This window comes from Acinonyx jubatus, chromosome X (assembly GCF_027475565.1).
Source record: "Acinonyx jubatus isolate Ajub_Pintada_27869175 chromosome X, VMU_Ajub_asm_v1.0, whole genome shotgun sequence".
NCBI classification, from domain to species: domain Eukaryota; kingdom Metazoa; phylum Chordata; class Mammalia; order Carnivora; family Felidae; genus Acinonyx; species Acinonyx jubatus.
This window is the reverse complement of record NC_069389.1, coordinates 80,338,143-80,482,321: the sequence shown is the minus strand read 5'-3', so window position 1 is coordinate 80,482,321 and position 144,179 is coordinate 80,338,143. Positions and strand designations below refer to the sequence as shown.

Sequence of the window (144,179 nt, the reverse complement as noted above, 5' to 3'; positions counted from 1 at the left end):
GTAAGAAAATTTGGCTTGAAAATGCTAATGACTTTCTAAAGACTGAGTGAGGGCTAGCATGAGTGTGTGAAGTCCCCGAGGGCTGCAGATATAAAGGGCTTACATTCAGGTTTTATTCCAAAAACTTCAAGTGTTCCTAGGGACGATCAGGGAGAATCTGAGAAAGCTTGCTCCAAAGTGCCAGCTAAGAGACTGAGACAGCAGTCACTGATGAAATTCCAACCAGACTAAACTCCCCTGATAAACAAAAGACTTAATCATGCAGGAAGAAAGACAACAGAACCCAGATCTTGAAGACACAAGTAGAACCCCACAGCAGTTGAGGAAAGGAAACGGAAAAACAAAAAGCTCTATGAGGGGAGGGAGCAGGCATGTGTGCTAGGTTCAGCATTGTATCTGAAGGAGAGGCATGAATACATGCAAAGGTTACATCACTAAAACTCAGGTTCACAGTGCTTACCTAAGATGAAGACCTTATCAGAACATCAGAGAATGCCTGTCCCTCTCTCTGCAACACGCACTAACAACCACTGAGTAAAAATAACAGTGGAGGACAGCAAGAAACATTCTTTCTCAGAAGAGCAAAAGAAAACTGCAAAGCCAATTGGAAGAAAACATCAAACTAAGCCCAACTTCTAACTAGATTAAACTTCCATACTAAAAACTTAGCAGGAAGGACATGTTCATCTTCAGTCATAAACTCTATTTACCTCAGTAATTACTATCTTACCAAGTTTTCAGGTAATATTATGAGAAATACAAAGACAAGAAAAGAAAACATTCTGAAGAGACAAAACAATAATGAGAACCAGAATCAAATATGACATGGGTCTTGAAACTATCAGACAGGGAATTTAAAATAACTGTGGTTGGTGTTCCACTTCTGGCATGGTAATGTGAGGAACTCTGAGGATCCATTCCCCGGTGAAATTGCTGAAAGTTATTTTTTAATATAACCATTTGAATTCTTTCAAAATTATCATAAGGGTATACAGGAAATGGAAAAAAATGATACATTTCTTTAAAAAATCTAAAACAATAAGAACAATGAGAATCTGTGACATTTGAACCAAGACTTTCTCCATCCTTACACCTTCCCAGCTCAGCATAATGGAAATTATACTCCAGAAGGGTACAGCCAAGAGCACAGTTCCCTTCTCACCTCAGCTCACATCTGAAGGGTCACTGTATCTTTCCAGGAGAGAAGGAACTTCTTATACTGCTTTGAGTTAATCTGTTGCTCAGACTATAAGTTTTAGGTGAGTGTAGCCAAAAGGTGAGGGCTCCCTTCTGCCCAGGCCCAATTTATCAGAAAGAAGCTCTCCCTTCAGCACAGTGTGCTAAGAATACTGGGCCCCCAGTTCCCTGGGACAGGCAAGTCAAGAAGACTTGATGGTACTTCATCCCCATTCAAGTGCACAAGTACTAAAGCAGGAGTGTCACTCAAAGAGAATTGTGCCACTGTGCCCATCCCTAGCTCCAGAGCCTTGTATCAGAGGTTTGGTTTTTTTGTTTGTTTGTTTGTTTTGTTTTTTTTTCCATTGGGAGAGGCAGGTTTTGAAGCGGAGAGCTCCAATCCCTTTCCAAAGCACTGTCACACAGTGTGGAGAGGTTGAAGTTTGAAAGCATGATAAGAAATGAAGATTGTGGTCAAATGCAATTAAGAGGAGGTCAGTAGATTAGAGATGTAACTTAACATTATGCCAGCTAGTTTATCAGAGGATTAGAAAAAGAGACAGATAAGTAGATTCTTATTGGGATCAAAACAAACATCAAACAATGACATCAAAAACTATGTCTGAAAAGGAGCCAAAATTTCATACCATAAATCTGTAAAGCAATTTATGCCCCAGAGCAGTTTCAAAAACAATATAGCAATAGGGCACCTGGGTTTCTCAGTTGGTTAAGCATCTGACTTTGGCTCAGGTCATGATCTCCAGGTTCATGAGTTTGAGCCCCACATTGGGCTCTCTGCTGTCAGCACAGAGCCTGCTTCAGATCCTCTGTCCCCCTCTCTCGGCCCCTCCCCTGCTCTCTCACTCAAAATAAATAAATAAATAAACATTAAAAAAATTAAAAACAGGGGTGCCTGGGTGGCTCAGTCAGTTAAGCATCTGACCTCAGCTCAGGTCATGATCTCATGGTTCATGAGTTCAAACCTCACATTGGGTTCTGTGCTGACAGCTCGGAGCCTGGAGCTTGCTTCGGATTCTGTCTCTCTCTGTCTCTCTTTCTCTCTCTGTCTCTGCCCCTCCCCCACTTGCACTCTCTCTCAAAAATAAATGAAACATATTTTTTTAAATTAAAAACAAAAGAAAAAGAACAGAACAATCAGCCAGCTATTAGTGGAGCTTAACAGCTAAGTATGTTCAGGGAAAAAGACAGTGAAGAGAACTGACACAACCATTGTCATACAACAGTGACTGTGAGCATACCCAATTCTGTGCCCTCTCAGGAACAACGAAAGAGTCTTTACATAGCTGGGAAGAAATGGACATGACTAAAATAGCCAGCCACTAAACAAACAAGCAAACAACAACAATAATAAGCCCCAGGAGAAGAACACAAGTACTCAGAGTTGCTAAAATGTATTACCTAAAAAATTGCAAGACATGCAGAGAACCAGGAAAGTATGCCCATGTATGAGGAGCAAAGCAGGCAATAGAAACTGCCTGCAAGAGTGACCAGATGTTAAATTTAACAAAAACTTCAAAGTAGCCACTATAAATATATTTCAAGAATGAAAAACCCTGTGATTAAAGAATAAAGGCAAGTATGATAACAATGTTAAATCAAGTAGAAAAAAATAAAAATGAGATATTATGAAAAGAAACAAGTGGAAATTCTGAAAAGTACAAAGAATGAAATAAAAAATTCATGAGAGGAAACAAACAGTAGATTTGAGCTAGTAGAAGAAATAATTTGTAAATTCTAAGATTCATAGATTTTATGTAATCTAAAGAAGAGAGAAAAAAGAAAACTGAATAGTCTCAGAGAAATATAGAATAGCATTAATTGGACTAACATGTACATAATGGGAATACCAAAAGCAGAGGGAAAAGGAGGAGAAAAAATTCAAAGAAATAAGGTTTGAAAACTTCCCAGATTTAATGAAAAATATTCATCTACATATCCAGGAAGCTCAGTGGATTTCAAGTAGAATACATGCAAGAGATTGGCAAACAGACACAACATAGTAAAATACTAAAAGCCAAAAACAAGAAGAAAATATTGAAAAAACCAAGAGAAAAATAACTCCTAACTTATAAGAGAACCACAGTAAGATTAATAGCTAATTTATCATCAAAATAATGGATGCCAGAAGGAAGGAAGACAACATATTCAAACTGCTCACAGATACAACCTGTTAGCCAGGAATTCTGTGTTCATCAAAGTTAATTTTCAAAAATGATGGCAAAATAAAGAAATAGATAAAAAATGAAAGAATCTGTTGCTAGCATTCTCACCTTACAAATAATACTAAAGAAAGTTCTCTAGTTCTGAATGTGAATGCCCCCAGACAGTAATTTGAATCCATGGAAAATAAAAGCACACATAAAGGTAATTATGTAATTCTAAAAGACAGTACAAGTGCATATTTTTCCCTTTCCTTCGCTTAACTGATTTTGAAAAGGAACTGTTTAAAACAGTACATTTATAATGTGTTGTTTGGGGCTATAACATATAGAGCTGAAATATATCTGCCAATAAGAGCACAAAGGATATGGGTGGGAGCAAAGCTGTATTAGGATAAGGACATGAATCCACAAGGTAACTAAAATACCTCTGAAGAAACGAAGAGAACCAGAAGTGATAAATAAGGAGACTAACATAATTCTACGGATATTACTTGCTATCCTTCTTCTCACATCTTTCATAAAAGACATAAAGTTATGTAAAGTAATAATAAAAATGGATGGGCTTATAAAATTTTTTGATGTGATATGTATAACAATATTACCAAAATGAGTGGAAAAAGGGAATAGGACTGTATGGGAATGATGTTTCTATGTCTTACTGGAGTTTAGTTAGTATAAATATGAAATAGATCCTGTAAGTTAAGATGTATGTGCCAAGTCCTGGGACAATCACAAAGGAAACACTTTTGAAAAATATAATGAAAATGTTATTAAAGAAACTAAAATTCTTTATTAAAATAGATTCAATTAATGTAAGGAAAAGGAAGGAAAGGAAGAATAGAGGAACAAAAAATACATGAGCCATATGACAGACTAAAAGTGAGTTGGCAGAAATAATTACAATTATATCAATAACATCAAATGTGAATGAATTAAACAACTCAAATGAAAGGCAAAATTGTCAGACTGAATTTTAAAAAGATCCAACTATATGCTGTTTATAGGAGACACACTTTAGATTCACAAGTAGATTGAAAGAAAAGGGATGAAAAAAATATAAATCATCCAAATCTGAGGCATTGTATTACAGATGAATGCCCTAACCTTATGAAAGGGTGGGGGGAAAAGAGCTGACCTAAGATGCTTTGGAAAATTGTGTTTTCACTGTATATTATAAGGATGAAGACAAAAAGAACTGACAAAATAAATTCTGTGCTCTTATTGGGAAATTTGTTTCCCACAGATATACATGACAACAATTCTGAAACTACTTTAAATATATAGTAGGGTTAAATCAGTCAATCAATCAATCAATCAATCAATCATATATAAGGAGAACCAGATTTCTCACTGTCAGTGACAGAAGTTAAAAATAAGTGGAGGGACTGGGGTGCCTAAAGGTTTCAGTCAGAAGAACATGCAATTCTTGATCTTGGGGTTGCAAGTTTGAGCCCCACATTGGGTGTAGAGATTACTTAAATAAATTTTAAAAAACTTTAAAAATAAGTGGAGAAAAAGCTAAATTAATACCTGTCATAATGGATTAGAGTCATAAGTATGAATGTATGTATTGTGGGGAGGGGAGAAGGAGGGAAGGAGAGATACAGACACAATAAATAGATGTAGGTATACATACATCTCTTTGCTCTATCAGCTGAGAAGTCCTAGAAACAATGACACTCCATTAGCAACAGATACACCTTGCATTCAGATCTTAATTATATATGATTATCCAATAAAAGTAACCAAGATTTCTTGGAGAAGTGGCTGATTATTGGGCCATTGGAAAAAGGAAAATACAAGATGAATCTGGAATATCTTGTAGTACCAGAAAGCAAGGAAGCAGAAAAAGGATAATGGTATGCTAACCTGAAAGAGCCCCTATGGCCAAGGGTGGTATAATTTGGCGGGAAAAAACCCAAAAACAATAATGATCATATTGAATTATAATGCCAAAGATTTAAAAATTCATGAGTAATAGTGATAGAAACAAAGGTTTGTATCAATAAGTAAATCGGGGGAGGGGGAGGACAAATCTTTAATATAATAAATAATTTGGAAATATTAAATGTAGAAGGAAATGAGTGATATAAAAATTTTACCATAAGAACATCATTGTAATAATTGCTGCAGGAAAAATCCACAGGATATTTTTCATAGTTTCAAATTATTTGACTCCTATTATTTATTAATTACTATGGTTATTTTCTTTTCATTTTTAAAATTTTTTTTAATGTTTATTTATTTTTTAAGAGACAGAAAGAGACAGAGCATGAGTGGGGGAGGGGCTCAGAGAGAGGGAGACAGAATCCAAAGCAGGCTTCAGGCTCTGAACTGTCAGCACAGAGCCGGACATGGGGCCCCAACTCACAAACCATGAGATAATAACCTGAGCCAAAGTCAGACGCTTAACTGACTGAGCCACACAGGCACCCTACTATGGTTGTTTTCAAACACATATCTACAAATTCTTTGGTACTCCCCCATCCAGGGGGTAGAACTTAATTCCTCTCCTCTTTAATGTGAGCTAGACTTGGTAACTTGCTTCTAACAAATAGAGTAAAAAAAAAGAGAAAAACAGTAACTTTATAAGCGGAGAAACCCAGTAGACATCATCTTAACCAAGTGATGAAAATTAACTTCACCATTGATTGGTCATGTTGATATCATGTAAGCCTGATATTATGATGAAAATGGCATTTCACCTCTGTGATATTCTTCTTCCAAATCAGTAACTCTGGTGTAATTATGAGAAAAATATTTGGGTTTGAGACAAACCCAAATTGAGGAACATTCTACAAAATACCTTACTCTTCAAAAGTGTCAAGGTCATGAAAACCAAGGAAGACTGAGAAACTACAACAGAGCAGAGTAGACTAAAAAGATGTGTTAACTTTGTATCCTGGGTTGAATCTTGGAATAGAGAAAAGTCATTTGTAGAAAACCTGGAGAAATGTGAATAAAGTCTGTAATTTAGTTAACAGTAGGGCACAAAAGTTAATGTCTTTATTTTTATAAATGTAACATAATTATTAGACAAAGCTGGACATAGGGTATATGGGAACTCTTTGTACTATCCTTAAAAGTCTTCATTAGAACTAAAATAATTTCAGAACAAAAACTTTAAAAAAAATACACCAGGCTGAGTTTCAAGAACCCATATAATAAAACTCTCTTAATGAATGAAACTGACTAAATAGCTGAGAAAACAAACTGAAATGTCATTACATGGACTCATTATTCAGTGAGAAAGGGAGAATTTGACAGACTACAGTTGACAACAATTACTTGAAAAAATAAAACCATTCCATGTTATGCCAGAAAATTTGAACTACTTAATAAACTAGTTATGCACACATATATCTATTTATCATGTGTATGTGCATGAAAGAGTATTTTCTAAATACTGTTATGCCACTTCCTTCACTCAAAAATATAATTTTAATTTATTTTAACATTTATTTAGTTTTGAGAGACAGAGAGAGATACAGCATGAGCAGGGGAGGGGCAGAGAGAGACACAGAATCTGAAGCAGACTCCAGGATCTGAGCTGTCAGCACAGAGCCCTATGTGGGACTCAAACCCACAAACTGTGAGAACATGACCTGAGCTGAAGTCAGACACTCAACTGACTGACCCACCCAGGGCCCCCCCAAAATGTTATTTTAATATAATTCAATGTCACTTATATGTACATTTTTCATTCCTTTTTATATCTACACAATTTCTACAGTATGGATAATTTATTTAATCATTCCCATATTGATTTAAATTATTTTCGGGGCGCCTGGGTGGCGCAGTCGGTTAAGCGTCCGACTTCAGCCAGGTCACGATCTCGCGGTCCGTGAGTTCGAGCCCCGCGTCAGGCTCTGGGCTGATGGCTCGGAGCCTGGAGCCTGTTTCCGATTCTGTGTCTCCCTCTCTCTCTGCCCCTCCCCCGTTCATGCTCTGTCTCTCTCTGTCCCAAAAATAAATAAAAACGTTGAAAAAAAAATTTTAAATTATTTCCACCAACTTAATTGTTTCTATCAACATTGGAGTGGTTACAAAGTTGAGCCAGATAAAGTTTTTGTCCTTATGGCACTTTTAGGTAAGGGAGGGATACAAAGTAGAAAGCCAACAAAACAGGGTGAAAGTGTTAGGATGGGAAAATACAGCATCTAAAGGATAATGTAGAACAGGTAATGTAGGCAGAATCAAGAGGCCAGCAGAGACTTTCTTTTTATTATAAATTTAATTTTTAAAAGCACCAAGCCTGTTAGCAAGGGCACTTTCTCTCAAACAACTCAGCTTCTGCCACAGGAAAAGGTTGCCTGGCCCAAGCTGTAGTACAGCTGATGTGTGCCTACCCTGAACCCAATAAGAGGCTCTACATAGATGTAGATCTCAAGGTTTAATTAAGCAAGGCAATCTAAAGAATCTACCTGAGGTGGATCTTGAGCATACTGTCATATTAAAAGTCTAAGCAGACCAACTCAAGGATTCCTATTAACTGTGGCCAACACGGATACCATGGGAACATTTGAAATGGCAGTGGTTATGACACAGCATTTCAGGTTCACAACAATTCATAAGCATTATGCCCTGATAACCAGAAACTCTTTGCCACAATAATCCACAATGTGTGCAGCATTTAGCTGTGAGTTCAGGAAGCAGGCAGAATTATCTGCCAGAGACGAAAAGTTGTGCTTCAAGATAGGTTCATTTCCTTGAACATGGCCAATGGCTATTCTGAGTAGTTTGTGAAACTTTTGAAACATATCCATGCCAAATTTCCAAATGTCAGGGAATATAGTATGGAGGGATGGTAGAAGGGTTTACTTTCTGAAACAGATACAGTCTAATTGGAAATCATGTTTTCTGTGTTTCACTTAACAGAACATGAGTGGACTACTCTCAGTAGAACAAAGACCCAATGTATTATGCCTCCTTGTGCTCTGAAGGGGCGAATCATCTCATATGGTGGCCACTTGAATCTACATTATGCAGCCAAATCTTTGGATGTAGAGCAGATTTTGCCATGCTGGGAAGGATGCTTTCAATCCATACAGAGTGTGCTAGAGAAGTGAAGGAGAGGAATAGCTGTCTCAAGCTCTTCTATGGGATGAGCTTTGAAACAACAATGAAAAAGAAACATGCAGGAGGAGTTCCTGAATATAGAGATTCAGAACAAAAAACTATGGAAGTGACTTCTAAAGGGAACACAGAGGGGCACCTGGGTGGCTCAGACAGTTAAGCATCCAACTCTTGATTTTGGCTCAGGTCATGATCCCATGGTTCAGATCCAGCCATGCATTGGGCTCTGCACTGACAGCCTGACAGTGAGGAGCCCGCTTGGGAGTCTCTCTCTCTCTCTCTCTCTCTCTCTCTCTCTCTCTCTCTCTCTCTCTCTCACACACTCTCTCTCTCTCTCTCTCTCCCTCTGTCTCTCTTCCCCCCCACCCCCACTAATGCTCTCTCTCAAATAAACATTAAAAACATAAATAAAGGGAACATAGAAAACAATATTCTGGATATCACAGTCTTGTACAAGAGCTCCAGGTTGGTAAAATGCTACCTTCCTTTCTTCTGCCCTCACACCATTTGGAGGACTTTGGGCTTTGCAGCCATCCCTAGTGTCCTCTTGGTACATGAAAACAGGACATTGATTAGGTCAGAAGCTCAGGGTATCTACTTTCTAGAACTCACATCTTTATTGTTAAATTAATATGTGCACATTTTTCATTCCTTTTTAAAAATAGTTTTCACTTTAATATAATGCTATTATCTTCAAGTATCTACTTATATTTATTTTTCTATTTCAAATTTTTATTTAGATTCTAGTTATTTAACATATAGTGTAATATTGGTTTCAAAAATCTACTTATATCTAAAAGCTACTGTGATTAATTTAATTTTGAAGGTAGCTACGTGTTATATTGATGCACTGAAATTGCTCAGGGATAAGAATAAAGGTAAACACCTGTATGATCTTCCTGTCAGTGTACACCAGTGAGTGTCTGATCTCTCTCATCAGTATTTAGGAAAACAGGGTCAATATTTTCTATCGATATTTCCTTAAAAATGGTGTCAAAGTTGCTCAGACTACATGTAAGGAGAATAAGCAGAGGAGAAGACAATGAAACTTCTGCTCCATTTTTTTGTGCAGACAGAAAGAAGGTTCATCTGTGAGTCAATCTGCAAACAGCTCCTTCTGAAACTCTGAGTTTTTTGGGAGAAGCACCGTTGAAAATTATAAGAGCCACTCAAGCAGCATGTAACCTGAAGCCTGAAACTCCCCCCCACTCCCCATCTTCAACCTACATCTGACGATGTGCCTGATTAGATATGCCTTCCCTCCAAATACACAGAAAAGTGCAAAGGTACAAGGCAACTTTCACGAAGGGCAATATAAGAGGTACAAACTCTGTATGTAGAATAGAGAGGGAAGGGAGAGATCACTTCCAGTTGTGGTGGCTTTAGAGGCTGGGTGATGAAGTCTGGGCTCCTAAGAATGAGCAGGACCAGGATTTAGGAGGAAGTAGAGGGCAATCAGGAGGAAGAAAATGGCATGTTGATGACAAAGAGAGAAGAAGGCATACTTGGGGCACAGTGAATGAGAGTTCCTTTTGATGCAGTAGAGAAGTGTATGACAAGGCTGTGAACATGGGTCCTGAGAATCAATTCTGATCAATGTTGAATGTCAGGATGAGGAAATTAGGATTTATTTCTCTGATGGTGGGGTTGCCATCCAGGACTTTCGAGCAGGAGAATAACAAGCTAAAAGTAAGGAAGAGTAAAGTTGAATTTGATGGTAATGTGCTAGGTAAATTGGAAAGGGAGAAGGAGGCACTGAAAGCGGATAGGTCAGAGAAGGAGTTTCCTTAACAGTCAGGCGTGAGGCAATAATGTCCTAAACCTATATACAAATGTTTATAGGAGCTCCCTTCATAATTACTCAAAACTAGGAATAACTTAAATGTTCTGCAGGTAAATGGACAAATAAACTGTTACATCCATATAACAGAAAGTTACTCAGCAAAAAGAAAAGAATGAACTATCAGTGCTACATGAAATAGCTTAAATGACTTTCCAGGTCATTTTGCTGAGTAAAAGAAGCCTGTCTCTAAATGTGATATATTGTAGATTTCTTTTATATAACATTTTGCAAAAGACAAAACTATAGGAATTGGGAATAGACCAGTGGTTGCCAGAGTTAAGGATGGGGGTAAGATATGACTACAAAAGGGTAGCATAAGGGAGTTTTTTGGAGGGGTGACTGAACTGTATCCTGGTTGTGGTGATGATTACATAAATCTATACTTTTGTTAAACTTCATAGAACTATCCACACAAAAAAGGGCCAATTTTATTGCATGATAATATTTTTTTAAAAATCTGAGTTGTCCCCCATTAAATGTAACATCTGATGGGGCACCAGGGTGGCTCAGTCGGTTTAAGCTTTGGACTTTGGCTCAGGTCATGATCTCACAATTTGGTTTGTGGGTGTGTTGGGCTCTGTGCTGACAGCTCAGAGCCTGGAGCCTGCTTCGGATTCTGTGTCTCCCTCTCTCTGTCCCTCCCCTGCTCACACTCTGTCTCTCTCGCTCTCTCTAAAATAAATAAACACATTTAACATGTGAAAGAATGGAAACATTTGGTTGTAGTTAATGATTACATCTTTATAATTCACTGTCTATATTTACATTGAAGACTCTCTCTTGAATAATAGAAAATGTATCCCTCAACTGTGGAATAAATTATTCATGCTTAAATATAAATTATGAAGCATTAAGCCTGAAAAAAATATTTAGTTTTTGAACCTTTTCTTTCCCATGGCAGGCTTTGTTGTTGGCTGCCTCATCCCCCTGTGACCATCCTAGGCAAAAGATTCCTTACTTCCTCCTTTCCCTGACTCCCCAGTTGACTCCATTAGCCAGAATACCATTTCTGGCAACAACACACCTTCAAGTACTCAAGATTATGAGTTGTTAGGGTATCATTTTCCACTTTTAACTAATATTTTTTTGCAACACTGATGTTCTCTCTGCTTCTGATCATAACAATTATGCATGTTGATAGTTCTCTTTTTGAATGGAACAAAGTGAATGATACCAGAATATCTTAAGAGTGCTATGAATGAATGAAAATTCTACCTAATAAGCCTCACACCAAATGGTGAGATATAGGGGACCAAATGGTGAGATACAGGGAACTCTCTCCTTTCTGAATGTTTGAGTGTATGAAAGCTATTTGAGTTCCAAAATAAAGTTCACTCTGAGGAAAGCTGGCTTTTCTGTGGACTCATCTGATTAACAAGGCACCAGATCCTAGAGAACAGAAGAGGTCTGTCTGAAGTCTATTTGAAACCCAAGCGGAATTCATCCATCAGTCATCAATGAAAAAGTCAGGCTTCTAACACTTGATAACTTGAGTTTAGCCAGAGAGAGAAAATAGTTGATTATTTATATAAAATTGTTAACAAGAGAAAACTGGGCTTCTTTCCACAGATTAATCTGGGAGCCAGTTTTTTTTAAAGGTGCACTTTTAATAAGATTTTTTTCTCCTAACACATCAATATGTTGTGCGAACTGTCATTTTATTTGTAGCCATTACGAAATTTTTCCGAAGTCTTAAAAATTGATAAAACTATCTTGTCCTCCATATTGTGTCAAATATCGACTATGAGGCATCTTTTTTAAGTATCATTGTAAAATATCATGATCATTTAATATCATACTTAAAACATTAAAAGATTCAAAAGAAGTCGTAAAAAAAATCCCACACTCTCACTCCTACATTCTTTTCCTGCCGCCTCTACCCACCACCTTCCCCCATCTACCACCTTCGCCCGTTTTAATGCTAGTTAGGACTCCAGGGGAAATGGTGGACTGTAGGTCTTCCCGGAGGAGAGGAGGTGGGCGAATTTGAAGCAGGAGAGAGAAGGAGATAATTCCCAAACGAAGGAGAAATGGTCGATTAACCCCTAAAAGCTGATCCTCCCTGGCAATCCAAGAAGGGCGAATAGCAACTGCAAGAGTAAGATACCAGTTCTATTGTCTGTGATTGGCAAATACGAAAAAAGATTGACAGTATCAACTGGAGGGAATGCAGGGGGCGGACTGCAGTGTTAAATGGGAGGAGTAACTGAAGACTGGAGCTCATTGATGACGCGACCCTCACGTGACCAGGAGTCGACGTGTGCAGAAGTCCTTATAGTCCAGGGCCTGTTTCCCTGTAGCTGCTACGTATTGCTGGAGAAGGAGAAAAGTGCCCCGGATCCTTTCAGGTCAGTATAAAAGCGGGCGCTGCCTTGGGGATCCTGAGGTCTAGGAACCAGAGAGCAAAAGCTAGTCAGGGTCGCCACTGTTTTCCTGACATTTACAGTCCGCCAAACTCCCATTTTTTGCAGGAGATTTGGGGCTGTTTGGTGGGGGTGGGGGATGGGGGAGGAAAGGCAGAATGCTAACCAATTGAGGGTTCCTAGAGAAACAGAAACAATTTGGGAAATAACATGTGCCTTCCACTCCCTGCCTGCAGGGAGCCGGGGGGCACCGGGGAGGGAGGGCGGGGTTGCCTTAAAAGGAAGGAGAGGACAACTTTAGATGAACAAGGCCTAGAATCGTGAAAAGGATCCGAGATTCAGGTACTGGCCTGCTCAGCAAGCACTTCTGTCCTTCTGCAGGACTCTTGGTCTTTGGACGCGACACAGATCGAGTGAGGGAAGAGGCAGGAAAATCCCCTGGATCCCTGCAGGTCAGTGTAAGGTTGCCTCAGGTCCCTTCGGGTGGGGACGGGAGTGGGAGTGGGAGTGTGGATGACAGCAAAGCAGATCCTGGGGTCGCCACAGCCTCTCCCCATCCGGATTAAGCGCCGGAGGCCTTTGCAGAGCCTGCAGCGGAAATGGGGCGGGGGCGGGGGAGGTTGGAGAGACCGGGAAGGGGGAGGGGAGGCCAGATACTGCACCACCCGGTCTCAGGTGAGTGGCTGGAGTTTGGAACCTCTTGGGAAAGCCAGGAGGGCGGGAATATTGGAGACGGGCCTCTAAGGAGAGGGTTAATTGCTTCTGTGCTGCTTCCGTTTGTGTGCTAGGAGAGGCCTGTAAGCAGGGCCTGCTGGGAAATGGTGGGCTGGAGCGGGAGAAGGGAAGATGGAGCTGGAGCGAAACGGGGAGGGAAGGAAGGTGGAGGAAGGGGTGGAGTCAGGGGAGTTCTGAGCCTGAGGACCTAGGCTTCTCTAGTTGGAAAACTTAGACATATTAGGGACCTGAAAGAGAAGAGACCAGTCGCTATGGGAACCCATACTATGGCTGGTCTATTTGTCTGGCATCTAGTTTTGTTTCCTTGTTTTCTAGAATTAATTTATTCAAAAGAAATAACAGAAAAATACTCAACATGCAAAAGTCTTGTGAAGAAAATGAAGGAAAACCACAGAACATGCCAAAGGCAGAGGCAGGCCGCCCTTCAGAAGCTGTACCACAGGAGGCAGAAGGAAATCCTCAACCTTCCGAAGAAGGTGTAAGCCAGGAAGCAGAAGGAAATCTTAGAGGAGGGCTGACCCAACCTGGCCAGGGGTTTAAAGAGGACACTCCTGTGAGGCATTTGGACCCTGAAGAAATGATAAGAGGAGTAGATGAGTTGGAAAGGCTTAGGGAAGAGATAAGAAGAGTAAGAAACAAGTTTGTGATGATGCATTGGAAGCAAAGACATTCACGCAGCCGACCTTATCCTGTGTGCTTTAGGCCTTGAATTTTTTTGTCTGATATTAAATCTGGCCCCTGCTTTCTTTCTGTTAGCGTTTTCTGATGTATCTTTGACTTTCGTTTTATTTTAATCATCTGGTGGAATTTTTTTTAGGTAGTTCCCTTGTTACCAGCATCTCACTGGATTTTGTATTTTGACCCATTCTCCAGGTCTGTTTTTCAATTGGAAAGTTTCACACATATGCATGAAAATATATTCATTCTATATTGTAAAGTAAAACATAACCGGTTACAAAGCAGTATATTTAGTATCAGCTCACATATGTAGGATTAAATCCCAAATTGTGTGTGTGCGTGCGTGTGTATACATACATACATATATCAAAAACTTAACTGCTTATTTCTGTGTAGCGTGAGCTTTTTTTCTTTTTGCTTATATGTATTTTTTCATGAACACATGTCACACACACAAAAAGAATAAAAGTTTTATAAGTAAGAGTCAAATAATTTGCAACCAGCTTATAAGGGCAATGGGGGCACCTAAATTCTTGATGGAATAACTAAAAGAAATATGTAAACCTCAAACTACCTCTGGATCTCTTAGCCAGAGGAATAAAACTGGCAATTATTGCAGATACACTTGCTTAGACTCAGTCTTTTCACAGGGAAAACATTTGCCTCACAGAGCTGCTATAAGGAAGAAATGAGGCAACACTGAGCTGTGCCAAGTAGACTCATTCCCACCTGTGCATACAGAACCCCAACCCACTACAGAACATCAGTTATTGGAGGGAGGTCCCTGGCATGACTTACCTGTGCTCAGGAACAAGTTCACTAGTAGGCAGGGCATTGGGGGCTTCCATGCCAGTTATCTGCTGTTGAACCCCACTCCTCCCCTGGGTTCTGCCATGCCTGGTGGGCACTGCTACCTCTTCTGCTGGGTCCTTTACTCTCTGCTGGCCCTCACTGCTCCTGACACATTGGAGTGCATGGGTGCCAAATCCCACTCAATTTCCTGGAGTCCTTACTGGGTTGAACCTCCATTCTTTTCTGAAGCTTGTCTGCTTTATAGTGACCCTTAACACAGGTGAGACTGCCCTAGGATTGCTTGAGCCACAGTGTCTTGCAGAGTTTTTAGCAAAACAGCTCCTTTTGTTTTTAATCCCAGGACCCTTCCTCTAACTAGGAGTCAGACATGATGAGGTTATTTTGGGAGTAGGACCAAGGTATAAGTTTGAGTAAAAAAAGTGCTGTAGTCAGAGTTGCTGCTTTAGGTCTAAGGACTAACTAAAGTTTTGTCTTCCTTCTCTTGTGAGATAATCTCTCCCTGAAGGCGCCTGGCAGGCTCGTCCTACTGGTTCAGAAGACTGAATATGCATAAATTGCACAAAACAATACAGGAAACCGATCTAAGGGAATAGTTTCCTTCACCCCATCCCATCCCCAGTTGAAACGTGAAAAAAGAAAAAAAGACTTGAACTGTATAAATGCACTAATAGAAAGGCTACTATGTGAATGTTCAGAATTTTATTTCCCCTACAGAACAAAAACTATCTTTTCTTCCTGACAGCCTCACATACTTGTGTTTAACTGAGACATGTTTTAATATTTAATTGATTTCTTGATTATTACTAAGGAGTTGGTGTTGTCCAAATTCTGCTATTGACTCAATAGTCTTCAACAAATCTTTTTATTTCTCTAGTATCATGGCAAGCAATTCCAAAACGAAAATGCATGATGTAGATTGCACTCCAAATGTTTTCTCAAAGTCTTGCATAATCACCTGCATTAGAATCACCCTGGAGAGCATCTTTAAAATAATGATTTCTGGGGCTGACCTAAGACTCATTGACTGGAAGTGGGCTGTAAAAGTAACAGCAAGTTCCTCTAGGGGATTATGATACACACTGAAGCATGAGGATGACTGGTATATACAGTATGCTTTACATTGTTTCAAATATGAACCCTAAAATAATTAGGAGACAATATGGATGAATTTTATTGAAATTCAGAGAGGTCTACAACAGTATATTTTTAAGTATGAACTATGAAAAGATTGACAGATTTATACATAAAATTTAAAAGATTCCCCTTAATAATGAAATACAAGATAAAAAGACAAGGGAAGAAATGTAATATTAGATACATTTTTCTTGACTGAACACCATGTTTGGCCATGCATTCACTCCTAATATGAGTTAAATATATTCAGGTTCCCTTTTTGTGATCAGCACACAAAATGGTTAGCCAGTCCTATGCTTTTTGGCTTTGTTTTCATTTTTTCATTGTGATATAATTTGGGGGGTCTTCATGTATCCAAACTATTCTTCAAAGTTGCAACAGCTGGATGGATGCTAGTTGGGCTCTACTCTGGTTGGAGTGAGATGAACTATGTCCTCATTGCACCAGTTCTACAAGACAGGGTAAATCCATTCTGGTTCTCCAGAGGGGCTGTGCTCAGGTAGTCACTGAGGTAGACTTGGCTGTGCTCACCCAAGTCACTCCTCCTGAGGGTGGCTCTGACTATGATTTCTCTGTTCCAGCCTGCAGCAGGCACAGACTCTTAAGATGATGGCTGGGCTGCCCTGGACATACTTGGAGGACAACATCTGTCCTCATTGCAGATCAGAGCAGTTTACCTTTGCTTCCTTCTCCCCTTCTCTTTTAAGGAACTTTGTGTATGGGATGAGATAAAGCCCCAAAGATTCATAACCAGAAACATTGGTTTATGATCATCTTTGTCTATACAATTGTCTGAACTGGGTTTGGCCAGGTAACTTGGAGATAAAGCTGAAGAGGTTGACTTTTCTTTCAGAGTCCAGTGAAGTAGCTCCCAAAACAATTGGGATGAAAATGGGTATAGATTTCAGGCAAGACCTCTATCATTCTCCTACTATCCAGCTTGCTCAGACTCCCAGAAGGCCTCGGTTGTGTCTGGGCCTCTTGCTGTGGTTCTGCAATAACTCTGTGTGTGTCTGGTGCAGTGCTTCTGATGTCTGTATCAGCCCTGGCTCAGGGATATAGGAAACCCCAGGTAAAGGAAGCTTACAAGAGTATGTGGTCCTACAGTTCAGGAGAAAAGGGGTGTCACCTCCTGTTTGAACAACATCCTTGCACTGTGGGCTCAGCCCCCAACTTGCGGGCCAGAGGAGTTAAGTCATAAGTTGGTATGAAGATGCATTTGAAGGCATTGATGGTAGAGGAAACAATTGTTACCGTTGCTTTTTTGGTCTGTCATCTGAGGAATTATTACCACTTTTTATTTTTCATATCCTGAAAAACTGGTTGGGCAATAAGGTGAAGATAAAATTCAAGTTCTTGGGTTTAGGAAGGCAAAGTGGTTAAGTGTATGGCCTTGGAGTCAAAAAAAAACTTGGGTTCCAAGCTGGGCTCTTTCCCTTGCAGCGTGTAACATTGCATTAATCACTTATCATTTTTTCTTGGAGGACACCTACTATCTTTGAGACTAGACCATTCATGAGCTCTCTGGAAATGGAACTCTTAGACCAAAGAGGAAATTTCCTCTCCATCACCATCACTGCTGTTATCATCATCATCATCATCATCATCATCATCAATGTCATTATCATCATCAAGGGATGGTATTGAGTGAATACTCAGTGGATTCCTGTTGGGTACAGGCCACATACTGTGAAGATTTCTAATGATCAATGAGCAAGCCCTGGAAACCTATCATCTGAAAAATGAGGCCAGTATAATGGAAAAGCAGTGGCTAGAATTGGATTCTCTATGTATAAAAAGTGTGAGCCCAGAGTGGTCCATTCATCTCTAAAATGAGTATGACTCTACATAAACCCACAAGACTGTTGTGGGAAGTAAGTGCAGAAAACTGTGAAATTCCTGGCTTACAACAGGCCCTCATAGAACGTTAGACCTTTGATCATCATTATCAAAATCATCATCATCATCATCATCATCATCATCCGGTGATGCTGAGATAATACTCAAATACAAACTCAGAAAGTCTGTGCTTCCTTGACTCCATATCACCCTTCCAAAGCAAAAGTCTATTCTTGTTCCTTTCATTCAACCTCATCCCTTGCATAAAAGAAGCAAATAGTGCATAAACTAAATGGAATAACTGTCATTCATTTATAATTATAAAATAAATAATTGAATTCCATATACATTTCCAGCATTTATGCACTCTGGTGGCATGTGTGAATTGTAGAACGAGAAAATTTCCCTTTTTACATTTCCATGTTATTTAGCTACCTGCCTTAAAATTTGAAATCATGAGGAAAGTCTTTCTTTCATGAATTACAAAATATGATGTAGAAACATCTCACTGACATGGAAAGGTATTTCTGACCATCATACTGTTTCATGAAAAAGCCAGCTGCAACACACACACACACACACACACACACACACACACACACACAGAAGTTAAAGAGAAATATCAAAATACTTCTAAATGGCATTATTATGGAAAATTTATAGCTTCCTCTTTGTTCTCTGTATTTCCAGTTTTAACTGTTTAAATGAGGATATGGATTTTTTATAATTAGAAAAGGATCATAAAGGTGAAAGTAGTATAATTCTGTTTCTCCTATCTCTTTAGCTGAGATAGGGCCTGATGGCTCTTCCAGTTCTTTGCATTCTGTTCCATCTTACTTCTGAGAAGAACCTGGTATAAGTGTTAGACCTCTGAGGGTACTGGCTGAGAAGCTTCCCCTCTCTGGGCCACTCTCCCTTGTGTGAAATGCTGTACTTCTGTCTTTGGTCACAAGGTGGCATTTCATAACTACTTTCTAAATATTCTACTACAAAGTGATATTAATTTTTCAAAAATAAAATAGCAATAAACATAATTTTCAAAGAACATTATGAAACTGATTCCTAATTCTGCTTTTAAAGATACACAGATATAGAAAAATACTGGTAGGAGATACCTTCAGTTACATTTGCCAGAGCTTCCAAATTTACATTTCATTTATTTACTCATTCACTGGATGCCTACTGTGTATCAGACTGTGCTAGACAAAATCAGTTTATCCAACCCAGACTTTTCTCCTGAGACTCTATATTCAACTTCCTGCTAATACTGGCCACATGGACTAAGATAAATGTTAACCGACAATATTGCATAACTTTGTATGGACACATACTCATCACTTAGCGAATTTATCCCTTAATCCTGGAGGCTAACCATGTAAAGTGGAGGCAGTATGAAAAAAAACTGGGAAAGTTTAGGTTTAGAGTAAGAAAATTTTCATTGAAATGGACATTTTCTTATTTCATAACACTTGTAATTGATCAAAAGGATTCTTAGTAACCTAGGAAATGGATTAATAATATAAGGTTTCAAATACAAGACATACCTTTACATCTAGGGTTGAAAGTCAGAGTCTACATTACACATTTGACAACCATTGATGTAGATGATTTCCATGGTCTGCTTCCTTTCCTTCCTTTATTGAGCTCCTGCTAAGTGCCCTGTCCCTTGGCTAGGTCCTAAGACACAGCAGTGAACAAAAGAAAGTTCCTGCCTTTATGATGTGCATATTCAGATAGACACTCTTTTAAAAAAATTGAAGTAAAACTTACATACAGTGAAATGCACAGATCTTAAGTGTATACAATTGTGTGTAAAATAGGACATTTCCATTACTCCAAAAAATTTTCCATCACTCCAAAAAGTTTCCTGTCCTTTTCCACAGTGTGAATATACTACAATTTGTTTATGTACTCAGATATTTTGAACATTTGTGTTATCTCCATTTTTGTCTATTATAAATATAGCTGCTATGAACATTCTTGCATAAGTTTTTTTTATGAATATGTGTTCTTATTTCTTTTGGGTAAATATCTAGTAGTATAGTTGCTGGGGGATAGAAAGAGCAACTGTTTGACATTGTATGAAATTGCCAACAGTTTTCCAAATTGGTTGTACAACATTTTGTGCTCATACAAACAATGTATGAGAATTTCATTGCTCCACATTCCACCAAAATGTCAATGCCATGAAAGAATGAAGGTGAGAGAACTATTCTAGATTAAAAGAGATTAAAAGACATACCAACTAAATATAATTTTTGAATAAGGATGGTAGATAAGAAAATAGTATTACATTAATACTAAATTTCCTGAAGCAATCATTGTATTGTGCTTGTTTAGGAGACTGTCCTTATTGTTAGGAGATAAAATGCTGAAGTATTATAATATCTGTGATTAGCTTCAAAATGTTTCAACACGAAGAAAGAGAAAGTAAATATGTAGCATAAGAGAGAAAGCAATTGGCAAAATATTAATTGCTGAATCTAATCTAGATGCAGGGATTACGAGTATATGGACATTCACTTTATTATTCTTGAAATATTTTGGAGGTTTGAACTTTTTCAAAATAAAAAGTTAGTGAAAATGGGGGGAGGTGGTGGGAGAAAGCATAGATATCTGGTCAGCTCTCCAGAAGAAAAGGTGGCTAATGAGAATCTAGAGTCAAGATTGACAAATTCGGTTATCTGCAAACATGAGGTGATAGATTATGCAAATTTAGAGGAACACAAAGACAGGGGCAGCTTCTTGAACTCTGCTTGTGGAAATAGTTTGAGAAATCATTCCAGAGGCCAACTTGTTGGGACAGCCCACTACATGTCATCAAGACTTTTTTGTAAAAGTTAAAATAGCAGGGCACCTGGGTGGCTCGGTTGATTGATCTCCTGACTCTTGATTTTGGCTCAGGTCATGATCCCAGGGTTGTGGGATCAAGCCCATGTCAGGGTGGAGGGTGGGGTGGGGCTCAGCATATAGTATGTTTAAGATTCTCTCTCTCTTTCTCTCTCTCTTTCTGCCCCTCTCCTCCTCTCACATGCTCTCTCTCTCTCTCTCTCTAAATTAAAAAAAATAGGGGCTCCTGGGTGGCTCAGTCAGTTGAGCATTGGACTTTGGCTCAGGTCATGATCTTGTGGTTCATGGGTTCGAGGCCTGAGTGGGGTACTGTGCTAACAGCTCAGAGCCTGGATCCTGCTTCAGATTCTGTATCCCCCTCTCTCTTTGCCCCTTCCCTGCTTGCTGTCTTTCTTTCTCTCAAAAATAAACATTAAAAATTAATTAATTAAATTTAATTTAAAAATAGCAATATCTACACACCATGGATACGATTAGATTATTGTGGGAGGAAGAGTGGAGCTTGAGAACATCTAAATATCCAATTAAAGGAAACGACCTTAGAGAGTTAAGACAAAAAATATATAGTTTAATAAGAAGAATTGAATATATTGTATGAGATATTGGTGATGTGAAAAGACTATGTGAACTGCTTTGCCAGCAGGGAACATATCAAAAAAGGGGAGTCACGGAGACCAAGGTTGGACCTATCCCATTCAACCACCATCCAAAACAGGATGAAAACAGTGGTCAGAAGCCCTAGAGCAAGTGTTCACAGTCAGGAAGAAAATACAGCAATGGTAGGAATGGAGTAACAAGCGGTGTGAGGATGCAGCAAGGATGGGAGTAAAGCAAAAGAATCCAAAATAAGAGTAACGTAACCTGTATTTACAGCAAATCCAAAGGTGAAACTGGACTCAGACTAGAAATATATCAGGACTATAGTATAGTGGTGTACATAAAGTTACCCTCCAAGAACAACATTTTATACTAATGTTCTAAACATTCCACAAACGGAGTTCATCTCCAATAACAGCTAAAAACTGATATGAAAATATATTAAAAAAATGTTTTTTATTTGTCAGGTTCTTCTTTGAGAATTCTGTAAAGGTAGAATGAAGATTTCCCAAAGTTATGCTGAATTCATAGAGCTGTTTAAGGATTATTGAATATGACATTCTGGAATCACCTTAAATTTTTTTTAATGTTTTTATTTATTTTTGAAGGAGAGAGAGACAGAGAATGAGCGGGGGAGGAGCAGAGAGAGAGGGAGACACAGAATTTGAAGCAAGCTTCAGGCTCTAAGCTGTCAGCATAGAGCCTGATGCAGGGCTCGAACTCACGAACTGTGAGATCATGACCTGAGCCGAAGTTGGACGTTTAACCGACTGAGCCACCCAGGCGCCCCTGGAATCATTTTTTTTTTTAAGTATATTTATCTATTTTGAGAGAGAAAGAGTGAATGCCTGAGTGTGTGGGGTAGGGGCAGAGAGAGATGGAGAGAGAGAATGCCAAGCAGACAGTGTGGACCCTGATGTGGCTTGAATCCATGGATCATAAGATCATGACCTGAGCCGAAATCAAGAGTCAGACACTTAACAAACTGAGCTACACAGGCGTTCTTGGAATCAGCTTTTTGTAGGATAGGACAATACTTTAGGTGGGAGCTCAGAAAGGAGGCTGTTGAGTAGTTTAAGGGAGGTACAATCAATAGGTCTTGGTAACTGATTGTGTGTGGACACTAAGAAAGTCTGGTTTAGGAAGCTTGTTGAATCTTAGTGTTTTAATGTAACTTAATTTAATTTCATTTAATTAATTTAATTTAATTTATTTTACTTTAGACCAATATAGTTAACATATGGTGTTATATTAGTTTCAGGTGTACAATATAGCGATTCAACAATTCCATTTATCACCCAGTGCTCATCATGACAAGTGCACTCCTTAATTTGCATCACCCATTTACCCATCCCCCCAATCACCTCCCTTCTGGTAACCATCAGTTTGTTCTCTATAACCAAGAGTCTATTTCTTGGTTTCTCTCTCTCTCTTTTCTACTTTGCTCCTTTTTTTCCCTTAAATTCCACATATGAGTGAGATCATATGGTATTTGTCTTTCTCTGACTCACTTATTTTGCTTTACATTATACTCTTTAGCTCCATCCATGCCATTGTAAGTGACAAGATTTCATTTTTTTCCATGGCTGAATAATATTCCAATGTATATATCACTCCTTTATCCATTTATCTATTGATGGATATGTGGGTTGCTTCCATAATTTGGCTATTGTAAATAATGCTGCTATAAACATAGGGGTGCATGTATACCTTTAATGAGGGTTTTGTATTTTTTGGGCAAATACCCAGTAGGGTCATTACTGGATTATAGGGTAATTCTATTTTTAACTTTTTTGAGGAACCTCCATACTGCTTTCCACAGCGGTGGCACAGTTTGTATTCCCACTAACAGTGTAAGAGGGTTCTTTTTTCTTCACATCTTTGTAAACATTTGTTGTTTCTTTGTTTTTGGCCATTTTGACAAGTGTGAGGTGATATTCATTGTAGTTTTGATTTGCATTCCCCTGATGATGAATGATGTTCAACATCTTTTCATGTGTCTGTTGATCATCTCTATGCCTTCTTTGGAGTAATGTCTGTTCATGTCTTCTGCCCATTTTTAATTGGATTATTTGGTTTTTGGGTGTATAGTTGTATAAGTTCTTTATATATTTAGGATACTAATCCTTTATCAGATATGTCTTTTGCAAATATCTTCTCGCATTTAGTAGGTTGCCTTCTAGTTTTGTTTCTTTCACTGTGCAAAAGCTTTTAATGTTGACGTAATCCCAATAGTTTCTTTTTGCTTTATTTCTCTTGTTTCAGGAGACATATCTAGAAAAATGTTGCTAGAGCCAATGTCATCAAAAATTACTACCTATGCTCTCTTTTAGGATTTTTATTATTTCACACCTCACATTTAAGTCTTTAATCTATTTTGAATTTTTGTACATGGTGTAAGAAAGTAGTCCAAGTTGGGGTGCCTGGGTAGCTTAGTTGGTTAAGTGTCGGACTTCGGCTCAGGTAATGATCTCACAGTTCGTGGGTTTGAGTCCTGTGTCAGGCTCTGTGCTGATAGCTCAGAGCCTGGAGTCTGCTTCTGATTCTGTGTCTCCCTCTCTCTTTTCTCCTCCCCTGCTCATGCTCCATCTCTCTCTCTCTCTCTCTCTCTCTCTCTCTCTCTCTCTCTCTCTCAAAAATGAATAAACATTAAAAATTTTTTAGAAAGTAGTCCAGGTTAATTCTTTTTCATGTAGCTGTCTAGTTTTCCCAGCACTGTTTGTTGAAAAGACTGTTTTTCCCCCCATTGGATATTCATTCCTGCTTTGTCAAAGATTAATTGACCATATAATTGTGGATTTATTTCTGGGTTTTCTATCTTCTTCTATTGATCTATATGTCTATTTTTGTGCCAGTACCATACTGCTTTCATTACTACAGCTTTGTTATATAACTTGAAGTCTGGAGTTGTGATACCTCCAGTTTTGATTTTCTTTTTCAAAATTGCTTTGGCTATTCGGGGTCTTTAAGGTTCCATACAAATTTTAGGACTGTTTTTTCTAGTTCTGTGAAAAAATACTTTGTATTTTTATAGGGATTGCATTAAATCTGTAAATATCTTTGGGTGGTATAGACATTTTAAGAATATTTGTTCTTCTAACCCATGAGCATGGAATATTTTTCCATTTCTACATTAATTAAGATAAAGATCCCAGAGAGATTTTGGGTAGGGAGAGAGAACTGAAAGAGAAGACATTTAGTACAAGGTAGAGAATATAGGTGGTGAAGTCCAAAAGTAAGTTGAATAAAATAGCATGGAGCTCAAAAGAGAGATATATGGTAGAGACACAGTTTTGGAAGTCAGTGTTTATATGACAGTGTAAATCATAGGATCATTTGAACATTGTAGTAGGCTGAATATTGTTCACCAAGGATATCCAGTTTCTAAATCCCTGGAACAGGTAAATTTTACCTTACATGGTAAAAGGGATCCTGCTGATGTGATTAAGTTAAAAATCTTGTGATGGGGAGATTTTCTTGGATAACGCAAGTGGGTCCTAAATGTAATTGTCAGTGTCCTTATAAGAGAGAGGCACAGGGAGATTTGACTTCAGAAAAGGAAAAAGCAATGTGATAATGGAAGCAGAAAATATAGTGGCACAACCATAAGGCAAAGAATGTCAGCAGTCAACAGAAGCTGGAAGAGGAAAGGAATGGATTCTCCCCTGGATCCTTTAAAAGGAATCAGACCTGACAACACCTTGAGTTTAGCCTTGTAGAACTCAAAATTTGGAGTTCTGGCCTCCAGAATTCTAAGAGAATACTGTTATTTTAAGTTTGTGGTAATTTGTTGCAGCAACAATAGGAAACTAAACACTAAAACCTTTTCATTTTGAGAATAAAAAAAAATTGTGAAAGAACTCAGATGGATACCAGTATTTCAGGGGGCCTATAGCTTACCGGCCCTCAATACAAGTGGTGGTGTCAAACAGAGATGGATTCAAATTCAGGTCTGCTCTTAGTAGCAGTGTGATTATGGGCAAGCTATTTAAACTATATACCTAAGTTTCTCTGTAAAATTGAGACAATAACAGAGCATCTGTCAAAGATCTGTTGTGAGGATTAAAAGCAAATATCCAATTATGCCCCAGTGCATTGTAAGAACTTCATAAATGGTGATTTTGGAGATCCATATGTATAAGCATGAGTTACAGCTATTATTGTGTAGTTAGTAAACATTTTTAATGTGGAGATGAATCTATTTTTTTTGGAAGAGTTGTATTACATTGTTCAGCTGAGTTCAACAATGTATGAGAGCATGTGGAGGCTTGGTGGCAAAGCCTGCACTGTTAATAAAAAGTTATTAACAGCATTCATTTAGACTGCTGTATGTGTGTGTTGCATATATATTTTTGGGAATAAATAGGTCAAAATGCAACTTGTTAAGGATGTGAGATGGCATCAAAATCTTTTTCTACTTTAATAGTTACTTTTTCTATTAAGATCTCTCTCCTTCCTGGTCCCCTTAAAAATTTCATGTATTTACACAGAAGTTAATTATAGTTACAATGCTAGTGATAACCTCCCTTTACATATGAACATAAACTTAAACTGATTTTTAAATTTCTTGCTTCTTTCTGTGGTGCCTGGGTGGCTCAGTTTGTCACATGGGCCCTCTCCATCCTCCAAAGAAAGGTGAGGTAAACTACCTAAGACCCTCTGCCTTTCCCCCTAAAGGGAGGTGATGTTGCCCGAAACAATCTTTTCTTTTGATAATAACTTCTTTGTCCCACCCTCATGCTTAATAAAGCCAATTTTATCTTCAAATTTATTAGGTTGATTTTTTTTAACACAGGTCAGAATACTTACCTGAATATGTTAATTATAGAGTGGCACAGGATTTAAGTTCAAGCTAAAACATTACATTCCTTACTCTATCCCACACAGTTTGTATCCCACAGATCAATCTATAAAGCTAAGTACTGTGTACAGCATCATTATTTCCCATATATTATGCCCAGTTAAAACAAAAACATCTTTTTTATCATGGTCTACTAAGTAGTGCCTAATAAGGTATATTACTACCTTGATATCATATACATATTAAGCAAACACCCCATCATGGCAGGAATATACTACTCTCTACCTTGGGATCAATTTTTTAAAAGAATCTTTCTTTTGATATTTGGCTCCTGTTCTTGTTATGGGACTGAATGCTTACTGTAATTTCATTACCGCTCTTGCAAGTTGTGGTAGCTTCACTGCTTGCAGTAGTGGAGCATTGCAAGCTCCTCCTACCTTTCACGCTGTTTGGTGGACCAGTGACAAACGTGCTTGGAAATTTCCGTCTTACAAAAACATGTGAAAAGGTAGTAAGTACATAATGCCATTTTATTGGTTCTCAGGTCTGTTCTGATTGAGTTCTCATGAGCCAAGTGCTTCATATTTGTAATCTTCAATCTATTTCTTCTACTTTGGGATCCATTATGACCCTCATGCCTACAGCAGTGGTTTTCAAACCTTAGCGTACTCATAATCAAATGGCCGACTTGGAAACACAAATAGTTGGGCCCCACCTCCAGAATTCTGATTCATTTGGGCTGGAGTGGGGCCTGAGAATCTGCAATTCTAACAAGTTCTTAGGTGATGCTGCTAGTCTGACAACAATACTTAAGAACTACTGGCCTTAGGGGTCCCTGGGTGGCCTTGTTGATGGAGCATCTGACTCTTGATTTTTGCTCAGGTCATGATCCTGGGGTTGTGGGATCAAGCCCCACATCAGGCTGAATGTGGAGCGTGCTTCAGATTCTCTCTCTCTCTCTCTCTCTCTCCCTCTGCCCCTCTCCCCTGCTCATGCACACATGCTCTATCTTAAAAAACAAAAAACAAAAACAAAACAAAACAACTATTGGCCTTAAATAATAATTGGTAAGCACTCAATAAATTTCTTGAATAAATGAATCTTTTTTATGTTTATTTTTAATTTTTTTTTAACATTTATTATTTTTGAGAGACAGAGAGAGACAGCGCAAGTGGGGGAGGGGAAGAGAGAGAGGGAGACACAGAATCTGAAGCAGGCTCTAGGGTCTGAGCTGTCAGCACAGAGCCTGCCATGGGGCTCGAATCCATGGACCATGAGATCATGACCTGAGCCAAAGTCGGATGCCTAACCGACTGAGCCACCCAGGCACCCCTTGTTTATTTTTTTGAAAGAGAGCTAACGAGTGGAGGAGCGGCCGAGAGAGAGAGAGAGAGAGAGAGAGATTGAGAGACAGAGAGAAGATCTGAAGCAGGCTCTGCACTGACAGCAGAAAGACCAATGTGGGGCTTGAACCCAAGAACCATGAGATCATGACCTGAGCCGAAGTCAGATGCTTAACCTACTGAGCCACCCAAGTGCCCCAAATGAGTCTTAAAAGTAACCATTTGAAATAGATCAGAATTACCTTTTACAAATAGGATACCTGAGTGACAAAAAAGTTAAGTTAATTGTGTGTAGGGACCAAGGGCTGGCTCCCCCAAAATGTGCCACTTGAGTATATTGATTATTTTACTTTAGATTTTATTTTTAAGTAATCTCTACACACAACATGAAGCTTGAACTCACAATCCTGAGATCAAGAGTCACATGCTCTACTGAGTCAGCCAGTTTCCCCTGCATATTGTATTTTAAATAAAAGGTACTTCAGAGATGGCCTATGCAGGAAGGTTCAGATCTTCCTCTGTCCATCCTGAAAGCAAGAAATAAATATCCCATGTGAAAGGCATTCTCCCTGTACCAGGAGACAAAGAGATATATTTATCACCAGAGATGAGAAATTTAGAACTGAAAAGGCTGTATAAACAACCCTTGTTACTTTTTACTGATTAACTACCCGAGTCCAAATTCTGTTTAGAATTCCTTACGAATTGAAGCTCCCAAAGTCGTTTTCTTTTTCCTGTCAATTCCTCACAGATTATTGTCTCCTTGTCTAAAAAGTATAAAAACTGCCCACCTTGGTTACTTCTTTAGGTGACAATTTCATTATTGGGGCTCTGTGCACACATAATAAAACTTTGTGGGTTTTTTTTTCTGTTAATCTGTCATATGTAAATTTAATTCTTAGTCCAGCTGCAAGAACTTGACAGGCAGAGAAGAATTTTCCCTTACTTTCATGTGCAAGGTAAGAATTTAATCCAATTTGTCTAAATCCAAAGTCATGGTTTTTAACAACTATGTCATGTTGTATCCTCAGTGCCAATTCAATGGCTTTCACCTTAGAATATTAGAGAAGTTGTTACAACCACCAGTGTTTGAATATTTTTTTACTATTAATATGTTCAATTATTTTTTATTTTTCTGCTATGTACATATATTACTGCAATCAGAAAATTCCATGAAGATTATTATAAATGCCTCAAAACAAAGTAATATTATAAAACATGTTAAAATACAAATAAACAATGCAATGCAATATTTACAACATGTATTACAGATTTGGAATTAGCCTTAATATTTTAGTAGCTCTTATAACTCAATAGCAAAATGAAATGCCAACAAAGGAAAAAAAATGGTAGCTACAAAATAAAATATATATACTTATTTGCAGTTTTTGGGATTGCAATCCAGGAAACACAGATATGAACAACATCAAAAGCATGCTCCAGAGAGACAAAGAAAGTTAGAGTTTTTGAAGAGGAATGAGGAGATTTATATAGGTTTTTTTGAAGAAAATGCAATTGGTGCTGGTATTGCTACAGTTACACTAATCTATGTTTGACTGGTTCCTAGGGCTAGTGTTAGGCAGAAAGCCCATTTATGTCCATTTTATCATATAGCAGATGCCTTGTCTTTTAGCTGAGTTGAGTAAAAATTCTGATAATTTGAGACAGAAGATGTGCATGAGCCCCACCTCTTCAATATCTTCCCAGCTGGCCCCATTTTAAATTATTCTCTTAGCAATGGTTACTCCATCTTATTCTTTTCATTGTCAGAACTAAAGATATGAATAGGAAATTTACAGTAAGGGAAACATAAAGGACCAATAAACAAGCAGAAACTGAACAGTGAAAGAAATACAAATGAAAACAAAATAAACCCTTCTTTTCCCTATCAAATCAGAAAAGATTAGAAAGACTGATATGATAAGATTCTGTGTTTGGGTGTCAGTAAATAGGACTAGCACATGTTGCTGGTGGGAATAATGTACAATCACAATTTTTATAAAGGTGAGGTTTGTTTATGAATGTCAATTAGAATAATAATGATAATACTAAAACTTGAAAGCAACACAAATATGCATGAGTAGAGGATTAACTCAAAACATTATTAGACACATCAAAAGAAATAGTATACAGAAAATCAAAATAATTAGGAAGACTTCTGATTAAATGTTGTAAATTGACTACAAGCTTTTATCTTACCTTTTTCATAAGATCTCACAAGAATTAAGTAAACTGAGACCTACATTAAAAAAATCTTTTTATTTTGGAATATTTTTTTTAATGTTTATTTATTTCTAAGACAGAGAGAGACAGAACATGAGTTGGGGAGGGGCAGAGAGAGAGGGAGACATAAAATCTGAAGCAGGCTCCAGGCTCTGAGCTGTCAGCACAGAGCCCAACGCGGGGCTCGAACTCACGAGCTGTGAGATCATGACCTGAGCCTAAATCAGTGGCTCAACCGACTGAGCCACCCAGGCGCCCCTGTTTTGGAATATTTTACACAAGAGTTACAACGATGGTAAAGAGAGCTCCTGTATACTCTTAATCCAGATTTCCCAAATATTAACATATTTCACCTGTTAAAATTAAGAAATTAACAGTCAACACTATTAACTAAACTAGACACTTTATACAAATGTTAACAAGTTTTCCCAAAAGTCCTTTTTTTCTGTTCCTAAGGTTTAATCCAGGGTACTAACTGTATTTATTTAACATGTCTCCTGATTCTACTACATTTTCTGAAAGTTGTTCTTTTGTTTCATAACCTTGATATTTTTTTGAAGAGTACTGTCAGCTATTTTAGAGGATGTCCTTCAGTTTGGGCTTGTCTGATGTTTTCTTATGATTATTGAGATTATGGGATTTGGGGAAGAATACTACAGAGGCAATGTGTCCTTTCCTGTGATGTTCTGTGATATGATTCATGTGATATGATATCAACATGATTTATTAGTGATGGTGTTAACTTTGATTCCTTGACTAAGATGATGTCTGCCAAGTTCTTCCTTTGTAGGATCTTTCTCCATTTTCATATTCTATTTCTTAGAAGTGAGTGAGTCACTAAGTCCAGGCCATACTCAAGAGAAGGGAAATTAAGCTTGACCTCCTGGGGGAGAAGTATCAAATAATTTGTGGGTGTATGTTTTTTTTAAAAAAAAACATAGTAATTAAAATTTGGAGAGGAGATACTTTGAGGCTATGCAAATATCCTGTTTCTCCTTAAAGTTTTACTCATTAAGTTTAGCATTCATCGGTAGTTCTTACATGCAACAATTACTACCTTGGTGTTCTAATGGTGATTTTCTATATCTATCATACTGACTACATTTATTACTTGGAATTATTTAGTAAGGAAGTTCTATTTTATCTATTTTTCTATCTGTCTATTTGTCTATCATTTATTTATCTATACATCTACCTATTTATCATCTACCTATCATCTATATATCTATTTATATCAGTATGGATGTTGTTATTCTTTGTGATATAATTCAATAATATCTTTATTTTTTTCAAATGGATCAAGTTTTGGCCACTAGAAGCTTATTTGGATTGGCTTAAATTCCTTTGATATGCCCAATGTGTTAGGCAGAATTTTCAAGACATCCCAAATATTCCTGTTTTTTGGTTATCCAGTAAAACACCAATGTAGGTACTGCTGTAAGGGGATTTTTCAGATGTAATTTAACACAATAAGCTGACTTTAACCTTGGGAAATTTTCCTGGATTATTCTGGTTGGCCCAAAATAATCACATGAGCTGTTGAAGCATAGAAACTTCTCTAGCTGGTGGCAGAAGCGGAAGGCAGAAAAGAAAAGAAGAGAAAGTTAGGGATATTCAAAGAATGAAATGGATTTAATTTATCATTGCTGGCTTTGTAAATGGTGGTGGCCAGAAGTGAAGGAATATAGGGAGTCTCTAGAAGCTGAAAACAACCTGCACCTAACAACCAGGAAGAAAACAGGGACCTCAGTCCTACATCTGTATGGAACTGAATTGTGTTAACAACTTGAATGAGACTGAAAGCATGTTCTTTCTCAGAGTCTCCAGACAAGAGCCCAAGCTGGTTGGCCCTTAATTGCTGTTTTGTTTTGTTTTGTTTTGTTTCATTTTTTTGAGACTGTAAGTAAAGAATCTAGTTGAACCCATCTGGACTTCTGTTTTAAGCCACTAACTTGGTGGTTGTTATGTAGCAATAGAAAATGAATACACTTGCATACTGTTTTTAAATCACATCCTTACTTTCTGGTACTATCAGATGTTCCGGGTTAATCTTGTATTTTCCCTTCTCTGGCCCAAGAATCAGCTGTTTCTCTAAGAAGTCCTGATTCCTTTTATTAGAAAGTGGTATTTAGAAATGAAGATCTTGGCCTTACATGTGTTCATTGCTAGAGGGACAGCATTGTGTCTAGACCTTCTCAGTGGACAGAACTAGTAAATATATTTACACTACTCTGTGTACACACACACACACACACACACAAGTTCATATTGATATCTCTAACTCTAAAACTTTCTTATGTGCAACTTCTTTCTCTGACAGTGAGAAACTTGGCTCCCATTATGTATATTAACTTATTTGTTCAACCCTCATATGCGTGCAATGTATTTCTATACATGTAATAAATTGCTATATAATATTCGGTGAGAAACAAATATACCACCGAGAGTATGGTTCTTTTTGTCTTTAGCTTTGCAGTAGTCAGTCAAAACACTGTTTTCCAAAGTTACTTAGGTCAGCTCCATTATTCTTCATCCACTTTAGTGAAGTGATGGCATACATTTTGCTATGGTCTGAATGTTTGTGTCCCCATCACCACCAAATTTATATGTTGAAATCCTAATGCCCAGTGTGATGATATTAGGAAGTAGGGCCTTTGAGAGGTGCTTAGATCATGAGGGTAGAACACTCAAGAATGAGGTTTGTGTTCTTATAAAAGAGACTCCAGGGAGCTCCCTAGTCCCTTTCACCATGAGAGGACACAGTGAGAAATCAGCAGTCTGCAATGCAGGAAAGGGCCTTCATCAGAATCCAAACATGCTGGCACACTTGTTCAAGCCTCTAGAACTGTGAAAAATAAATGTTTATTATTTATAAACTACCAGGTCTATAGTATTTTATTATAATAGCTCAAAAGGACTAAGACACATTTATGATACAATTAAATGCATTTGTTACAGTCTGTATTCCATCCTGGGTTCTTCTTACAGTCTGGCCGATTTAAAAAATGTTTCCATGCATATATCAAGGTTTCTCAACTTTGGCATTATTGACATTTTAGGCTTGATCATTCTTTGCTTGGATGGCTGCCCTGTGAATTGTTGGATGTTTATTAGTATTCCTGGCCTCTACCCACTGGATGCCAGTAGCACACACCTCCACAGTGTGAGAACGAAAAATGTCTGCAGGCATTGCTAAATAACCCCTGGTGGGCAAAATTGCTCCCAGTTGAAAAATACTGGCATAGGGAAAGAGTCACCTTTGGTGGTGGTGTATGTTCTATGGGTTTTAACATGTACATTAACTACAACAGTAACATATAGCAGAGTTTCACCACCCTAAAAATTCTCTTGTGCAGACTCTGTTATCAGTCACATCCATCACCCCCAGCTCCTGGGAGCCACTGAACTGATTCTGATTCTATAGTTTTTCCTTTTTCAGAATGTCATAAACTGTGATCATATTATATGTAGCTTTTTTTTTTTTTTACTAAATTTTAATTTATTTTTGAGAGAGAGAGAGCACTAGTGGGGAGGGGGAGAGAGAGGGAGAAAGAGGATCCCAAGCAGGCTCCAAGCTGTCAGCATGGAGCCCGTTGCGGAGCTTGAACCCACAAACCATGAGATCATAACCTGAGCTGAAACCAAGAGTTGTACCTTAACTGACTGAACCACCCAGGCGCCCCCTATATGCAGCCTTTAAGATCTGATTTTATTCACTAACATAATGCTTCAAATTTATTCATAAAACAAGAGTTTGTTTCTTTTCATTGCTTAGTAGTATTCCATTTAATGGATGTGCCAAGGTTTATTTATATATTCACTTGTTGAAGGACATCTGGGTTGTTTTCAGATTTTGGTGATTATGAATAATACTATAATGAACATTTTGTGTACAGGTTTTTGTGTGAATACACACTTGAAATTCACTTGGACAAATACATACAACTGAGATTCCTGGGTCATATGGTAAGTGTATGTATGATTAACTTTATATTAAACTGTGGATATGTTATCCAAAGTAGCTGTATCATTTACATTTCTACAAGCAATGCATGGAAATTCCTCTTGTTACAAATCTTCACAAGTATTTGCAATTGTGGAGTTTTTCAATTTTATCCATTCTAATAGGTGTACACCGGTATTTCATTGTGGTTTTAACATGCATTTCTCTAATGACTAACAATATCAAACATATTTTCATATGTGCTTAGGTACCATTTGGATATATTCAGATATTTTGACAATTTCTTAATTGAGTTTTTTTTTCTTTTGGTGTGTTTTAACAGTTTTTAAAAATATTCAGGAAATGTGTTTTATAAAATATGTAATCTGAAAATATTTTCTCCCAGTGTGGCTGTCTTTTTACTCTTTTAACAGGCCTTTTATGTAGCAAAAGATTTTCATTTTGTTTAAGTTCCATTTATCATTTTTTTTCTTTTACGGATGTCATACATAAAAACTTTTCTTTTGTTGTCACACCTTAAAACTCGTTGCCAAAGTCAACATCACACAAATATCTCCTATGTTTTCTTCCAGAATTTATATTTTTTGCTTTACATTTACATTTAATACATTTACATATCTGTTTCATTTTGAGTTAATTTTTCTGTAAGTTCTGAGGTATGTGTTGCAGTTCATATTTTTGGTTATGCATTTCTAGTTGTTTTTGTTTTATTTCTTCTTTTCCAATATCTGATTCTTGGGGTTTCCTACATAGAAAATAATGTCATCCACAAGAAGGAAACTTTATTTGTTAAAGTATAGTTGACACAGTGCTACATGGTATAATTTTATTTTTACATTCCGAACTATATGCTTTTCATTCCTTTTGTTGTTGTTGTTGTTGTTGTTTTATTGCACTTGATAAGACTTTCATTATGATGTCAAAGGTGACTGCTGAGAGTGGATATGCTTGCCTTGCTCCCAGACTTGAGAGAAAATATTGAGTCCCTCACCACTACATATGTTACCTGGATGTTTTTGTAGAAGCCCTTTATCAGGTTGTGGAAGTTAACTTCTATTTATACTTAATTGAAAGTTTTTATCATTAATAGATGTTGTATTTTGTCAAAAGATTTCTCTGCATCTATGGCTATGCTCATAGAGTTTTTTTTCTTTAGATTCTTAATGTGGTGGACTGATTTATTTTCAAATATTGAATTAGCCTTTCATTCTTGGAATAAATCCCACTTGGGGAGAGAGTGAGAGTGAGAGAGAGAAAGAGTGAGAAAGAGAGAGAGATTTAATCTGGTAATATGAGGGATACTACTCTTAGTTTTCTTTATTTGTACTATATTTCTCTGGTTTGGTTGTTGTAAAATGAGTTGGAACAGATTTCTTCCTCTTCTGTATTAGTTTTCTATTGCTGCCATAAAACATTACCACAAACTTAGTATATTACTTTAAATACAAAGGTTTTATATTATTTCACAATTATCTAGGTCAGAAGTCCGACATAGGTCTCATTTGCAAAAAATAATGATGTTGGCAGAGCTGTATTCCTTTCTGAAGGCTCTAGGGAAACATCTCTTTCTTTGCTCTAAAGAATTAAATTATTTTTATGCTTTCTATTGCTTTTCTCATAATTTCAGGTTTAATTAGTTTTTTTTTAAGTTTATTTATTTATTTTGAGAGAGAGAGAGAGAGTGCACGAGCAGGTGGGGGCAGAGAGAAGGACAGACAGAATCCCAAGCAGGCTTCATGCCCTCAGCACAGAGCGCCATGCGGGGCTTGAACTCATGAACTGTGAGATCATGACGTGAACTGAGATCAAGAGTCAGATGCCTAATCCACTGAGCCACCCAGGTGTCCATAATCACTCCCTTTAAAAGGAGAAAGATTTATATGGCTGTTAACAAGTTAAAGTCAGAGAAATTCAAAGCATGATAATGCTTGGATGCATTACCATTGCTGGCTTTGAAAATGGCATGGACCAAATGCAAGGATATCAGAGAAACCTCTAGCAGCTGAGAGCAATGCCCTGTCAAAAGTCAGCGAGGAAAAGTAAACAAGGGTATGGGGACATTAATCCTACCACTTCAAGAGATTGAATTCTCCCAACCACCTGAATAAAGTTTGAAGGGGATTCTTCCCCCTGACCCTCCAGATAAGAGGCTAGAACAATCAACACCTTCATTTTAACCTCATGAGATCCTAAACAGGAAACTAGCCAAGTCCTCCCAGACTATTGAGCTATAGACCTGAGAGTTAATAAAGAGATGTTTTAAGCTGCTGAATTCATGACAATATGCTACAGTAGTAGAAAATGAATATAACCACAAACATATTTTGTATACATTTCCCACAAAGACATTTTCCTACATAACCACAACATAAATATCAAAATCAGAAAATTAACACTGATGATATACTACTACCATCTAAACTCAGGCCCCAATAATTTTTTTGCCAGTTATTCAACAATATCTTTTACACTTGATCTTAGCCAAAAGGCTGAGAAGCGATCAACAATATCTTTTATAGCAAAATGACATTCTAGTTCAGAATCACCTGTTACATTTTGCTTTCAGATCTCTTTATCTCCTTCAGTATAGAATATACCCTCCATTTTTTTCTTGACTTTCATGAATCTGTAAGTTCATGAAGCTGCAAGTCCAGTTATTTTCTACAGTGTCCTTCAATTTGATTTTGCCTGATCATTCTTCTAGAATGGATTCATATGTTATGCATCTTTGGCAGGAATATCACAGAAGCATTGCTTTGGTGTGCTGTTTATCCTATCAGGTGACACAATTTCAATTTGTTCCATTACTTACAATGTCTTCTTTGACCATTTGTTTAAGGTGGTGACTTCCAGACCATTCCATTGTCTTTTCCCTTTGTAATTATTAAATATTTTATGGGTAGGTATTTTGAAACTATCTAAATGTTTATTTTTATATTTATTTATTTAGATACTGAATCATATTTTTTTGATCCAATGGATTACACTATCTTCTATCATTATTTAATTTGATACCATATTGTCCTTTATTTGATTTGTAGGAGCCTGTTAATACCGGCTTATATGTCCTTTTGGTATGCCATCATTTTTTTGCCACTTTGCTTTCTGGCATTGCAATATGTTCCAGGCTCATTATGTTCTTTACCTACCACAACCATGTAATCAGCCATTTCTCCAAGGAGTTCTTATTCTCTTTATTCAATAATAGTATTTAAAAGACACGATATGGACACTAGGTCTGTTTCTATTGGCATACTGGGCCCCTGGGCTCTCTCAGTGGAAAGAATTAGGCAATATTTCTATATATACATGTACACACACAGACATAGGTACACTTACATGCATTTACACACTTACATGTATATTTCTATATTTCTATATCTTTATCAATTGAGAGCCATACTAGCAGGCTTCTGCATGGACATGTTTCTCACCCTGCTCAGATCTGAAATCCTGCTCAAGTCTGCCACATATTGCCTCCACATGGACACTCTCTTCAACCAAATAAAAAGAACCCAATGCTCCTCACCTGGATAGTTTCCTACCTAGGAAGCTCTCTTTACAGTCTTAGGCACTAAATCTTTACAATGAGTCTCTCTCCAAGGTTGCCCAGGTTGGATGTCTTCTTCACCCTGCTCAGGCCAATATAACTCTGTTCTCTCCTCTGGCAAAAACACCTATCTTCCTTTTCCCTATCTAATGGTGTTAGAACTGAATTGTCCAGGAAGAGAAGGGAAGGGCTGAGGAAAAGGAAAACAAATATATATTTTTGTTAAATAAAGTCATCAAATTTTTATTCATCATAATAAATGTACTCTTTAAAACCCATCACCTATTTCAGCCATCCTTCCATCCAATTCTCCTCTAGTAACCATCAGTTTCTTCTCTATAGTTAAGAATCTGTTTCTTGGTTTCTCTCTCTCTCTCTCTCTCTTGATTATTTGTTTTGTTTCCTAAATCCCACATATTAGTGAGATCATATGGTGTTTGTCTTTCTTTGACTGGCTTATTTTCCTTAGGATAATCCTCTCTAGCCATGCTGTTACAAATAGTAAGATTTTATCCTTTTTTAATTTTTTTAATGTTTATTTATTCTTGAGAGAGAGAGACAGAAGAGTGTAAGCAGGGGAGGAGCAGAGAGAGATGGAGACACAGAATCTGAAGCAGGCTCCAGGCTCTGAGCTGAGAGCCCGACATGGAGCTTGAACCCACAAACCACGAGATCATGACCTAAGCTGAAGTCAGACGTCCAACCAACTGAGCCACCCAGGCACCCCAAGATTTTGTTCTTTTTTATGGCTGAAAATTATTCCATTCTCTCTATATAAACACCACTTCTTTATTCATTCATCAGTCAGTGCACACATGGGCTGCTTCCATAATTTGACTATTGTAAGTAATGCTGCTATAAACAAACATAAAGGTGCATGTATCCTGTTGAATTAGAGTTTTTGTATTTTTTGGGTAAATACCCAGTAGTGTGATTACTGGGTCATAGAGTAGTTGTATTTTTAACTTTTTGAAGAAAATCCACACTGTTTTCCACAATGGTGACACTATTTTGCATTCCCACCAACAGTGTAAGAGGGTTCTTTTTTCTCCACATCCTCACCAACACTTCCTATTTCTTGTGTTTTTTTTAATTCTATTTTAGCCATTCTGACAAGTGTGAGGGGATATCTCATTGTAGTTTTGACTTGCATTTCCCTGATGCTTATTGACGTTGAGGATCTTTTCATGTGTCCGTTGGCCATCTCTATGTCTTCTTTGTCTGTTCATGTCTTCTGCCCATTTTTCAATTGGGTTATTTGTTTTTTGGGTCTTGAGTTGTATCAATTCTTTATATATTTAGGATACTAACTCTTTAATGGGTATGTCATTTGAAAATATATCCTCTCATTCAGTAGGTTGCCTTTTTGTTTTGTTGATTTTTTACTTCACTGCGTAGAAACTTTTTATATTGATGTAATCCCAAAAGTTCATTTTTGGTTTTGTTTCCCTTGCCTCAGCAGACCTACCTAGAAAAATGTTGCTATGGTTGATGTCATAGAAATTACTACCTGTGCTCTCTTCAAGGATTTTTGTGGTTTCAGGTCTCACATTGGTCTTTAATCCATTTTTTAAAACTCTTTAATGTTTATTTATTTTTGAGAGAATAGAGTGTGAGTAGGGAGGGGAAGAGAGAGAGGGAGACACAGAATCTGAAGCAGGCTCCAGGCTCTGAGCTTTCATCACAGAGCCAGAAGCGGAGTTTGAACTCATGGACTATGGGATAATGACCTGAGCTGAAGTCGTATGCTTAACTGACTGAGCCACCCAGTTGCCTCAGTCTTTAATCCATTTTGAGTTTATTTTTGTGTATGGTAAAAGAAAGTGGCTTAGTTTCATTCTTGTATGTAGCTTTCCAATTTTTCCCAACACCATTGTTTGAAGAGACTGTATTTTTCTCATTGTATATTCATTCCTCCTTTGTCAAAGATTAATTGACCATATAATATTGGGTTTATTTCTATTTTTCTAATATTCTATTTGATTGATCTATTTTTATGCCAGTACGATACTGTTTTAATTACTACCATTTTCAATGATATAACTTGAAGTGTGGAATTGTGATGCCTCCAGCTTTGCTTTTCTTTTTCAAGGTTCCTTTGGCTATTTGGGATCTTTTGTGGTTTTATACAAATTTTAGGATTGTTTGTTCTAGTTCTGTGGAAAATGCTGTTGGCATTTTAATAGGGATTGAACTAAATGTGTAGATTACTTTGGGTAGTATATACATTTTAACAATACAGTAAAACCTTGGTTTGCAAGCATAATTCATTCCAGACACATGTTTGTAATACAAAGCACTTGCATAACAAAGCGAATTTACCTATAAGAAATATAATACACAGTAATAAAAAATACAAAATATAAAAAAATAACAAATTAACCTGCATTTACCTTTGAAAAGCTTTGTGGCTGATGTGAGGGGGACAAGACAGAGGAGGGTTATTGTGTATGATGAATTTCACTACCACTAATGTAATCACCGTTATCTATTGGCTCAATGGAATCTTTTTATTTTCATGCAACTTTAACAAGGAATCTATCCAATGACACTTCCTTTTGCCTCCTTTTTAGGATTTCATGGAAATGTAACATTACTATGACGATCACCCAAAATCCTGCAGCGAGAGAGAGAAAGAAAGAGAACAGTTGTGATCAGAACCAGTTGTGATCATGTGGTGTTTGGCATCACGTATTAGTCCTATTGCAAGACATCGCTCATTTATCAAATTAAAATTTATTGGAAATGTTTGCTCGTCTTGCAGAACACTCACAGAACAAGTTACTTACAATCCAAGGTTTTGCTGTATTTGTTCTTCCAATCCATGAGCATAGAATGTCTTTCCATTTCTTTATGTGGTCTTGAATTTCTTTCATCAGTGTTTTGTAGTTTTCAGAGTAGAAGACTTTCACCTCTTTGGTTAAGTTTATTCATAGATATTTTATTGTTTTGGTGCAATTATAAATGAAATTGTTTTCTTAATCTCACTTTCCACTCCTTCATGGAATTGCAACAGATTTCTGTATAGGAATACAACAGATTTCTGTAAATTAATTTTGTACGCTGCAAATTTACTGAATTCACTTATCAATTTTAGTAATTTTTTGGTGAAGTCTTTAGGATTTTCTATATTGAGTATCATGTCACCTGCAAATAGTAAAAGTTTTACTTCTTCTTTACCAATTTGGATGCCTTTTATTTCTTTATGTTGTCTGATTGCTTTGGTTAGGACTTCTAGTACTGTATTGAATAAAAGTGCTAAGAGTGGACATAGTTGTCTTGTTACTGACCTTAGGGGAAAAGCTCTAAGTTTTTCCTCACTGAGTATGATGTTCACTGTGGGTTTTTCATATAAGGCCTTTATTATGTTGAGATATGTTCCCTCTAGACCTACTCTGTTGAGGGGTTTTATCACGAATGGATGTTGTACCTTGTTGAATGCTTTGTCTGAATCTATTGAAATGATCATATGGTTTTTATCCTTTCTCTTATTGATGTGAAATATCATGTTGATTGTTTCATGAATATTGAACCACCCTCTTAATTATTTTTTATTATTGAATTGTATGAATACATTACCAATCTAAAACTATAAAATATGTTGTGTTTAAGTTAAACTCAAATGTAAATGGAGCTTATGTGCTGTGAAATTGTTCAGGACACAGCACCTGATCACAAACAAGCACTTTCTTCATAATAAGGTGGGGATATCTTCTGCCAATAATTCCATTAATATGACGTTAATGTTGTCTCTGACTACATGTAAGCAGAATAAGCAGAAGAGGAGTCAGTAAAACTTCTGCTCCCAACTTTGTGTGGGCAGAAAGAAGGTGTAGTTGTAAGCCAATAAACAAATAGCTTCTTCTGAGCTTCCAAGATTTCTGGAGATGCACAATTTAAACATTAACAGAAGTCACTTAGGCAGAGTGAGGGTGGGCCCCTGCTGTTACCCTAGTACCTAACTTCCTGAGAAAGTAGCCCCTGCCTTCCACACACATACTGGAAAGAGGAAGAAGACAGACTATCCATTGTTAAGGACCATAAGAGTGGTTGAGACTCCATGTGCCTCAATGCCCATCAATGACAAAGATGGGAGAGTTCACTTCCAAGTAGCATGGTCTCAGATGCTGTGTTGTCAGTGCTAGGCCTTGAGGAATGAGCAGTACAAGGATTTGGGAAGAAGAGGAGATCAAAAGAAGGAAGGGGAAAAATTGAACTCTAATAGTAAGCCCACTTTCATTCCTTACTATGTCTTCCTTACCAAATTAGTTTATCTTCCCCTTTATGGGTGAGAGTATTTTGCTTTGTTTGAAAACCTGTAACAGCCTGTCTGAAGGCACCTTCCAAGGGAGACCAATTGTCTTCATTCTCTCCCCATTGCCTTCAGTCACTCATTTTCTCTAAATCTATAACCCAGCATGCCAGGTGGGGAGGGAGGACACTATAATTATAAAAAATGAAATAGACAACTCATACATCAGATGAATTGCAGAATTTTATACTCTCTCTCTCTCTCTCTCTCTCTATATATATATATATATATATATGTATATAAAATAACTTATTTCAGTCACATTTTTGGTTGAGGTCTCAAGATAATTGGTTTCCACTACTGTCAAATTCCAAAGTGTAAAACAAGGTGATAAAAACAGGTCATGCAAAGGACTTGGATGAGTACTGAGTTGGTTACCCCTAGATAACTACACATTTTTAGACTACAAAAGACATTTGAGAGGCCAAAAAGATTGTCAGAGATTGAAGAGGATTTTTAGCGAGGACTATTGGCATTTCATGAGTGCTTCCACTGTAGAGAAGGAGTTGCTGTTCTTCACTGTCACCTCAGTCCTAAGGCAAAAAAGTCAATGGGTCTATTCAGTGTCCCCATAACTTGTTAACACAGTAGGTATCTAACTCATCCCTGAGAAATCTAAAAGGCAAGACTAATTTTTTTGACATTTCAAGAGAAGAGCAAGTAAGAGATTTTCAACAATGGAGGAAGCCCTAGAGAACCAAAAAAGGGAACCACACAAGGGAAAGAGTTAACTTTAGATACCTTCACAACATAGAAAGTGCCAGTACTATATGGCCATAATGGTACCAGTTATACAAGTTATACAATTATACAATTGTTATTTCTTTTCTGCCTTAATTGAATGGAAACTGTTTTGTGACTACAACTGACAGGAGGATATTTTTACTTACAGACATGCAAGGAAGTCATGGGACATACCCTAGATTCAACTCAAGGGACAGGAGAACTAGTGTGAAAAGTAGGTTTACATAGACAGCAGATAAAAAAAATATTTTACTATGGTATCCTACAAATCCTACTTTTTCAATTTATTTGTTACTTCGGCAAATCTTGAAAATATGTGTGAGAATATTAAAGCTGGGAAATGGCATAATTTTAGCTACTTTTTTCAGGCATGCTTTCAATTCAGGTCCATTGCATTGCTTTTCCCTCTGATTGGAAGACTCTACCCTCAAATATCTGCCTAGATCACTCCTTTGCCTCCTTCAGATGTTTCCTCCTGAGCTTTGTCTTGTTTTTCCAACAGAAATTCAAGTTCTATGAAGACATTTTTTTTGCTGTTTTGTTTAGTGTTGTGATTCCCCAATACCTAGAACAGCACCAGGTATGGAGTACATGCTAAACAATTTGTTAAATTAATAAATTAAATTGAATTCATCAATATTTTTGCACACAGCAGAGATTCTAAATTCAATGTGTTGTCTCATGCAGCTAGATTCTTATTATTTGCTCAGTTGGTTGACTGAACTACGGCCTCCTGACGGATGACACAAAATGTTGGTGTATCAGAAATTGCTTAGTATGATGTAAATAGTCTAAATAGTTATGGAAAAGGGAATGTTGGAGTGTGATTATCATGTATTACATACTCATCTACTTCCTAACTGTGTCCAAAACATACCTAGTAAATGGCAGACCTGGGATTCAAGCTTATATTCCTTATTCTTAGATGACAAGACTGGTTGTTACGAACTTTTGTCATATGGTACCCATGCTTTATCATGCATAGGTGGAGATTAACTTCTTAATAGGGAGGGATGTTGTAAATAAAATGCTTCCCCCTTGGGCTGAGAGGCCTAGTTCTGGGAGTTACATTAATTTTCTGGTTCCCAAGTTAGCATAACACAAAGAAATGAGAAAAATATATTGAGTGACACAGATTTCTTTTCAGATTGACATGTCAACTTTGTCATATAGTAAAAGACTTCTTGATTTTTTGAGAAACTTCCATACTGTTTTTGAGAGCAACTGCACCAGTTTGTATTCCCGATGAACTCTTGCCATGTGCAACAACGTGGATGGAACTGAAGGTTATTATGCAAAGTGAAATAACTCAGTCAGAGAACGACAGATATCATGTTTTCTCTCATATGTGAAATTTGACAAACTTAACAGAAGACCATGGGGGGAGGGAAGAGGAAAAAATAGTTTCAAACAGAGGGAGGCAAATCGTAAGAGACACTTAAATACAGAGAACAAGTTGAGGGTTGATGGGGGGGTGCAGGGAGAGGAAATGGGTGATGGGTATTAAGGGGGGCACTTTTTGGGATGAGCACTGGGTGCTGTAATGTAAGCAATGAATATAGGAATCTACTCCTGAAGCCAAGAGAACACTGTATACACTGTATGTTAGCTAACTTGATAATAAATTATATTAAAAAAAGACTGGGGCACCTGGGTGGCTCAGTCGGTTAAGTGTCTGACTTCAGATCAGGTCATGATCTCACAGCTTGTGAGTTCGAGCCCTGTGTCGGGCTCTGTGCTGGCAGTTCAGAGCCTGGAGTCTGCTTTGGATTCTGTGTCTTCTTCTCTCTCTACCACTTCCCCGCTCACGCTGTCTCTCTCTCCTTCGAAAATAAATAAACACTAAAAAAAAAAGACTTCTTTTACCTAAATATGTCCATGTTACTGTTTATATATTTTTGTTTTATTGGGAGATAATCAAACTGTTTTATTTATTAATAATAAATTGTTCCATCTGGTTATTGATGTTCTCCTTTTTAATACCCCAAAAGGAAACTTTATATACACCCTCTAGTAGTCAAGCCCATCCCCCACCCCCCACCAGCTACCACCACTATTCTACTTTTTGTATCAACAGATTTGTCTATTCTGGGCACTTCATATAAATGGAATCATATAATACGTGCCCTTTAGGTTTGGTTTTCATTTAGATAGTGTCTTCAAATTTACCCACGTTGTAGCATTTTTCAGGACTTCATTCCTTTTTATGTGTATTGAATATTTTGTTACAAGAATATACCACATTTTGTTTATTGATTTGTCAGTTGATGGATATTTGGGTTGTTGGCACTTTTGCTATTATGAACATTTGTGTACAAATATTGTGAACATATGCTTTCAATTATTTTGAGTATATACCTACAAGGAAATCATTAGGTCACATGGTAGCTCTATGTATAACTTTTGGAGGAATTGCCAAACTGTTTTCAATGGCAAGTGCATGGTTATACATTCCTATCAGCAATGTATGAAGATTATAATTCTCCACATCTTCATGAATACTTGTTATTGTTTGCTTTTTGATAATAGCCTTGCTAGTGGATGCAAAGTGCCTAAAGGACACATCTCCAGTGGTCCTGTTCTTATTTAACCTTTCTTCTGAAATTGGTCCTCCTGACTGATTTACTACTGGACCAGAGTCTGTCATTCACTTGGAAATGTTTGGCCTAATGGTCAGAAACCAGTTACATTTACATTGCTCTCTACATATGTCTTGTTACTTTCCAAATCAGTTCTTGGACCCTGGCATCCTCTCAAATCCCCTTATCAGAAAGGACCTGAATATGTCATTTACATGAAGCTGTATTTGACTGTGATGATTGTGGGAAACTTCCAAGAATGAAAAAAGAAAGAAGATACCCTATGTGAAAGACACAGAGTTTTCAACTTCTTTCAGGGGCCTTGTCCTTTTCCTTGACTGCTGTGACAAGACATCTATTTGTGTTTTTCCTTATAAAAACACTGTCCCTAGTTGTAGATGGTATAAATGCTTATGTAAAAAGCTGCAGGGAATCTAGAATTAGCGACTAGAATTAATAAATGAATTTAGCAATGCCATAGGATATGAGATTAATATAGAAAAAATAAATTGTATTCTTATGTAGTAGCAGCAACAAACAATCGAGAAATTAAATTTAAAAATTCCATATATAGCAGCAACAAAACCAATAAAATACCTAGGAGTAAATGTAACAAAATATGTCCCTAAGACCCCCATAATGACAACTACAAAACGTTGCTGGGAGAATTTAATAAGATTTATGTCAATGGAAGTCATACCATGTTCACATATTGAAAATCTATTAATATAGTTATTCTCACCAAATATATATATATATATATATATATATATATATATATATATATTCAAAACAATCCCAATAAAAATTCTTGCAAGCTTAATCTTAATTGAGGTTGTGGGAAGATGGCGGCATAGGAGGATGCTGGGTTCACCTCGTCCTGCTGATCACCTCATAGATTCGATCCATATCTGCGTAAATAACCCAGAAAACTGCCAGAAGACTAGCAGAATGGACTCTCCAGAGCCAAGTGTAGACAAGAGGCCCACGGAAGAGGGTAGGAAGGGCAGAGAGGTGGTACATGCTACATGGACTGGCGGGAGGGAGCCAGGGCCTTGGAGGGGCAGCCCACCCGGCAAGGTGGAATCCCTGAGTCTGGCTTGCAAAAGCAGAAGGGCTGGACTGCATGAGTTCTGACAGCCAGCGGGACTTAATATCTGGAATGTTATAAGTCAACAGCTCTGTTCGGAGAGTGGGAGGGTGAGAGGACACCAGGAGGGAGAGGTGTTGAGCCCTGGAAGACAGAGCTCAGCTCGGTGGGGAACAAAGGCACTGGACAATGCCATCTCCCTCTCCCGTCCCCAGGGGAAATTCCAAAGGGAACCAGTTCCCTTCACGTAACTTGCTTGCACCATGCGAAAACAAAATGCTGTGCTTCTGTGGATCCATCCCTCCAACGGGTGTGCCTCTTTCCCAGTGTTGCAGGGCCACTCCCACAGGGGACCACCGATGGCAAAGCGAGCTGTCCTCCTGTCCCTGTGCACCTTTCAGATCCACCCCGGCTAATACGCCAATCAAAGTAGCCCCACAAGCCTGGCAGTGTGCAAGTAGCCCATACAGGGGCCACACCACTCTACAGTGAGTCCTGCCCCTGGGAGATGGGAAGATAAGGTACACACCAGTCTGACTGTTGCCCCAGTGGATGGCTGGGGACAGACATCAGGCCTGACTGCGGCCCTGCCCACCAACACAAGTTAATCCAGACAGCACAGGGGAAGAGCCCTGCAGTTCCCCGCCACACCAGAGAATATCAAAAATGATGAAACAGAAGAATTCTCAAAAGAAACTCCAGGAAGTAGAGACAGCTAACGAAGTTATCAAAAAGATTTAAGCAATATAACAGAACAAGGATTTAGAATAACAGTAAAAAAAAATTAGTTGCTGGGCTTGAAAAAAAGTATAGAGGACAGCAGAGAATCTATTGCTACAGAGATCAAGGGACTAAGGAATAATCATGAGGAGATAAAAAATATTATAAATTAAGTTCAAAATAAAATGGAAGCAACCACAGCTCTGATTAAAGAAGCAGAGGAGAGAATAGGTGAATTAGAAGATAAAACTATGGAAAAAGACGAAGGTGAGAAAAAGAGAGATAAAATATCCACGAGTATGAGGGGAGAATTAGTGAACCAAGTGATGCAATCAAATGGAACAATATCCATATAATAGGAATTCCAGAAGAGGAAGAGAGAGAGAAAGGGGCTGAAGGTGTAATTGAACAAATCATAACTGAGAACTTCCCTGATATGGGGAAGGAAACAGTATTGAAATCCAATAGGCACAGAGAACTCCCTTCAGATGTAACTTGAATGGATCTTCTGCACGATATACCATAGTGAAACTGGCAAAATACAAGGATAAAGAGAAAATTCTGAAAACAGCTAGGGATAAACACGCTCTAACATATAAAGGGAGAAACATAAGACTAGTGGAAGACCTATCTACTGAAACTTGGCAGGCCAGAATGTAATGGCAGGAAACCTTCAATGTGATGAACAAAAAAATATGCAGCCGAGAATTCTTTATCCAACAAGTCTGTCATTCAGAATAGAAGGAGACATAAAGGTCTTCCCAAGCAAACAAAAACGGAAGGAATTCATTAGCACTAAACCAGCCCTACAAGAGATCCTAAGGAGCATTCTGAGTGAAATGTTGCAAGGACCACAAAGTACCAGAGACATCACTACAAGCATGAAACCTACAGACATCACAATGACTTTAAACCCATATCTTTCCATAATAACACTGAATGTAAATGGACTAAATGCTCCAACCAAAAGACATAGGATTTCAGAATGGATAAAAAAAACAAGACCCATCTATTTGCTGTCTACAAGAGACTCATTTTAGACCTGAGGACATCTTCAGATTGAAAGTGAGGGGATGGAGAACTATCTATCATGCTACTGGAAGTCACAAGAAAGATGGAGTAGCCATACTTATAGCAGACAAACTAGACTTTAAATTAAAGGCTATAAAAAAATTAAAGACTATAACAAGAGATGAAGGAGGGCATTACATAATAATTACAAGGTCTATCGATCAGGAAGAGCTAACAGTTATAAATGTCTATGCACCAAATACAGAAGTCCCCAAATATATATAAAAAAATCACAAACATAAGCAACCATATTGATAAGAATGTGGTAATTGCAGGGGACGTTAATACACCACTTACAACAATGGAAAGATCATCTAGACACATGGTCAATACAGAAACAAGGGCCCTGAATGATACACTGGATCAGGTGGACTTGACACATATACTTAGAACTCTGCATCCCAAAGCAAGGGAATATACTTTCTTCTCGAGTGTACATTGAACATGCTCCAAGATAGATCACCTACTGGGTCACAAAACAGCCATTCATAAGTATACAAGAATTGAGATCAGACCATGCATACTTTCAGACCACAATGCTATGGCTTGAAATCAACCACAGGAAAATGTCTGGAAAACCTCCAAAAGCATGGAGGTTAAAGAACACCCTACTAAAGAATGAGTGGGTCAACCAGGCAATTAGAGAAGAAATTTAAAAATATATGGAAACAAATGAAAATGAAAATACAACAATCCAAAAGCTTTGGGATGCAGCGAAGGCAGCCCTGAGAGGAAAATACATTGCTACCCAGGCCTATCTCAAGAAACAAGAAAAACCCCAAATACAAAATCTAACAGCACACCTAAAGGAAATAGAAGCAAAACAGCAAAGACAGCCTAAATCCAGCAGAAGAAGAGAAAAAACAAAGATCAGAGAAGAAATAAACAATATAGAATAAAAACAAAAAACTGTAGAGCAGATCAACGAAACCAGAGTTGGTTTTTTGAAAAAAGAAACAAAATTCATAAACCTCTAGCCATGCTTCTCAAAAAGAAAATGGAGATGACCCAAATAGATAAAATCATGAATGAAAATGGAATTATTACAACGAATCCCTCAGAGATACAAACAATTATCAGGGAATACTATGAAAAATTATATGCCAACAATCTGGACAATCTGGAAGAAATGGACAAATTCCTAAACACCCACACGCTTCCAAAACTCAATCAGGAGAAAATAGAAAGTTGAACACACCCATAACCAGCGAAGAAATTGAATCAGTCATCAAAAATCTCCCAACAAATAAGAGTCCAGGACCAGATGGCTTCCCAGAGGAGTTCTATCAGACATTTAAAGCAGAGATAATACCTATCCTTCTCAAGCTATTCCAAAAAATAGAAAAGGAAGGAAAACTTCCAGACGCATTCTATGAAGCCAGTATTACTTTGATTCCTAAACCAGACAGAGACCCAGTAAAAAAAGAGAACTACAGGCCAATATCCCTGATGAATATAGATGCAAATATTCTCAATAAGATACTAGCAAATCGAATTCAATGGCATATAAAAAGAATTATTCACCATGATCAAGTAGTATTCATTCCTGGGATGCAGGGCTGGTTCAACATTCACAAATCAATCAACGTGATACATCACATTAATAAAAGAAAAGATAAGAACCATATGATTCTGTGAATCGATGCAGAAAAGGCCTTTGACAAAATTCAACAACGTTTCTTAATAAAAACCCTCGAGAAAGTCGGGCTAGAAGGAACATACTTAAAGATGATGAAAGCCAATTATGAAAAGCCCACAGCTAACATCATCTTCAATGGGGAAAAACTGAGAGCTTTTTCCCTGAGATCAGGAACACGACAGGGATGTCCACTCTCACCGCTGTCGTTTAACATAGTGTTGGAAGTGCTAACATCAGCAATCAGACAATAAAGGAAAACAAAGGTATCAAAATGGGCAAAGATGAAGTCAAGCTTTCACTTTTTGCAGATGACATGATAGTATACATGCAAAATCCGATAGAATCCACCAGAAGTCTTCTAGAACTGATACATGAATTCAGCAAAGTTGCCAGATACAAAATCAATGTACAGAAATCAGTTGCATTCTTATACACTAATAATGAAGCAACAGAAAGACAAATAAAGAAACTGATCCCATTCACAATTGCACCAAGAAGCATAAAATACCTAGGAATAAATCTAACCAAAGATGTAAAAGATCTGTATGCTGAAAACTATAGAAAGCTTATGAAGGAAATTGAAGAAGATATAAAGAAATGGAAAAACATCCTGTGTTCATGGATTGGAAGAATAAATATTGTCAAAATGTCAATACTACCCAAAGCTATCTACACATTCAATGCAATCCCAGTCAAATTGCACCCGCATTCTACATGAAACTATAATAAGCAATCCTAAAATTCACATGGAACCACAAAAGGCCCCGAATACCCAAAGTAATTTTGAAGAAGAAGACCAAAGCAGGAGGCATCACAATCCCAGACTTTAGCCTCCACTACAAAGCTGTAATCATCAAGACAGCATGATATTGGCACAAAAACAGACACATAGACCAATGGAATAGAATAGACACCCCAGAACTAAACCCACAAGCGTATGGCCAACTAATCCTTGACAAAGCAGGAAAGAATATCCAGTGGAAAAAAGACAGTCTCTTTAACAAATGGTGCTGGGAGAACCAGACAGCAACATGCAGAAGATTGAATCTAGACCAGTTTCTCACACCATTCACAAAAATAAACTCAAAGTGGATGAAGGACCTGAATGTGAGACAGGAAACCATCAAAACCCTAGAGGAGAAAGCAGGAAAAGACCTCTCTGACCTCAGCTGCAGCAATGTCTTACTTGACACATCCCCAAAGGCAAGGGAATTAAAAGCAAAAATGAACTATTGGGACCTTATGGAGATAAAAAGCTTCTGCACAGCAAAGGAAACAACCAACAAAACTAAAAGGCAACCGACGGAATGGGAAAAGATGTTTGCAAATGACATATCGGACAAAGGGCTAGTATCCAAAATCTATAAAGAGCTCACCAAACTCCACACCTGAAAAACAAATAACCCAGTGAAGAAATGGGCAGAAAACATGAATAGACACTTCTGTAAAGAAGACATCCGGATGGCCAACAGGCACACGAAAAGTTGCTCAACTTCGTTCCTCATCAGGGAAATACAAATCACAACCACACTCAGATACTACCTCACACCAGAGTGGCTAAAATGAACAAATCAGGAGACTATAGATGCTGGCGAGGATGTGGAGAAACGGGAACCCTCTTGCACTGTTGGTGGGAATGCAAATTGGTGCAGCCGCTCTGGAAAACAGTGTGGAGGTTCCTCAAAAAATTAAAAATAGACCTACCCTATGACCCAGCAATAGCACTGCTAGGAATTTACCCAAGGGATACAGGAGTGGTGATGCATAGGGGCACTTGTACCCCAATGTTTATAGCAGCACTCTCAACAAAAGCCAAATTGTGGAAAAAGCCTAAATGTCCATCAAGTGATGAATGGATAAAGATACTGTGGTTTATATACACAATTGAGTACTACGTGGCAATGAGAAAGAATGAAATATGGCCTATTGTAGCAACGTGGATGGAACTGGAGAATGTGATGTTAAGTGAAATAAGCCATACAGAGAAAGACAGATACCATATGTTTTCACTCTTGTATGGATCCTGAGAAACTTAACAGAAACCCATGGGGGAGGGGAAGGAATAAAAAGGAAAAAAAAAGAGGTTAGAGTGGGAGAGAGACAAAGCATAAGAGACTCTTGAAAACAGAACAAACTGAGGGTTGATGGGGTGTGGGAGGGAGGAGAGGGTGGGTGATGGGTATTGAGGAGGGCACCTTTTGGGATGAGCACTGGGTTTTGTATGGAAACCAATTTGACAATAAACTTCATATATTAAAAAAAAAAGAACACCATATTAAAGAATGAATGGGTCAACCAGGCCACTAGAGATGAAATTAACAAACATATACAAACAAATGACAATGAAAATACAACAATCCAAACGCTTTGGGATGCAGCAAACGCAGTCCTGAGAGGAAAATACATTGCAATCCAGGCCTATCTCAAGAAACAAGAAAAATCCCAAATACATAATTTAACAGCACACCTGAAGGACATATAAACAGAACAGCAAGGACACCCCAAGCCCAGCAGAAGAAGAGAAATAATAAAGATCAGACCAGAAATAAACAATATAGAATCTAAAAAAAACTGTAGAGCAGATCAATGAAACCAAGAGTTGTTTTTTTGAAAAAAGAAACAAAATTCATAAACCTCTATCCATGCTTCTCAAAGAGAAAAGGGAGATGACCCAAATAGATAAAATCATGAGTGAGAATGGAATTATTACAACCAATCCCTCAGAAATACAAGCAATTGTCAGGGAATACTATGAAAAATTATATGCCAAAAATCTGGATAACCTGGAAGAAATGGACAAATTCTTAAGCACCCACACACTCCCAAAATTCAAACAGGAAGAAATAGAAAACTTGAACAAACCCATAACCAACAAAGAAATTGAATCAGTTATCAAAAATCTCCCAACAAATAAGAGTCCAGGACCAGATGGCTTCCCAGTGGAGTTCTACCGGACATTTAAGGCAGAGATAATACTTATCCTTCTCAAGCTTTTCCAAAAAATAGAAAGGGAAGGGAAACTTCCAGACTCATTCTATGAAGCCGGTATTCCTTTGATTCCTAAAGCAGAGAGAGACCCAGCAAAAAAAGAGAACCGCAGGCCAATATCCCTGATGAATATGGATGCAAACATTCTCAATAAGGAACTCGCAAATTGAATTCAACAGCATATGAAAAGAATTATTCACCATGATCAAGTGGGATTCATTTCTGGGCTGCAGGCCTGGTTCAACATTCGCAAATCAATCAATTTGACACATCACATTAATAAAAGAAAAGATAAGAACCATATGATCCTGTTAATAGATGCAGAAAAAGCATTTGACAAAATTCAGCATCCTTTCTTAATAAATACCGTTGAGAATGTCGGGATAGAAGGAACATACTTAAACATCATCAGCGCCATTTATGAAAAGCCCACAGCTAATATCATCCTCAGTGGGGAAAAACCGAGAGCTTTCTCCCTGAGATCATGAACATGACAGGGATGTCCACTCTCACCGCTGTTGTGTAACATAGTGTTGGAAGTGCTTGCAATCAGACAACAAAAGGAAATCAAAGGTATCAAAGTCGGCAAAGATGAAGTCAAGCTGTCACTTTTTGCAGATGACATGATAGTATACTTAGAAAACCCGATAGACTCCACCAAATGTCTGCTAGAACTGATACATGAATTCAGCCATGTCGCAGGATACAAAATCTATGTACAGAAATCAGTTGCATTCTTATACACTAATAATGAAGCAACAGAAAGACAAATAAAGAAACTGATCCCATTCACAATTGCACCAAGAAGCATAAAATACCTAGGGATAAATTTAACCAAAGATGTAAAAGATCTGTATGCTGAAAACTATAGAAAGCTTATGAAGGAAATTGAAGAAGTTACAAAGAAATGGAAAAACATTCCGTGCTCATGGTTTGGAAGAATAAATATTGTCAAAATGTCAATACTACCCAAAGCTGTCTACACATTCAATGCAATCCCAGTCAAATTGCACCCGCATTCTACATGAAACTATAATAAGCAATCCTAAAATTCACATGGAACCACAAAATGCCCCGAATAACCAAAGTAATTTTGAAGAAGAAGACCAAAGCAGGAGGCATCACAATCCCAGACTTTAGCCTCTACTACAAAGCTGTAATCATCAAGACAGCATGATATTGGCACAAAAACAGACACATAGACCAATGGAATAGAATAGAAACCCCAGAACTAGAGCCACAAAAATATGGCCAACTAATCTTTGACAAAGCAGGAAAGAATATCCAATGGAAAAACAGTCTCCTTAACAAATGGTGCTGGGAGAACTGGACAGCAACATGCAGAAGAATGAAACTAGACCATTTTCTTACACCATTCACAAAAATAAACTCAAAATGGATGAAGGACCTGAATGTGAGACAAGAAACCATCAAAACCCTAGAGGAGAAAGCAGAAAAAAACCTCTCTGACCTCAGCTCAGTGATTTCTTACTTGACACATCTCCAAAGGCAAGGGAACTAAAAGCAAAAATGAACTATTGGGACCTCATGAAGATTAAAAGCTTCTGCACTGCAAAGGAAACAGTCAAGAAAACTAAAAGACAACCAACAGAATGGGAGAAGATATTTGCAAATGACATATCGGACAAAGGGCTAGTATCCAAAATCTATAAAGAGCTCACCAAACTCCACACCCAAAAAACCAATAATCCAGTGAAGAAATGGGCAAAAAACATAAATAGATACTTCTCTAAAGAAGACTTCCAGATGTCTAACAGGCACATGAAAAGATGCTCCACGTCGCTTCTCATCAGGGAAATACAAATCACAACCACACTCAGATACTACCTCACACCAGTCAGAGTGGCTAAAATGAACAAATCAGGAGACTATTGATGTTGGCGAGGATTTGGAGAAATGGAAACCCTCTTGCACTGTTGGTGGGAATGCAAACCGATGCAGCCGCTTTGGAAAACAGTGTGGAGGTACTTCAAATAATTAAAAATAGATCTATCCTAGACCTAGCAATAGCACTGCTAGGAATTTACCCAAAGGATACAGGAAGTGCTGATTCATAGGGGCACTTGTACCCCAATGTTTATAGCCGCACTTTCAACAATAGCCAATTCATGGAAAGAGCCTAAACGTCCAGCAACTGATGAGTGGATAAAGAAATTGTGGTTTACATACACAATGGAATACTATGTGGCATTGAGACAGAATTCAATATGGCCTTTTGCAGCAATGTGGATGGAACTGGAGAGTTTTATGCTAAGTGAAATAAGTCATATAGGAAAGACAGATACCATATGTTTTCACTCTTATGTGGATCCTGAGAAACTTAACATAAGACAATGGGGGAGGTGAAGGGAAGAAAAAAGGTTAGAGAGGAAGGGAGCCGAAACATAAGAGACTCTTAAAAACAGATCAGGGGCTCCTGGGTGGCTCAGTTGGTTGAGCGTCTGACTTTGGCTCAGGTCATGATCTCACAGTTTCGTGGGTTGGAGCCCGCATCAGACTCTGTGCTGACTGCTTGCTCAGAGCCTGGAGCCTGTTTCAGATTCTGTGTCGCCTTCTCTTTCTGCCCCTCCCCCGCTCACGCTTTGTCTCACTCTGTTTCTCAAAAATAAATAAATGTAAAAAAAATTAAAGAAAAAACTGAGAACAAACTGAGGGTTGATGGGGCGCCGAAGGGAGGAGAGGGTGGGTGATGGGTATTGAGGAAGGCACCTTTTGGGTGAGCACTGGGTGTTATGTGGAAACCAATTTGACAATAAATTTCATATTTAAAAAATAAATTAATTAATTAAATTAAAAAAATAAATCTTAATTGAAAAGGAAAAAAAATTCTTGCAGGCTTAAAAATAGATCATTTACTGATTCTAAAGCTTATATGAAAATTCAGGCGACCTAGAATATTGAAAGCAATTTTAACAGAGAAGAACAACGTTGCAGGACTTTCCCTACCTAATTTCAAGACTTACTATAAGGCTACAGCAATCAAGACAATTTGATATTGGTGAAAAGATAGACATAGTGATTAGTAAAGCAGAATAGAAAGTACAAAAATACAGCTACATATGCATAAGTACTTGATTTTTGACAAAGATAAAAAAGCTATAGGATGGAGAAAGGAAAGTCTTATCAACAAATGGTGTTGTATTAGTCAGATATCAATATGGGAAAAATGAACACCAAGGTTTACTTCACATTCACACAAAAATTAACTTAAGATGGTTCATAAAACAAAATGAAAAGCCTAAAAAATATAAAACTATTGGAGTAAAATAGAGGAGAAAGTCTTTATAACCTTGGTTTAAGCAGCACATTATTTAAATAGAACACAATTATAAAAGGGAAAATTGGTTAAATGGACATCATAAAAATTTAAAAGCTTTGGTCTTTGAAAGAAACAAGTAAATGAAAAGGCAAACCAAGACTGAGAGAAAAATTTACAACATATATATCAACGAAACTGAATACAGAATTTATAAAGAAATCTTGCAATTCAGCAGTAAGAGGATGAACAACCAAATTTAAAAATTAGCAAAATATTTGAACAATTTTTTTCACAAAAGAAGCTAGATGAATGACTAATGAGTACATGAAAAGATGCTGAACATCACTAGTCATCAGAAAAATAAAAATTAAAGCCAGAAGATACTATACACCCTTTAGAATGGTTAAAATTTCCAACAAAGACATGAAAATATGCTCAACATCTCTCATAATCAGGGAAATACAAATCAAAACTACAATGACATATCACCTAACACCCATCAGAATGGCTAAAATCAAAACACAAGAAAGAACAGGTGGTGGTAAGGACGTGGAGCAAGAGGAACCCTCCTGCACTGCCAGTGGGAATGCAAACTGGTGCAGCCACTCTGTAAAATAGTTATGGAGGCTCCTCCAAAATTTAAGAATAGAACTACTTTGTGAGCCAGCTATTAAAGTACTAGGTATTTACCCAAAGAATACAAAAATACTATTCAAAGGGATACATGCACCCCAATGTGTATATCACCATTATTTACAATAGCCAAACTATGGAAAGAGTCCAAAGTGCATCAAGTGATAAATGGATACAGAAGTGGTATATATGTAGAATGGAATATTAGTCATAAAAAAGAATGAAATCTTGCCATTTGAAACAATGTGGATGGAGCTAGAAAGTATTATGCTAAGGAAATCAAGTCAGTCAGAGAAAGACAAATACCATATGACTTCACTCATATGTGGAATTTAAGAAACAAAACAAACGAGCAAAAGTAAAGAAAAGAGAGAGAGAGGCAAACCAAGAAAGAGACTCTTAACTATAGAGAACAAACTGATACAGTTACCAGAGGGGAGAGAGGTGGTGGGATGGGTTAAATAGGTGATGGGGATTAAGGAGTGCACTTGTTGTGATGATCACCTGGTGTTGTATGCAAATGTTCAATCACTATACTGTACAGCTTGAAACTAATATTACACTGTATGTTAACTACCTGGAATTTAAATAAAAACTTTTAAAAATTAAAAATATTAACAAAAAAACCCTAACCACACTGAGTAATTATAAGGATGAGGAAAGTTGGCACTCTAATACTCTACTCATGGGAACGTAAAATGGTGAAACCACCTTGGAAAACAATTTAGTAGTTTCTTTCTTATAAATTAAACTTACAGCTTCTATATAATGTTGCCATTTCATTCCTAGGTGTATACCCAAGAAAAATGAAAACACGTTTACACAAAAATCTGTGCATGCATATTCATATCAGCTTTATTTGTAACAGCCAACAACTAGAAATTATCTAAGTGCCCATCAACAGATGAAGGGATAAACATTCACCATATCATGAAATATCACTCAGCAGTAGAAAAGAATATGTTATTATTGCATGCAAAATCATTATATTGACTAAATGAGGTCAGACAAAAATTAAAAAAAGTGTATGATCTGTGATTAACTTTATATAAAAATACTGCAAAAATCAAAATATAGTGACAGAAAGCAGACCAGAGTTTGCTTGAGGATGGAGGTGGAAGTGGGGGTAGACTATAAATGGGAAGAAAAAGACTTTTGGAGGTGATGTGAGTGCTTGCTATTTTCATTGTGGTTATGGTTTCATAGGCTTACATTTATGTAACACAGATCAAATTGCATAGTTTAGGTACTTTCTGAACTTTAGTTATACCTTAATAACGCTAACATAATTACTTACATGTAGACACAGACTGAAAAGAGTAGAAGTGATAACTTGTTTTGTGTTTTCTTCTCGTGATATTTCGTTTGTTTTTACTTTTTTTCGTTATAAGTTCAATTTTTTCCTTGCTGGCCTCTTTAAAGACTCCCTCAATGATATCTCAATTTTCTGTAATTTGAAGTTGACAGCATATGCTTCTGAAAGGCTCTACTCAGAGATATCTCCCTTTTCTTTTTAATTACTTAGCTTCTATCCTAAGCCCTGTTTCAAAATCTATAAAAATATACACATGTTCCTCAAGAAACTAAACATGAATATATAAATGACTGATAGGGATGAATGCCTTAGTCCTTTTTGTTGTTCCTAGTTGATTCACTTTTCATATTTCTTTTATTTTCTTACTGGCCTCTTTAGGGACATTCCCCAATGACATATTTCAATCATCACCTTAAAAAGTCAGAATGTACTGCCCACCAAGATTGACCCTCCCATGGGATGTATAAGTTAATGGAAGTGTTCACTACAGCAACTCAGTGCTCCTTCAATTGCCTTGTTACTCGGTAAATTTTACTTTTTCTCTTGGCTTTTTTTTTTTCCAGGAAGTTCTGTTCTCACTCTTTCACCCTTGCTGAAACACTCAGGAAAGCGTGCTTCCTTGTTTATCTTCAATCATGTTCTGATTATGATCCCTGAACTTTGCTGCTTCTAGAAGTTTCTATGCTCATACTACCTTGGGAGTGGGCTCCTGGACGGCTCAGTCAGTTAAGTGTCCGACTTCAGCTCAGGTCACAATCTCATGGTTCATGAGTTCGAGCCCCGCGTTGGGCTCTGTAATGACAGCTCAGAGCCTGGACCCTGCTTTGGATTCTGTGTCTCCCTCTCTCTCTGCTCCTCCCCTGCTCACACTCTCTCTCAAAAATAAATAAACATTTAAAAAAAAAGAAATACATTTTTAAGGCTACAATATTTCCTACAAGTAAAACTAAAACTAGTTTCTTAAAATAATTTTTTAAAGCTAATTTATTTATTTTGAGGGGGGAGAGGCAGAGAGAGAGCACGAGAGAATCCCAAACAGGCTCCACACTGTCAGCACAGAGCCTGATGCAGAGCTGGATCCCACAAACCATGAAATCATGACCTGAGCTGAAATCAAGAGTCAGATGCTTAACCAACTGGGCTACTCATGTGGCCCTCAAAAATAATTCTTTTTTTTTAAAGTTTATTTATGTATTTTGAATGAGAGAGACAGAGAGAGAGAGAGCAAGTGGAGGAGGGCCAGAGAGAGAGGGAGAGAGAGATAATACCAAGCATGCTCCACACTGCTAGCACAGAGCCTAACGTGGGGCTTGAACCCACAAACCATGAGATCATGACCTGAGTTGAAGTCGGATACTAAACCGACTGAGCCATCCAGGCACCCCTCAAAATAATTATTAATGCTACTGGATGATGGACTATGATGTTTTTTGTTCTTTTTTTTTTTTAATTTTAAGTTTAGTTTGAGAGAGAGAAAGGGAGCCCAAGCAAGCAGGGGAGGGGTAGAGAGAGAGGGAGGGGCAGATAGAGAGGGAGAGAAACCCAGGCAGGCTCTGCAGTGTCAGCCTGCAGCTCAACACAGGGCTTGGTCTCAAAAAACGTGAGATCACGACCTAAGCTGAAATCAAATCTGATGCTTAAACGACTGAGTCACTTAGGCACTCCCTAATTTGTTTTTTAAAATTGATTGTTGTGAGCCACAAAACTGATTTCAATAGCCATAATGGGTGGCTATTATCACCGTGAAGAAGACTGGGTTGTCAGGTCTTTAAAATTTCTTTCTGTTCTTTCATAAAATTTAAAGCATCTACATTGAAAATATACAAAAATATTAAAAACACCCTCAATCTTACTGAGTCTCCCTGATACCCTCCTTAGCTTGTTATCAGTTACAAAAGTTAAATATTCTGTATTTCCATATAACAATCTTAGAGAAAATGGCCCAAGCCAGTTATATAGCAGGGGGTAGCCTTGGTTCTGAACATCTCTGAACACCAGTACCCTCATCTGCCATTATCCCTACCACTCTTATACCGTTCTATTTTAAGGCCCTGTACTTTTCCTTTTTAATGTTTTTGTCCATCAAATTCAGGTGATATTCATCCTGTTATTTTACTTTATTTTTCACACTTAATAATACAGCACACACATATGTACTTAGATATATACATATATATGTATATGTATATATATATGTATATGTGTGTGTGTGTGTGTGTGTGTGTGTATATATATATATATATATATATATATATATATGGCCTCAGTGTACATCAGATTTACAGGTAAGCGTGTTAAAAAATGAAGATTCTGGGGGCGCCTGGGTGGCTCAGTCAATTAAGTGTCGGATTCTTGATTTTGGCTCAGGTCATGATCTCATGGTTTGTGAGATCTAACCCTGCAACAAGCTCAGCACTGATAGCATGGAACCTGCTTAAGATTCTCTTTCTCCCTCTTTGCCCTCCCCTGCTCACACACTTACATGGTCTCTCTCTCAAAATAAATAAAACTCAGAAACAAATGGAGATTGTGGCATGCCCATCTGTGAGTCTGGAGAATAGAAGCCAGATGTTCTACATTAAAAAGCTTAAAAATCTCCCCTGGGATGCCTGGGTGGCTCAGTCGCCTGAGCATCCAACTTCAGCTCAGGTCACATGATCTCAGTTTGTGAGTTCCAGCCCCGCACTGGGCTTTGGATCTTCTGTTCCCCTCTCTCTCTGCCCCTCCCCCACTCTCTCCTTCTTAAAAATAAATAAATAAATAAATAAATAAATAAATAAATAAAATATTAAAAAAGTGCTCCCCTCTCAAGGTGTTTTTATGCAGGTGGTGGCCTCACTCTGAAAAACAGTAGGGCATACATTCTTAAAATAATATCAGATGTTATGAATATGATCCTTCCTTACTCATTGGATGGTAACAAAAACAACAAAAAGTCAAAGACAGTTGTGGTTTTGAGTCTAGGCAGCTAGGTGAGGACAGATGGTAGCAAAAAATAAAGACTAGGGTGAAAAAGGAAGATTGCTTTTTAAACTGATTTATTCATTTCATATTATGAAAAGAATAGTTTTTCCTAAACCTGGGTGAAACTGCCCTACTGGACAGAAAGTTTTACACTGAGACAAAACAATATTTAATTACAAACTGCTAAGTGGAAACACCAACAGGTTTACCTAAAAAGTAAATCACAAAACTACAAGCTTGTAGAGCAGAGGCCACATTATTAACCGCAGGGAAAACCTTACAATTCAAGGTATAAGGCAAAAGTCGTAACGATTATCAGGTTCAGGAGTTTGGAAGTGCTTATGATGCCTCATTTGCTGGTCCTTAGTTTTTTTCCTGATTTCCATCATCTGCCCTAGGAACTTTTCCACATCATCTCCCACTTCATTATGATCAATATGCCTGTTGGGTATGGCCCATCGAAAATTAGGGACAAGTCGTCTCATTCGCCCCAGCCTGACATTTCGTCCATGCTTCTGGCCTTCACCTCCTCTCGAATTGTGTGCTTCCTCACCATTCTGTAAGAGGCCTTGTTCTTCTCCGTTTTCCTGCTGGGCATTTTCCATGTTGAGATTTTTCACCGTTTGTTTCTCTTTGGACGCCATTGCTCCTAGGAGATAAGAGACCAGAAAAAGGACTATTTTCTTGGGAGGAGCAGCACCGAGGACAGAGGCTCTTACTACGCCTGTTCCAAAATTCAGAGCCTTGGATACCAAAGGCTTTTTAAAATTTTACTTTCCCACCATAGAGGCTCCCTACGCTTTCCGGCAGGTCCCCAGTCTGAGCCTTACCCCCTTCCGGTCGCTCCTCTCCCAAAGCCCACCCTTCTCCCAGCCGATCCGTCTCCATGCCTCTGCAGGCACCAAGGTGGAGAGGGGCTGGTTGGTGGGAGGAATTTGGGGTCTCCGGGCTTTCCACACGTTACCCCCACCCGCCTCCCCACTGTCCCCGGCAACGACCTGGGCCTATCCTTGCAGTCTCCTCCTCCCGATTCTCGCCCCCACTGAGCCGACAGGACACCTACACCCGCACACCTGCAGAGGGCAGGGGTGGGCAAGCGGAGACTGCTGCAACTCAGTGCTCGGCGCCAACCCGACGCCACCCAGCCTCTCCTGGGCCCCCCGAGACCCCACGGCCGTCCCACCCTCACCCCCACCCCCACCCCCGAACGCCCCATCCCCCGAGCTGACTACCATTTTCTACACGAAGAAGGACGGGGGCGGGGCCTGAGTGCGAGAGGCAGGTGTTTGCGAAGGGTCATCGCCCCATGGCGGTCCAACCCTCTGCCCTACCATTTTCTGCGGCCAAACGCGGGCCACAGCTTGGCGTGAGGGCTGCGGTTCTTTCGCAGTTCCGCCCCCGGGCAGCTGGGACCCGAGGAGGTCTCCGTGGGCCGCGTGGGCTCTCGCACCCTGGCCCAGGGGACTCTCCCCCTCCTCCGGGTCCCTTACCTGCTCCCCCTCCAATTCCTACTCTTTGGGGCTTCCCCTGGCCCCCACGCTCTCAGGGCTACGAGGAGCAGGTACCGAGAAGGGAGCGAGCGTTGGCCCAGTCTGAGGCTAGAGCTAGGCGCTCGAGTCACCATTGGCAGGTCATGTGAGGCCTTCGTCACCGCGAGCGGCACCGCCCCCATCCCGTGCCCGCTGCTGCCCGCAGGGTGGTGCAGAACTGGTTGGCCTGCGCACCTCCTCTCTGCTGCATCGTCCTTCTGAGCAGCACCAGGCTGGACTCTATGACTCTCCCCTCTTTGTATATTCCTTGGCTTTTCTCTGCCTGCCGGGGAAGGGCAGTATCTTCTTAGAGGCCTGTTGGCCATTTCCTGTCCTCCTCTGGGAACTTGCTTCTTCCTCTCCTTTGCTCCCAGGTTACATCCCTCCCCGCGTCGGGTTTAGTCGCAAAAGTTAAGGGGGTGCAGAAAACTTGAGTAGTGAAGATAATCACATTTTAATTCAATATCTTAAACAACAAAATTTATGCAAGAACATCTATGAGCAAGATGTCGCACCTACCCTGCTCCCAACCTGTGGTCCTCCTTGCTACCAATGCCCACCATTTTCTCTATACCAAAATGTTGGGGGTGGGGGTCAGGAAAGGAGGTGTAATTTTTTCTAATTCTTCTTAATACTCTTTTGTTCCCTTTTCGACTAGATGTCATTCTCTTTATAGTTTACCTTAACTTTATTCTAACTTTTGTTATGAAAAAAATTAAAACATATGCAAAAATAAAATAGTAGAATGAAAGCCACTGTGCTCATCACATAGCTCCAACGGTTAACTCATTGCCAATGTTACTTCATGTGTATCCTTACCCACTTCCTACTCTTAGAAATTATTTTTGAAACAAATGTCGGTTATAATATCATTTTGTGCATAAGTATTTCAAAGTACATATCTATAAGGACTCTCATATGTATTTATGTATTTATAAAATTTATGTATAACATATCATATGTATATTTATACCACAATACCATTTTCCCACCTAACAATTAATAATTCTTGAATACTGTTTTATGTCCAATCCGTGTTCAAGTTTTCAATTCTGTTATCGGTTTTTAACAGTTTGTTTTGACTAGGGTCCAAATAAGACTGAATGCTGCTTTCGAGATACTCTTTTTGTCTTTGGCTTTGACAGTTTGACTATATTGTGTCTTGGTGAGTGTATTCTGTAAGTTCATGTCTGATATTGAACCTTTTAATTGAATTTTTAATTTCAGCTACTGTAATTTTCAGCTCCAGAATTTTTGTTAGTTCCTTTTAATAATTTCTTCCTGTTTATTCATGTTCCCCATTTGGCAAGACATTAATTTCCTGGTTTATTTTAGTTCTTTTTCTGTGGTTTCCTTTAGCTCTTTGAGCATATTAAATTCAGTGACTTAAAGCCTTTCCCTAGTAAGTCCGGCTTCTTCAGAGTCAGTTTTTACTAATTTCATTTTTGTTGTGAATAAACCATACTTTCTTTGCACATTTCATATTTTTCTGTTGTTGCTGAAACTCGACATTTTGAATAGTATAATATGGCACCTCTGGAAATCATATTCTCCCTCAGGATTTGTTGTTGTTGGCTGTTGTGGATTGTTGTTTGTTTGTTTAGTGACTTTTCTAAATTGATTTTGTAAAGTCTGTAGTCTTTATCATGTCTGCCACTGAAACCTGTGTTGCCTTAACTTAGTGATCAGCTGGTATTTTGACAGTTACTTTAAATACCTGGAGCCAGTAAAAGAAAAAAAGAAGAAACACTCCCAGTATTTGCAGATTGGTCTGTGCTGGTGAACTCGTTCACTGCTTAGCCAGACCATTTTCAACTCTGTATTAACTTTCACTTTCTTCTTGCACAGAGTCTGAAGGCTAGCTGGAGGTGAAAGGCCTCCTCAGGTCTTTGAAACAGTTGCATTCCATCCTGGGCATATGTGTGGTCTTCTCAGTCTCTCTGTGTATTGGGGAACTTTTAAAAGCCCTTATTTTCCCATGTATTTCCTTTCCTAGCCTCTTCCTCCCAGTTTTCTCATTCTATTTATTTTTTGACCTTGGTACTGTCCTTTACCCCAGGCTGCTGTGTCTAATATCCAAGCCTTTAAATGCTTTTGACAAAAGTCACTCTACTCCTGGGAAGGCTCTGAGGCAAAATAAAGGGAAACCTTGGTGTCTTCTGTGAGGAGGACCAGCGAGATGGTCAAGACCCACAGATACAATTGAATAAGGTCCATAATGTTCCTTCTGGTACTAGTAAACTTCACTAGCTGATCTGGAGTATTTAGGATGATAGTCTGGTAATTTAAAATGTCATGGCACTCTCTTACTACAATGCAGGAGCTTTTATCTTTAACTAGTTTTCCCCTGGTTGTTTTAAGTTTTTATTAGATTCCAGAGTCCTGCAAAAGTTGATACTGACCATTTTTGACATGGAATCTTTGAGTTCCCTACTCTACCATTTTTGGTGATGTCTTTATATTTTTCAGTTCTCTACAACATAATGGCAGCATACAATTATTTTTAAAAACTACCTTCTTAAAAAGAACAGTACAATATTATGCTTGCTTCTTCTCACAAATTTTAAAATAGAGTACTTAATTAATTATACTGTTTGGTACTTTGCCACAAATAATATTTGATGTGTTTGACATGATTTTAAAACATTCTTTTGTTTAGTTGTTCTCTGGCATGTAGCTGTGGAAACTTCATATTTCTAAATATGTTGAAAAGTTATATACAAGTTTAAAAATGATAGATGAACATCAAAACATAAGTTTTGTTATTGTGAGTAGTAACTATTTGGGTATTGTTTGAGTGCTTCTAAAAACAATAAATAATGCAATTGAAAAAATCATGTTTGTTTAAAATAAATTTTCTTAAGTTTAAAAGGTTACTAGTAAACTTTTTTTTTTCCCTTTTAACTCATGCTTTTACCATGTCTGCCAAGAGGAAACATTTCCTCCCTTAAGTCTCTTAAAAATAACCAGGAAAAAAATCAGTGAAAAAGTTAGTATATATCTTTCAAAATTCTTCCCTCTCCCCTAACAGACAAGGCATGGGCTATAAGACAAACAACCTAAACTTGAGTCCACAACTCTGTCACTGTTTCTGTGTATCTAAACAAGTCATTTAACTTCTCCCAAGTCTACTTTACTAGATTTAACCAAATTGACTAAATTTAACAGTGTTTGAACAGATTGCATGGGATAATGTACATAAAGATGCTTGTAAATTATAAGGCATATTCACATATGTTACTATTAATAACTATCATCTTCCTGAAACACGCACACATGCACACACAATGAGGTGGGTCTGTTAGCCAGGAGCCAAAAGATTTGGCAACTTGGGCAAAAATGACAAGGTGGAAAATAGTAATGTAATCCATGAACTAAGAAGCATGGAAATATTTATTAACAGAGAAATATTATTAATAGGAAAATCAAGAATTATGGTGCGTTTCCATAATAAGAACACTATGCACAGTTAAAATGAATGACCTACATATCCATATAGCAATGAGTGAAAGTCTTAAACCTGATAAACCTGAGAGAAACAGGTTGAAAACACAATTCTTTGCCAATGTGTTTGACAGTGTAAAAACTGTCAAAATGTTTACATGTCTAAAAGTAATTCTATATATATTTTTATATTTTTATATTTTATATGATATACTTTATATTTTTCAAATATATTTTACATACTTAAATTTAGGTATATACATATATAGGCAAAGTGTAGAAACATATGTGTAAAGATATATACCAACTTAAGAGTATGGTTACCTCTGGGGAGAGAATGGGGTAAAATGGAGATGGAGGCTAACTCAGCTATATTAAAATCATGTGATTGTTTAAAAATTCAATGTAATAGTCTTCATATATTTCAGAGCATAAGTTAACTGTATTTTTATTATTTTTTAATATTTACTTATTTTTGAGAGAGAGACAGAGGGTGAGTGCAGGAAGGGCAGAGAGATTGGGAGACACAGAATCAGAAGCAGGCTCCGGGCTCTGAGCTGTCAGCACAGAGCCCGACGTGGGGCTCGAACCCACGAACCATGAGATCATGACCTGAGCTGAAGTTGGACCTTTAACTGACTGATCCACCCAGGCGCCCCAGTAACTATATTTTTAATGACAAAAATGAAAGCCAAGACTTATTTTTAGGCGAAAAATGAGTTTTGGATCCATATACATCATGTGTTTCTACTAAACATATTCATAAATACATGTGGTTCACTATATGCATAGAAAAAACTTTTAAATCTACACACTAACTTGTTTCACATTCGATATCATTTTGATGATCTATTGCTATGTATCAAACAAGACCCCAAAATAGTAGCTTAAAACAATATATTACTTTTGTTAGAGTTATAATAATCATCACCACCATCATCATTTCTTTTTTTCTTGAATATTTTATTTTATTTTTTTCTTCAATATATGAAATTTATTGTCAAATTGGTTTCCATACAACACCCAGTGCTCATCCCAAAAGGTGCCCTCCTCAATATCCATCACCCACCCTCCTCTCCCTCCCACCCCCCATCAACCCTCAGTTTGTTCTCAGTTTTTCAGAGTCTCCTATGCTTTGGCTCTCTCCCACTCTAACCTCTTTTTTTTTCCTTCCCCTGCCCCATGGGTTTCTGTTAAGTTTCTCAGGATCCACATAAGAGTGAAAACATATGGTATCTGTCTTTCTCTGCATGGCTTATTTCACTTAGCATAACACTCTCCACTTCCACCCACGTTGCTACAAAGGGCCATATTTCATTCTTTCTCATTGCCACGTAGTACTCCATTGTGTCTCTAAACCACAATTTCTTTATCCATTCATCAGTTGATGGACATTTAGGCTCTTTCCATAATGTGGCTATTGTTGAAAGTGCTGCTATAAACATTGGGGTACAAGTGCCCCTATGCATCAGTACTCCTGTATCCCTTGGGTAAATTCCCAGCAGTGCTATTGCTGGGTCATAGGGTAGGGCTATTTTTAATTTTTTGAGGAACCTCCACACTGTTTTCCAGAGTGGCTGCACCAGTTGGCATTCCCACCAACAGTGCAAGAGGGTTCCCGTTTCTCCACATCCTCTCCAGCATCTGTAGTCTCCTGGTTTGTTCATTTTGGTCACTCTGACTGGCGTGAGGTGATATCTAAGTGTGGTTTTGATTTGTATTTCCCTGATGAGGAGCGACGTTGAGCATCTTTCATGTGCCTGTTGACCATCCGGATGTCTTCTTTAGACAAGTGTCTATTCATGTTTTCTGCCCATTTCTTCACTGGGTTATTTGTTTTTCAGGTGTGGAGTTTGGTGAGCTCTTTATAGATTTTGGATACTAGCCCTTTGTCCGATATGTCATTTGCAAATATCTTTTCTCATTCCATTGGTTGCCTTTTAGTTTTGTTGATTGCTTCCTTGGAAGTGCAGAGGCTTTTTATTTCCATGAGGTCCCAATAGTTCATTTTTGCTTTTAATTCCCTTGCCTTTGGGGATGTGTCATGTAAGAAATTGATACGACTGAGGTCAGAGAGGTCATTTCCTGCTTTCTTCTCTAGGGTTTTGATGGTTTCCTGTCTCACATTCAGGTCCTTTATCCACTTTGAGTTTATTTTTGTGAATGGTGTGAGAAAGTGGTCTAGCTTCAATCTTCTGCATGTTGCTGTCCGGTTCTCCCAGCACCATTTGTTAAAGAGACTGTCTTTTTTCCATTGGATATTCTTTCCTGCTTTGTCAAAGATGAGTTGGCCATACGTTTGTGGGTCTAGTTCTGGGGTTTCTATTCTATTCCATTGGTCTATGTGTCTGTTTTTCTGCAATACCATGCTGTCTTGATGATGACAGCTTTGTAGTAGAGGCTAAAGTCTGGGATTGTGATGCCTCCTGCTTGGTCTTCTTCAAAATTACTTTGGCTATTCAGGGCCTTTTGTGGTTCCGTATGAATTTTAGGATGGCTTGTTCTAGTTTCGAGAAGAATGCGGGTGCAATTTTGATTGGGATTGCATTGAATGTGTAGATAGCTTTGGGTAGTATTGACATTTTGACAATATTTATTCTTCCAATCCATGAGCACGGAATGTTTTTCCATTTCTTTATACCTTCTTCAATTTCCTTCATAAGTTTTCTATAGTTTTCAGCATACAGATCTTTTACATCTTTGGTTAGATTTATTCCTAGGTATTTTATGCTTCTTGGTGCAATTGTGAATGGGATCAGTTTCTTTATTTGTCTTTCTGTTGCCTTATTGTTAGTGTATAAGAATGCAACTGATTTCTGTACATTGATTTTGTATCCTGCGACATGGCTGAATTCATGTATCAGTGCTAGCAGACTTCTGGTGGAGTCTATCGGATTTTCCATGTATAGTATCATGTCATCTGCAAAAAGTGAAAGCTTGACTTCACTTTGCTAATTTTGATGACTTCGATTTCCTTTTGTTGTCTGATTGCTGATGTTAGCACTTCCAACACTATGTTACACAACAGCGGTGAGAGTGGACATCCCTGTCATGTTTCTGATCTCAGGGAAAAAGCTCTCAGTTTTTCCCCATTGAAGATGATGTTAGCCGTGGGCTTTTCATAAATGGCTTTTATGATGTTTAAGTATGTTCCTTCTAGCCCGACTTTCTCGAGGGTTTTTATTAAGAAACGTTGTTGAATTTTGTCAAAGGCCTTTTCTGCATCGATTCACAGAATCATATGGTTCTTATCTTTTCTTTTATTAATGTGATGTATCACGTTGATTGATTTGTGAATGTTGAACCAGCCCTGCATCCCAGGAATGAATACTACTTGATCATGGTGAATAATTCTTTTTATATGCCGTTGAATTCGATTTGCTAGTATCTTATTGAGAATATTTGCATCTATATTCATCAGGGATATTGGCCTGTAGTTCTCTTTTTTTACTGGGTCTCTGTCTGGTTTAGGAATCAAAGTAATTTTGGCTTCCTAGAATGAGTCTGGAAGTTTTCTTTCCCTTTCTATTTTTTGGAATAGCTTGAGAAGGATAGGTTTTATCTCTGCTTTAAATGTCTGATAGAACTCCCCTGGGGAGCCATCTGGTCCTGGACTCTCATTTGTTGGGAGATTTTTGATAACTGATTCAATTTCTTCGCTGGTTATTGGTCTGTTCAAGCTTTCTATTTCCTCCTGATTGTGCTTTGGAAGCGTTTGGATGTTTAGGAATTTGTCCATTTCTTCCAGGTTGTCCAGTTTGTTGGCATATAATTTTTCATAGTATTCCCTGATAATTGCTTGTATCTCTGAGGGATTGGTTGTAATAATTCTATTTTCATTCATGATTTTATCTATTGGGTCATCTCCCTTTTCTTTTTGAGAAGCCTGGCTAGAGGTTTATCAATTTTGTTTCTTTTTTCAAAAAACCAACTATTGGTTTCATTGATCTGCTCTACAGATTTTTTTATTTCTATATTGTTTATTTCTGCTCTGATCTTTATTATTTATCTTCTTCTGCTGGGTTTAGGCTGTCTTTGCTGTTCTGCTTCTATTTCCTTTAGGTGTGCTGTTAGATTTTGTATTTGGGATTTTTCTTGTTTCTGGAGATAGGCCTGGATTGCAATGTATTTTCCTCTCAGGACTGGCTTCGCTGCATCCCAAAGCGTTTGGATTGTTGTATTTTCATTTTCGTTTGTTTCCATATATTTTTAAATTTCTTCTCTAGTTGCCTGGTTGACCCATTCATTCTTTAGTAGGGTGTCCGTTAACCTCCATGCTTTTGGAGGTTTTCCAGACTTTTTCCTGTGGTTGATTTCAAGCTTCATAGCATTGTGGTCTGAAAGTATGCATGGTATGATATCAATTCTTTTCTACTTATGAAGCGCTGTTGTGTGACCCAGTATGTGATCTGTCTCAGAGAATGTTCCATGTACACTCGAGAAGAAAGTATATTCTGTTGCTTTGGGATGCAGAGTTCTAAATATATCTGTCAAGTCCATCTAATCCAATGTATCATTCAGGGCCCTGTTTTCTTTATTGACCGTGTGTCTACTTGATCTATCCATTGCTTTAAGTGGAGTGTTAAAGTCCCCTGCAATTACCACATTCTTATCAATAAGGTTGCTTATTTTCATGAGTAATTGTTTTATATATTTGGGGGCTCCCATATTCAGCTCATAGACATTTATAATTGTTAGCTCTTCCTGATGGATAGACCCTGTGATTATTATATAATGCCCTTCTTCATCTCTTGTTACAGCCTTTAATTTAAAGTCTAGTTTGTCTGATATAAGTATGGCTGCTCCAGCTTTCTTTTGACTTCCAGGAGCATGATAAATAGTTCTCCATCCCCTCACTCTCAATCTGAAGGTGTCCTCAGGTCTAAAATGAGTCTCTTGTAGACAGCAAATCGATGGGTCTTGTTTTCTTATCCATTCTGATACCCTATGTCTTTTGGTTGGCGCATTTAGTCCATTTACATTCACTGTTATTATGGAAAGATATGGGTTTAGAGTCATTGTGATGTCTGTATGTTTTATGCTTGTAGCGATGTCTCTGGTACTTTGTCTCACAGGATCCCCCTTAGGATCTCTTTTAGGGCTGGTTTAGTGCTGACGAATTCCTTCAGTTTTTGTCTGTTTGTGAAGACCTTTATCTCTCCTCCTATTCTAAATGACAGACTTGCTGGATAAAGGATTCTCGGCTGCATATTTTTTCCTGTTCATCACATTGAAGATCTCCTGCCATTCCTTTCTGGCCTGCCAAGTGTCAGGAGGGAGATCAGTCACGAGTCTTATAGGCCTCCCTTCATGTGTTAGCGCACGTTTATCCCTCGCTGCTTTCAGAATTTTCTCTTTATCCTTGTATTTTGCCAGTTTCACTATGATATGTCGTGTAGAAGATCGATTCAAGTTACGTCTGAATGGAGTCTCTGTGCCTCTTGGATTTCAATGCCTTTTTCCTTCCCCAGTTCAGGGAAGTTCTCAGCTATGATTTCTTCAAGTACACCTTCAGCACCTTTCCCTCTCTCTTCCTCCTCTGGAATACCAGTTATGCATAGATTATTTCTCTTTAGTGTATCACTTAGTTCTCTAATTTTCCCCTCATACTCCTGGATTTTTTTATCTCTCTTTTTCTCAGCTTCCTCTTTTTCCACAATTTTATATTCTAGTTCACCTATTCTCTCCTCTGCCTCTTCAATTCGAGCTGTGGTCATTTCCATTTTATTTTTCGGCTCGTTTATAGCGTTTTTTAGCTCCTCCTGACTATTCCTTAGTCCCTTGATCTCTGTAGCAATAGATTCTCTGCTGTCTTCTATACCCTTTTCAAGCCCAGCGATTAATTTTATGACTATTATTCTAAATTCACTTTCTGTTATATTGTTTAAATCCTTTTTGATCTGTTTGTTAGCTGTTGTTATTTCCTGGAGATTCTTTTGAGGGGAATTCTTCCGTTTGGTCATTTTGGATAGTCCCTGGAGTGGTGGCGACCTGCAGGGCACTTCCCCTGTGCTGTCTTGAATAACTGGAGTCAGTGGGCGGGGCAGCAGTCAGACCTGATGTCTGCCCCCTGCCCACCTCTGGGGCCACTGTCAGACTGGTGTGTACCTTCTCTTCCCCTCTCCTAGGGGCAGGATTCACTGTGGGGTGGCGTGGCCAGTCTGGGCTACTTGCACACTGCCAGGCTTGTGGTGCTGCGGATCTGGTGTATTAGCTGGGTGGATAGGCAAGGTGCACGGGGGCGGGAAGGGCAGGCTTAGCTCAATTCTCCTTCAGTAATCCGCTTCAGGAGGGGCCCTGTGGCATAAGGAAGGAGCCAGACTAGCCCCCGGAGGGGTGGCTCCACAGAAGCACAGCATTGGGTGTTTGCAAGGTGTCAGCAAGTTCCCTGGCAGGAACTGGTTCCCTTTGGGGTTTTGGCTTGGGGATGGGCGAGGGAGGTGGCGCTGGCAGCGCCTTTGTTCCCCGCCAAATTGAGCTCTGTTGTCCCATCCCGGGGCTCAGCAACTCTCCCTTCCATTGTCCTCCAGCCTTCCCGCTTTCTGAGCAGAGCTGTTAACTTATAACCTCCCAGATGTTAAGTCCCGCTTGCTGTCGGAACACACTCTGTCCATCCCCTCCCCTTTTGCAAACCAGACTGGGGCCTCTGCTTTGCCGGCGGGCAGCCCCTCCACCCTGGCTCCCTCCCGCCAGTTCACGTAGCGCACACCGCCTTGCCGCCCTTCCTACCCTCTTCCATGGGCCTCTCATCTGCTAGTCTTCTGGCGGTTTTCTGGGTTATTTAGGCAGGTGTAGGTGGAATCTAAGTGGTCAGCGGGACGTGGTGAGCCCAGCGTCCTCCTACACTGCCATCTTCCCCAAAATCCCTCTTCCACCATCATCATTTCTTATAGTTCTGTGGGTTGACTGGGTTGAGCTGGGTGTTTTTCCCATGACATCCCTTACAATGTTGCAGTTAAATCACAGCTTGAATTTTGAGCATCTGAAGACTCGAATGGACCAGATCTCCTGGCAATGGATGCTTGCCGGTGACAGGGAGCTCAGCTGGGACTGTTGACCCCATTGTCTAAAGTGTCAACTTTAAACTAAAGTGTTTCAGTTACCTATTACTATATAACAAACCACAACAAAATTTGGAGTAGCTTAAATAACACCAAACAATAATATCTTTCATGATTATGTGGATTTACTGGGCTCAGCTGAACAATTTTTCTGCTCCTTATGGATTTTTTGGGGATGTAGCAATTTAGAGTTTCAACTGATGGAATAACCAGAGGGGCTCAATTACATGATTGGCAGCCAGAGATGGAATAATTTTCTGTGTCTGATTAGTACATTTTCCACAGCAACTTATTAGAAAGCAGGCAGGAAATACTGCATAAATAGTTCTGCCATTTGTATTTGGTTTACATAGTATATTTAAGACCTAATTTCACACCCAATGTGTAGAATTACAACTTTCTCTAAATGCCTGAATGGTGTTCTGACATATTTATGCACTCTGTAAAGTTTTGTATTCAATAAGACCCTAATTGATGGACATTTAGGATGAATCCATCTTTTGTGGGCTACAGAGGAAAAAGTGGTGAGCAGGATAGCACCCAGCTACTTGAACAGCTTATATCCTAGTGGGTTGCATGCAGAGGAGAGCAGGCCATTACAGTAGGAGTGATAAGTCTAATGAAGTGGGAGAGGTTACTTGTCCAGAGTGGATAGGACCCATGAACAGTTACTCCACAGAGTTCTGTTTTAGGCCATCAGACCCAAGTCCAGGCTTACCCTGAAGAGGTTCATTCCAGGGGTAGCATCATATAGAGGAAAGAACACAGCTGAATCATGGTATAAACAATCTGCCGGTTAATTTTGGGTTCTGTCATGCACTTACTGAAGATTCTTATGTTGAGAACTCCTTGGTTCTCATTTTAGGCCACCTTCCCCCTTCATGCCATGATATCTCCTTAGGCACCAATCTCATCTTTACCTATATCTTCAGTTGACACCCACCCATATATGATCCCTGAATTTTCCTCTATAGCTCAGTCTCTGATCTAAATATCTTGCTACATTCTTAACATCACTACTGGAGTGTACAAAAGTATCAAGAAACCAAGATGGCCCATTGTGCTCCCTGAAAAAAAAAATATATATATATATGTATATATCCATTATGTGTTGTTCATTCCAGTTAAAATTACCATCTATTACAAAGATGATCAGGTGAGTCATCTGAGAATCCCCCTAACAGTTCTCTCTTATACCTCCCGTCCAATTTTCATATCTTTCATCTGTTTGTTCATTAATGAATATGTTTATTCATCTAGTAGAGAGAGGAATACTGCAGTATCAGGGGAGAAGGGGGATAATTACACAATCACAATCACAGTCATAGAGTGGGTTATCCATTGCAATGAGAAGAGGCTGCCTTACTAAGATTTTTCACAAGAGAAAAAGGAGGCACCATAGTTGGTGATGTGGGTAAATTGGTAGGTTTGGTCGTGGGAACATATAAACAATCTCTTCTGTGATAGCATCTACTTTTCCAAAGAAACAAAAGGTCTAAAGAGCAGTTGATAATGTTGAGGTGTGAGATAGTGTTGAAGGTTTGTGTAGAGAATAGGTGTTGTGCCACAATGATCTCAGATATTGAGAAAGTATATTGACTATGAAAATGTGGTAAGACTACCAGCCAGGTCTGAATATTGCTCCATACCTTGCATTAGCTTCCCTTCCACCTTAACTCCCACAACTCTCCTACTTTTTCTACCAGGTTCCAGCCACACTGGCTTTTTTTTCATCTTTTTTTGGAAGAAGTCATGCTCACTCCCACTTCAGAGTGTGCTGTTCCCTAGTCTAATGTCAAAAGATCTTCATACACACACAGCTCTTCCTTGTCATACAGGTCTCAGATGAAAAGTTACATCCATAGTATGGCCTTATCTAGTGATAAAGCATGGCACAATTCCAGGGATCATCATGCATAGCATAATCTAAGTACATGATGCTCTTTGAAGTTGTTAAACTGGATGGCCCTGGACATCCTTCACTGTCCTCTCCATAAAATGCTATTTTCTATCCTATTTTCCTGTTTTATTTTTTCATGGCACTCTTTACCCACTGAAATTATATTGGTTATTGTTTACTTTATCTGTATCCAAAAGAGAATGTAAACCTGATAAGGGGAGGGGACTTTCCTGTCTTATTGCCTAGCAGTTAGGCAAAAAGTAGACTCTCAGTAAACAAATGCTGCATGTCTGGATTTTTATCTACCAAATACGTGAAAACAGAAATAAGTAGTTAAAGTTGAGTGGCAAAAACATCGATGTTGGAATCGAAGATCACAATATGTGAAATATTTAAAGAAGTGATACATGATGTATTCATCAGTTTTCAAACTATAGTAAACATCAGAATCTACCAGGGAAACGGATTCCTGACCCTCAAACCCTAGGGAACGGGTTCAGCAGGTCTAGGGTAAAGTTTCAGAAGTTGCAGTTTTAAAAAAGATCCAGGTGACTGCAGTTGCCTGTGGCTCATGCTTATACCAACACATACCTTTAAAAATTGTGTTTTCCTAAGGAAAATTGTTTTTATACCATTAATCTGTTACCTATCATGCAGAGTTCTTATATCTTCAATTTGACTGCTGGAGTGATTAGTGGGAAACTAATCGTCTAGGACCTCAGATTGCTTTTTCAGATGGGATCTCATTTAACTCTTGGTAAACTATCAGGGTCTATTGGATCCAATTTTTGTTTTTGACCATTTCTTTGAGCATTTTTAACTATTTGTAAGGATTAATATTTCATGATTTCTACTCTTTCTTAGAAATCTTCTAAAGAACAAGGAGAAAATTTACCTCTTATTTTTAAATAGAATAACCCCATTCTATCTTGCACAACCACATGGGAGAATTGGGCTTTTTTTTTGTAAAATTAACATATGGGATCTCATTGATCTTATTTTTCCTATATCTTAAAACACCTTGTTATTTGTCATGCTAGGAATTATTTCATTATTAGTAAATTATTCCCAGCTCTACTAAAACGACTTAAAAATAAGAGAAAGAAAAGATTGATGGAAGAGCTTACATTAGAAATAATGCAATAATAAAATAAATAATACCACATATCAATCACCATTTAGTTTTTTTACTGCATTGTCCAAAGTATTACACCATCTTTCAAAAACATATAGAAGAAATTAAAAGACTCCATCTTTGCATTTATTTAACATAGCTTTCACTGAACAAAAATGATTTTTTTTTCATTTTTCTTCCCAGGCTGGCAAAGAAAAGTAAATTGACAGAGAAATTCGTTTTACAATTATTAGATAAGAAAGTACAGTGACATTAATACTCTAAATGCCATTACTGATAGTGAAATTGATATCTCAAGCTATGAGTCTTCAAATGACAATATCTTAGATGATTTTTCAAACCTCAAAATCAATTACTGAATAGTGTACTTCTAAGGACCAAAATGATAAGTGGTGTTCTCAGTTTGTCACTTGCCATACAATATGTTGCAGCAAGAAGTAGGAAACATCCTAATTTGCTCAAAGGATGTGGGACAATTTTTTGTCATGTTTTATGATATTGGATATTTAATATATGGCTAGTATTTAATCAATAAGGTTTCTAAGTGAACAAATTCTGAATTCAGGTAAGTAGAGGGAAATAGATCAGGTATAAATAAAAAATGTCATTGGACTGGTCATTCTAATTGGTGTTTATCAATCTAAAAATAAAAATGTCTTGCAATTATGGAGAAAAGAAGATGGCAATCCTCCCTTCAACAAAATTATGAGCTGTTAATGTTTTGAAAAATTTCTGTTTTGATGTTATAAAAAGAACTAGAAGTAATGATAAGACAACTTATTGGGGATATAAGTGAGGAAGAAGTGAAAAATCAATACCTACAAGATGGATATATTCCAAGTTCAGGGATGAGAGTTGATAAGGAGTGAGCTGCATTCAAAGGACTATGTCCTTTTTGAGTATAAATACTTTCAAAGCTAGGAAAATGAGGAATAAAATTTTGGTTTGATATGTTTAAATTCTTGTTAAATTTTCTGATTCAGTTGTTCTTCATTATCCCTTTATTTTTACTTCTATGAATTATTCATAAAGTGACTTAATACAAAAAATATCAAATGGGTATTTTGTACCCAGAAGGTGATGATGATTTTGTCCGGGTATTCTGAGGGTTAATATTCTAAACACTACTGAGTGACTGGGATAACTCAATATTTTTACCTTGTTTAATGGATGAGGCTGGTGCAAGGGAAGTGACCTCTCCAAAGTGCCTTCATGATGGGACCTCTTGACTCTCATTTTAATGTTCTGTCTAGTCAATATCACACCTTGTGCTTCCTTATCACCTTCTGTGCCTCAAGATGGAAGTTTACAGGTTTCTCTGTTAATCTAGAAGTCAAAGTGAGACAACTGAAAATCTTTGAAATAGAAATGTAAGGGAAGATTTTCTTCCCCTGAGACTCAACTGGAGGATCATTCAACTAAGTGGAAATGATGTAATAACATTCTTTCTCCAGGGCTCTATCAGGTAGCCAATTATGTCATAACAAATTGGCACAGAAAATCATGTGGGCATGTAATGAATTTGTATGCATATCCCTTTGTGCTGTTAAATTTTCAAGTATTCTTTTTGGTAGTCAAACTTCATTTCATGTCCAGGACACTTCTTTTAAAGAATAGAAGAGGCAAAGTGGGAAGGGAACTGGCAATTCCTAAAGTGCTTCACCGGGTTCCTAACGCTGGTGCTTTAAAAATGAAGAAAGGTGAGAGTCAGAGTAGGTAAATATCATTCCCAGGGTCCAGTTAGTAGAAGGCTGAGGAGACCTCGCCAAGAGTTGTCTGACTCCAGGGACCATGATCTCACCACTCTCCCACTGCGACCTCCTTTTGAGATGGTGGCCTTGCAAGAATGAGGAATGAATGAGTTTATACATTCTGGGCAGGGCGGGTTCATGTTGGGTGTTACAGATTAGTAGGGGACTTGTACTAATACATATCTTCCTCCATTTGAAGATTTCTTATAGATACACAAGGGAGCTCATGTGAGAAGTCTGGGGTAAAGATATAGATTGGCTTTTGCATATTTCAATCCCATTCGGTGCATACTACCTGCATGGTGGCCATGCAGTCCTTTGCTTTTTCTGGGCCTCATTACCCGATCTGCAAGCTAAAGTTCCTTGACTAAGTGTTAAGGTCTGCTTCTATTCTGTTTTCATAAAAGCTAAAGATGGCCACTTAATTTTTGGATCTTGCAAAGTGAATCAGAATTCCTCATCAATCACTCCATCATGCTGTGCATGTTGCATTCAAGTTATACCAGACTGTCTCCTGACTGTGCACCCCAAGCACACTGGGTACATTTTCATTTCCATGACTTTGTATAGCCAAGAATGTCCATACATGCATTCCATTTCCTTTCACAATCCTACTCCTACTGTAAGATTTAGCTGAAAATCCACCTTCTTCTCTGATGATTTTTACTGGCATTGCCTGATATACAATATTTGCTAAGAAAGGGAATGCCAAAAAAAATGAGGGCATTAACCAATGAAGGTTTAATATCCTGAATGCGTAAAGAGCAGTAAATATCAGAAAAGATGGTTAATTGTAATAGTAATTAGGGAAATGGAGTTGAAAACAACAAAGAGTAATATTTCACAACCATCAATTAGCAAGACTTATTTTAAAATTCTCTAAATACCTGCGGTGCCTAGGTGGCTCAGTCAGTTAAGTGTCTGACTTCAGTTCAGGTCATGAGCCCACAGCTCATGAGTTTGAGTGCCATGTCAGGCTTTGTGCTGACAGCTCAGAGCCTAGGACCTGCTTTAGATTCTGTGTCTCCTTCTTTCTCTGCCTCTCCCTCACTCAGGCTCTGTATATCAAAAATGAATAAATGTTAAAAGAAATTTTAAATTCTTATTTTTGATATGACATATAAATGAGAATTTCTTTTTGCTTTGAGTATGACGTATAAAGGAATATTTTCAAAGTTACAGAGAGGGAAGGAGGCAAACCATTAGAGACTCTTAAATACTGAGAACAAACTGAAGGTTGATGGGAGGTGGGGGAGAGGGGAAGTGGGTGATGGGCATTAAGGAGGGCACCTGTTGAGATGACCACTGGGTGTTGTATGGAAACCAATTTGACAATAAATTACATATAAAAAATAAATAAAATGCTAATAAATAAATAAATAAATAAATAAATAAAATAAATTAAAACAAAATAAATAAATACAAGTATTTATATGAAAAAATAACAATATTGAAATACAAAAAAAATGAGAATTTTCGTCTGCTGCTAATGGCAATTTAAAAAGAAGCAGAGACAGAGGAGGAACATGGCAGCGTAGGAGGACGCTGGGCTCACTGCGTCTTGCTGACCACTTAGATTCCACCCACATCTGCCTAAATAACCCAGAAAACTGCCAGAAGACTAGCAGAACAGACGCTCCAGAGCCAAGTGTAGACAAGAGACCCATGGAAGAGGGTAGGAAGGGCGGAGAGGTGGTGCACGCTACACTGACTGGCAGGAGGGAGCCGGGGCGGTGGAGGGGCAGCCCTCCGGTCAAGGCAGAGCCACCGAGTCTGGCTTGCAGAAGCAGGGGGCCAGACTCTGTGAGTTCTGACAGTCAGTGGGACTTAATATATGGAATGTTATAAGTCAACAGCTCTGCTCAGAAAGCCAGAGGGCTAGAGGACAATGGGAGGGAGAGTTGTTGAGCTGTGGAGGACAAACCTCAGCTTAGTGGAGAACAAAGGCGCTAGACAGCGCCATCTCTCTCGCCCATGCCCCAGCCAAAATCCCAAAGGGAACCAGTTCCCCTCACGGAACTTGCTTGCACCGTGCAAACACCCAACACTGTCCTTCTGTGGATCTGTCCATATGATGGGCCTGCCTCCCTCCCGGTGCCACAGAGCCCCTCCCCCAACAGACCACCAAAGGCAAAGTGAGCTGAGCCTACCCCTTCCATCCTGTGCACCTTGTGGATCCACCCCGGCTAATATGCCAGATCCCATAGAAGCAGCACCACAAGCCTGGCAGTGTGCAAGTAGCCCAGACAGGGGCCACACCACTGCACAGTGAGTCCTGCCCCTGGGAGAGGGGAAGATAAGGTGCACACCAGTCTGACTGTGGCCCCAACCGTGGGCTGGGGGCAGACATCAGGTCTGACTGTGACCCTGCCCACCAACACAAGTGACTCCAGACAGCACAGGGGAAGAGTCCTGCAGTTCCACACCACTCCAGGGACTATCCAAAATAACGAAACGAAAGAATTCTCCTCAAAAGAAACTCCAGGAAGTAGAGACAGCTAACAAATTGATCAAAAACGATTTAAGCAATATAACTGAACATGAATTTAAAATAATAGTCATAAAATTAATCGCTGGGCTTGAAAACAGCATAGAGGACACCAGAGAATCTATTGCTACAGAGATCAAGGGTCTAAGAAACAATCATGAGGAGCTGAAAAATGCTACAAATGAGGTGCAAAATAAAAGGAGGTGACCACAGCTCGGATTGAAGAGGCAGAGGAGAGAATAGGTGAATTAGAAGATAAAATTATGGAAAAAGAGGAGGCTGAGAAAAAGAGAGATAAAAAAATCCAGGAGTATGAGGGGAGAATTAGAGTTCTAAGTGATGTGATGAAATGCAACAATATCAGTATATTAGGGATTCCAGAGGAGGAAGACAGAGAGAAAGGGGTTGAAGGTGTACTTGAACAAATCATAGTTGAGAACTTCCCTGATCTGGGGAAGGAAAAAGGCATTGAAATCCAAGAGGCACAGATAACTCCCTTCAGAAGTAACTTGAATCGATCTTCTGCATGACATATCATAGTGAAACTGGCAAAATACAAGGATAAAGAAAATTCTGAAAGCAGCTAGGGATAAATATTCTCTAACATATAAAGGGAGAAACATAAGACTAGTGACGGATCTATCTACTGAAACTTGGCAGGCCAGAAAGGAATGCCAGGAAATCTTCAATGTCATAAACAGAAAAAAACATGCAGCCGAGAATCCTTTATGCAGCAAGTGTGTCATTCAGAATAGAAGGAGAGATAAAGGTCTTCCCAAACAAACAAAAACTGAAGGACTTCATCACCACTAAACCAGCCCTACAAGAGATCCTAAGGGGCATTCTGTGGGTGAAATGTTGCAAGGACCACAAAGTACCAGAGACATCACTACAAGCATGAAACCTACAGACATCACAATGACTTTAAACCCATATCTTCCCATAATAACACTGAATGTAAATGGACTAAATGCCCCAACCAAAAGACATAGGGTATCAGAATAGAGAAAAAAAACCAAGACCCATCTATTTTCTGTCTACAAAAGATTCATTTTAGACCTGAGGACACCTTCAGATTGAAAGTAAGGGGATGGATAACTAGCTATCATGCTACTGGAAGTCACAAGAAAGCTAGAGTAGCCATACTTATATCAGACAAACAAGACTTTAAATTAAAAGCTGTAAAAAGAGATGAATAAGGGCATTATATAATAATTACAGGGTCTATCCATCAGGAAGAGCTAACAATTATAAATGTCTATGAGCTGAATATGGGAGCCCCCAAATGTATAAAACAATTAGTCACAAACATAAGCAACCTTATTGATAAGAATGTGGTAATTGCAAGGGACTTTAATACTCCACTTACAACAATGGATAGATCATCTAGACACACGGTCAATAAGGAAACATGGGCCCTGAATGATACATTGGATCAGATGGACTTGACAGATATATTTAGAACTCTGCATCCCAAAGCAACAGAATATACTTTCTTCTCGAGTGTACATGGAACATTCTCCAAGATAGATCACCTACTGGGTCACAAAACAGTCCTTCATAAGTATACAAGAATTTAGATCAGACCATGCATACTTTCAGACCACAATGCTATGAAGCTTGAGATCAACCACAGGAAAAAGTCTGGAAAAGCTCCAAAAGCATGGAGGTTAAAGAACACCCTACTAAAGAATGAGTGGGTCAACCAGGCAATTAGAGAAGAAATTAAAAACTACATGGAAACAAACGAAAATGAAAATACAACAATCCAGACGCTTTGGGATGCAGCGAAGGCAGTCCTGAGAGGAAAGCACATCGCAATCCAGGCCTATCTCCAGAAACGAGAAAAATCCCAAATACAAAATCTAACAGCACACCTAAAGGAAATAGAAGCAGAACAGCAAAGACAGCCTAAACCCAGCAGAAGAAGAGAAACAATAAAGATCAAAGAAGAAATAAACAATATAGAGTCTAAAAAAACTGTAGAGCAGATCAACAAAACCAAGGGTTGGCTTTTTGAAAAAAGAAACAAAATTGATACACCTCTAGCCAGGCTTCTCAAAAAGAAAAGGGATATGACCCAAATAGATAAAATCATGAGGGAGAATATAATTATTACAACCAATCCCTCAGAAATACAAGCAATTGTCTGAGAATACTCTTAAAAATTATATGCCAACAAATTGGACAACCTGGAAGAAATGGACAAATTCTTAAGCACCCACACACTCCCAAAATTCAAACAAGAAGAAATAGAAAACTTGAACAAACCCATAACCAGCAAAGAAATTGAATCAGTTATCAAAAATCTCCCAACAAATAAGAGTCCAGGACCAGATGGCTTCCCAGTGGAATTCTACCAGACATTTAAGGCAGAGATAATACTTATCCTTCTCAAGCTTTTCCAAAAAATAGAAAGGGAAGGGAAACTTCCAGACTTATTCTATGAAGCTGGCATTCCTTTGATTCCTAAAGCAGAGAGAGACCCAGCAAAAAAAGACAACCGCAGGCCAATAACCCTGATGAATATGGATGCAAACATTCTCAATAAGATACTAGCAAATCAAATTCAACAGCATATAAAAAGAATTATTCACCATGATCAAGTGGGATTCATTCCTGGGCTGCAGGCCTGGTTCAACATTCGCAAATCAATCAATTTGACACATCACATTAATAAAGAAAAGATAAGAACCATATGATCATGTCAATCGATGCAGAAATAGTATTTCACAAAATTCTGCATCGTTTCTTAATAAAAACCCTCCAGAAAGTCAGGATAAAAGGAACATACTAAAACATCATCAGCGCCATTTATTAAAAGTCCACAGCTAATATCATCCTCAATGGGGAAAAACCGAGAGCTTTCTCCCTGAGATCAGGAACACGACAGGGATGTTCACTCTCACCACTGTTGTGTAACATAGTGTTGGAAGTGCTTGCAATCAGACAACAAAAGGAAATCAAAGGCATCAAAGTTGGCAAAGATGAAGTCAAGCTTTCAGTATTTGCGGATGACATGATATACTTGGAAAACCCGATAGACTCCACCAAAAGTCTGCTAGAACTGATATATGAATTCAGCCATGTTGCAGGATACAAAATCAATGTACAGAAATCAGTTTTATTCTTTTACACTAATAATGAAGCAACAGGAAGACAAATAAAGAAACTGATCCCACTCATAATTGCACCAAGAAGCATAAAATACCTAGGAATAAACCTAACCAAAATGTAAAAGATCTGTATGCTGAAAACTATAGAGAGCTTATGAAGGAAATTGAAGAAGATATAAAGAAACAGAAAATCATTCGGTGCTCATGGATTGGAAGAATAAATATTGTCAAAATGTCAATACTACCCAAAGCTATCTACACATTCAATGCAATCCCAATCAAAATTGCACCAGCATTCTTCTCGAAGCTAGAACAAGCAATCCTAAAATTTGTATGGAACCAGAAAAGACCCTGAATAGCCAAAGTAATTTTGAAGAAGAAGACCAAAGCGGGAGGCATCACAATCCCAGACTTTAGCCTCTACTACAAAGCTGTCATCATCAAGACAGCATGGTATTGGCACAAAAACAGACACATAGACCAATGGAATAGAATAGAAACCCCAGAACTAGACTCACAAACGTATGGCCAACTAATCTTTGACAAAGCAGGAAAGAACATCCAATGGAAAAAAGACAGTCTCTTTAACAAATGGTGCTGGGAGAACTGGACAGCAACATGCAGAAGATTGAAACTAGACCACTTTCTCACACCATTCACAAAAATAAACTCAAAATGGATAAAGGACCTGAATGTGAGACAGGAAACCATCAAAACCTTAGAGGAGAAAGCAGGAAAAGACCTCTCTGACCTCAGCCACAGCAATTTCTTACTTGACACATCCCCAAAGGCAAGGGAATTTAAGAGCAAAAATGAACTATTGGGACCACATGAAGATAAAAAGCTTCTGCACAACAAAGGAAACAATCAATAAAACTAAAAGGCAACAAACAGAATGAGAAAAGATATTTGCAAATGACATATCAGACAAAGGTAGTATCCAAAATCTATTAAGAGCTTACCAAACTCCACACCTGAAAAACAAATAATCCAGTGAAGAAATGGGCAGAAAACATGAATAGACACTTCTGTAAAGAAGACATCCAGATGGCCAACAGGCACATGGAAAGATGCTCAACATCGTCCCTCATCAGGGAAATAGAAATCAAAACCACACTCAGATACCATCTCACGCCAGTCAGAGTGGCCAAAATGAACAAATCAGGAGACTATAGATGCTGGAGAGGATGTGGAGGAACGGGAACCCTCTTGCACTGTTGGTGGGAATGCCAACTGGTGCAGCCACTCTGGAAAACAGTGTGGAGTTCCTCAAAAAATTAAAAATAGCCCTACCCTATGACCCAGCAATAGCACTGCTGGGAATTTACCCAAGAGATACAGGAGTGCTGATGCATAGGGGCATTTGTACCCCAATGTTTATAGCAGCACTTTCAACAATAAGCAAATTATGGAAAGAGCCTAAATGTCCATCAACTGACGAATGGATAAAAAAATTGTGGTTTATATACACAATGGAATACTAGGTGGCAATGAGAAACAATGAAATATGGCCTTTTGTACCAACATGGATGGAACTGGAGAGTGTTATGCTAAGTGAAATAAGCCATACAGAGAAAGACAGATACCATATGTTTTCACTCTTATGTGGATCCTGAGAAACTTATCAGAAGACCATGGGGGAGGGGAAGGGAAAGAAAAGTTAGGGAGGGAGGCAAACTATAAGAGTCTCTTAAAAACTGAGAACAAACTAAGGGTTGATGGGGGATGTGAGGGAGGGGAGGGTGGGTGATGGGTATTGAGGAGAGCACCTGTTGGGAGGAGAACTGGGTGTTGTATGGAAACCAATTTGACAATAAATTTCATATTAAAAAAAATAAAAAGAAGTAGAAAAGCTTGAGGGTACAATTTTATATTTTCAGACAGATCTTATTCATACCCTAAGACTCAGACATTCCATGATTAGACATATAACACTTGGAAACGTGTGTGTGTGTGTGTGTGTGTGTGTGTGTACTCAGAGAGAGATGTAAATTTCCACCAAGAAGAAATAAGGTAAAAGTAGAGTATACACTCATACAAGTGACTAGTATACTCTGGTACTGGTTACCCTTCCCTACTCCACACATGTAAATGAAAAATAATTCAAATCTTCTTGAGCAATTGGCTCCTTTATCTTCATGTAATACCTCTTTTTATCCCTGATAAATTTTCTTGCTCTGAAGTCCTCTTTGTTTGAAATTAATATGACTATTCTAGCTTTCTTTTGATTATTGTTAGCATGATATGTCTTCCTCTAAACCTTTAGTTTTAATCTACCTGTGTCTCTGTTTTTAATATGGGTTTTGTGAAGACAACATATAGCTGGATCTCTTTTTTGTTATTGTTTTTGTGGGTTTTTTTGTCTACTCTCAGTCTCTGTCTTAATTGGTGTAGGTAGGCCATTGTTGTTCAAAGTGATTATTGATATGGATGGACTAATATCTACCATATTTGTTATTGTTTTCTATTTTTTGCCTTTCTTCTTTGTTTCATTATTTTCCTTTTTTTCTGTTTTCTCTGGTTTTAATTGAATATTTTATACGATTCCCTTTCCTCTCCTCTCTTAGCGTATCAATTATACATATTTTTACATTTTTAGAGGTTGCCCTTGAATTTGCAATATACATTATAACAATCCAAGTCCTTTTTAGAATAACACTATACCACTTAAAGAGTAGTGCAAGTATTTTATAACAGTGTTCCCAATTCCTCCTTTCCATTATTTATACCATTTCTGTCATCCACTTAATTTATCCATAAGTTATAATCACCAAATACATTGTTGCTATCAATAGTTTAAACAAATGATTATCTGTTAGATAAATTAAGATCAATAATAAGGACAAATTTTATTTTACTTTCATTTATTCCTTCTCTAGCACTCTTCCTTTCATTATATAGCTCTGAGTTTCTGACCTATATCAGTTTGTTTATCTCTAAAGAACTTTTGAAATATTGCTTGCAGAAGAGGTCTACTGTTTACAATTGAATTTTTCTTTGAGAAAGTCTTTATTTCTCCTTCACTTCTGAAGGATAACTTCACTGGTCCAGAATTCTAGGTTGATGATTTTTCTTCCAACAATTTAAGTATTTCACTTAAATTCCACTCTGTTCTTGAATGCATGATTTCTGAAGAGATGTTGAATGTAATTTTTATCTTTTCTCCTCTATAGATAAGGTCTGCCCACCCCCAGTTTCTTTCAAAACTTTCTCTTTGTCTTTCTACAATTAGAATATGATGTTTTCTTGGATGTACCAGTCTATTGATAAGCCCATGAAAAGTATTCTTCATTTCTGTTACAGTTTTTCTTTTTTATTTCTGTCGTTTCCTTTTTTTAAAGTTTTTATTTAAATTCCTTTTAGTTAACATACAGCGTAATGCTAACTTCAGGTGTACACTATAGTGATTCAACACTGCCATACAACACCAAGTGCTCATTACAACAAGTGTACTCCTTAATCCCCAGCACCTGTTTAACTCATCTCCTCACCTACCTCCCATTTGGTAACCATCAGTTTCTCCTCTATAGCTAAGAGTCTGTTTCGTTGTTTGCCTCTTTTTCCCTCTTTTCTCATTTGTTTTGCTTTTAAATTCCACATATGAGTGAAATCATACAGAATTTGTCTTTCTCTGACTGACTTATTTTTGCTTAGCATAACACTCTCTAGCTCCATCCACTTTGTTATAAATGGCAAAATTTCATTCTTTCTTATGACTAATATTCCATTGTATATATGTACACGCCACTTCTTCATCCATTCATCAGTCAATGCACACTTGAGCTCTTTCCATAGTTTGACTATTATAGATAATGCTGCTATAAACATTGGGGTGCATGTATCCCTTTGAATTAGTATTTTTGTGCTCTTTTTGTAAATACCTAGTAGTGCAATTGCTGGGTCACAAGGTAGTTCTATTTTTAATTTTTTGAGGAACCTCCGTACTACTTTTGAGTGCGGTAGCACCAGTTTACACTTCCACTAGCAGTGCAAGAGTGTTCCTCTTTCTCCACACCCTTGCCAACACTTATTGTTTCTTATGTTGTTTATTTTAGTCATTCTGACAGGTGTGAGATGATATTTTATTGTAGTTTTGATTTGCATTTTGCTGATGATAAGTGATATTGAGAATTTTTCATGTGTCTGTTGGCCATTCGTATATCTTCGTTGGAAAATGTCTATTCATGTCTTCTTCCCATTTTTCAATTGGATTATTGAAAATAATTCTTCCCATTTTTCAATTGGATTATTTGTTTTTTGGGGGATGTTAAGTTGTATACGTTCTTTATATATTTTGGATGCTAACTATTTATCAGATACGTCATTTGCAAATATCTTCTCCCATTCCATAGGTTGACTTTTAATTATGTTGTTTCCTTTGCTGTACAGAATCATTTTATTTTTAAGCTTTTTAGTTTTATTTTTATTTTAAGACCCAATAGTTTATTTTTTCTTTTGTTTTCATTGCCTCAAAAGACATATCCAGAAAGAAATTGCTATGGCTAATGTCAAAAAGTTTACTGCCTGTGTTCTCCTCTAGGATTTTTATGGTTTCAGGTCTTACATTTAGGTTTTAATCCATTGTGAATTCATTTTTGTGTATGGTGCAGGAAAGTGGTCCAGTTTCACTTTAGTTTTTGCATGTTGCCGTCCAGTTTTCCCAACAGTATTTATTAAAGAGACTGTCTTTTCCCCATTGGATATTCTTCCCTGCTTATTGAAGATTAATTGATCTTATAGTCGTGGGTTCATTTGTGGGTTTTTTATTCTGTTCCATTCTATCATTTCCCTTTGATTCCTTCTTAGAGTTTTTATGTCTCTGCTTACATTACCCATCTGTCTTGTATGTTGTCTGCTTTTTCCATTAGAGTCCTTAACATATTAATCATACTTGTTTTAAATTCCCAATATGATAATGTACATGTTCCTGCTATATCTGAATCTGATTTTGAGGCTTGCTCAGTCTTTCCAAACTGTGTTTTTGTATTTTTTCATGCCTTGTACTTTGTTTGAAAGCTAGATATAATGTTCTAGATAAGTGGAACTGTAGTAAATAATCCTTTAGTGAGAGGTTTTATGTTTGTCTGGATAGGCTTAGGCTATGTTTACTGATGAGGGAGCATAGTGCAAGCTGAGAGCAACGTACAAGCTAGCACCCCCCACACAACCGGTGGAATATGTGTGATATTCTTTAAACACACCTGGCTACCCAAGAACAAACAAAAGGGGTTTAAGTGCTTGTCATGGTGATGTGGGAAACTAAGGCAAATGAAACATTAAATTCCCTTACTGCCTACAACCCATTGAAAACTCTTGAAACAGGTAGAGTGACCGCCCTCTAGAAGCTCAGCTGTGTTGATGATGACACTTTGCTAGGGGCAAAAGGGATTTCTGATTTCTTCTGATTTCTGAAGCCTCAAAATCAGTTTCAGATATAGCAGGAACTTGTACATTATCATATTGGGAATTTAAAACAAGTATGATTAATATGTTAAGGACTCTAATGGAAAAAGCAGACAACATGCAAGACAGATGGGTAATGTAAGCAGAGACATAAAAACTCTAAGAAGGAATCAAAGGGAAATGATAGAATGGAACAGAATAAAAAACCCACGAATGAACCCACGACTATAATGACCCACGATCACTATACTGACACCCTCCCCCCCCCCCCAGGATCCTGTAAGTCTATTTTAACATATAAAAATTCCCTTGGAAACTTCCTTTATCTTAACTTCCCCAAGATATATGCTGGCAATTGTACTCCAGGCATATAGCCCCCCGATATGCATCTGAAGGGTCTCATGACTGAGGTTTCACTAAGCGGTAATAAATGATGATTTGTCCTAACAACAGCTAGCGCCTCAAGGTCTCGGAAACCTTGCCTCCACAATTCCTTAAAGATTTACTCTATCTCTAACCCCTCCCAACCTGAAGGTATATAACCAGTTACCCATCACAACTCCAGGGCAGCTCTTTCTGCACATGGGTCCTGTCCCCGTGCTTTAATAAAATCACCTTTTTGCACCAAAGATGTCTTTAAGAATTCTTTCTTGTCCATCATCCCTGAACCCCACCATCACCCCCAAGCCCCATCATTTACTGCTTGCTTTCCTATAGTTTTCAGAGGCTAAAATTTCCATAAACATTGGTTTTTCTCTCTCCTATTGTGTTTCGGTTTCCCTAGGGACTTTTCTTAAATAAAATATCAGACATACAGTTCTTTCAGTTGTATTCCCCTATAATTATACAAAAGCCTTGTTGATGTAGTGGTAAGATGTGGGGTGGGGTAAGCGTCCTATAATCCTCTGATATGGTCAGAGTTTAGTGAGCCTGTGACCCTGGGCTTTGAACTTCTCAAGTGCTTCTCAGTTTTTCTGTGTTGAGATGGGAAGGCCAGAGGTGGCTGGGGTTCAGTGTTTTCCTTCCTTCACATGAAAGACTAGAAGGGACGGGAATTGGGTATTTCCTTGCCTGCATGTCAAATACTAAAGGGGTTGGAGTTGGGTATTTCCTTTCCCTCAGGTCAGTTAAGTTCCAGTAAAACCACAACAGACTCTGGAAAAATAGTTTCCCTTGAGGGCAGGATTTGTTAAGAATGGAGTGCTCTGGAGGTGTCTGGGTGGCTCAGTCAGTTGAGCGTCTGACTCTTGATTTCAGCTCAGGTCATGATCCCACGGTTCAGTTCGTGAGTTTGAGCCCCACACTGGACTCTGCACTGAGAGCATGGAGCCTGTTTGGGATTATGTCTCCCTCTCTCTCTGCCCCTCCCCCACTCACTTGCTATTTCTCTCTCAAAAATAAATAAAAAATAAACTTAAAAAAAGAAGAAAGCTCTGGATGTATTGCTTTCTTTTTTTTTTAAATATCATGTTTATTTTTGAGAGAGAGAGAGAGAGAGAGAGAGAAACAGAGCACAAGCAGTGGAGGGGCAGAGAGAGATAGAGACACAAATCAGAAACAGGCTCCAAACTATCAACACAGAGTCCGATGAGTGGCTCAAACTCATGAACTGTGAGATCATGACTTGAGCCGATGTAGAATGTTCAACTGCCTGAGCCACCCAGGCACCCCTGGATGTATTTCAAAACGACTAATTTTTCTCTTGCCATACCAGAAGCATGAAGGGATTTTTCTTTAATCTTCACTGTGAGAACTTGGTAGAGCTCCTGTGGGTAAAACTCATGAAAGTTTTGGAGCCCTTCCTGATATCAGGCACTCCTTGAGTTGTTCATTCTCAGACTTGCCCACACTGGGCTTCCAGCAATTTGTCAATTATAGTTTATGCTTTCCTTTGTCGGTACTGGTTTTAGCAGGGGTTTTGCTCCTGGGTACTACTCTGGGGAATTCTGATCTTCTATATCTGTCTGTATGTTTCTCCAATCTTGGGGGGCAGTAATTTGTCTTGTGACCTCAATTGTCTGACTGATCTAAGAAGAGGTATTGATTTTCAGTTTGTTCTGCTTTTTTCTTGTGAGAACTGAACTAGAAACTTCCAAGCTCATTACATGCCAGACTGGAACTCAAAGTATATACACTTTGGCTTATACTAATAATTGCCAAAGGGTGATATCTTAGGTGTATTTAGGGTTTTTAGAACAGATACAAATGCAGGCAGGATGTCATATTATGGTACCTGAATGCTGAGCCAATGTATGCAGGTGAGGAGGTATTCCAGTAAGAACCAATTGTGCAAACATAGTTGTGATGTCAGTCAAGTGCTGCTAAGTCAGATCTCTGGTTTATCCACTAAGAAGATCCTTAAAATATTGTGGGGACATGATACAGGGTATCCCCACCTCCCAGAACCCCATATATTATATAAAGTGGACTAGTCCAAGCATGCTGTGTGATTGGTACATACTTCACTCAAAGCAAACTTGGAGTCTCTTTTCCAAAATAGCTCCTTAAATAAGTTATTCAGTGTTCTGGGTCTCTCCCATGTATACAGGAGTTATACATGCTGTTAAACTTCTGTTTGTTTTTCTCCTATTAATCTGTCTTATAAAAGAAACAAAATGGGTCTTGAAACAAAGCAAGTCATAGTCCGAGAAGGTAATTGACTGGATACTTTTGCAAGTCCTATGGCCTTAACCCAAGTGGACTCTACTGAAGTTCAGAGAGGAGATGTATACTTTTCAAGGCTCTGCAGCTTGAGAAGAGGCATTACAAGGATTGTGATACTGATTTTTTCTTACTCTCTTCTACCACACTACTTTCTCTGAAGACAGTTACTTTCCAGGTCTCAAAGTCGGATTTGTGTCAACTTATTTGATGTGAAAATTGTGGTAGAATCTTGAAGTTTAATAGGACAGGTACACTAGGTAGACAGTTGTATGGATAATTTTGGGGCTGAACACAGAGGTGTGAAAATGGAGTATTTATGTAGGTTGCCAGTGCCTGCAACATAGAGGTTGCTTATAAATAAGTAGTGGTAGGATAAATGAATGCAATGTTGATTTTGGAGTGATGAGCCTCTTTCCAACCCTTTCCTAAGTATTTGAGATGGAGGCTTATTTCATATTTCCTGGTTTAGAAGCTGCTTTGTAAAAATTATTTAATTTTTTGTTGCTTTGACAATGTAAAATATCAACTCTGGGTGATAATTGGTGTGTCAGTACAGTTTCTTTGATTGTAACAAATGTAGCACTCTGAGGCACGATGTTGATAGTGGGGGGAGATTGTGGGAGTACAGGAACAAAGGGTATATGGGAACTCTCTGTACTTTCTGTTCAAGTTTGCCTTGAACCTAAAACTGTTCTACAAAATAGTCTATTTAAACAAGCAAAAATGTTTATTGCTTTCATTTTCTCTCCTTGCTATTGAAACATTATGCTGGATAAAATTTAGAAAGTAGAGGTCTTTCACCATCTGGTGACAAGCACTAGAACTGCAACTTGTACCTCAGTTAACAGATTAGGAGGGGATGAGGGAGGACCAGGGGTTCCTTAAATCTACCAAATGTACCTATATAGATGTGAAATGTGGCACAAGACCCTGTACTGTCACTTCTGTCTGTAAGCCTCATGACAGACAGACCCTGTCTGATTAGCAATGTTTGGAATGATGCTATACACAGTTTCTAATCTGCCTTTTTCCACTCCAATTCACAATTAGTTGTAGATGTATTTTTAAATAAGTAAATCTTTCTCTACAACAATTCTGCAAATACATTTAAGAGCAAATTCTTACCTCTCATTTAAAAAATATTATTTTTTTCTTATAATTACATAAGTAGTAAATCCTAGTTGTAAGGCAAATTCAAGCAGCATAAAAAATTTAACTTCTATATTTCCCCACAGCTCTGGTGATATTCATTTCTGTAGTTTTGTGTATGTTTTGGCCAAATATATTTAGGTGAATGTAATTATATGTATAATAATTCTTATATAAATATCAACATGTCATCAATTATTAATAAAATATCAATTTATTAAAAGCAAGATCTTTTGTAGGAGAGCATCCTGCACACCCAGCCCTTTGCAAATACTGAATTGAATATTTGCTCATTGTCCTATCAATACAGAAGAGTCAGAAAAACTAAAGGCTGAGTGTACTTCAACTTCATCTGAACTGTTAGGCCTTCAACCTCTTAATTTCTAAGTCATCCCTTTTCATCATTAATATGAACTTGTTTCTGTCTCTTCTTCCAATAAACAAAGATATTAAAAAACTCTTCCCTACGAGTCAATTCCCTTAAGATCCACTCTCTCCTCTTCTCATTTTCACAAACAACAAACTTTTCAAAGGGGGGAATGTATTCACTGTCTCCACTTTCCAATCTCCCTATCATTCTTCAAACCACCCCTGTTTATTGCCTCTCCATTATGCTGAATCTGCTCTCAAGGTTAACAATGTAAACACTGTTATAAAACCCAAAGGGGTTCCTTTCAGCCTTTATCTATAGTTTAAGCCCATATTAATTTTTATTGTTTTTGATGAAAACAATAAATACTCCTTATTTTGTTGTCATCGTTGTTGTTGTTGAAAAAATGCACACTTGCAAGAAAATAATTGGTATAAAACAAAGAATCCAAACTCCTCCCTGGACCATATGAGAATAAGCTGCCAACGTTATACCCCATAGCTCCCAAATACTTTAGTGTGTATGTCTTACAGATAAGAACATTATCCTATATTAGCCACAAGTCAACCATCAAAATCAGGAAATTATCATTAATAACACTTACCACAAGCTAATCTTAAGACCTTGTTTAAATTTTGCCAAATGTTCTAATAATGTTCTTCATAGCAAAAGGATCCAGGATAGAATCCTGTACTGTATACAATTGTCATGTCTCTTTGGTTTCCCATAGTCTAAAAAATTCTCCAATTTTGCCTTGACTTTAATGACCTTGACATTTTTTAAGATTGTGGGCCAGTTATTTTGTAGCCCACATCTTGATTTGAGTATGTCTGATGTTTGGTAATGATTATATGTAGAGATATTATAGAAGTGATGCTGTGTTTTTCACATTGTACCCTAGGAGACAGTGTGTAATTTGGATTTTTTAGTTATATATTGTACTTTGATTACTTTATTAGAGTATTGTCTCCCAGGTTTTCTCACTGTAAAGATACACTCTCTGCAATCAATAAGTATTTGATGATGCACAAAGGTACTGTTCTTAATCATTTGAAATTAATTATTTAAATATATTTATTAAATGTATTTATATAATGGACTCATGTTTTCCTGTGTAATTGAATTGGTTATATATAATATATCCTATCATATTTGTTTTGTGCTCAAAATTGTTCCTCTTTGGGTTGCTTTTTGTGTCCTTTGGATAAACTCTCAATCTTTGAGAAGATATGCTCTCAATTTTCCTTATTATCTGGCACATTATATGCCAGAAACAATTTGTATTTTCCCTGCCCCAAACCTGGAATTAATTTTTTTAATTAAGAAATTAAAATTAATTTCATCAAGAAACCCTGGTTCATTATAGTGAGCATAAATATTTAAAAACCAAAATATAGTCACTAGGTGGGCCCAACTGCTATTTGAGTGTTGCTGTTTCCAGGTCCTCTTAGTGGACAGAGCTAGGGAAGACACATACACACACAATTTTCCATTGGATGTTCTTTCCTTCTTTCTCAAAGATTAGTTGGCCATACACTTGTGGGTCCAATTCTGGGTTCTCTATTCTATTCCATTGGTTTATGTGTCTGTTTTTGTGCCAGTACCATATTGTCTTGATGATTTCAGCTTTGTAGTAGAGGCTAAAGTCTGGGATTGTGATACCTCCTGCTTTGGTTTTCTTCTTCAACATTACGTTGGTTATTTAGGGCCTTTTGTGGTTCCATACAAATTTTAAGATTGTTGTTGTAGCTCTGAGAAGAATGCCAATGCAGTTTTGATTGGGATTGCATTGAATGTGTAGATTGCTTTGTCTAGTATTGACATTTTGACAATATTTATTCTTCCAATCCATGAGAATGAAATGTTTTCCATTTCTTTGTGTCTCCTTCAATTTCCTTCATAAGCTTTCTATAACTTACAGCATACAGATATTTTACATCTTTGGTTAGGTTTATTCCTAGGAATTTTACAGTTCTCGGTGCAATTGGAAATAGGATCAGTTTCTTTATTTCTCTTTCTGTTGCTTCATTATTGGTGTATAAAAATGCAACTGATTTCTGTACACTGATTTTGTACCCTGCGACTTTGCTGAATTCATTTATCAGTTCTAGCACTCTTCTGGTGAAGTCTTTCGGGTTTTCTATGTAAAATATCATGTCGTCTGCAAAAGTTAAAGGTTTTTTTTTTTTTTTGCTACTTTTGATATCTTTTAGTTCATTTTGTTGTCTGATTGCTGATGCTAGGACTTCCAACACTGTGTTAAACAGCAACGGTGAGAGTGGACATGTCATGCTCCTGATCTCAGCTCTAAGTTTTTCCCCATTGAGGATGGTATTACCTGTGGGTTTTTCATATATGGTTTTTATGATGTTTATATATGTTCTTTCTATCCCCACTTTCTTGAGGGTTTTATTAAGAAAGGATGTTATATTGTGTCAAATGCCTTTTTATGTATCTATTGGCAGGATCATATGGTTCTTATCTTTTCTTTATTGATGTGGTGTATCACATTGATTGATTTGCAAATATTAAACTAGCTCTGCAGCCCAGGAATGAATCCCACTCGATCATGTTGAATACTTATTTTTATATGCTGTTGAATTTGATTTGATAGTATCTTCTTGAGAATTTTTGCATCCATTTTCATTGGGGATATTGGCCTGTAATTCTCCTTTTCAGTGGGGTCTCTGTCTGGTTGGGGAATAAAGGTAATGATGGCTTCATAGAATGAGTCTGGAAGATTTCCTTCCATTTCTATTTTTTTGGGAATAGCTAGAGAAGGATAGGTATTAACGCTGCTTTAAATGTCTGGTAGAATTATTGAGGGAAGTAATCTGGTCCAGAACTTTTATTTGTTGGGAGATTTTTGATAACTGATTCAATTTCCTCACTAGTTACAGATCTGTTCAAGTTTTCTATTTCTTCCCGTTTGAGTTTGGATAGTGTTTGGGTGTCTAGGAATTTGTCCATTTCTTCCAGGTTGTCCAGTTTGTTGGCATATAATGTTTCATAGTATTCTTTGATAATTGCTTGTATTTCTAAGGGATTAGTCATGATAAATCCATTTTCATTCGTCATTTTATCTATTTGGGTCTTCTTTATTTTCTTTTTGAGAAGTCTGGCTAGGGGTTTATAAATTTTCTTTATTTTTTCAAAAAAACCATATCTTCATTTCATTTTTCTGTTCTACTGTTTTTTTTATTCTATATTTATTTCTGCTCTGATCTTTATTATTTCTCTTCTTCTGCTGGGTTTGGGGTGTCTTTGCTGTTCTGCTTCTATTTCCTTTAGGTGTGCTGTTAGATTTCGTATTGGTTATTTTTCTTGTTTCTTGAGATAGGCCTGGATTACAATGTATTTTCCTCTCAGGACTGCCTTCGCTGCATCCCAAAGGGTTTGGATTGTTGTGTTTTCATTCTCATTTGTTTCCATATATTTTTTAAATTTCTTTTTTAATTGCCTGGTTGACCCATTAATTCTTTAGTAGGATGTTCTTTAACCTCCATGCATTTGGAGGTTTTCCACACTTTTTCCTGTGGTTGATTTCAAGTTTCATAGCATTGTGATCTGCAAGTGTGCATGGTATGATCTCAATTCTTTTATATTTATTGAGGGCTGTTTTGTGTCCCAGTGTGTGATCTATCTTGGAGAATGTTCCATGTACACTCGAGAAGAATGCATATTCTGCTGCTTTAAGAAAAAAAGTTCTGAATATATCTGCCAAGTCCATCTGGTCCAGTGTATCATTTGGGGCCATTATTTCTTTATTGATTTTCTGTCTAGATGATCTGTCCAATGTTGTAAGTATAGTATTAAAGTCCCCTGCAATTACCACATTCTTACCAATAAGGTTGCATATGTTTGGGATTAATTGTTTTATATATTTGGGTGCTCCCAAATTCCGTGCATAGACATTTATAATTGTTAGCTCTTCTTGATGAATAGACCCAGTAATATATAGCACCCTTCTTCATGTCCTGTTACAGCCTTTAATTTAAAATCTAGTTTGCTTGATATAAGTATGGCTAGTCCAGCTTTTTTTTTTTTTTTTTTTTTTTTTTTTTTTTTTTTTTTTTTTTTTTTTTACTTCTAGTAGCATGTCTCCATCCTCTCACCTTCAATCTGAAGGTGTCCTCAGGTCTAAAATGGGTCTCTTATAGACAAAAAATAGATGGGTCTTGTTTTTTATCCATTATGATACCCTATGTCTTTTGGTTGGAGCATTTAGTCCATTTACATTCAGTGTTATTATTGAAAGATATGGATTCAGTGTCAATGTGTTACCAGTAGTTTTCATGCTTGTAGTGATGTCTCTGGTCCTTTGTAGTCTTTGCAACATTCCACTCACAGAGTCCCCCTTAGTATCTCTTGTAGGGCTGATTTAGTGGCGATGAACTCCTTCAGTTTTTGCTTATTTGGGAAAACCTTTATCTCTCCTATTTTGATTGACAGGCTTGCTGGATAAAGGATTCTTGGCTGCAAATTTTTTCTATTCAGCACATTGAATATTTCCTTCCACTCCCTTCTGGACTGCCAAGTTTCATTAGATAGGTCTGCTACTAGCCTTATGTGTCTACCTTTGTATGTTAAGGCTCGTTTATCCCTAGCTGTTTTCAGAAATCTCTCTTTATCTTTGTATTTAGCCAGTTTCACTATATATCAGGCAGAAGATCAATTCCTGTTATGTCTGAAGGATGTTCTCTGAGCCTCCTGGATTTCAACATCTGTTCCTTCCCCATATTGGGGAAATTCTCAGCTATGAGTTGTTCAAGTACACCTTCTGCCCATTTCTCTCTCGTTTCTTCTTCTGGAACATCTATGATACAGATATTATTGTTTCATTGAATCACTTAGTTCTCTCATTCTCCCCTTGTGGTCTAGAATTTTTTAATCTCTTTTTTCTCAGCTTCATCTTTTCCCTTGTTTTTATCTTCTATTTAACTTATTCTCTCTTCTGCTTCTTGAATCCTCGCTGTCACCACATCTAGTTTATTTTGCACCTCATTTACAGCAGTTTTAAATTCGTAATGACTGTTTTTTAATTCCTTGATCTTTGCAGCAATAGATTCTCTGCTGTCTTCTTCAAGCCCAGCTATAATCTTATGACTATCATTCCAGATTCTTGATCAGATATATTGTTTATATCTGTTTTGAGCAATTCTCTAGCTGTCATTTCTTCCTGAAATTTCCTTTGAGGAGAATTCTTCTGTTTTGTCATTTTGGCTAGTTTTCTGTCCCTTATATGTTTCAAAAGCTTTATGTGTCCTGCACCTGTAAGCACTACGATATTAAAGATGGGTCATACACTGTCCAGGGCCTTACCCTTCAGGAGGTTTTTTTTGGAGTGTGTTACTTGCTCTCCCTTGTTGTGACTCTGGTTGCTCTATCTCCCTACTTGTAGTGATGTTTGGATGCTCCATCAAGTGTGCTTTGATTTGTTCATTGAAGCAGCCCTGGAAAAAAAATTAGAAAAAAAAGAAAGAAAAAAAATGGGGCCGGGGGTGGTGGTGGAAGAGGCCTTATCCCATACAAAGGGAGAAATGACATGGGCAGGGAAAAAGAAAAGAAAAGAAAATTGATGAGGCAGAGAAACTATACCGCTTAATCCAGAGACAGAGAGAGGAAAATAAAGATGGAGATATAGAACAGGTATAAAGAGAATAGATTAAATATGTCTGCTTAAACAAACCAACAACCAAAAAACCAGACTAGAGGAGGGAAGAAATAAGGAAAAAGGAAGAAAAAATATATATATGCAATAAGAATTGTCTGAGAATTAAATCAGAAAATTCCAAACTTCTGGGTGCCTTGGAACAGGTGGCAGTGCCGGTCTGGAGGAGGGGATGTCTGGTTGGTCAATGTCAATCTCGCTCCAGTAGGTACCCAGTTACCAGGCGGGGAGGAGCGTGGTTTGGTGTAGGTGGTACTGCCTATACTGTGGGCCTGCTGTCCATTCCTTGAAATCCCACCTTGTTGGTGATGGGGAGAAAAATAGCGACAAGCTTGTCTCTCCTCCCTGGACCAGGTGTCCCAAATATTCTGTTCAGGCATTCTTCATGGTGCTGTGCAGGTGTGAGTGGCCCATTTTTTGTTTGTTTGTTTGTTTGTTTGTTTGTTTGTTTGTTTTTCCACTCCACAGTCTCCTGTTCCTCCTTGGGGCTCCTCTGAGATTCAAACCTAGATATCCTAAAGGATCCTGCTCCACACGCTCTGGTTGCAAGGCAATACCACTCCTCCCACTGAAGGGCCTCCTCACAGTGCCACTGGCATGAACAAGGTGGTTTGTCCTGCTCCTCTGACTCCTGTACCTCCATGGTGCTTGGCTGGGATTTAAACCCTGATGTCATAAAGGGTCCTGCTCTGTGTGCCCTCGTTCAGGGGAAGCCCCACTCCATCCTGCTGATAAATGGCTAATGGCTGGCGGGTGCAGACAGAGTCTTTTGTCCTTTAAATGGCTAAATACCTTCTTCCCACAGCATTAGAGGGAGGGGATTGCTTTCTTCTACTGTGGACTCTGCTTCTGAACTGGTTACTGAGGGCAGGCTGGCTCCCCTCTTCCCCAGGTGTGCAAACAAGGCAGCCAGCCCCAGTCCTGAGAAAGCCCCACAGTTAGAGATTGGATCTTTCCCTGTTTTTTCCCAATCCCGGTCCATGGTTTTTCTCTTGTCCAAATATAGTCCTACACTTCCACAGCCTCTCTTTCTCTTCCTTTTGTCTCTCTGCAGAAGTGGACCCCTCCCCTCCATGCCTAAGTCACTCATTTTATCTCTCCCAGTTTGCAACCATGCACCTACAGCCTGCCAGGTTGTCTCTGTGGGCCCCTGGAGATGTCTCTGTCACTCAGTAGCCCAGACTCTTGGAATTCAAAGTCCTGGCCTCTAGACTGCTGTCTGAGTGATGAGGGAAGTTCAGGTATTCCTACTTCTCCACCATGTTGGATCTCTTTTGCCTGACTGATCATCTTCTTATTCATCCACTCAACCTATATTGATTGAAACTCACAATGAAGGATTACAGGGAAGATGAAAGAAGTTAGTCAAAGTAAAAAGAGGACAGGGTGTGAGAGACTGTTCTGGACAGAAGGAAACACACTTTGCAAAGCCTCTGAGAGAAACGTGACACACACATGGAGCAGAAGGAAGGGAAATATGGCCAGGACTCAGAACCCAAGACAGAGAGAACATGACCTAGCAACCTTAATCTTAGGTATTAACCCTGCAGAAATGCAAAATTATGTTCACAATGAAACCTGCACACAAATGTTCATAGTGCCTTCATTTATAATTGTCAAAGCTTGAAACAACCTAAATATCCTTCAAATAGAAAATGGATAAACAACTGCAGTTCTTCTACACTATGGAATACTATTTAGGAATATTAATGAACAAACTATTTATATAGAAAATAGCATGGATGAAACTGCAATACATTATACTAAGTGAAAAAAGCCAGATTTAAAAATGCTTCACTATGTATGATTTCATTAGTGTGACATTCTGGCAAAAAAAAAAAAATATATATATATATATATATATATATATATATGGGCAATAAACAGATAAGGGTTGCTAGTAGCTGGGGTGGGGATAATGGGTGACAATGAAGGGGACAGGGGAATTTTTCAGAAAGATGGAACTTCTCTATCTTAATTGCGGTGGTGGTTACTCAATTGTTTGGATTTGTAAGACTTTCAAAATAGTACACTGAAAGGAATAAATTTAACTTTATCTAAATTACAGTTTAATGAAAATAATTTTAAAAGTTTATATTTTGTTAACTGAAAAGCAGATCATGTTATACTGGGATTCCAATATGGTGCCTAGAAACCAAATAAATAAATCAGTCAGTGAGTAGACAAATGTATCTATGCATCTATGTGCATTTGCATATGCATAGAAAAAATTTGCCAAGTAATAACAGTGATGATATTTGGGAAATGGGGTGTGAGAACATTTAGTAGAGAAGACTTCTTATTTTAATTCCAAAAAAATAACATAGTGTTATGTTAGTTACAGGTATACAATATAGTGATTCAACAATTCCATAAATCACCTGGTGCTCATCACTGCAAGTATACTCCTTTATCCTCATCTCTTATTTCACCCATCCTCCCAACCCACTTCCCTTCTCATAACCATCAGTTTGTTCTCTATAGTTAAAAGTCCGTTTCTTGAATTCTCTCTCTCTCTACACATTCGTTTTGTTTCTTAAATTCCACATATGAGTAAAGTCATGTGGTATTTGTCTTTCTCTACCTGACTTATTGCCCTTAGCATTATGCTGTCTAGTTCCATCCATGTCGTTGCAAATGGTAAGACTCCATTCTTTTTCATGGTTGAATAATATTCCACTGAATATGTATGCCACATATTCTTTATCCATTCCTTTCTAAATGGACCCATGGGCTGCTTTCATATCTTGGTTATTGTAAATAATGTTGCAATAAATATAGGGTGCATGTATCTCTTTGAATTAGTGTTTTTGTATTTTTTGGGTAAATATCCACTAGTGTGTTTACCGAATCATAAAATAGTTCTATTGTCAACTTTTTGAGGAAACTCCATAGTGTTTTCCACAGTGGTGGCACCAGTTTGCATTCTCACCAACAGTTCACAAAGGTTCTTTTTCCTCTACATTCTCATTGACACTTGTTTCTTGTGTTTTGTATTTTAGCCATTCGATAGTTATGAGATGATATCTCATTGTTGTTTTGACTTGTGTTTCCCTGATGATGAGTGATGTTGAGTACCTTTTCATGTGTTTGTTGGCCATCTAGACATCTTTGAAATGTCTGTTCATGTCTTCTGCTCATTATTTAATTAGATTATTTGTTTTTTGAGTGTTGAGTTGTATAAATTCTTTATTTTGGATACTAATCATTTATTAGATATGCCATTTGCAGATATCTTCTCCCATTCTGTAGGTTTGGTTGCCTTTTAGTTTTGTTGATTTTTTTCTTTGCTGTACAGAAGCTTTTTATTTTGATGAAGCTCCAATAGTTTACTTTTGCTTTAGTGTCCCTTTCTTCAGTAGACAGATCTAGAAAAATGCTGCTATGGCTGATGTTAGAGACATTACTGCCTGTGCTCTCTTCTAAGATTATTATTATTTCAGTCTCACATTTAGGTTTTTAATCCATTTTGAGTTTATTTTTGTGTGTGATGTACGAAAATTGTCCAGTTTCCTTCTTTTGCATGTAGGCAACCAGTTTTGTGAACATTATGTTTTGGAAGAGACTGTCTTTTTCCCATCGGATATTCATTCATTCATCCATTGTTTGAGATTAATTGACTATATAACTGTGGGTTTATTTCTGTTTTTTTTTTCTGTTCCATTGATCCATGTGTCCATTTTTATGCCAGTACCATACTGTTTTGATTACTACAGCTTTGTAATATAACTTGAAGTCTGGAATTGTGATATTTACAAGTTTTTTTTTTCAAGATTGCTTGAAAAGATTTTCAAGATTGCAGTTATTCAGGGTCTCTATTGCTCCATACAAAACTTAAGATTGTTTGTTCTTGTTCTGTGAAAAATGCTGTTGGTATTCTGATAGCGATTATGCTAAATGTGTAGATTGTTTTGGGTAGTATAGACATTTTAACTTGTATTTGTTCTTCCAACCCATGAGCATAGGGTGTCTTTACATTTTCTGTGTCATCTTGAATTTCTTTCATCAGTGTTTTACACTTTTCATAGTTCAAGTCTTTCACCTGTTTGGTTAGGTTTATTCCTAGGTGTTTTATTATGTTTGGTGTTATTGTAAATGAGATTGTTGTCTTAATTTCTTTTTCTGATGATTCTTTATTAGTGTATAGAAATTCAACAGATTTTCTGCACATTGATTTTTTATCTTATGACTTTACTGAATTCATTTCAGAGTCCTCGTAGTTTTTTGTAGAGTCTTTTGGGTGTTTTATATATAGTATCATGCCATCTGAAAAATAGTGAACACTTTATTCTTTTTTACCAATTTGGATAACTTTCATTTGTTTTTGTATGTTTGATGGCTGTGGCTAAGAGTTCTAGTACTATGTTGAATAAAAGTAGTGAGGGTGGACATCCTTGTGTTGCTCCTGCTCTTAGGGAAAAAGCTCTTGGTTTCTCTCCATTGCGTATGATGTTCACTGTGGGTTTTTCATATATGGCCTTTATTATGTTGATGTATGTTCTTTCCAAACCTATTTTGTTGAGGGTATTTATCATGAATGGATGTTGTATTTTGCCCAATGCTTTTTTCTGAATCTATTGAATTGATCATATAGTTTTTTTATTTTCTCTTATTGCTGTGCTGTATCAGGTTGATTGATTTGAAATATTGATCCACACTTGCATATTGGGAATAAATTCCACTTGATCATGGTGAATGTTTTTTAAAATGTATTCTTGGATTCAGTTTGCTAGTGTTTTGTTGAGGATTTTTGCATCTATGTTCATCAGAGGTATTTGTTTGTAGTTCTCTTTATTGTGGTGTCTTAATCTGGTTTCAGTATCAGGGTGATACTGGCCTCATAGAATGAATTTGGAAATTTCTCTTCTTCTTTTATTTTTTTGTAATACTTTGAGAAGAATAGGTATAAACTCTTCTTTATATGTTTAGTAGAATTCACCAGGGAAGCTGTCTGGTCCTGAATTTTTGTTGGGAATTCTTTTTTAATTTTTTTAATATTTATTTATTTTTGTGAGAGAGAGACAGAGCATGAGTGGGGGAGGGGAAGAGAGAGAGGGAGACATAGAATCCGAAGCAGGCTCCAGGCTCTGAGCTGTCAGCACAGAGCCCAGTGTGGGTCTTGAACCCACAAACTGTGAGATCATGACCTAAGCCAAAGTCAGACACTCAACTGACTGAGCCACCCAGGCGCCCCTGAAAATTACATTTCTTTCTGCCTCCTTCTGCCCCTTCATGGTGTTGCTTCACACTTGGTCTTCCTTCCCAAATCCAGGCCCAGAGTAAAAAAAAAGAAATTATCAGGAGGGCAATCCATATAATCAATACTTTACTGCCATCTTTATGTCTTGAAGATAAACTTCTAACAGGGAAATTGTTGGTGCAAAGGATGTGCACCTATGTAGCCCTTTAAAAAGTCCTCCATACTGACACACAGAAAGATAGTTCTATTTGGCTCCCTCAAAGTAGAGTCATGTGTGAAAGGCCGCAGAGCAGTGAAGAAAGCAGTAATGCTAAAGTCGTGTCACACCAGACAGGCTCTGGACTGTCATGGACCTACTCTCAAGCCAATATCATGGTCAGAAGATGTGGAAGTAATAAATCACACCTTGCACACAAGAGCAACCTGAGGTGGCATGTGTGTGTGGGGAAGGTCATTGCTTGAAGAAACACAGGACATAAAATCAGCAGGTCTGAGATACAGTGGCAGTTTTATTAGATTCATTTTTATATAAAACCCAAGCATGAAGACCTTTTTTATTAAGAGGCTGGTGTCCACTGTGGTACAACAGGAGACCAGGCCAACATCATGTTGTAAACAACTTTACTGAGATATAATTTAGACAATAGAGGTCATACATTTTAAGGGTACAATTTAATGATTTTAGTAAATGTATGGAGTTATGCAGTCATCCGCTTAAGTGAGCATCTGTTTCTAAGGATTTGTCTATTTTTGGTATTTTATATTAATGGAATTACAAAAAAATGTGGTCTTTTGCATATTTGGCTACTTCACATGTTTTTATGGTTCATACATATTGTATCATGTGCCAGTAGTTCATTACTTTTTATGAATGAATAATCTACTGTGAATATACTACATTTTGTTTTATCTATTCATCTACTGATAGTCATTTAGGTTACTTTTACTTTTTGGTTATTATGAATAATGATGATATGTGCATTTGTTTACAAGTTTTTATGTTGACATGTGTTTTCATTTCTCTTGGGTATATACTTTGGATTGGAATTTATTGGTCATATAGTAATTATGTTTAACTCTGAGGGACTGCCATACTATTTTCATGACCCTGACGGTCTTGGTGGGTACAGGCTTGGTTTGTTGCTTTTCTCATGATTAGACTAAGATTAAGGGTTTTCTGAAAGAATACCACAGAGTTGCAGGGCCTTTCTTGTCACAACCTACCTGGGAGGACATAATACCCACATGATGTCTCTGGAGATGTTCACATTCATTGCTAGTTTAAGGTGATGTTTGCTGAATTTCTCTATTGTACAGTAACTATTTTCCATTAGGGAAATTATTTCCATTTCCCTACTCTATTCTTTAGAAGTGAGGTATTAAGTTTTCCCTGCCCTATATATATGCATAGGGAATTAAGGAGGAAGGTGAGGAGGGAAGGAGAGAAGGGTGGAGAGAAAGAGAGAGAAAGAGAGAGATTGAGATTGGTTGATTATGAGGAATTAGCTCATGCCATAATGGACAATAAGAAGTCCCATGATCTGGTGACTCTTTGCTTGTGACCCAGCAAAGCTGATTATGTAGTTACAGTCCAAATCCAAAAGCCTGAGAATCCAAGCACAGATGGTGTAAATCCAAGTCTGATGGCAAGAGAAAACCAATGTCCAGTTCAGTGATTAAGGCAGAGAGAACAAATCCTCCCTTCCTCCACGTTTTTGTTCTATTTAGGCCCTCAATGGATTGGATCATGCCCACCCACATTGGGAAAGGTGATCTGGTTTAATTAATTTACCAATTGCAATGCTAATTGCATCCAGAAACACCCTCACAGAATACCCAGAAATAATGTTTAACCAGATATCTGAGCATCCCAGGACCCAGTAAAGTTGGCACATAAAATAAAACATACACCTCATGGAGGGAGCATATCCACATATACTATTTGAAATTGTTAAATGAAGATAACTTGACACCTTTCAACCATCTTTTTATTAATTCAAGCATTTACTTAATTAGCATGGATATGTGTATATTTATTATATAGGCTGGGTTACTGAATGGACACATCCCCCGAAACGTCCAGCACTATGATTTATGTTGTGCAGTATAAGTATTTTGGCTTAAGATCCCAGAACATGCAAAAGAGTTCCCTATCACCACCATTATTTTTCAGCACTGTCTTAGTCCATTCAGGCTGCTAGAACAAAAATAGCAGCCTGGGTGGCTTATAATGATAGGAATTTATTCTCATAGTTCTGGAGGCTAGAAGTTCAAGTCCATGATGACATCATGATTGGGTTATAGTGAAGACCCTCTTCTGGGTTGCAGACTGCCAACTTATGCTGTATCCTCACATGATAGAAGGGACAAGCAAGCTTTCTGGAGCCTTTTTAATAAGGGAAGCAATCCCATTCATGAAGGCTCTGCCCTTGTGACCTGATCACCTTGTAAAGACTCCACTTCCTAATACCATCAGTTGGGGGTTATGGTATATGTATTTTGGGGGGATACAATCGTTCAGATCATACTAAGCACTATTACATTGTCTAATTATGGTATATTAAAGAATGTTTTTAGATGGTGCATTTAGCCATGATATAATATAAAAAAAAACATTATAAATTCACTTGATTTCATTGCATACTTGGAAATCCCTTGAAAAAAGGGAAAAAAAGACAAAGTTTATTGAAAGGATCATGGAAATTTATTGCTACCATTCAGTAAACCTATTAGCAAAATTCCTTATGATGGAGCCAAAGTATGTGAGGTAGAGAAAAATATTTCCTTTATTTGAAAGCCCATTGTCTTGGGCACAACCTTCCCCATTCTCCGACTCTGACTCTATGGAAAGTATTTTAAACTCTAGATATTAGGTAACTTATAGCATTGTAATATAATATTTGTTTATACACAAGCAAATGAATTCTGTCTTAGAAAGGAAATCTTTGTCTTCATTTGAGTCTTCATTTCAACACTCATGATGTACAAATGTGACAAAGGTGGTTGCTGACCTTGTTAAGATTAATTTCAGTAGAAACATGGAGGGACACAGCCCTATTGGTTGAAGGATGAAAGGTGAGGCAAAGTTTTGAGATGGTGTGTATTGTCAATGGGACAGACGCAGTGCTGTACTAGACAAAACCAGGTAGAGATGGATCCAATGAGGACAACCAGTCCAGTTGCAAAGGCCCTCCATAGTTTTGTTCATCTGAGCTGAGTGCATGGTGAGCAAACTTGGGCACTACTGTGCTAGTAAGTAATGGGACCAGAGCTCAAACCCAGATCTCCTTTACTCCAATGCACTTACCCCTAGCCACTACGATTTGGTGCTTTCCTTTGTAAGTGAGGTCAGCATAAGGGAAGGGACTTTACACATCCAGAGGAAGGGGCTTCTTGCGTGTGTGTAAGGAAGTGGGAAGAGAGGCAGATTCTAGATTACCACAGCAAGTTAAGGCTGAGGCTCTGGTTGGGCTAAGTGAAGTGTGGCTGTCTGTGCTCATACAGGGCACTATCTCACACACTTGGAATTTGTACAGGGAAACATTTGTCATAAACCAAGCTTTCAACCCTTTTTTACTCAAGCTTAGTTTAGTGCTCAGTCCATTACAGAATGAGTGCATCATAGTTTTGTCGGTAGAAAGTTAATTTCCTTTCCACTGTGGATATTCATCTCTGCACTATCGCTAGCTCCTGAAAATGGAGTGGCCCGCTGATAGGACAAGAACTGCTTTGTATCCAGCCACATTTGCTTTGAGAAAGTAATAGGTGGTACTTAAACTGGGTCTTGGTAGATCAATAATTTAGGCACGTTAAAGTTTTCTTTCAAGATTCCTTATGAATATGTCTGAAAGTCACTTAAGTTTTGGTTTAAATTTATATAGTCTGGCTTAAATTTAAATTTAAATTTTGGTTTAAATTTATATATATAGCATTGCCTATAAGCAAACATGTCATTATATAGACTTCAATTGTAATTTGCTTTAAGAGGAAGCTCTTTAACTTGAGAAACAAGGGATTATGTTCTTTGAATGTTTCTGTTCAGGTTTTGCCTATCATACTCTTGCAATGGTTAACTCATTTTCCAAGATGAATTCAAAGATAGCTTTCTTTCTTTGTTAGAAACATCTGTGTGATACGCTTTAAAAGAGGAGAAATGAAGACAAAAGAGTTGGTCCAAATAGTCACAGTAAATTGAAATTCGATTTTAAACAATGTTCAAGTGTCAGGAAGGGAACGCCAAGAGTTAACTGTTCATCAGTGGGCTGTGGAGTTGCTGGTTATTTATGTTTTTCCCTCCATACTTGAATGTATTTTCCACACTGTCTAAGCTGAGTGGGAATAGCTATGACAGTCAGAAACAAAGCCCATAATGATATACTCAATGGGAAGAGTAAGAGAAAGACATGGGTTCTAGTCTGGGCTCTGCCAATGGCAAATGGCAGGATGGGGCACTAAGCTCCCCAAGCCTCAGGCCCCCCATCCAGGGGCTGAGCAGAGGACCCTCCCTCACAGGGTCCTTGTGGGCAATTGATGAAATCACAAAAGCAGCATAGGTCACAGAGGTGTTTTGGTCTCAGCCATGCCTGGGAGGTGAGGCTCAGATTCTGCATCTGTAAAGAGGGGGAAACACCATGTGGACCCCTGCAGTTATGTCAAGAGATTCAACGCTATTATGTAGATTAAAAGATAAGTCAGTGTCATATTATGCACTGTTAATAAGAATGTAGAGAATGATTATATGTAATGATAATGTAATAGAGAATTTTGCTGGCTTCTTTAATTTTTCCTCTTTTCCAAATTCATTTATACACTTTGGAAATATATTTTCAACAGTATTCCACAAAGTAAATCGTTTAAAACTTGCAACTCTACCTCTAGAATATTCACGTGGTCTTTGCCATGGAAAACCGTGTGTGGTAAAAAGAAGAGTCACATCAGAGCTCTCATTGGATCTTTTAGAGGAGGAAGCATCAATCCGCAGCCTCCACAGGTTCTCTACAGTACGTGCCCCAGTTGTTCTCTATGGAACAGCTCTGCAGTTCCATTACTCAAATGGCCCATGTCCTGGGCATCCTTCTCAAAAGTGGAAGAGGTGAATCCTGGGGCAAAGCTCCAAATAAGCCATTTGAAAGCTCTAGGGTTCTCAGCGCATTGTGTGAAGCCACAGCCCATGAGAAATTTTGAACTCACTCCCATTGGATCCCTTGCAAATGAAAAAGTGTATCTGGCAATGGTGAGCTAGTGGAGTTACCAGATGACTAAGGATAATCAAACCACTAGGCTGAGGACACTTCCCACAGGAAGCAAGGCTTAAACTGAGACCTGAGGGGTAAGGGGGCACTAACCAGGGAAAGAGGGGAGCATGGAGCTAATCTGAGACCCTAACTAGGTATCACAGTCAGGAAATACTCTATGACTTGGTTTGTCCCTGAGGAAATCCCGTGTGGAGATCCACTACCGGGCTGTTGGGCATCTCTGGAAAACTGTGTGTATCACAGCGCAATGGTAGAGGTACCTGAACCCCTTCTCCCTTTGCCCTGACCCCAGGCCTGCAGTATCCACCAGTGTTCTCAGCAAGTGTGATACTAGTCCTGTGTTTTACACCTGTGGAACCATAGAGAAGAAAACTACTGAGAAAAGGGATTTGATTATGATTTTCGTTTTACATACACTTTGACCACTCGCAATGCGTTATTCCTCGCAATAACGTTTGATAGATATTTGTTTCATTTTCTCTGACAATTGTTTTGTTTGGAGGAAATTCAGAAATTGGTGGCCACTGCCATCTAGTGACCGGGTCGAGAATAGCGTCTTGGACATCATGTAGCAGGAGGCCTTGGAAGGAGGGAGAGGAGAGCCCCATCACAGGGAATTTTCTGGACGTTTATATGACAAACTCAGCATTAAAGGGTGACTCGGACAGAGCCCAAGGACAATAAACCCCATGTCAGGAAGTTTTCGTCAGTCCCTCTCACCAATGATTCCCAGAAATCTGCACCTATGTGTCTGTGAGAATGTGAACTATATAAATATGTGTACATACATACATATAGACATATAGACATACACACACACACACACATATGTAGTTGAGGTGCATTAAAACGTTATTTTTGTAAAGAAATTCCCAACAAAGAACATACTACAATCTTCTGGATTTTATCTGTTATTTTTCTGATTTCAAAATTAATATAAATGTCCTGAAAATAAATGCACTGCAGAATGTATATTTATTAGGGAATTTTTCTTGTATATTTGCCTATCCTTCATAATTAAATTTGTGTTTTCCAGCTATTATTTTCTGTGTAGAGTCACAGGAATGTATATATTTCTTCAAAATTTGGATTGCATACTATACTTCAATATGCTTTATACATACATACACAGACATATACATATACAATTTGTTTTTTTATTTTTATTTTTATTTGAGAGAGAGAGTGGGAGAGCACATGAGCATACACTCACCCATGCGAGCAGGGGAGGAGCAGAGGGAGAGAGCGAGAGAGAGAGCGAGAGTGAGAGATATTCTTAAGCAAGCTCAGCACAGAGCCTGATGCGGGGCTCCATCACATGTCCCTGGGATCATTACCTGAGCTGAAATCAAGAGTCGGAGGCTCTACCAACTGAGCCAGCCAGGCACTCCATGTTTTTATACTTTGATCTTTATATATGTGACTGTGATGGATAGTTTGAATTGCTTCACTATGGACTTTGAAAAACACTTTCCCAGGTGATCAGATTTATTTACATATGATAATAATAAACATTTGTTTCTAAAATATGTTCCAAATATTTTTCTAATAATTCACATTTCTTTATATGTAATGTTTTGTTTGGGATAGACAAGGTTTTTGTTTTTTTTTTTTAACTCCCCTTTAACTTGTCTAATTAAATTTGTAATGTAAAGTGTTTCCAGGGTTGCACATCTAGTTTTAAATTACTCTGGTGTGTATATCATGCCCACGGGGTTTTCAAACAACCCACCCTCTTGGTGCTGAAGATGACTGTGGAGGTGCAATGCTGGCCCTTCAGCCTAGAGGCCTGGATATAGGGCCCCTTTGATTGGTCTGTCTGAAGCCAGGCGTGTGGCCTAGGCAGAAGCACAGGAAAATCAAACCTCCATGGCAGGAATGAAATTATGATTTACAGAATCACTTTGATCCAGATGCACATTACATATCCCCCTTAAGCCACACAAGTGTTCAGATATCATCCCCATTTTCCGATATAAAGCTTTTTCCACTGTGCCCTGATGCCTTTATGGCTTTGAATGATTGAAGCCCGAGGGGACTGGTATTTGATGAAACCTTGTGTATTATTCACTTTTGCTATATTATTTTTAAAACACAAAATCAAAGAAACTGGAAAGCCAAGGTATGCACCGTCAAAGTAAAAAAAAAAATAAATAAAGTGTGAAAAGCTGGAAATAAATATGTGCAAACATTATTACAGACCTTGTGCTAATACGCATTGACCTAAAGGACTGTTGGTAACCAGTCAATAGAGAAAAAGAGCCAAAAGATAGGAATAAATAATTCACCTAAAAAGGAAAATGTTTCTGTAATAAATATTGGACAGATGCCAAACCATATTAGCTGAAGAAGTGAAAATCTGGAGAAGTCAAAACAAGTGAAAAATGCAGTTTGCATAAAAGTACGTATGTGTTTGATAATTTAAAAATAATGTGTGTGCATATAAAATACTTATATTTTAAGGTGCATGATCACAGTACCTAAAGAGAATACATCTGGAAAATGAGCACCAATCTATTTATAGTGGGTATTTGTGGGTCACAGTGAAGGGATCATTTAGTTGGAGGGTGCAGAGTGATTTCATTGTCTAAATGTATATTTGTAGGGTTTAATATTTTGACATTAGGTAAGATTGTTTAAACTCTTAAAGTATACAATAAATAATAGAGGGAAAAGTTCACATATATTTTTACAGTTTATAAACATATTCACTTGACACTGTTTTATAAAATTCAAAAAACTTCCACTCTTCACTTGAACAGTTTATCTGTGTAGGTGTGTTCACAACGCTATCGTGTGCAAATTTCTTTTTAGCTCACTCAGGCTGGACTTGCCCTCTCAGGGCATAGAGACTTGGGAAAGAATTGCTGAAAGAAGGTGGGAAATTCCAGAGAGTTCTGGCTGATGCCCCAGAGCCCAGGCCCTCTCTTCCTCCTTTCCCTTTATGGTGCCCCTGATCCAAGACTTTCAGAGCTACGATTCTAGAGCTGACCACCAGAGGGCATTCGTCTACACTGACTATATTTTTATTTATTTATTTGTTGTTGCTGTTGCTTCATTTTTTTTTAAATTTATTTTTATTTTTTAATTTAAATTCAAGTTAGTTAACATACACTACAGTCTTGGCTTCAGGAGTAGAACTCAGTGATACATCCCTTACATATGACATCCAGTGCTCATCCCAAAAGGGCCCTCCTTAGTGCCCATCACCCATATAACCCATCACCCACACCCGCCCCTCTCCAGCAACCCTCAGTTTGTTCCTATGCATATGAGTCACTTATGGTTTGCTTCCTTCTGTTTTTATCTTATTTTTCTTTTCCTTCCCCATATTCATCTGTTGAGTTTCTCAAATTCCCATTATGAGTGAAATCATACAATATCTGTCTTTCTCTGACTGACTTATTTTGCTTCACATAATATCCTCTAGTTCCATCCACGTTGTTGCACCTGGCAAGATTTCAATCTTTTTCATAGCTGAGTAGTATTCCATTGAATATACATACCACATCTTCTCTATCCATTCATCAGACGATGGACATTTGGGCTCTTTTCATAATTTGGTTATTGTTGATAGCGCCGCTATAAACTTTGGGGTGCATGTGCTCCTTCGAATCAACATTTTTGTATCCTGTGAATAAATTCCTAGTAGTGCAATTGCTTGGTCATAGGGTAGTTCCATTTTTAATTTTTTGAGGAATCTCCACACTGTTTTCCAGAGTGGCTGCACCAGTTTGCAGTCCCACCAACAGTGCAAAAGAGTTCCCCTTTCTCCGCATCCTCGCCAACATCTGTTGTTTCCTGAGTTGTTAATTTTAACCATTCTGACAAGTGTGAGGTGGTGTCTTATTGTGTTTTGATTTGTACTTCCCTGATGATGAGTCATGTTCAGCATCTTTTCATGTGTCTGTTAGCCATCTGGATGTCTTCTGTGGAAAAGTTTCTATTCATGTCTTCTTCTCATTTCTTCACTGGATTATTTGTTTTTTGGGTGTTGACTTCAGTAAGTTCTTTATAGATTTTGGATACTAACTCTTTATCTGATATGTCATTTTCAAATATCTTCTCCCATTCCGTTGGTTGCCTTTTAGTTTTGTTGACTGTTTCCTTTGCTGCACAGAAGCTTTTTATCTTGACGAGGTGCCCATAGTACATCTTTGCTTTTATTTCCCTTGCCTCCAGGGAGACATGTCAAGTAAGAAGTTGCTGTGGCCGAGGTGAAAGAGGTTGCTGCCTGCTTTCTCCTGTAGGATTTTGATGGTTCCAATCTCACATGTAGGTCTTTCATCCATTTTGAATTTACATTTCTGGATGGTGTAGGAAAGTGGTCCAGTTTCATTCTTCTGTATATCACCATCCAGTTCTCACAGTACCATCTGCTAAAGAGACTGTCTTTTTTCCATTGGATACTTTTTGCTGCTCTGTCAAAGGTTAGTTGGCCATATATTTGTGTGTTCATTTCTGGGTTCTCTATAATATTCCATTGATCTATGTGTCTGTTTTTGTGCCAATACCATACTGTCTTCATGATTACAGCTTTGTAATACAGATTAAATCCTGGAATTGTGATTCCTCCGTCTTTGGTTTTCTTTTTCAACATTACTTTAGCTATTCAGAGTCTCTTCTGGATCCACGCAAATTTTAGGATGGTTTGTTCTAGCTCTGTGAAGAATACTGGTGCTATGTTGACAGGGATTGCATTGAATGTGTAGACCGCTTTGGGTAATATTGACATTTTAACAATATTTGTTCTTCCAATTCATGAGCATAGAATGTTTTTCCTTTTCTTTGTGTCTTTTTCAATTTCTTTCATAAGCTTTCTATACTTTTCAATGTACACATCCTTTACGTCTTTGGTTGGGTTTCTTCCTAGGTATTTTATGGGTTTTGGTGTAATTGTAAATGGGTTCGATTCCTTGATATCTCTTTCTGCTGCTTCTTTATTGGTGTATACAAATACGACTGACTTCTGTACTTGACTTTATGTCTGGCAACTTTACTGAATTCATGTATCAGCTCTAGCAGTTTTTTGGTGGAGTTTTTAGGGTTTTCCACGTAGACTATCATGTCATTTGTGAAGAGTAAAAGCTTGACTTCTTCCTTGGCAATTTGGATGCCTTTTATTCCTTTTTGTTGTCTGATTGCTGAGGCTAGGATGTCAAGTACTATGTGAAACAACAGTGGTGCGAGTGGATATCCTTGTCGTGTTCCTGATCTTAGGGGGAAAGCTCTCAGTTTTCCCCATTGAGGATGATATTAGCTGTGGACCTTTAATAAATGGCTTTTATGATGTTAAGGTATGTTCCTTCTATCCTTAATTTCTTGAGGGTTTTTATTAAGAAACGATGCTGTATTTTGTCAAATGCTTTTTCTGCGTCCATTGAAGGGATCATATGGTTCTTATCCTTTCTTTTATTAACATGGTGTAGCACGTTGGTTGATTTGCGAATATTGAACCAGCCCTTGAAGCCCAGGAATGATTCTGACTTGACCATGGTGAATAATTCTTTTAATGTACTGTTGAATTCAATTTCCTAGTATCTTGTTGAGAATTTTTGCATCCAGGTTCATCTCAGATATTGACCTGTATTCTCCTTTTTAGTGGGGTCTTTGTCTGGTGTTGGAATCATGGTAATGCTGGTTTCATAGAATTAGTTTGGAAGCTTTCTTTCTTTCTTTCTTTCTTTCTTTCTTTCTTTGTCTTTCTTTCTTTCTTTCTTTCTTTCTTTCTTTCTTTCTTTCCTTCTTCTTTCTTTCTTTTCTTTTCAGGAACAGTTTGAGAAGAATAGGTATTAACTCTGCTTTAAAGGTCTGGTAGAATTTCCCTGGGAAACCTTCCAGCCTAGGACTCTTATTTGTTGGGAGATTTTTGATAACTGATTCAGTTTCTTTGCTGGTTTTGGGCCTGTTCAAATTTTGTATTTCTTCCCATTTGAGTTTTGGTAGTAGGTGAGTTTCTAGGAATTTGTCCATTTCTTTAAGATTGTCCAGTTTGTTGGACAATACTTTTCATAGTATTCTCTTATGATCGATTGTATTTCTGTGGTGTTGGTTGTGATCTCTCCTCGTTCATTCGTGATTTTATCTATTTGGGTCCTCTTTTTTTTTTGAGAAGTCTGGCTAGATGTTTATCAATTTTGTTTATTCCTCCAAAAAAATCAGCTCTTAGTTTCATCGATCTGTTCTGTTGTTTTTGTTTTTATTTTTTTTTTATTCTGTCTTTATTTCTGCTGTAATCTTCATTATTACCATTCTTATGCTGGCTTTGGGCTTTATTTGCTGCAACTTTCCTAGCTCCTTTAGGTGTAAGGTTAGGTTGTGTATTTGGGACCTTTCTTGCTTCCTGAGATAGGCCTGAATTGCAATGCAATTTCCTTTTAGAACTGTCTTCACTGCATCCCAAACAGTTTGAACAGAAAACTGTTATGTTTTCTTTTTCATTTGCTTCCATGTATTTTTTAATTTCTTCTTTAATTTCGTGTTTAACCCATTAATTTTTTATTAAGATGTTCTTTAACCTCCATGTATTTAGGGATTTTCCAAATTTTTTCTTGTGGTTGATTTCAAGTTTTATAGTGTTGTGATCTGAAAAAATGCATGCTATGATCTCATTCTTTTTGTACCTGTTGAGGGCTGTTCTGTGACCCAATATGTGATCTATTCTGGAGAATTTTCCATGTGCACTTGAGAAGAATGTTTATTCTGATGCTTTAGGATGAAAAGTTCTGAATATATCTGTTAAGTCCATCTGGTCCAATGTGTCTTTCAGAGCCATTCTTTCCTTGTTGATTTTCTGCTTAGATGATTTGCCCATTGTTGTAAGTGGAGTATTAAAGTCTGCTACAATTATGGTATTATTATCAATGAGTTTGTGATTATTATGTTTGTGATTAATTTGATTTATGTTTGGGTATTTCCAAACTGGGGGCATACATGTTTCCAATTGTTAGATCTTCTTGACGGAGATACCCTTTAATTATGATTTAATGCTCTTCCTCATCTCTTGTTACATTATTTGTTTTATTTTATTTTCAAAAAAAATAATGTTTATTTATTCTTGAGAGAGAGAGAGAGAGAGAGAGAGAGAGCATGAGCAGGGGAGGGGCAGCGAGAGAGGGACACAGAATCCAAAGCAAGCTTCAGGCTCTGAGCTGTCAGCACAGAGCCTGATGTGGGGCTCGAACTCACAAGCTACGAGATCATGATCTGAGCTGAAGTCAGACGTTTAACCGACTGAGCCACCCAGGTGCCCCACAGTCTTTGTTTTAAAATCTAGTTTGTCTGATGTAAGTATGGATATTCCAGCTTTCTTTTGACACTCATTAGCATAATAGATGGTTCTCCATTCCATCACTTTCAATCTGCAGGTGTCCTCAGGTCTAAAATGAGTCTCTTGTGGGCAGCATATAGATGGATCTTGGGTTTGTTTGTTTGTTTGTTTGTTTTCTTTTCTCCACTCTGATACCCTATGTCTTTTGATTGGAGCATTTAGTGCATTTACATTCAGAGTGATTATTGAAAGATAAGAATTTAGTGCCATTGTGTTATCTATAGATCTCATACTTGTAATGATATTCTCTCCTCCTTTGTAGTCTTTGTAGCTTTGCACTCACAGAGCTCCCCGTAAGATGTCTTTCATGGGTGGTTTAGTGGTCACAAATTCCTTTAGGTTTTGTTTGTCTAGGAAAGTCTTTATCTTTCCTTCTATTCTAAATGGCCGCCTTGCTGGGTAAAGGATTCTTGGCTGCATATTTGTCCTGTTCAGCACATGGAATATTTCCTGCCACTCCCTTCTAGACTGCAAGTTTCAGTGGAGAGGTCTGCTATTACCCTTATGTGTTCTACCCTTGTAGGTTAAGGCCTGTTGTCCCTAGCTGCTTTCAGAATTCTCTCTTTATCTTTGTATTTTGCCAGTTTTGTTATGATATGTTGTGGTGTTGAGCTATTTTTGTTGATTTTGAAAGGAGTTCTCTGTGCCTCTTTGACTTGGATGCCTGTGTCCTTCCCCAGATTAGGGAAGTTACCAGCTATAATTTGTTCAAATAAACCTTCTGTACCTCTTTCTTGCTCTTTTTCTTATGGAACTCCTGTGATATGAATATGGTTTTCTTTCCTGGAGTCACTTAATTCTCTAATTCTCCCCTTGTGATCTAGTAATTTCCTTTCCATCTTTTTTTTTAAACTTCATTTTTTATCATAATTTTATCTTCTATTTCACCTATTCTCTCCTCTGCTTCCTCAGTCTTCACTGTCACTGTATCTAGTTTATTTTGCATTTCAATTATAGTATTTTTTAATTCATCCTGACTAGTTCTTAGGTCTTTGATCTCTGAAGCAAAGGTTTCTCTGGTGTCTTCTATGCTTTTCTCAAGCCCATAAGATGTTAGTCTTATGACTGTTACTCTAAATTCTATATATATTGTTTATATCTGTTTTGAGCAATTCTCTGGCTGTGATTTTTTCGTGAACATTTTTTTTGGGAGAATCCCTCCATTTGTCATTTTGGCTAAGTTTCTGCCTTATGCGGGTTTTAAAACTTGTTATGTGTCTTGCACCTGAGGATGCTACTATATTATAAAAGGGTCATACCCTGTCCAGGGCATGGCACTTCAGGAAGTGTTTCCGGTGTATGTTGTGTGCACTCTGTTGTTGCATTTTGGCTGCTCTATTCCACTTGTCTGTCCTCTGCAGACCTCCTCTTTTCTTGTAGGGGTGAAGTTTTTGGACCTTTAACTAGGTGTGCTTTGATTTGTTTGTTGAAGTGATATTAAACAAACAAACAAAAGATAAAAAAAAATGGGGGAAGCCTGATCCCATAAAAAGAGAAAAAAAAAGAGGAAGAAAAAACCCAGAGAATCAAAAACTTATAAAGCTAATTCCAGAGAAAGGGAAAGGAAAATAAAGAAGAAGAAAGAGATAAGATGAAAAAAAAAAAAAACCAGAATAAAAATGCCTGATGAAAAAAAAAAAAAAAATATATATATATATATATATATATATATATATATATATATATATATATTTGACCAAAAACAAATCAGAAACTATGAGCCTGGTTCCAAGAGAAAAAAAGAAGAGGGAGGAAAGAAAAACAAACAAACAAAAAAGAGTTCTCTGTTGGTGCCTAGGGCTGTTGGCTGTGCTGGTCTGGGAGAGAGACTGGCTGTATTGGGTCAGTCAGTCTTGCTCTAGTAAATAAGCTGTTGTCAGGTATGGAGGGGCAGGGTTTGATATCAGCGTCTCCCACCTCCACTGGACACAGCTGTGCTACTCTCTCAAGTCCAACTGTGTTGTTGTGGGGGAAAATGGTGACATCCCAATCTTTCCTCCCTTGACTGGGTGTCTCAAACCATGCAGCCTTTTCAGGCAGCCCTCACAGAAAAAAGAGGGCACTCAGCTTGTCCTGCTCTATAGTTCTGTGCCTTCTTGGCGCTTGGCTGGGATTCAAAACCAGTGTCTTAAAGGACCCAGCTCAGTGGCTCCTCTCCCCTGCTCTGGATTAGCGCCTCTCCATCCTGCTGATAAAAGGCCTTTGGCTCCTGTAAGGTCTTTTGTCCTTGGAGAGGCAATAAACCCTCTTCCCAATGTTCTCCAGTAAGGGGACTATTCTCTCCCAGTGTGTCCCTGAGATCGCTACACCACAATATGCACTCTGGGGCTGGCTCCCTCTACCCCAGGAGCATGGCTCCTGGCTCCGTCCATGAGAAAGTCACACACTTAGGAAACCTCTGAGGTTTGGCTCCAAAGGCTGTTTGTAAACCAAACCAAACCAAACCAAACCAAACCAAACCAAACAAAAAAACAAACAAAAAACTGGCACTCTCCGTATTTCCCATTCCCTAGTCCGTGGTCCAGAGAGGTTTTCCTCTTGTGCTAACTAGATGCTGCACTTTCACAACACCTCTCTCTTTCTCTCCCCTTTGTCTCTCCACAGAAAGGGTTCCCTCCCTTCCATGGTTGTGCCATTTTATCTCCCCCAATTCACATACATGCACCTTGATCCGGCCAAACAGTCTTCCTTGAACAGTGGAGATCCTTCTGCCACTCTGCAGATCAATTTTCTGGGTGTCCCAAGTGATCTGACCTCAATATGGCTGTGTTTGAGGGATGAGGAAAATCTCCGTCCCCCCACTTCTCTGCCATTTTTAAAGGGAAAAACTACATTTTTAAAAGGAAAAACCAATCTTTTTTTCCTATTCTCCTCATAGTGACCCACCAAATGTTTGCTGTTTCCTTTAGACCCTCCAGCTGTTTTGTGTGTAACCTCTTTGGAATGTGCTGGAGTTATTTCCTGCCATGTGGCTATTTTGAAATGTTTCTGTTACTTTACACTTATTTCAGAAAACCTCATATACAGTAGTCCCTTGAACAATGTGGAAGTTAGGGGCGCTGACCCCCTTCCCCCCTAGAGTTGAAAATCTACGTATAACTTTTACTCCCCCCAAAACTTAACTGCTAATAGCCTACTGCTGACTGGAAGCCTTACTGATAACATAACTAGTCGATCAACACATATTTTGTATATGTATTATATACTTTATTTAAAAAAATATTTATGGGGAGCCTGGGTGGCTCAGTCTGTTGAGCGTCCGGCTTCGGCTCAGGTCATGATCTCACAGTTCGTGAGTTCGAGCCTCGCATTGGGCTCTGTGCTGACAGCTCAGAGCCTGGAGCGTGCTTTGGATTCTGTGTGTCTCTCTCTCTGCCCCTTTACCACTCATGCTCTGTCTCTCTCTGTCTTTCAAAAAATCAATAAGTGTTAAAAAATATTTAAAAAAAATATTTAATTATTTTCAGAGAGAGAGAGAGAGAGAGAGAGAGAGAGAGAGAGAGGCAGACAGAGCACTGGGGAGGGGAAGGAGAGAGAGAGGGAGAGAATCCCAAGTAGGCTCTGTGCTGTCAGAACAGAGCTCAACACAGGGCTTGATCCCATGAACTGTGAGATCATGACCTGAGCTGAAATCAGTTGATTTCAAGTGCCCCTATATACTGTATTCTTATAAGAAAGTAAGATGGAGAAAAGAAAATGTTATGAAGAAAATCGTAAAGAAGAGAAAATACATTTATAGGACTGAAGTGTAAAAAAGAAATATTCTTATAAATGGACCTGTGCAGTTGAACCCTGTGTTCAAGGGTCAACTGTATTGCAGAAAGAGTTAGTTGCAGCTATGCATGGCAGCGTCATCATATCTCATGGAGCTCAGTTCTGGTCTCGATTTCTCTGTAGTATCTGAATGGCCCCAGAGAAACTCCTGTAGCTAAAACTCAGCAACCTCAGCAAAGGCAAGGAGCTGGTGACTATGTGGTCAGAATCCCCTTTTGAGGAAAAATGAAGGAACATCATGTTATACAGTAGGCCACACAATCTCCTGTATTTGCAGTTACAAGTACTTGGGTCTTAGGCTTCCTGGACTCTGGTTGGCCTCCTGTGTAAGAGTGGTGCAGTTGGAAATAGCTCCTGGGGCATTAGGCTGGTCACAAAACTCAGGGGGAAGTAAGAACTGGAAGGTGTGTGTGTGTGTGTGTGTGTGTGTGTGTGTGTGTGTGTTTCTGGCTGCCAGCACTCTCTTCCTTATGCCCCTGGGGAAGGGTTTTCTTATCAGGACTCCATCTTGTTTGTGTGGCCCTGACAAAGTGGTTTGGGGTCTGCTCTTGCCTTCCTCAGCAGCCCTCCTGGATCTTCTCCAAACCTCCAGCCTCAGACCCTCATAAGTGCCCTGTGAATACATTGGTGATGGGTCACTGCCTGCAGGTCACTCCATGGGTGGGTTGGTCAGTGCTGGTCCTCAGTCTCAGGACCCCACAGGCCAGGAGGGTTCTGGGCCCCCTCTCCAACTCCATCCAACAGGAACCCAGTAATCCCCCTTTGGATGGGAGGTGGCAAGTGCCCAGGCTGAGTGTTTTACTTTCTTCTGAGGACATGACCCCAATGGGCCATGACACACCTATCTTAGTTCTACATGGAAAACCTCTCCTCCTATGGCTATGGTTATGACTGAGGTGAAATCTTACCCTCGGTGTATTCATCATGTTTTCTATTAACTATATTTTCTGATGGTTTGATACCACAAGAGCCTGTGGACCTGGTGAGGAACTGGGTCTCCTAGGGTGAGCTAATTCCTTGAGCTAGCAATCAACTTGCCTATGAGCATGGTTTTGATATGTAAACCAGCAAATCCAGAGCCCACACCCCCAGCCACCTCCTTTATCAAACTCTCACACCCCAGTCCAATATTCTCCTTTCCCTAAATCACCCCAAGTCCAGACACTGGACAACTAGGGGCCACCCTTATCACTCAGAGCCCACCAAAATTATTCCAACTTTTCAATCCAAAGTTTTACTCAGCATACTGATCCTGCTTCTCCCGTTCCTTTCCATAAAACCAGAATAAAGATTCTGGTTCATGTTTTCCCCTCATTCTGTCTGCCACCTGACAGCTCCACCAGGAGCTTCCTCGTGTGGCCCTGAGTGTTATTGTATGTCCCCTCCTCTTGGGACCTGTAGGTAATAAACTCTTCTTTCAAGGACATTGGCTCCATGTCTGCCATCTCACTGTGCCTGATTACAGCAAATCTCAGGTATATTTTAAGACATCTAGTTGAGGGTAAAGGCCAGAGTCATGTGCTCCTCTCAGGTCCGGGTTTGGAATGTGGAGAGGGTCTTTTGGAGCCAGGGGGTTGTTGGAGATTAATGTTCTTGCGATTGATGTAAAGGTAGGAGAGTGGCAGAGAACCCAACATTATCCTTGAATCTTCACACCAACCACTCAGGCTAGATTGCATTATGCTCTTGGAAGTTTCCCAAGGCTTCCTTTATGCCCCAGCATGTGACTTATTCTGCCATGTTTCATGTCAGTTAAGTAAATAAATTGGTTAATAACATTTTTAAAAAATATACAGAATGCTTCACAAATTTGAGTGTCATCCTTGTTCAGGGGCCATGCTAATCTTCTCTGTATCATTTCAATTTTAGTATATGTGCTGCTGAAGCAAGCACTTGTTACTAACATTGTTTAAATCTAATTCATCTAACTGAATTTTTGTTTCCCTCTTTTAGCTATCACTCAGTGAGATGTGTTAAAATTTCCAGTTGTGATAGTGGATTTGTCCATTTTTCCATTTACTTCTGTCAGTTTTAGGTGTTAATATACTGTACCCAATTCCAATGTGTGGGTTTCCCCCCACACATATTCAAGCAAGTCTCCTACACAAGCTGGGTGTCTTATAAGGTAACTCAATTCTGACACCATCTGCCTGGAGATGGCATCAGATTCCACAGGTTAAGGGCTCATTCCCACAAGGCTGCCCTGTACTTTAGATGCTAATCTCGAGTCCAAGTTGTTACCTGTGCTTCTGACACTCTGGCTATAAGTCAGAGGTTCCCACAACCCCTTCCTTGGGTTCGATTAATTAGCTAGAGTGGCTTACAGAACTCGGGAAACTTGTTTATTCACTACATCACTGGTTTATTACAAAGGATATTAAAGAATAGGAATTGACAGCCAGATGAAGGGATACATGGGGTGAGGCCCCAAACGCAGAAGCTTCTGTCCCCGTGAGGTTTGGGGCACGACACAGTGGCACATGGAGGCATTCCGGTTTACCAACCTGGAATCTCTGAACCCGGTCCTTTGGGGTGTTTCATGGAGGCTTAATTACATGGTCAGGATTAAATTATTGGCCATCGGTGATTGGACTCAGTCTCCAGCCCCTTGCCTTCCCTAGAGGTCAAGGAAGTAGGACTGAAAGTTCTAACCCTCTAATCTCATGGTGGGTTCTTCTGGCAACCAACCCCCAACCTTAGGTGTTTTCCAAAAGTCATCTCACTAACATAAAAAAGACAGATTTATCATTTTCAACATAGAATATTCCAAGAATTTTCGGAGCTTTGTAGCAGGAGGGGCAAAAAGGCCAATTAAGATGGGTATAGTAGCATACTCAATTAAGATGGGTATACTAGATTTCTGTTGGTTAATGTTTAAATTGCCATTTCCCCTAATTTTCTGTATCAATAAACTTTACATGTGTCTCTTTTAAGGTGCATTTGATGGAATTTTTATCTAGCCTGATGTTTGCCTTTCGATTTGGAATATTTCATCTGCTTACATGTAATGGCATTAACATACATAATTTGGCTTAAACATGTCATCCTAATATTTGCTTTATATTTATTTTTACCTGCTCTAATTTCCTTTTCCTTTCCTTTCTTTTGAGATAATCAATAAGGCCTAGGTTTGGTTTTCCTCATACCCCTGTAGGCTTGACAAACACAGAGCTTCGTGAATCTGTGACTTGATGTCTTTGGTCACTTTTTAAACTTCCCAACTATCATTTATTTAAATATATCTTCTGTACTGTTGCCTTTCCTTTTTATCTGGGACCAATTGAACATACGTTGTTATTATTTTCTACGACACCTTCAACTCTTGTCCTTTCTCTTTCAGGATCCTCCATCATTTTGTCTCACCAGGCTTAATGCTGGGTATTTCTTCAGACTAATTGTTTGTTTATAGAATTCTCCATCCAGGTGGGTAACTTGCCTTTGACTCTTGAAACATAGCACCACACAGTCAGGGTAGATTCTGTTATTGCTTTAGAGCTCAGGTTGGAGTAGGGGGTTATAGACAGTAATTAACTTGTGCCAAGTCACCCAGCCTGGAAATGTCAGAGCAGGAACTAAGATCTCAGAATGGAGCCTCTGCCCAACTCTTCTTTGTGTGCTTGTTCTCTCCCAGGCTGAGGATGCTCCCTACCTCTCATCTTCCAAGAAGCAGATCCACAGTGGAGGTTTCCAAACTTTAAGCATGTTTTTGTTATATTTCTTTTTAGATGAAAAAAGTCAACGATATTTCTTCATTACCCATAAAAGTTATCACAGGACTTTTCTCTGTTATTCAGGCCATTGATGTGTTTTCTACCTTGATTTGGTTTTAATTTTGCTGTTTTTATACCGTTCTTCCTGATTTCAGAGTACATTGATAGACATCATTCCTTTCAAAGAGGACCTAGATACCTGGGTGTTTCCCAAGGAAGTATGAAAGCTGATATAAACATGGCATTTCTGGCATTCATCTTCATGAATCCATGAACAAGAGGGAGAAGCAGCAATGGATGATACTTATGTACAACCCCAAATAAGATAGTGTTAAAAATAAATTCAAGTGAGTAAATTTTAAAGATATTATTGGATTTATTCAACAATCCATTAATTAGGCAGCATGCCATCTAGCAAATGGAAAGAAGTTCCTAAGAGCTGGTCAAAATGGAAGACCTTTATAGGCAGAAAGCAACAGGACAAGGAAATTACTGACAAATAGTGGATTGTTTCAGACAAGGTGACCTTCCTTTTGGGGGATGGCAGGGCCTATTAAGCAGATTACCTCACTAGTACTGACCAGGAGATGCCAGACTGACTAGTTAAGATTACATTCCTGAGAGAGGCTGAAACTGCAATTAGGTTAGGTATTAAGTCAATGAGGTGACCTGTATTAGGTGTAATCACCTGAAATTAGGTGACACAAGCTTAGCATTAGTGACTCCATTTGGGGCCTGTTGTCTCTTCTTTAACAATGTTAAGTGATCAGTCATCATGGTTGATTTGTACTAGGCAGTGGAATACGTAACCCTGTAGTTAACTATATCTTTTTTTTTCCTACAACATGACAGAGTGTAGGCATTAATTAATGGTTGAGCAACCTTAATGGTAGTCTTGGTATTCGTGGGGCAAAAGTGTAGAAATCATTTTTAGAACTCATGGATTTCTTCTTTCTCTCCACTTCCCCACAGCATCCACTAGGCCAACGAACTGTACCATAGGAGGGGCCAGGGGCATTATTAAAGTTTTTTCCATGCTAATGTGGACATAAGGAAAGAAAGAATTACTCCATGGAGATAAATGAGGGTGAATGGGCAAGATGGAACCATGGGAGTAGGTTCAAGATCACAGTTCTGGCAAGACATATGGAATGTGCAGGAGAGACAGGTCAGGGCAGCTGTGATGGTCTTGTGTAGAGATGCTAGATTATTTTGCTGGGAACAGGTGAGATTTGTAACGTGTCTCTTTCTTTCTTTCTTTCTTTCTTTCTTTCTTCTTTCTTTCTTTCCTTTCTTTCCTTTCTTTCTTTCTTTCTTTCTTTCTTTCTTTCTTTCCTCTTTATTTCTTTCTTTTTTTTCTTTCTTCTAGGAGTTATCTGCCTCGGTCACCTAAGGGTAGGTTCAGAGAAATGATGTAAAGGGATAAGAGTAGAGGATGGCTAAAAGCAAAGGTGAAAACTGCACCCAAGGCGATGGAGCAACTTTCCACTGGATGTCTCCGCTTGGCTCAAGATGAGTGTGGGAGATGGAGGTCGAGTCTCTGGAGACTTTATCTGAGGGGCAAGCAGGATCTTCATGAGGTAGAATCTCCTGGAAATTTATAAAAAGAAGATCACGTCTAATATCTTAAGTGTTTATTTGGAGGAGAGCTTTGAATGGAGAGAAAGGGAATTTAATAAATCCCTATTTGGGGGAGCACCTGGGTGGCTAATGTCAGTTGAGTGTCCAACTTTGGCTCAGGTCATGGCCTCACAGTTCACGAGTTCAAACCCTACATCGGGCTTACTACTGTCAGCACAGAGCTGGCTTTGCATCCTCTGTCCCCCTCTCTCTGCCCCTGATCCACTTGAGCATGCTTTCTCTCTCTCTCTCAAAAAAAAAATAAATAAAACAATAAAAATAAAGAAATCCATATTTGGTACAAAATATGAAATTATGTCAATGATCCTTTTTTTTAGCACTTTCTTTTCAAGTTCAGTAGGTGGTTGGAAAAGGATCTGTTCTCTAGTCTTAATTCCATGTTGCCACTCTTCTCTCCTATCCTCTCTTTTACCCCCTACATGCCCTATGGAAGAAAGTATGACAATACATGGCTACTGATTTCAATCCTGAGCCATTGCAGTGTACCCTTCACCCCTTTTGATGTATAAGAGAATGCTGAAGCCAGAGGAGTGGGCACAGGGAAGGGGGAGAGCTGGTTCTCCAGCACTTTTTCTGTTGCTTCTGCCACCTGTAGTTCCACTATGTGAAAACACAGGCCTAGAACTTTGTCCAGGATGCTGACACTGCCTCTGCATTGAAGGGTGTCAGCTCTAAGATGTGTAATGAGGAGAACCAGAAGGTTTGTGTCAAGGACATTACCTGTACCTAGTCCTGGGGAAGGAGGACAGGCCAGGGGTTAGCTGTCTTCTTTAGAATGAGAGTTCCTAGTGCTTACCCCACCCCTCCTTTCTGTAGATATCTCTTTGTCAGTCATTCTTCTGTACCCTACTCTGTGTGGTTTGAGTTGGAGCCAGAAGAAATGGAACATCTAAAGGTAATGCAGACTCAAGGCCCATTGTGTGTTCACACCCAGACCTACCTCTTCTTCCTCCAGCCCCCGATTTCCCTATCCCCACCAGAGCCTCACAGTGGCTTTCTCCATCTCTCTCTGCAGCTGACCATGAACAAACACTATGATGTCTCCCAGCAAACTCTTGACCTCCAGAGGCTCTGCTTTGACCCAGGTGCAGTTGACAGCAGTAATGCTAGGGCAGGGATCTGCCTGGGAGGGAGACTTAAAGGATGACAATGTGGGGAGGGGTTGGTACTGGCCCTGGACCCCTCTCAGCCTTCCTATTGCCTCTTCTCAGATTGTTGAAGACTTGGTGGGCCATGATATTGATATAATCCTGAATTGAAGAAAATGCATGGCTGCCACCCTGAAGATCATTGAAAAGAGTTCCCCCTGATGTGAGGCCTCATGCCCAGTGCTGTTTTTATGGTAGAGGATGGTACGAATGGTGTGGAAGGAGGACTTGTTTCTGAGGCCCTAGATAGTAACTGTCACTCTAACTCCTTCTCACAAAAAGCTGTTGTCCTTGAACTCGATCAACAACAAACTGTACAGGCTGGATGGCCTGTCTGACATTATACAGATGGTCCCCACAGTCAAGATCCTGAAGCTCTCCAAGAATGAGGTGGGAAGAGGGAGCCAGATCAAAGTTGGGGTTGACGGTGGGTGGTAGTGTTTATCAGTGATGACAGGAGGCAGGAGAAGGTACCTGTGTGGAAAAGTGGGGGCTGGGGGTGCAGGGGCCCACATGTCTCTCTTTCCCTGGGACTCGTTTCCAGCTTCCTCCCCATATTTCTCAGCAGACGTCAGCCTGAGAGCTGGACAAAGTGAGGGAGCTGTGGCTAGAAGGGAATCTGTGACACCTTTCCTGGGGACCTCTGCCCCTGGGAGCATGAGCTACCTGACAGTGCCCATCTGCAGGAGGCAGCAGCTATGAGGAGGACCATGTGCCCTGACTTCTCTACTCTCTCTCTCACCTGTGCTTAGAGGTCTCCTTTCCTTCCTGTGACCTGCTTACCTGTTTTCCTGGTCTGGGGTCTGTTTCTTACCCTTCTGCACGTAGCTTTCCCTAACATACTGCTATGTTCTGACTGTGTCCCCCACCTCACCGCATTCATTTGTTGAAATCCTGACACCCAAAGACGATAGTATCAAGAGGTGGTTTTTTGGGAGATGCTAAGGTCATGAGGGTGCAACCTTCCTGAATGGAATGAGTACCATTATATAAAAGGCTCCAGAGAGATCCCTAACACCTTGTACCATGTGAGGACACAGCAAAACGATGCCAGGAATGAACCAGGAAGAGGGCCCTCACAAGAAAGCGACCATGCTGGTGACTTGATCTAGACTTTCCAGCCTACAAAGTGGATAGCAGAAAATTACTGTGATTTATCAGATACCAACTTGGTAGTATTTTGTTATAGCAGCCTGAACAGACTAAGACACATGCCTTCCCATGAGTGTGTTCCAGGAAGCGGGGCTCCATCTCCTCTCCAGAACCAGAGTGACCACTTTGGGCCAGGTGATGGTGCCTGGGACTGAGAAGGGCCCTCAACCCCAGGGCTTCATGCTGAGACAGGCCTTCCTACTCCCTGCTGAGATGGTGTTCCCTCCCTTGTTCTGAGAGGGACCCTCTTTTCCTTGAACCAAATGTGTCCCCTCCTCCAATTCCAGGATGTCATAGTGGCTTTTCCTGCCCATGCTGAGGGCTGAGGTCTTGGGGGGCTGCCATCATGACATCCGTTCCTCTGACCCAATGCCAGGAGCTGGGCCCTCCTTGAGACAAACCAGGGTTCCCTGAGTCAGGGGGCCAGAAGTGGGAGACTGCCAGGGAGCAGAGGACTTTCTGAGGCAGGAATGGAAGTCAGAGAGCAGAGGTGTTTGAGGAGACAGATGGAGAGGCTTCTCAGAGGCACTGTTCCCTCCCCACCCCCACACATGTCACATCATCCAAACCGGCCCTTCAGAGGATCCATGGGTAGCCCGACAACGAATATAATCCCTCAGGCAAGGAACCGACTGAGGCAGACACAGGTGCACTGGGACCATCAGGAGGGAAGGCGGTGATCATAAGGGGACCGCAGACCCTCAGCTTCATGCTGACCTGGGACTTGACCCTCTACTCCTTCTGGGGATGGTCGCCTGCCCCTGTGGCTGCCTCGTTCCCCATGCCCAGCTCAGACTGAGTTCACACAGGTGACAAACCTTCAACCAGCACCCATCCAGTGGGCCCCCAGCCCAACACCTGCATGTTTTTCATTCCTACCTTGGGTGCCAGGGTGTTAGGGAAACAGGCTGTGGGGTTTGATGGTTCTCACCCTAAATCCTTACCTTTCAAACTTGGGCCTATTACCTAACCTCTCATTTTCCTCATTTGCAGAAGGGGCCCAATAATATCCATCTCTTGGGCAGCTGTGAAAATTGAATCAAATGAACTTGTGGAGTGGCTGTCACAGAGTCTGCACATAGTAACATTCCTGTCTCTGAGAGCAGATCGCTCCTATTGTTGCTCTCCCAATTCCTGACACCTCGATTCCCAGGAACTTTTGTCCCCTTCAGCATGAGTATCATGTAAGATCCTGACTGGGGAATGCTGTGTGAGTGTGTCAAGCATGTGCAACTCTAAGGGGGTATTGTTTGTTGTTGAAGTGGAAAGAAATTCTCAGGGTTCTGTTCATAACCTATTTTCCCTCTCCCCCCACCAAGTGTCATTGACATATAAGTGACATTCAACCACATTCACTTATTGTACCTTGTATCTGTACCTTCACCCAGACTTTCACTGCTACCCCTGTCAGCAATTCCAAGTGAGTGCTGTGTTTTGGGTGGCACTCCCAGCCCAGCCTTGGTTCAGGGGTGTGGGAATGTGGTTGTGTAGCCCTTGGGATTTTATCAATATTGCTGAAAGCCATCAGGTAGATCCAAGGAGTCTAGCCTAGTGGTAAGGGCATGGGCTCTGGAATCGGAATATGGGTTCTCTCCCAGACCCCAACACCCACTAGCTGTGCGACCTTGGTCAAGTCATAGGACCCCTCTGTGACCCAGTGTCTTCCTCTGAAAATGAGGATTATACAGTCCACTCCTTGGGCTGTTTTACAGACGAAATGAGAGTATAAAACCATCTCTGAGGTACGGTTAAGCCTCCTAATCTAGCGAAACTGGTAGATAATCTCTCCAAAAGTGGTCTCTGTGGCAGGGGTAGAGGTATCAGCCAAGCAATCTGGGGGGGGGGGTGGAGCAGGCACAGTAGGGGTATGAAAGGAATGTAGTTGCTGAGTGGCAGTGGAAGCAGGACGTTGTTGAGGGAGTGGGGCTGCCTATGTGTCCAGCTGTCCCAGGGCTCATGTTGGCCTAGTGTGTGCATCGTGAATGATAACTCTGCTTGTGAGGGACGTCAGCCCTACGGAGACCCAGAACACATTCTCTATCCCAGTTCCCACACCTTCCTGAAGCTTCTTTTGACCACCTTCTCTCAGGAGCAGCAGGAATGATGCACTTTTTCACCACCCAGTCTGGGATGAACCTCCAGTGGTCTAAGAAGTGAGTGGTCAGGCGGCATGCAGATAGAAGCTGGCAGGAGCCAAGAAGGGAATAACGGGAACTTGCAGGTAATTGTTTTGCTTGGTTATTTCACTCATTGTCACCCTGAACATTCCTGTCTCCATACACATTAAATTACCTAGTTGTTTTGAACAGGTTTACAATTCTGTTGGCCTCATTCCTTTATTGACAGATGTTTTGGTTTCAGGAGTTTTCCCAGTACACACTGACACAGGGCTCATTCTACTGCATATGTTGCAGTAAATGTGGAGCCATATTTTCCTTGCATAGATTGGGAAATGGCAGCCCTAATGGATGACATCTGACTTTTCTCTACCCCAGGGGACTTTGTGACAACCACTGGGACCACACTGGTTCTCACTTGGCCCAAGGTGAGGTCCAGGTATTCAGGCCAAGTGAGTGGAGACTGGGTGACCTGGGGATGAGACTCAGGGCTCATGGCTCTGCTGATCTCCCACCTTCCTCCCTTTACTTCCTCCAGGCCAAGCACACGATTCCAGAGGAGGCCCTCACCTAAGCTGATTCAGGATGCTGAGAACACAGCCCTGACAAGAAACTCTTGGATGTGGTCATCTTTGTTGTGTTTCTCCTCCGGTCTTAGTATAACCCTGTGAAAGAGCAGGAGGTCTGCTTGGGGTTGGAAAGCCAACAGTTAACTGACACTAATCCACCCAAAGGGCTAGTTGTTGTGCATATTTGTCTCACTCAGAATTCCTGATTCTTTTGATAATAAAGAATGATGTTGCCTGTTATGTCAAATCCCTGCAAAATCCATTTTGAGGCAGGCATTTTTTGTACTACAGGCAAAGGTAAAGTCAGAGAGGGTCGGAGACTCCTTGAGAACAGCGGGGTAGGGTCTCAAATCCTGGACCCCCTAAATCCCAGGCTGTGTGTGTGCTCCCTAGTGCCACGTAGCTGTCGAGGTGGGGAATGTTACCCTGGTAAACCTGGAGATGGTGTTCTGTGCCCCTAGCATATGACTAAAATGTTTTTATACAGAGAACAGTATAATTGCTTAGCCATACAAATGAACTTAGATACCTTTTGTGGGGCGGGAGGGAAATGGCATTAAAGAGCACATGAAAACCTGGGAACTAAAAATTACCCACATACATGGATGACATAGGATAAATGTCCTTGATATCGAAAGAAATCAATAAAGAGATCATAAATTGATATTAACCTAGAATTGTTATTAAAAGCAATAAGAGTGTCCAACCAATCTATGAAAAGCTATACAACCACGATAACTATAAAAATGTAACTGCAAACATTAGATGAGATACTAAATGAGAAAAGAAAGCTGAAGATTGTTATTTTCAGTAAAATACACATACACACACACACACACAGAGAGAGAGAGAGAGGAGTCTATATCGATAGGTTGTGTATAGGAAATGTATAAAGTCATTACTTATAAAAGTCAGGTCAGGTATACACAATGTGGAGATGACCTATCTCTGAGAGGTAGGCATTTCCGTCTTTACCTCAGAGTCCCTTCCACTCCTTTGCTGGTGTGCATGGCAACTTTCAAAGACTGCAGGGTTTGAAACTCATTTGTATGGGGAAAACTCTTCAGGGTTAGTTCTGGGAGGTTCCACAGGTAGACCTTCCTTGATAACCCAGGAGAAAAGGGAAAAGAGGTGGGTTTAGATGGAGGGTGAATGTTGGTGGCCCTTGAAGGGGGAGGGAGCTGATGAGGACTTAGCTCTTTAGCCCCATAGCTCCAGGGCAGTCCTCAGGTTGTGGCTGTCTTCAGTTGAAAACCAAGAGTGCTCTTGGGTCAGAACCTTCCCAGGGTCATGAGAGGATGGGCACAGGAAATGGTACCCAGAGAGCCTTGTGCTTCTCTACTTCACTTTTATTCTCTGTCTTGACTTTTTGTATTCCCCACCCTCAGCTGAGTTCATCTGTAACTTTGTACTGTCTGGCAGTTAATCCCCACTTCTATCATTCACACTTTGGCTGGGTGGTAGGAATAATTAAAGCAAGTATACTAACAACAATAATAAAAGATACCAACAATTATAGCACATATAGTAGATAAATTACTTGGTCAAGATCATGGAAGTACTGGTTCCCAGCATCAAATGCAGGTCTTTCTGACCCAAAAGCCCCTGCCCTAACCCCTGTGTATACATTGAGTGTTCTTCTGTGTTAGGCTGGAGGCCAGCACAGGGGAGGGAAGTCACCCAAGGTCCTGTGGTCAGTGATGGGTCTGGCAACTGGGACACATGCTTGATGACTCCCATCTTCTATAGTTGACCTGTTACTATTATTATTTCTCCCATATTATTTCTTCTTCCTGAGGGCTCAGTAAAAAATTGTTTCATCCATGTCAAAGTAGAAGGAAACTAAGGAGACAGGAAAGCATGAAGGGAATAGGAAATGATGAAATGGGACCAAAGTTCACTTCTTGCTGCTACATTTCCAGATAATGTTTCAAATCTTCTACTTTATGGGCAGAGGAGGCAGTGTGGTCCAGAAGTAATACACCTCAAGTCCTGCTACATGCCAGACATTCTTTGAGGTTTTCTCCCTTTCTTCTTACAAGTCTGGAAGTAGGCACCCTTAGTCCCATTTTACAGATGACCAACCTCAGACTCGCAGAGCTGTGTAAATGTTCCAGAATCAAACATCTACCCCTTGCCATCTGCACAGGCCAACCAGAAGTCTCCCATTTGGGTGATGGATTTTGAGGGCTTAAGGACTGATAGTGGGAAACTCTCCTGATATAGAAACTGGGCGGTGTCACGTCCTCATTTGGCATGAAGATGATGGTGGAGATGAAATCTTGCACCATGAGTCATGAGCCAAGAGGCCTGGCTATGGGGGCCACATAGACTGGCTGATTCTTGGGGTGTTGAGTTGGACCCAGGAAGCAGCACAAATGGTTGCCTTTTGGAAAGGGAACCTGAACAATAGGATATTAACATGGACAACTACTATATGAAAGGTGTTTTACAGTTCATCTCATTGAATCCCAACTACTCTATGCGAGACCAATACTTACCAATGATCAGGGAACAGACATTAAAAGTTAAGTAACAAAATCCAAGGAACGGTATTGTAATTAAATTCTTTAATACACAAAGATTAGGTTCTTCCCTGTTTGTCCTATGAGCCATCATTCCACATCTCGGAAGGCATTATTATTCACTTGTTCTTGTTCAAACAGTGCACGGAAATACTTTTAAAATACGAAAACTCATTAAAAATAATCAAATGTTGTCTGCACAGCAAACATTAAAAGGCATGTGAAAAGCTGGGGGAGATCATTTCTAACCTACCTTCAGACACTTGTTTACGTATTCAATGTACAAAATATTCTTAAACAATAGAGATAGGTCAATGATATCAAGAGTGGATGCACATAAGAAGGAACATAAATTCTTAATAATCACGTGAAAACATGCTACTCTAAATAAGTAAATAAGTAGAAAATAAACCATATCAAGTGAAACAGGGATATCACAATGTATAAAGCAAAATATGACCCCATTTCTGCAAAAAGTATATATCAACATAGGTGTATAGGTATGAGTGTGATTAAATAGATTAGTGCAATACATACAGAGAAAAATTTGGGAAATAGGCACCGCTAAGTTAACAGAGACTATCTTTGTGTTACGGTGGGCAAAAGGTAGGGACAGAAGGGAGCGACATAACAATTTCAGCTTTTAAATATGCATTTTATATGTTTCTCGTATGTGTCAGACAAAGAGAAGTATTAACTGGCAATCTGGCAAAGTATGGGGATAAAGTTTTGTGAAACAGGCATATCAGCAACTGAGTCACAAGATAATAGTGTAGCTATATGTTTATTTAGCAACTTAGAAACCTGTTCATATCCTGTAGAATGCAAATAGTATGCTAAACAGATGTCTATGATAATTCACTGTGTATGTATTGTTGGGGAGAGAGATATGTTTATTTTATAAATTTGCATTTTTATAGTGTCTGAAATATGGAAGCATTGACTAGAATATCAAAAACATAAAATAATTGCGAGGTGATTACAAATATGATACATATTCATGGCCTTGGAAGCAGATCAAAACAATTTATTTGAGTTTTCTGTATGCATATGTGTTTGTGTATGTTTCTTTGTTTCAAACTTCCTCACACCAATTATTCATACACTAAGTCATGCAACTTTCTACTTAGTTCACTGAGGGGCTGGATTTCCCGACCAGAGCTTAAGGATCCCAGGATGGGAATGAAAGTAGAAGGATTGGTGCCAGTGAGTAGAAAAGTCTAGAAATCTTGGCCTATATTATGGTATCTATTCACCTTCCTCCCTCACCACCAATACCACAGCCCTTTCCATCCCCTATCCTTTGCCAATCTCCATAGTTGAGACTTTCACACCTGCATTGCTGGCTCCGGTCATCAGGTAGCACTGTTCTCCATTTTCTAAAGCTCCCCTCCCCTGCCACCCTGGGCCCTTTTTATAAACAGAAACAAAATATTTCTTCAAAGCACATTACAGAATGACAAGTACAGTATGATACAAATTCTTTATGAAAACTTTATATGTGCATAAAAAGACCAAAAGGACACATGCATGGTTTTGCTTCCTGTTTATGCCTACATCTACATCTAATTAATTAACTAACCAATTAATTAATTAATTCTATATTGGGTGTCTACTATGTGCCAGACACTATCAGTCTAAGACTACATCTGCATCGTAACCTTACCTCTCTTCATCTCCAGACCTGCATTGTTGGAAATGCCCACAGGAGCAGCATGGATGTTAGTGCCCACCCTATAAGGTATGATCTCCATTCCAAGCAAGATCAGTACAAGCTTGACCCCCGAGTCCTAGAAACCCACCATCCAAATGGGAAATTATAGGGTTGAGTGGGAGAGGTTGTAACCTGACAAAAGGTGCCACCTTACAACTCACACATCTGTACTCTTGCATAGGACTAGCAGACTATAACCTTCTCCTGATTAAACTTCACTCATAGAGAGTAAAGGATGAGTTGGAGGCTTTACTTCCCCTTTAGTCCTTTGCTCTGTTAGAATGGTACATTTTGGAATTGGCTTTATGTCTGTCATATCCCTAGGAGGGTGGTTCCACCCATTTAGTCATCTGACAGGTCGATATGAGATGACATGGAGTTTCTGCTTCATGTAAGACCTTCTCTGTCAGTTATGGGGGTCTGGATCCATATCCACGGAACACAGAAAATAATAGGTACCAAGTTCTCAAAGACAAGCACAGGACAAAGATTCTGGTCTGAACATCTAACTCTCCTGATTTAGTAAAATGGTTTTTACAGATTTCTCACATGATGGTTCCTCAGAGTTCCTCTTACACCTGACACTCATGTGACCCTTTTCCATCTCCTCTCCCTCCTGTCCACAAAAGCACACACAGTGAAATTCCTCTATAAGCTAGCAGTGAAGAAAAATTTTTAAAATATGATTTCAAATCCAGAAGCAATAAGAGAAAACAGTGATACACTTGATTTCATTAAAAATTGCACAGCAAAAAAAAAAAAAAAAAAAAAAAAAAAAAAGTTGGAGAGGGAGGGAGCCAAACCATAAGAGACTCTTAATAACTGAGAATAGGGGAGAAGGCGGTGGCGTAGGAGGATACTGGGCTCACCACGTCCCGCTGATCACTTAGATTCCACCCACATCTGCCTAAATAACCCAGAAAACTGCCTGAAGACTAGCAGAAAGGACTCTCCAGAGCCAAGCGTACACAAGAGGCCCACGGAAGAGGGTAGGAAGGGCAGAGAGGTGGTGTGCACTACACAGACTGGCGGGAGGGAGCCAGGCAGTGGAGGGGCAGCCCGCCAGGCAAGGCAGAGCCCCCAAAGTCTGGCTTGCAAAAGTGGAGGGGCCAGACTCTGTGAGTTCTGACGGCCAGCAGGACTTAACATCAGGGATGTTAAAAGTCAACAGCTCTGCTCGGAGAGCGGGAGGGTGAGAGGAAACCGGGAGGGAGAGGTGTTGAGCCCCAGAAGACAGAGCTCAGCTGGGCGGGGAACAAAGGCATTGGCCAGCACCATCTCCCTCTCCTATCCCCCAACTGAAATCCCAAAGGGAACCAGTTCCCGTCACTGAACTTTCTTGCACCATGCAAACACCCAACACTATGCCTCTGTGGATCCATCCCTCTGACGGGTCTGCCTCCATCCTGGTGCTGCAGGGCCCCTCCCACAGGGGACCACTGATGGCAAAGTGAGCTAAGCCCCTGTGCACCTTTCGGATCCACCCTGGCTAATACGCCAGATTCCACCAAAGCAGCACCACAAGCCTGGCAGTGTGCAAGTAGCCCAGACAGGGGCCACATCACTACACAGTGATTCCTGCCCCTAGGAGAGGGGAAGATAAGGTACACATCAGTCTGTGGCCCCAGCAGTGGGCTGGGGATAGACATCTGGTGTGACTGCGGCCACACCCACCAACATAAGTTACTCCAGACAGCACAAGGGAAGTGCCCCGCAGTTCTGAGCCACTCCAAGGACTGTCCAAAATGATGAAACGGAAGAATTCTCCTCAAAAGGAACTCCAGGAAGTAGTGACAGCTAACAAATTGATAAAAAATGATTTAAGTCCTATAATGGACCAGGAATTTAGAAAAATAGTCATAAAATTAATCGCTGGGATTGAAATAAATATATAGGGCAGCAGAGTATCTATTACTACAGATATCAAGGGACTAGGAAACAGTCATGAGGAGCTGAAAAATGCTATAAATGAGGTGCAGAATGAAATGGAGGCGAGGGGAAGATGGCGGCGTAGGAGGACGCTGAGCTCACCGCGTCCTGCGGATCACTTAGATTCCACCCACACCTGCCTAAATAACCCAGAAAATCACCAGAAGACTAGCAGAATGGATTCTCCGGAGGCAAGCGTAGATGAGATGTCCAAGGAAGAAGGTAGGAAGGGCGGAGAGGCAGTGCGCGCTACACGGACTGGCGGGAGGGAGCCGAGGCAGAGGGGCAGCCCACCGGCCAAGCAGAGACCCCAGCTCTGGCTTGCAAAAGCAGAGGGGCTGGACGGAGTGTGTTCTGACAGCAAGCAGGACTTAACATCTGGAAGGTTATAAGTTAACAGCTCTGCTCGGAGAACGGGAAGGCCGGAGGACAACGGGAGGGAGAGTTTTTGAGCCCTGGACGACAGAACGCAGCTTGGTGGGGAACAAAGGCGCTCGCCAGTGCCATCTCCCTCCCCTATCCCCCAGCCAAAATCCCAAAGGGAACCAGTTCCTGCGAAGGAACTTGCTTGCACCACGCAAACACCAAATGCTGTGCTTCTGTGGATCCATCCCTCGGGGGGTCTGACTGCCTCCAGGTGCTGCAGGGCCCCTCCCAAAGCGGATTTCCCAAGGAAAAGTGAGCTGAGCCTGTCCCTCCTGCCCCTGTGCACGTTGCCGATCCACCCCAGCTAATACGCCAGATCCCCAGCACCACAAGCCTGGCAGTGTGCAAGTAGCCCAGATGGGCCACGCCACCCCACAGTGAATCCTGCTCCTAGGAGAGGGAAAGAGAAGGCACACACCAGTCTGACTGTGGCCCCAGCGATGGGCTGGGGGGCAGACATCAGGTATGACTGTGGCCCCGCCCACCAACGCAAGTTATTCAAGAGAGCACAGGGGAAGTGCCCCGCAGTCCCGCACCACTCCAGGGGCTATCCAAAATGACGAAACAGGAGAATTCTCCTCAAAAAAATGTCCCGGAAATAACGACAGCTAATGAACTGATCAAAAACGATTTAACCAATATAACAGAAAATGAATTTAGAATAATAGTCATAAAATTAATCGCTGGGCTTGAAAACAGTATAAAGGACAGCAGAGAATCCCTTGCTACAGAGATCAAGGGACTAAGGAACAGCCAGGAGGAGCTAAATAATGCTATTAATGATCTGCAAAATAAAATGGAGACAACCACGGTTCAGATTGCAGAGGCAGAGGAGAGAATAGGTGAACTAGAAGATAAAATTATGGAAAAAGAAGAAGCTGAGAAAAAGAGAGATAAAAATTCCAGGACTATAAGGGGAAAATTAGAGAACTAAGTGATGCACTAAAGAGAAATAATCTACGCATAATTGGTATTCCAGAGGAGGAAGAGAGAGGGAAAGGTGCTGAAGGTATACTTGAAGAAATAATAGCTGAGAACTTCCCTGATCTGGGGAAGGAAAAAGGCACTGAAATCCAAGAGGCATAGAGAACTCCCTTCAGACGTAACTGGAATTGATCTGCATGACATATCATAGTGAAACTGGCAAAATACAAGGATAAGGAGCAAATTCTGAAAGCAGCTAGGGATAAACGTGCTCGAACATATACAGGGAGACCGATAAGACTCGTGACCGATCTCTCTACTGAAACTTAGCAGGCCAGAAAGGAATGGCAGGAGATCTTCAATGTGATGAACAGAAAAAATATGCAGCCGAGATTCCTTTATCCAGCAAGTCTGTCATTTAGAATAGAAGGAGAGATAAAGGTCTTCCCAAACAAAAACTGAAGGAATTCGTCACCACTAAACCAGCTCTACAAGAGATCCTAAGGGGGATCCTGTGAGACAAAGTAGCAGAGACATCGCTACAAGCATGAAACCTATGGACATCACATCGACTCTAAACCCATATCTTTCTATAATGACACTGAATGTAAATGGACTAAATGCCCAAAGAAAAGACATAGGGTATCAGAATGGATAAAAAAACAAGACCCATCTATTTGCTCTCTACAAGAGACTAAGTTTTGACCTGAGGACACCTTCAGATTGAGAGTGAGGGGATGGAGAAGTATTTATCATGCCACTGGAAGTCACAAGAAAGCTGGAGTAGCCGTACTTAGAGCAGACAAAATAGACTTTCAGTCAAAGATTGTAACAAGAGATGAAGAAGGGCATTATATAATAATCACAGGGTCTATCCATCAGGAAGAGCTAACAATTATAAATGTCTATGCGCCGAATATGGGAGCCCCCAAATGTATAAAACAATTACTCACAAACATAAGCAACCTTATTGCTAAGAATGTGGTAATTGCAAGGTACTTTAATACTCCACTTACAACAATGGATAGATCATCTAGACACACGGTCAATAAGGAAACATGGGCCCTGAATGATACATTGGATCAGATGGACTTGACAGATATATTTAGAACTCTGCATCCCAAAGCAACAGAATATACTTTCTTCTCGAGTGTACATGGAACATTCTCCAAGATAGATCACCTACTGGGTCACAAAACAGTCTTTCATAAGTATACAAGAATTGAGATCAGACCATGCATACTTTCAGACCACAATGCTATGAAGCTTGAAATCAACCACAGGAAAAAGTCTGGAAAACCTCCAAAAGCATGGAGGTTAAAGAACACCCTACTAAAGAATGAATGGGTCAACCAGGCAATTAGAGAAGAAATTAAAAAATATACGGAAATAAACGAAAATGAAAATACAACAATCCAAACACTTTGGGATGCAGCGAAGGCAGTCCTAAGAGGAAAAAACACTGCCATCCAGGCCTATCTCCAGAAACAAGAAAAATCCCAAATACAAAATCCAACAGCACACCTAAAGGAAATAGAAGCAGAACAGCAAAGACAGCCTAAACCCAGCAGAAGAAGAGAAACAATAAAGATCAGAGCAGAAATAAACAATATAGAGTCTAAAAAAACTGTAGAGCAGATCAACGAAACCAAGAGTTGGCTTTTTGAAAAAAGAAACAAAATTGATACACCTCTAGCCAGGCTTCTCAAAAAGAAATGGGAGATGCCCCAAATAGATAAAATCATGAATGAAAATGGAACTATTACAACCAATCCCTCAGAGATACAAGCAATTATCAGGGAATACTATGAAAAATTATATGCCAACAAACTGGGCAACCTGGAAGAAATGGACAAATTCCTAAACACCCACACTCTTCCAAAACTCAATCAGGAGGAAATAGAAAGCTTGAACGGACCCATAACCAGCGAAGAAATTGAATCAGTCATCAAAAATCTCCCAACAATTAAGAGTCCAGGACCAGATGGCTCCCCAGGGGAGTTCTACCAGACGTTTAAAGCAGATATAATACCTATCCTTCTCAAGCTTTTCGAAAAAATAGAAAGGGAAAGAAAACTTCCAGACTGATTCAAGGAAACCAGTATTACTTTGATTCCTAAACCAGACAGAGACCCAGTAAAAAAGGAGAACTACAGGCCAACATCCCTGATGAATATGGATGCAAAAATTCTCAATAAGATACTAGCAAATCGAATTCAACAGCATATAAAAAGAATTATTCACCATGATCAAGTGGGGCTCATTCCTGGGCTGCAGGGCTGGTTCAATATTCGCAAATCAATCAACGGGATACATCACATTAATAAAAGAAAAGATAAGAACCATATTATCCTGTCAATCGATGCAGAAAAGTCCTTTCACAAAATTCAGCACCCTTTCTTAATAAAAACACTTGAGAAAGTCGGGATAGAAGGAACATACTTAAACATCATCAGCGCCATTTATGAAAAGCCCACAGCTAACATCATGCTCAATGGGGAAAAACTGAGAGCTTTCTCCTTAAGATCAGGAACACGACAGAGATGCCCACTCTCACTGCTGTTGTTGAACATAGTGTTGGAAGTTCTAGCATCAGCAATCAGACAACAAAAGGAAATCAAAGGCATCAAAGTCGGCAAAGATGAAGTCAAGCTGTCACTTTTTGCAGATGACATGATAGTATACTTGGAAAACCCGATAGACTCCACCAAATGTCTGCTAGAACTGATACATGAATTCAGCCATGTCGCAGGATACAAAATCAATGTACAGAAATCAGTTGCATTCTTATACACTAATAATGAAGTAACAGAAAGACAAATAAAGAAACTGATCCCATTCACAATTGCACCAAGAAGCATAAAATACCTAGGGATAAATCTAACCAAGGATGTAAAAGATCTGTATGCTGAAAACTATAGAAAGCTTATGAAGGAAATTGAAGAAGTTACAAAGAAATGGAAAAACATTCCGTGCTCATGGTTTGGAAGAATAAATATTGTCAAAATGTCAATACTACCCAAAGCTATCTACACATTCAATGCAATCCCAATCAAAATTGCACCAGCATTCTTCTCGAAGCTAGAACAAGCCATCCTAAAATTCATATGGAACCACAAAAGGCCCTGAATAGCCAAAGTAATTTTGAAGAAGAAGACCAAACCAGGAGGCATCACAATCCCAGACTTTAGCCTCTACTACAAAGCTGTCATCATCAAGACAGCACGGTATTGGCACAAAAACAGACACAGAGACCAATGGAATAGAATAGACACCCCAGAACTATACCCACAAACGTATGGCCAACTAATCTTTGACAAAGCAGGTAAGAACATCCAATGGAAAAAAAGACAGTCTCTTTAACAAATGGTGCTGGGAGAACTGGACAGCAACATGCAGAAGATTGAAACTAGACCACTTTCTCACACCATTCACAAAATAAACTCAAAATGGATAAAGCACCTGAATGTGAGACAGGAAACCATCAAAACCCTAGAGGAGAAAGCAGGAAAAAACCTCTCTGACCTCAGCTGCAGCAATTTCTTACTTGACACATCGCCAAAGGCAAGGGAATTAAAAGCAAAAATGAACTACTGGGACCTTATGAAGATAAAAAGCTTCTTCACAGCAAAGGAAACAACCAACAACTCTAAAAGGCAACCGATGGAATGGGAAAAGATATTTGCAAATGACATATCGGACAAAGGGCTAATATCCAAAATCTATAAAGAGCTCACCAAACTCCACACCTGAAAAACAAATAACCCAGTGAAGAAATGGGCAGAAAACATGAATAGACACTTCTCTAAAGAAGACATTCGGATGGCCAACAGGCACATGAAAAGATGCTCAACGTCGCTCCTCATCAGGGAAATACAAATCAAAACCTCCTTCAGATATAGTGGCCAAAATGAACAAATCAGGAGACTATAGATGCTGGATAGGATTTGGAGAAAAGGGAACCCTCTTGCACTGTTGGTGGGAATGCAAATTGGTGCAGCCACTCTGGAAAACAGTGTGGCACTTCCTCAAAAAATTAAAAATAGACCTACCCTATGACCCAGGAATAGCACTGCTAGGAATTTACCCGAGGGATACAGGAGTGCTGATGCATAGGGGCACTTGTACCCCAATGTTCATAGCAGCACTCTCAACAATTGCCACATTATGGAAAGAGCCTAAATGTCCATCAACTGATGAATGGATAAAGAAACTGTGGTTTAGATACACAATGGAGTACTAAGTGGCAATGAGAAAGAATGAAATATGGCCCTTTGTAGCAACATGGATGGAACTAGAGACTGTGATGCTAAGTGAAATAAGCCATACAGAGAAAGACAGATACCATATGGTTTCACTCTTTTGTGGATCCTGAGAAAGTTAACAGAAACCCATGGGGGAGGGGAAGGAAAAAAAAAGAGGTTAGAGTAGGAGAGAGCCAAACGATAAGAGACTCTTAAAATATGAGAACATACTGAGGGTTGATGGGGTGTGGGAGGGAGGGGAGGGTGGGTGATGGGTATTGAGGAGGGCACCTTTTGGGATGAGCACTGGGTGGTGTATGGAAACCAATTTGACAATAAATTTTATATATTGAAAAAAAAAGAAAAAAAATGGAGGCGACCCCAGCTCGGATTCAAGAGGCAGAGGAGAGAATAGGTGAATTCGAAGATAAAACTATGGAAAAAGAGGAAGCTGAGAAAAAGAAATATAAAAAATCCAGGAGTATGAGGAGAGAATTAGAGAACTGAGTGATGCAATCAAACGGAACAATATGTGTATCAGAGGAATTCCAGAAGAAGAAGAAGAAGAAGAAGAAGAAGAAGAGAACGGGATGAAGGTGTACTTGAACAAATCATAGCTGAGAACTTCCCTGATCTGGGGAAGGAAATAGGCAATGAAATCCAAGAGGCACAGATAACTCCCTTCAGAGGTAACTTGAATTAATCTTCTGCGTGACATATCATAGAGAAACTGGCAAAATACAGGGACAAAGAGAAAATTCTGAAAGCAGCTAGGGATAAACACACTCTAACATATAAAGGGAGACTGATAAGACCAGTGACGGATCTATCTACTGAAACTAGGCAGGCCAGAAAGGAATGGCAGGAAATCTCCAATGTGATGAACAGAAAAAAAAAATGCAGCCTAAAATCCTTTATCCATCAAGTCTGTGTTTTAGAATAGAAGGAGAGATAAAGGTCTTCCAAAACATACAAAATCTGAAGGAATTAATCACCACTAAAACAGCCCTACAAGAGACCTTAAGGGGAATTCTGTGAGTGAAATGTTGCAAGGACCACAAAGTACCAGAGACATCACAACAATCATGAAAACTACAGACATCACAATGACTCTAAACCCACATCTGTCTAAAATAACATTGAATATAAATGGACTAAATGCTCCAATCAAAAGACATAGGGTATCATAATGGATAAAAAAAACAAGACCCATCTATTTGCTGTCTACAAGAGACTCATTTTAGACCTGAGGACACCTTCAGATTGAAAGTGAGGGGATGGAGAACTATCTATCATGCTACTGGAAGACAAAAGAAGGCTGGAGTAGCCATACTTAGAGCAGACAAAATAGACTTTAAATTAAAGGCTGTATGTAACAAGAGATGAAGAAGGGCATTATATAATAATCACAGGGTTTATCCATCAGGAAGAGCTAACAATTATAAATGTCTATGCACCAAATACAGGAGCCCCCAAATATATAAAACAATTAATCACCAGCATAAGCACCTTATTGATAAGAATGTGGTAACTGCAGGGGACTTTAATACTCCACTTAGAACAATGGATAGATCATCTAGACACACGGATCAATAAAGAAACAAGGGCCCTGAATGATACATTGGATCAGATGGACTTGACAGATATATTTAGAACTCTGCATCCCAAAGCAACAGAATATACTTTCTTCTCGAGTGCACATGGGACATTCTCTAGATAGATCACTTACTGGGTCACAAAAAAGCCCTTCATAAGTATACAAGAATTGAGATCAGACCATGCATACTTTCAGACCACAATGCTATGAAGCTTGAAATCAACCACAGGAAAAAGTCTGGAAAACCTCCAAAAGCATGGAGGTTAAAGAACACCCTACTAAAGAATGAGTGGGTCAACCTGGCAATTAGAGAAGAAATTAAAAAATATATGGAAATAAACGAAAATGAAAATACAACAATCCAAACACTTTGGGATGCAGCGAAGGCAGTCCTAAGAGGAAAAAACACTGCCATCCAGGCCTATCTCAAGAAACAAGAAAAATCCCAAATATGAAATCTAACAGCACACCTAAAGGAAATAGAAGCAGAACAGCAAAGACAGCCTAAACCCAGCAGAAGAAGAGAAATATTAAAGATCAGATCAGAAATAAACAATATAGAATCTAAAATAACTGTAGAGCAGATCAATGAAACCAAAAGTTGCTTTTTGAAAAAATAAACAAAATTGATAAACGTCTATCCATACTTCTCAAAAAGAAAAGGGAGATGACAGAAAGAGATAAAATCCTGAGTGAAAATGGAATTATTACAACCAATCCCTCAGAAATACAAGCAATTA

General features: G+C 39.0%; 2 protein-coding genes, 1 long non-coding RNA gene and 1 other non-coding gene across 5 annotated transcripts; 2 read left to right on the top strand and 2 right to left on the bottom strand.

The window, feature by feature from the left end:
* The first annotated feature begins 12,487 nt into the window (after nt 1–12,487).
* Nucleotides 12,488–14,674, top strand: TCEAL8 (transcription elongation factor A like 8). The gene is made up of 3 exons (XM_015073703.3): nt 12,488–12,626; nt 13,023–13,093; nt 13,692–14,674. The coding sequence occupies exon 3, from the start codon at nt 13,732–13,734 to the stop codon at nt 14,083–14,085; it is 354 nt and encodes a 117-aa protein (XP_014929189.1). The 5' UTR covers nt 12,488–12,626; nt 13,023–13,093; nt 13,692–13,731; the 3' UTR covers nt 14,086–14,674.
* Nucleotides 14,675–23,904: 9,230 nt separating this feature from the next.
* On the top strand, nt 23,905–133,953 carry LOC106976289 (uncharacterized). 2 transcript variants are annotated; one of them, XR_008289803.1, is made up of 6 exons: nt 23,905–33,620; nt 42,727–42,804; nt 123,084–123,166; nt 123,609–123,800; nt 124,823–129,939; nt 130,050–133,953. It is a non-coding gene; the product is annotated as an uncharacterized LOC106976289 (long non-coding RNA). The 2 variants fall into 2 exon arrangements; XR_001430454.3 differs by lacking the exon at nt 130,050–133,953 and having other exon boundaries at nt 124,823–125,989; nt 126,110–129,700.
* On the bottom strand, nt 60,788–61,147 carry BEX4 (brain expressed X-linked 4). Its single transcript, XM_027053149.2, has one exon. It carries the CDS (start codon nt 61,145–61,147, stop codon nt 60,788–60,790), a length of 360 nt encoding a protein of 119 aa, XP_026908950.1.
* LOC128311620 (U6 spliceosomal RNA) lies at nt 121,530–121,636 on the bottom strand. The gene has a single exon (XR_008290155.1). It is a non-coding gene; the product is annotated as a U6 spliceosomal RNA (small nuclear RNA).
* Nucleotides 133,954–144,179: the final 10,226 nt, after the last annotated feature.

Excerpts from the sequence above, each read along its gene's own strand:
- TCEAL8 (XM_015073703.3), top strand. The coding sequence starts at position 13,732 with ATGCAAAAGTCTTGTGAAGAAAATGAAGGAAAACCACAGAACATGCCA.
- BEX4 (XM_027053149.2), bottom strand. The coding sequence starts at position 61,147 with ATGGCGTCCAAAGAGAAACAAACGGTGAAAAATCTCAACATGGAAAAT.